Here is a 143,389-nt window from a genome sequence, read left to right on the forward strand (position 1 = left end):
AGAATATCTGTCATCTCATCTCACTCCTTGTAGGTAAACTTGAGACATATTGATCTCAACATATCAACCCTAGCGAAACATATTTAAATAAATTAAAAGGATGGTTTGATATACTTAGAGATGGTAGCAAGTCGAATGCCCGTTTAAAATGCATTATCCAAATCTGATTAAAAATTAAGTACTCGAACCTGTTAGAAATTCACTTTTTTTTTTTTAGAAGAAATCAAACTAGAAATTTCATTAAGAGGAAACTATATACAGATGTGGAATATATATCAATATATTTCTATATTTTTGTATATGAAGTTTAATAATAAACCACTTATACAAAGAATTAAAAAACATAATCTTGACTTGAATTATCTGATTGAGTTGACGGAGTATAATATTTGTGCCATCGGCGATCGCTTGCTCCACTTGGTGGCTATTCATAGTCATTATTCGACTCCATGGTTATTCTACCATTATGGTGATTTTGTCCAGCGTCTTTTGTTAGAAATTCACTTTTAATATTAAAATCCGATTATAATTACCTTTTTAAATATCCGAACTGATTTAATATTAAAAATACTTTGTATTTTTATTTTTTAAAAATAAAAAGTAAGTAAAAATTATAAAATTATTATTTTCACTTAATAAAAAATATAATACAAATATTAGATATAATAATAGCATTAATTATATATATTATATATAAATGTGGAAATAGGAGGAAAATAATGGAAATTTCAATTTCATCCTTAATAAAATTTGAAATATTCTAAAATAACCTTAGTCGTAACCAATTCAAAAATTATATTTTATACCAATGAGTATTTGGATTAGGGTTCGACATTCTTTTCTTTTAAGTGAGGTCGAAGGTTCAATCTTCATGGATGGAGTAAATACTCGTTGAGAGCAATTTACCTCTTTTTGTGCCGATCCGGTGCGAGCATGATTTAGTTTTAGCCGGCTTGGGATACCTGTGGTTAAGACAAAAAAAATCATATTTTATTATTTGATTGGATATAATTTCTAAAAATTAATTTTTAAATAAATATATATAGATAATAAAAAGTTAAAAATATACTATTCTTTTTCTATATGTCTATAGGAAAAATTGAGGGTTTATTTGGTGAGGATAGAACATTTTTTTGATATAATATTTTTTATTAATTAATTAACTTATTTATTTATTTATTTATTTTAAATTTGTAACTTAGAAAAATAGAGAAACAAATTTAGATACTAGCATTATCAGTTTTGTAATTTTCATTTATTAACTCGGCTATAATCTGTTTCTTTTTTTTTCTATCAACATCAAATTTTATTAAATTGCAGTATTTTTAGTTAAAGAAGATGTTAATTTTGAAATTCAAATTGATAATTTTTTTTTAATATAATTTATTTTTTATTATATGTTGAGTTCCGAAAAGAGTTATATTCTTAATAATAATTTTTTTTTATTTTCTTTTCTATCACTTTAATTTAGTAAAAGATTTATATCTCCCTTGCAATAAATAAATAACCTCTTAATAATTAAACATTTTAAACTTTTTTTAACTTTTTTATCATATTCTAAATTTGTTTGACTTAAAAGGAAATAGTGTTTATAAAATTGAAAAAAAATTAGAACTATATATTTCTGTTTTGGGGGTTTCAAGAATTTGTGTATATATGCATATATTCATTTCTCTAATGTACTCGGTAAGTAGTAATGTCACTATAGCCAAAGTAATTATCTTTATCAATTCAGATCATTTGCTCGTTTCTTTTTTTCATCAGTTATAAAAACTTTATTATTATTATTCATTATAGTTGTACGTAGATATTGTTTGGTGTTGAGGACAGGAGGTTGAAAATTGAGTGATGACTTGATTTTCTTTTTGGTCATCTATTAAGGTTTTAATAATCTGCATTTATAAATTAGAGACTAAAGGATTAGATCTAGATATTGGGTTAAATTTTATTTTGAGACCATTTCATTATAAATAAAATAGAATTAAGTACATAAGAAGCAACATTACAAGTAGCTTGTATGACAAGGTCCAATACAAATGAAGCAATTGTATTTATTTTAATCTAAATAAAAACTTAAGATTTAATATTATATATATAAAAAAATTAAAAGAGTACAAATATATAATAAGCATAATCAACGTGCAAGGCACATCATAAAAAAGAATAGTAATTAGAAAAGTGTAGATATATAATTTCTTTTTAGAAAAAAAATATTTATTTTAAATATTTTAGAATATTAATTAAACGGACAATAGGTAGTTATTATTCGAGTCCTTGAACCTAAACTCAGTACAAAATAGTAAACATACTATCCAAATTCGTCCTAACCCGTTTATTCACTATTTGAACCTGCTAAAATTGGGTCAGATCAGATCGGATTCGCTAAATCAGTTAAAATTGTCATCACTGCATGTACTCTATTTTTTTCAAAATTTTTGCTAATGTCTTTGTATTTGGTTATTATTATTATTATTTTAGTAGAAACAAGAAGACAAAAGCCTTAACCACATAACAACCCAATATAAGCTATTGCAATAGCAACATGAGTAATCCTATTAAGAAGACCTTAAGGCATTGATCAACTATATGGCACTTCATAGGGCAATCTTTCACCATTGCTGCCATCCAATCCATGTTGCTATTGACTTCTGGATAGACATGCGAAAGCTGGGCATTCTCATTCTCTTGCAAGAAGAGCCTGATGATGCTGACTAAAGGGTTAACACTGCTAGGAATTGAAAACTTCCCCTTAATCATTTGCACAACCAAAGAACTATCATTCTCTATGAGAAGAGAAATGATTCCATAGGATTTAGCGAAAAATTAATGCTATGAACAATAGCCAAGTTCAGGATGTGGGACTGAACAAGCTCCAAGAATGGCTGTAAACCCTTTAACCAATCGAGCACTGCTATCTCAAAGGAAACCCTCCGGCAAAAGCTCTTCCATGCTTGACCGAACCCAGTATTCAACTTAAAGAAATTTTCAAACAGAGGAACCCAGTTGATCGAAAGATTGTCTCTTGCTGAGGCTGTCACTAAAATGGAGGGCATGAACTTGTGAATCTTTCGAAACCTCATAGGTACATCCTTTAATAAAACTATCCAGGGACTTGACAGATTGTGTATCATCCGCAAAAAGAACCTTATTCTGCCTCCCCATATCCGACATGTGATATGGAAAAGCAAAGACGAGTTGATTTCATTATCATATGACTGATTAAAACTTAAGGTTTCTTAGTAACCAATCAAGAGAAGAAACATTAGCATACCAAAAATTTGTCAAAGATAGGTTAAAGGATAACCATACTTCTTTTGCAATCCAGAAGCACATGAAGGATTGACTCATTATTACCAAAACATAAATCACAAGCTGGGGTTGTATAAAGATGTTCCCAAAACTGCTCTTGATTAGTTAAAATCCGATCTTTTAAAATTAACCAAAGAAACATCTGAATCCTCCGAGGACCTGACCATTTCCACAAATAAGCCTAGGCACCATCTTGCTTTATGTGACCTTCTTGAATAAGAGATCCATATGCAGATTCAATAGTGAACCACCCTGAGCTAGAGAATTGGCAGAAGGGAATATCTTCACCTTGCCTAGGTTTAGGCAGCAAGATAGTTACAATATTAACAAGAGTAGAAGCAAACAAAAAGTTTCCAATAAGATCCCAATTCCAAGTTCGAGTCAACATGACATATTTGTTAACTGAATTATTAAGTAATTCATATGGAATAAAATGTGTAACAATGTCATTAAGGACTACATCAGCAGCCACCTATCTATCAAGCCAAAACTGACTCTCTCCATTACCAATCAGGCAAGAAACTCTCGCAAGAAGATCCTCCCATATATCATAAATTCCATGCCAGAGAAGGGAGTCCTCGATACGATTAACAAGCTCAGGGAAAGGATAACTTGGGATTTTACAACGATGAGAAGTAATAGTTGTTAGGCATCAGTTACCACTTGCCTCAGCTCTGATACCAATTGTTGGGCATCAGCTCTGATACTAGTTTTTGGGCATCAGCTCTGATACCACTTGTTGGACCCTTTCAACCAATTAAGAGAAAATTAACACAACGGAAAAGTAAACTTGTGACACACAGAAATTTACGTGGTTCACCCTTAACTGTTTAGGGCTACATCCACGGGACAAACTCCGAATAATTCTTCCACTATTAAAAATAGTAGGTACACAGAGAGCAATATAAAAATAGTAGCACACTAAGTGTTTTCCAAAAACACCCCAAAATAATTTTCTCACTAATTTTCTCCCCCTAATTTTAGGAAACCCTTCCTAAAACTAGAATTCTCTCTCTACATTTTTTTTTCTGCTTCGTCTTTTTGCTGTGTGCTTTGTTGAGGTGCATCTGCCTCTATTTATAGGCAGGTTATGAGAGAGCCGTGTCAAAAGAATTGCAAACTTTTCTTCTTTTTCAAATAACACGTTTTTTTCTCTCTCTCTCTCTCTCTCTCTCTCTCTCTTTTTCTTTTCAAACTGTTTGGCTCCCACTTGAATGGGCACCGACACAACAAATCTCCCCCTGCACACTCAAGTGGGGACGTTAGCCATCATCATCCCTGCAGCTACCGACGGTATTCAAACTTCTCCTTTGAAAGAATCTTCGTCAACATGACTGATCCATTTTCTTCTGTATAGATCTTCTCAAGCCGTAACAACTTCATCTCCAACACATCCCTGATCTAGTGATAGAATGGAAGGAGGAATTTTTTCCAAGGTGAATTGCCCTTTGACTGGCACAAAATATCCGATATCGTTCTTAATGAATTCCCAGTTCATTCAAGAATTTCTTCATCCACAGCAACTGTTTGCACGCTTCAGTAATCTTGACTGCCATGACACGACTCCTCCTGCAAATGTGATTGGATATCCTGAAAATCCATTTCACTACAGTCCAATGTTCCTTTCCAGGATTTGAAAGAAACCGACTCACTACTTCAACTGAGTGAGCAATATCTGGCTGTGTACAAACCATGGCATTCATTAAGCTTCCAACTGCTGAAGCATATGGATTCTTTCCCATTTCTTCCTTCTCTCCATTCGTAGAAGGGCATTGTTTAGAACTCAATTTAAATTGATTAGTAAGAAGACAACTAATCACTTTAGCATTTTCCATTCTAAACCTTTGAAGTACTTTCTCAATGTACTTCTCTTGTAACAACCATAATTTCTTGGCTCTTCGATTTTCATGCCAAGAATTTGCTTTGCTAGTCCCAAGTCTTTCATGGCAAAAGACTTACTTAGTTGTATCTTCAAGCTAAAATTCTGACCAACAATCAACATATTAACCACATAGAGCAAAAAATAATGTAGTCATCATCAGAGAATAGAAACACAGTGATTTGAAGTAGTCTTTCTGTAGCCCTGCTCCCCCATAACAGACTCAAACTTCTTGTACCACTGTCTCAGTGCCTGCTTCAAGCCGTACAAGATCTTCTTCAGTTTGCAAACACAATCCTCTTTTTCTACAAAACCCTCTAACTGCTCCATGTATATTTCTTCTTCCAAATCTCCATGTAGGAAGGTAGCCTTTTCATCCATTTGCTCAATTTCCAGATCAAAACTGATGGCCATTCCGAGTACTGTCCGAATGGATGTCATTTTCACAACTGGTGAAAAGATCAAAATCAATACCCTTTCTTTGATTGAATCCTTTCACAACCAGTCTAGCTTTGAATCGTGGTTGGGAGCTGTGTTCTGCCTGCTTGATCCTGAACACCCACTTGTTCTTCAAAGCTTTCTTACCTTTAGGCAACTTCACCAGCTCAAATGTTTTGTCCTCATGCAAGGACGTCATTTCATCTTGCATGGCTTCAATCTAGTTCCTCTTGTGTTCATTTCCATAGCTTCTTCAAAGCTTTCAGGTTCTCCCCTTTCAGTTGTTAGTACATACTCATTGACTGGATATCTAGTAGATGGTTGTCAGACTCTACTAGATCTTCTTAATGTTTGAGAACCTTTCGGTGTTGGTGGTTGAACATAAACACCATAATCTTCATCTGGTTCATTTTGATTAGGAACTTCTAGATTTTCTAACTCTGACACTTGTTCTTGCGGAACATTTTCTTCATCTCCAATTTGTCTGCGTTCTATTGGAGGGACTCTCTGTATGTCTGTTGAGTCTTCATCAGATCTATATTATTGGCACTCTGCTTCAATATCTTCAATAGTCTGATCTTCAACAAATACAGTATCATGATTTTGTATAATCGTCTTCTGGATTGGGTCATAAAACCTATAGCCACATTGGTCTCGGCCATAGCTAATGAATACACACCGTCTAGTCCTGACATCAAGCTTAGACCGTTCATCCTTCGGGATATGTACGAAGGCTTTGCAACCAAACAACCGCAAATGATCATAGGAAACATCCTTTCCTGACCATACTCTCTCTCGAGTATCATACTGTAGAGGGAAATAGAGTGAACGGCGAACTACTGTGAGCAACGCTTCACCCCAAATTTTTAGACAACTTTGCATGTGAGAGTAAACATCTGACTCTCTCCATTACCAATCACGCAAGAAACTCTCGCAAGAAGATCCTCCCATATATCATAAATTCCATGCCAAAGAAGGGAGTCCTCGGTACAATTAACAAGCTCAGGGAAAGGATAACTTGGGATTTTACAACGATGAGAAGTAATAGCAACCTATAAAACATTAAGATTAAAAAGGATAGTCCAGCCTGCTTTCATTAAGAAAGCTTTATTGAGAGCCATAAGATCTTTAAACCTCAACCTTCCTTGAACCTTCGATTCGCAAGCCTACTTCCACGACACCGGTGACCTCCTCTTTCTAGCTGCAGAAGAGCCTCATATGAAACCACGACAAATCTTCTAGATCTCCCTACAAACAAATTAGGTAGTAGTGAAGTTTGCATAGCATATATGGGCATAATGGAAATCATCAAATTAGCCAAAGTTACATGTCCAACCAAACATAGCTGATTAGCTTTCCATGTATCCGTATAAGCCTTAGTTTTTTGATAATATAAGCATCAGAACGTTCTGTGATCCATTCATAGATGAGAGGAACTCCTAAATGTTTTCCAAAATTGGTAGTTTCCTTGAAACCCAACCCTAGACTCAACTATCTTCTTCGAACACTAAGAATGTTCTTAGAGTAGAAAACTTATGTTTTCTCGACATTAATCTTCTGACAGAGCTTAAACAAAAATATTTAGGATATTCCTAATAATCGAAACCTGATCATGAGAAGCCTCTGCTACCAAAACCAAATCATCTACGAAAAAGAGATGGGAAAGGTTAGGACCACCAAGAGAAAGATAAATTGGTTTTCAAACCTTAGCTTCAATTGCCCTATTAATTCCCTAAGAAAGTCTCTCCATACACAAAACAAACAAGTGCAGGCTTAAAAAGGGTCCTCTGTCTAAGCCCTCTAAAGGGTTAAAACGAGTCTAACTTGGTCCCATTCCACAAGACTCTCATAGAACAAGAGCTAACACATCATAATAGCATTAACAAAAGAGATAGAGAGGTCCAAATCCTTCAAAGTATCAAGAATTCCCACCTAACCATGTCTTTTTCTAGATCCACTTTTGATAACCATATACCTAACTTTACTTGTCTTCTCATTTTGTGGATAATCTCCCGAGCGATTATTATATTGTCCGTAATATGCCTACCAACGACAAAAATAGACTGGCAAGGAATAATCACTACAGACAAAATCTTTTTATGCCTGTTATAGAGAACTTCCGTGATAATCTTGTAGGAAACATTACGTTGGCTTACTGGACGAAAATGAGACGTAGTTGCAGATTTTGTTATCTTCGGAATGGAAACTAGTAGGGTGTTATTCATAGCTGAATATATCTTCGAGCCACTAAAAATTTTTTTTTCGGTTAACATATGAAAAATCGAAGCAATAGAACATTTTGTTTCATATAGCAAACCATTTTATTAAGCAAGTACTATAATAATCTTGATCAAAACTGTAATGTCATTTTGATTTTTAAAAATTGGAGGGACAAACCAGTAATCTCTGACCAATATTTCTAGAAGTTTAGCAAGACAAATTGGAAGTCCAAACAGCTATACATATTGTATATGCTTGTTGTCGTAGTAGTTGTTACTACTTTGCTATCGAAGTTTAAAATTGTTTAGCTGTTTGATTTGCATGTCTAAAGCAAAATGTTTAATAAAAATAATTATTTGATTAGTTGGTAGAAGTAAAATAATTTCTTAGCTATATTGGGTTCCGTTTATTTCGGTAAAATAACTTATATAAAAATATTTTTCACAATTTTTCGTCGTTTAAGTCATTCTAAAATAACTTTTTATATTCGAGAGAGTAAAATATTTTCTGAACATTGATAAACCATATAAATTTATTATTTTTTTAATTTATTAATCAGTCACCATTTATCACCAACTACCAGCGGTTTTTATAATTCACATTTTTTTTTTTGAATTCTTCTCATATTTAACAATAAAATTTTTAAATTATAAAATTTCTATTGTTATTAATATTTTTTATAGTGCTATAAGATAAATATTTTAATATTATTAACTAATTTTCAATATTATAATCAAATAATGGAAAATAAGTCATTAAAAAAATATTTTTTCATCATTAAAAAAATAAGTCATGAAAAATATTTTTCATCAAATTATTTTACGGAAACAAACATAACTTAGTTCAAATTATTTTACGGAAACAAACATAACTTAGTTTAAAGCTGTTTTCTTTGCATTTAGCTATAGCTGTTAAATTTAAACTAATAATTGTAAACATAAGACAGAGAAACATTTTATGAAACATTCCCATTATCCCTAAATGCCACTGTAAATATTCACCACAGCTACTGAACAATATAATAAATAAATAGCGTTTTAAATCCCGGTCAAAATACTACACACTACCTTAAAAAACTATTTCAATAGATAAGATAATAAATGATTTCATTTCAATGAAAATGTGAGTTGACACGTCTTATAGAAATAAAAAAGGAGTTAAAATGCAAAATAGCAATATATATGGAAAATCATTCAACAAATTGAATTTTTGTAATCAAGCAAATCGAGTATCACCAATGATCTTCAAATGGCTGTTCTATTATTATCAAACGTGCACTTCTGACTTTCTAGTTACAGCAAAATACGCTCTGTATGCTTTCATTTGCAGCCAAAGGGAAACATCTCCTATAGTAATAATCTAAAGCTAAAAGACATTTTTGAATTTTTGAATCAACTGGAACCTTAAAACCCATGCATGTGCATGGAAATGAATGCAAACAGGATTTGCTTACAAAATCCAAATATTCATATGCAGTATAAAGCCAAATGTTTATGGTTACACGCCAGAACCTATTAAGTCCCGAGTCAACGATAGCCCAACTGGATATGACCTGTGTATTCTTGTTTTTACGGTTTTGATTTTTCCGCTAGGCAAGTTATCAAGATCATTTTTGTTCACGTGTTTGATTGGTTTGTCAACTGTATCCAGCTCTTTAGCTTCAGCAATAAATCGAAGGCCCTGAAACATTTATGTCGGGTTGCATTAGAAAAGAACATAGGACAACAGTGGAGGAACTAGGATTCTCGACTTACCTTGAGAGACCTCTCCTCATTTGTCAATGCTGAATGGTTTGCTAGCTTAGCACCAACTTCCTGCCAAAATTCGAAAAATAGCTCAATTTGATGGAAAACGAATAAAAAAAAAAAAAACAGGGACTGAAAAAAAAAATGCAGATGTGGATGCATTACGAATTAATAAAGATTTACATTCAGATCCCCATAACAAAGAGAACAATGCATGTCATGTTGAAGTTTGGATAAACTTGCTGAGAGAAAGGGTATTCTAATAATGACCTAAAAATTACAGTTGTTTTTCAATAGTAGCCATTTGAAAAAAAATTATCAGTAGAGCCTAGGGCACAAACTTCAATATTTGTACCCAACCTCAATTTCTCTCTCTAGAAAATTAGGGTTTCTACACCTTTCCTCTCTATCATGCAAAAGTGATCATAGACACAGTATGGTTAAAAAGGAGAAATTGACTGGGAGCTGTAATTTTATTGAGTGGAAATTGATTAATTGATTATAATTTCCCCATTATAATTCTTTAAAAAAAGGCCACAATTTGAATATCCAATTACAGTTTTAATTATATTGATCATTAGCTAGCCTGGCCTTCACTTTTATTCAGATGGGAGTGATTACATACCAACAATTGCATAACATGAACTCATTAGACCAAGCTCAGCCTTGAGCAAGAAGAAACATCCAATACCCCCATTGTCATTATAAAGATATATCCAATTTGATGGTAGATATAATATCTGACCTGATAAACTTTTGCACCAGATCCATCTTTAAAGCCTCCAGCAAACTGACATAGATACCAGAGACCTGAGTTTGTTACATCCTGCAAGAATAGGGAGAAAAAGAACAACAAATTCAATCACTTAAAATTTTTTAAGAAAAGCGTTATAAAGAAAAATATTGATTAGAGAACTTGAAAATAACCTGTTTGCTCTCAAGAAGCTGAAGCTTTCCTTCCTGCAGAGTTCATTGGCATATCAAGAACCAATATCAAATCTTATAATTAGAGAGAAATTTAAATATAAAAACAAGCATTGAAACTCACCAGCCCAGCTATCATTTGATGGATAGTTTCAACATCATAACCAATTTGGGAAAGGTTTGTTTTCATCTCATCTACCTGCGAGCAAATAATTTGCACATAAGTACAAGCAGAGATGCACTTCTATACTTCTACAACGTTTGCCAGCAAAATCTCTCCCCTTTCTCAGATATACACATCTATAGATTTGCAATCTATAGATTTGCAGGTACATTTCATTTCAATAGGAACAGTAATGAATGCAAACTTAGTTACAGTTCCCATTGCAGAGGCCATCACTTAGTCATAGTCCTAGGAAAAAATGACCACGGAAAAGTAATCCAGACATAGTCCCATCCCTAAATGCACTTGTTGTTGGTTGCCTGGTACTTCTGCCATCATATGTGCCAGTGACCCCTGATACCTTTTGTGCTAAACTTCTTCTTAATTGGTTTATTTTCTCAGAATTGGCAAATTATAAAATAAAACTCTTTAGCGAATGTAAAAGGTATATATATATATATATATATATATTGCCTAAATCTCCCTCTCTCGAATTATTATGAAGATATTTAGAAGCAGCCATGATACTTTTTTTTTTTTTTTGGGATAAATGACATCATAACCATAAGAGAAGATTAGTGCGAGCTAATTGCTTATGCATGAGAAATATGAAGAAAAAGGATTATGCTACAAGAAAGTTTAAATGAATAGAAACTAAGTAGTAGAGTGACAATCAGACAGACGTTATCAAATAAAGACTGAGGAAAAGTGTCTAGACAAGACAAGGGGCATATATAGGCACAATCAGCTTTCTCATATCAACTCCAGCTTTTACTGCAACAACGATTTTGGGAAACAAAAGTGAAAGCTTGGCATCTTGTAATGGTCTGGAATAAATCTGCCCAATGAAGTAGGCAGCATGTCTGTTTATTAACACATGGTTCCAAGTAAAGTGAACTGCGAAAGGGCAGAGATGCCCTCAAAAGGCAAAGCAGTTAACCTTAAATGTTGTTTGCTAGAACGGACTGAAAAATCAAACAGGCAAAACTCCAATCAAGGCAAACCTATATGACACTGTTTTCATAATAACTTTAAAAATATTTGCAATCTAGTGTGAGGCCACTTCGAAGCTCAAGTGGCCTTTTGTTATTCAATCACATGATAAGCTCAATATCCAGTCACAGCTTATCAAACGGAGTTGAAACTTGGTACAAGCTCATGCTCCAATATATGCCTTGAGTTTGTTTGACTTGACTTGATTTGCTTGCATAGATACGCAAGCGTATCTTCTAAAGGAAGGATATGGATATGTATTATGTATGTAATAGAGAATACTTATGTATAGAAACAAGATAAAAAGTGCCATGTACATCATTTGCAATCAGCTTAGATGTTTCTATCTGCTTGTCCATCTTCCAATCCAAGTTTTCCAGCCTCTTTGTCAGATGTCTCTTTGTTGACTGCAAAAATTAATAGTTGTTAAAAGGACTAAGAATACTGCAAACATGTAAAGAAAAGAATTGCCACCTGGGAAAGCAATTACTATCCAAAAGACCATCCCATCTTACTTACAGCCAATGTTTCAGAAACATTCTCCAATTGCTTAGACACAGTAGCAACAGCATTTGCCATATTTTGCTTTGTTACAAACATTACATCAGAAAACGACAATCCCTGCACTATAAAGGTAATAGATTATATAAATACCTATAATCAGAAAGAAGAAGCTATACACTCAGAAGTGCAAATGCAAACAGCATCTGCTGTGAGAAAAAAAATGTCTTCACTTTGAGTCATAAGAATCTTGCCTTCCACCACATGTAACAATATCCCATCGCTCCTAGTGCAGCAGCTGGCGCTAGATAAGACGAAAAACTCCCTGTGTACACAGGAACATGTGTGAGCAACTTTGCATAGTTTTACTTATATAGGCATATATCATATACCATGATGCAACTTATAAATGTTTTAACTAATTCTGAACCCATTAAGTGAAACAGAGTGCTTTAGAGCATATAAAAATACCATTTAAGTAACCTCAATCCTATAGCCTCTTTACCAAGAAAGTGATTTTGCTACAGCTAGAAAAATAGTTTACCCAGGCTTCATTCGTGATCATATTCTATTTTCCATTGTTGGTTTATAAAAATTTAGATTACCCTTCTTTCCCTTAACAATTTCAATTCAAGATAGGCGGATGGGAGTTGAGCTAGCAGCAAGGGAGAATGAAATATTTCCTACTAACTCATGTTTCTTTGGTTCTTTACTTTGTAGTTCAATATAGAGTCACCGCCCTACTTTCCTTCAAATAATTATCCAAAAAAAAAAAAGCTTTCAATTCATGGAAATTGCATTAATAAACTACTTAATAACTATAAATGTAAAATAAGCGACTCACCACTAGAAGAAGCATTCCCATTAAAGATGGTCACAGGGTTGGCTAGTGTTAACTCCTTAATCTCTTGTGCCAATTGACGAATCTGAGGAAAGGGCACAAGCAAGAAACCCATCAGAAAATACAATCTTTGGAAGACACCAATTAAAGATCTTATAGCAATTAAATTAAGAAATTGCATATTCCATTGCCTTTGTTAATCAACATAACAGTTTTTATCCCTTATCAACTAGATGTTGTCTTGAAGATAACTTAATCTAGGCAGTTTTGGGAAACAGACGAAGTCCTGGCCACCAGTAGAGTCACTTACCAAGATAACTAACCAAATCCAAAAACCTTGCCACAGCTCGCAGATATTAATACTAGAACCATAATGCAAGAAAAAAGTGAATTTGGTGTCAAAAATTCTGTCCAAACAAGGTGGCAAACTCACATCCATTTCTGATTCCCATTCTAATGAAGATTTATTTAAGTGCTTTGAACTTTAGTTTTTCATGCATTGGATGAAATTTTTTTTTTCTAATCAGGTATATTTAATCAATTACCCCGACCAAAATACTGTTTCTATCTTTTTTTGGGTTAAATGCAATTTCAAAGTTTGTTGTTATTGATTTAGTCTATATCTTTATATTATAAGCAAGAGTACTCATGTGGTCAAGTTTATGTGCATGCATACATATTAGCATGAAAAGGTAAAACCAGGGATCAATCCATCTTTTAGTGAACATTGAGTCTCAATGTGCCCGTCCGGATGAGAATTTTTTCTTTTAGAATGAACTCAGTGAAAATGAGTTCTGATGCACACACCAGCAATCCTGTGAGAGTAAATGACTAAATGAACTATATACGGAAACTTTTCTATTCATGCACATGCACTTGAATAGAACTGTGTTCAAAATTAAAGCACTCCCAGAGTTCAAGTGACTAGCATTCAAGAAATTATCCACTCAAGTCGAAAACAAATTCTTTCAACAATAGAGCACTCATGGAGTTCGACTGTCAGCATTTCTTAAACATAAGCATAAATGATAAATCCAAAACAACACCTTAGTCCTACCAAACTTACTTCAAACTTAACCTTCAACAAGAGTTCCATACTTGACTCAAAAATTTAAGCCATTAAGAGTAAACCATAAATGTCACTTGTATTCTAACAGCCTCACAGCATTGAACAACCCTGCTTTTATAGTCTTTAAATTTGGAAACTTTAAATAAACCAGCCGATTACACTATAGTTTCTACTTGGGAATTCAACTGACAAATATTCCCTTTGCTTTTTACTTCCCAAAAATGAGATTTTCTTGTCAAACTGGTAAAAACAGATTAAATCAATAAAAAATTCTAAAGCGAAGAAGTGTAAAAAGGAAAAATACCTGAGCAGCAAGAACGGCACTATCGTATTTGTAGGGCATGATATTAACTTCATCAACACCCTTGAGTAATTCTTGAAGCTGCGCAATGAGTTCAGATAATCTTCCATTTCCCAATACAATCGAACCAGTCAAACCTTTAAAAATATCCATAAATAAGACACCGATCAATACACAAAATAAAATTACAGGGAAATCTAGGGAAACTGAAATTGATGAGCTTAAAACTAAGATTGCCATCAAGTACAGGATCAGATAGAAAATTCAAAAGGGCACATAGACAAAGGAAAGCAGATAGGGAAAGACCTGCGCCGGCAAGGATGAGAACTTTAGAGGTGGAGACGCCAGTCTGCAGGGCCATCTTCGGCTTTGATTATGATTATGCTATGCTCGTGTTTTGGCTGGGGGCTTGGATCTTTTTTTTTATTTATTTACGTTGTTTTTTCAATTTTTTTTTTTTTAACATATACTGCAAAAAGAAAAAAAATTAAGCGAACGCATACTGGTCAAGGGCTGTTGAATTCTATTACTTGTTGTTTTAGTAACTGCTAGAGGGTTAGCTGGTAGCTGATTATACCGCGGATCCAATTAAAAAGTATTTAGTATTTAATTTAAAATAATAAAAAATAGCATTAATTATTTAATTAAGATTCTAAAATCCGTATATATGACTGTAAAAAAAATTTAAATTAGTCCTTATAAAATGCTAAATTTTAAAATGTTTAATGTTTGATAAAAAAAAAAACTCTCACAATCTTAAAAAGTTCAATGGAATAATAAATAATGTTTCTCTTACCTTTATTTACATTAAATCTAATAAGTACTTTCCTAACTAACTCTTCGTTTTAAATAAAAAATATTTGATTTAATCAAAATTTCCTTTATTTTATTATAATTTATAAGAGTTAATATAAAATTTTAAATGACTTATATTTTGAATTATAGAGAATATTATAAATATAAGATTAATTGTTTTGATAATTCTTAGGTTTTTTATTAATTATTTAAAATATTCAGTAAAAATAACTATCAACAAATATATAGTCTAAAAATTATTAACATGACTATCCCATTTGAGATAAGTTCAATAAAATCGACTATAACCAAAATTAACTTTTTCGTTGAAACAAAAATATGACCGATTTGATCAAATAATTCAATTTTACAAAAAATCGAATCAAAGTAATAATAAACGATGATTTGATAATAATGAATCAATCATTTAATTAATTATAAATAAAATTGTTAAAATTAAGAAATAATAATAATAATAATAATGATAATAATAGTAATGAAATTAAAATATATGAAAATGTCTTAATTTAACATTCTTATTTTTTAGAAGGTTTTTAAAATTTATTTAGCCATATTAATCCAAAAAAGAAAAGGGAAAAAAATTTTTTCTTTCGTCACAGTTCACTTTAGCCCAACACATTCCAATTAGTACCGTCGCTCTCCATCAAATTTCTTTGCATATAATATTTGACTGAAACAATAAAATTCCAAATTTGCAAAATCAAAAACCAAAAAGCTCCTCAAAAATGGCACCAACTCTTCTCTTTATCCTTATAATTTCTCTCTTGACCCCCTCTAATACCCAAAATCTCCAATCCGCAGAAGAAGAAGCGTTTATTTCAATCCTAATATCTCAACAAGGTCTCGACTTTCTTAAGAATTTACTCATAACCAAAGCAATTTCCTCAGTAATTCCTCTCAATTTGCCCAGAATTGAAAGAACAGCTGAAATCCCAGTTCTGGGTAACGTTGATATGGTCTTGTCGAATATCACCATATATGAAATCAATGTATTTTCTTCTAATGTTAAGCCTGGAGATAAAGGGGTTGCAATTATTGCATCGGGGACTACTTGTAATTTAAGCATGAGTTGGTCTTATGAGTACAGTGCTTGGTTTTTTCCTGTGGAGATTTCTGATAAAGGAAACGCTTCTGTTCAGGTGTAATATATAAGCTTTTTTTTTTTTTTTTGCCCATTAGATATCTTTGGGGTTGGATTTGAGTTGTTTCCGTTTTGTTCATTATGCACAGTAAAATTAATGCTGATAAAGGAATCAAAATTAATAATTTCATTTTAAGAATTATTATTAAGATTTATATATTTGGTTTTAGCACGCTAATTTTCAGTTGCAATTAGGGGAAATTTATGAGCTTGAAGTAAAGGTTAGATTTTTCTTTTCAAATTTTGTTTTTGTGATTGTTTGTGATGGAAATTAATATTGATTATCGTTTTTGGCAAAGCACATGTTTTGTTTCTTATTGATTATTCATATTCTTGTGCTGCCGCATGAATATTTTGGTAAAGAACGTACTTTTATATAATTTTGAATTTGTGGTTGCAGCTTAGTTTGCTTTTCTTCGTTTGTTTAGTTTGTTTTTCTTTATTTGTGTTTTTCTTCTCATGTTTTATGTGCCTTTAACTAAGGGAATTGATGAATGCTGATTCTGGGTAAGGTTGAAGGCATGCAAGTGGGGATTACATTAGGCTTGGAGAACCGGAATGGAACCTTGAGGTCGTCTCTTATAGATTGTGGTTGTTATGTTAAAGATATCTCTATAAAATTGGATGGAGGAGCATCTTGGCTTTATCAAGGGTATGAAATGAATTCTCTACATGAAACTCACTGCATGATTAACTAGTAGCACTGCTTATCTCCATCATCCTGCTTGTTGTTTTGTTATATGTTATCATGGCTAGTTTATAGGCATTTTGCACATTTTATTGAGAGAGCCAACACGAAGCATTTTGATAATTTCATCTTTCCAACTGCTTATGAGCATTTTATATGAAAATTGGTCAAATAATGTGATAAAACTGAAAGTTTAGTATGTTTGACTTGTGATGTTGCAATCCTTGAAAGGGGGCTGGCTCTTTCACAGGGGATAACTTTAGACTCCAGTCCACCCCTGATGGAGGAGACAAGAGAGGGTCATCATAATTTTTAATGTTTTAATGGGAAGGGACAAATTTAGAGAAATTCTCCCTGAAGGTTTTCTATCACTGTTTTGAATTATCTTTTTCTGTGGATTAACCATTTTTCTTCTTGTATGGCAGGATGATAAATGCTTTTGAAGGGCATATAGGGGCTGCGGTGGAAAATGCTATTACTAAGGAACTCCACAAAGGGATTCCAAAGCTTGATTCGTTTCTGCAGTCTCTTCCAAAAGCAATTCCAGTAGACGATAATGCTTCTCTAAATGTGACTTTTGTTAAGGATCCTTCGTTGAGTAATTCTTCCATTGGGTTTGATATTAATGGGTTATTCACTGCAAGGAAAAAGATTCCAGTCCTGAATAATGAATACAAAAATTCGCAACCTTCAGTTTTCTGTGCAGATCCATCTAAAATGCTTGGAATTTCACTAGATGAGGCTGTCTTTAATTCTGCATCAGCCTTATATTATAATGTATGTTTGGTAATATGGTCTACTAACTGCAGTTTCTGGACCCTTACGTGAACTCTTTTGATTCAAATGTATTTTGACAGTGACCACTCCAATCTTCAGTGAATTGTTTTACACTTTGGCCTAGTGCACTGGGACTTCCCTATTTGTTGTTTGTGCTCTAGGACTTCTTTAAGTACATATTAGGAAGAAATAATTGGATCCAAAAAGGTTTATTGGATATAGCTTGAACCTACTTATCCAGTTGGATTAGGCTACATTGCATCTCTGTTGCATCAAATTAATTGACATGTTATAGCCTCAAGAAGTAAGGTCCTAACTTGTGGTTGTGTCCATGGGAAAATTTATTTTGGATTACCTCAAATTTTCTTTGAAGTATGCCCTCTTATTATAGTTCTTTTTGTATTTGTACTCCATTGATGTTAAATAGAACTTACATTTTGTATCAGGCAAAATTTATGCAATGGATTGTTGATAAAGTGCCAGATCAGTATCTTTTAAACACTGCTGGATGGAGATTTATTGTGCCTCAACTGTACAAGAAATATCCAAATGATGACATGAATTTAAATATCTCTTTATCTTCACCTCCAAGCATAAGGGTATCAGAGCACAATATTGATGCAATTGTTTATGCGGATTTGATAATTGATGTTTTGGAAGCCGACCAAGTAATACCGGTTGCATGCATTTCATTGGTAAGTGTAAGTCTGTTGATGGAAATGTGAAACATTGTTTGTCTCATTGTCAGCTTCTTTATAAGTTATGTTATACTTTGTTCTTCTTTCCTCCAATGCTGTGGTTGGTTCATTGATTGATCACAACATCCATGATTCTTAGACTGTGTCAGGTATTGTCTTTGAAGTAGAAATAAGTAATGAGGCTATGGTGATAAAATATGATTGTTAAGATGTGGACACAAGGATGAGTTTTCTTTCCCATGAACACAACCCAGCCTCAATCCTAATCTTGTTGGGATTCATTATAAAGATCATTTTCTTCCATTCCATTCAATTTACGGCTACATTAACAGAAACGTCTGGTCTACCTCTCTTCAATAAAAGTTTGTGTATTCCTGGCTCTTAAACTCCTACCTTTTTAAAATGATTATCAGAAAGAGCAGCTAAATTAATTTGACTTTTCAAAATGGCTCTTCTTGCCTATACGATGAAATTGTTTGTACTGAATGCCTGATTAGACTCTTACATTATTGAGAAGTTAGACATGGTTGTTTTTATCGCTTTGAGAAGTTATATAGCTTTTCATTTTGTTCTATTGATTTGTGTTTCTGCAGGAAATTCATGGCTCAGGTATAGTAAGAATATCTGGCAATAAACTTGGTGGCAGTCTGAAATTAAATGATTTTTCAATGTCATTGAAATGGAGCAATATTGGCAATCTTAGGTTGAATTTCATTCAGGTAAACTGTGCCATAATAATACAAGTTTTCTTTTCCTTTCTTTTCAGGAAAATAGGTTAATGAGCAATGACAATAATATTTTGCTAAATATACAATATACCATCCTTGTCCTATTGCAGCCAGTCATATGGACTCTTATTCAAACAGTTTTCTTGCCATATGCAAATGCACAACTTCGACAAGGCTTCCCTTTGCCAATCATTCACGGTTTCACCCTCAAGAATGCTGAAACAACCTGCTCAAGTTCAAAAATTACTGTTTGTGGTGATGTGGAATTCACGGACCCAGGTTCTAACCAAGCTTCTTTTTGATTTTTGAGAAGACAAAATATTTTGTGTTACCTTCTGATATACCTTCTGATATGGTCTTGAAGATGCATTGACCAAAAATCCAGGTAGCAGATGTTCAAGTCCTCTGTTGTTGTTTCATATGTAAAATAAAACCATAACTGTACAGATTGTGAGATGCCATACATCATAAAGTGATACTTTGTAATATTATTGAAGCATTAAATTCATTCTTTAACTTAAATGACAAAGAAGAATAACTTCTGATGTGATGATACTTTTGATGACTTAATTCAAGATAATTCTATATTTAGTATGGTCAGCACCTGAAAGTAAGATACCAATAGAATTTCAATGTGATCATTTTTTTTTCCATCTTATTTTGACAAGTTTCCATCTGGGTGGATGTGAATTTGATGTCAAGGTAAAATTTAAGTTTGTATTTTACTGTTAGCTAAAATTGTTTAACCTAACTCTTGAAAAATAGCTCTTATGGTAAGTCACATTGTACATGGATCCTACAGTTAAAATTACTCATAACTTCTAATGAGTTAGGTTGGAGCAATCTTCTCTTAAAATTGCTCCAGCCTAACTAAATAATTTCGAATGACCAAACAAACATGATTTATCTAATTAATCTTTAGTGATCAATTAGACAATTCAGAGTCCTGTTGTTTTTGAAAAATAAATTATCAAGAAAATATTTTTTTTGAATTTTTTAATAATTCGGAGGTGTGAAAAAGATATATTTTCTTGAGCAAAAGGAAAAGTAAATTATTTAAAAGAAAAATAATTTTCTTTCAAAAAAAGAAAAATATTTAGAAATTTAGGATAAACTTATTATAGCCCTGTAAATATATATTAGTCAATTGATAATTATCAATCATTGCTAATCACAGTCAATCACTAGACACCATTATTTGCCATCAATCATTGGCAATTATAAGAAGTTATCATTTTTATGTTTTTTTTCACATATCCAAAAATAAATTAATAAAGTATGAAATTCTATAATTTTAATTTCTACATATTGTTATATAATCTTAAAAATTAATATTTTTAAATAAATTTATAATGTTGATTGAAAACACAAGCTGTTTGTACGGGGCTGACTGATCCTCCAAAAAAAACACAGAGAAAGAAAGGAAAAAATATATATATATATATATCTACCTTGCAGTAAAACGCTCCGTTCTATCTCCAAGAAACTGGGTTTGTTAATGTTATCGCCTAAAATATCCTTGCTGCCTTGCAATGCGGCTGTTCAGATACAATATTCAAATGTAAAGGAAAACCTCTCTAAAACCCTCTCGTAAATTTTAATGCAATCCTCTCTCCCCTCATCACCACCATCCAAAAAATGCAAACTTCTTTTCCCATTTCACCGTCCAAAATCCCCTCAATTTTCCCATTCAACCACCCCATTTCCCATAAACCGACAATAACCACTACCCAACATCAATTTCCTCTCCAAACCCATGTCAAAAAACCCATAAACTCTTCCGTAAAATCTTCTAGCCATTTGTCAGCAATTGGCCGTATAATCGAGGAAGAAGAGGAGTTCAGAAAGGCCCGTGCCGCTGTAACCCGTAAAGGAGTCGACTTGGAAGGTTATTCTATAGAGGGTCTCTCCATTGGAGGCCAAGAGACCTGTTTAATCATACCAGAGTTTAAGTGTGCTTTTGATATTGGCAGATGTCCCTCGAGAGCTATTAATCAGAACTTTGTGTTCATCACTCATGCCCACCTTGATCACATTGTGAGATTTCTGCTTCCTTACCCAATTAATGGTTTTCAGTTTGAAGACTAGTTATTGTTAAACTATTATCTTCTTGTACTTTTTTTTTAGCTTTGAATTTTATAGTTCAGACTATTTGTATCGTATTATGTTGTGTTTTTGGTTTAAAGATTAGTTAACGTTAGAAGTGTTTACAATATATATTTGGCTTGAAATGTTATGCACGACTGAACTTGTTTTTATATTGAATCTACTCAGGGTGGGTTGCCAATGTATGTGGCAAGTCGTGGTTTGTATAATTTAAAGCCTCCAACCATATTTGTGCCCCCTTGTATCAAAGAGGATGTTGAGAAGCTTATGGACATTCATAGAGCCATGGGGCAAGTGGAATTGAATCTTGATTTGGTTGCATTGGGTGTAGGTATGGCAGTTATTGCCTTGTTAGGAAAAATTTTTGTTGTTGTGTTTAATTTCTATTATTGTTTATGCTTTAATAACTTCACATGTTCAAATTCAGATGAAACGTATGAATTGCGGAATGATATTGTGGTTCGACCATTTAGAACCCAGCATGTTATACCTAGCCAGGTGTGTTTTTTATGAGATTTTCTTGTTTCTTCAAAGGTGCTATTTAGTTACTTTTGGTACTTAGACCATTAATATATATCCCAATTTCTGGAGAGACATCTTTTAGGAAGAAAGGAAGATGTTAATCCAACAAGGGTTTGGCACAATAGCTTTTTTATATTACTCCATATTGCATCTGTTAAGGTGCTATTGGCTGCAAGACATGATTCATATTCCATTACAGTGTTCAACAAAACCATTCTGAAATTTTGGCACTGCCATGAAACCCTTTATTATGTCATCTGATCTCAGTTTTTCATACATAAATGTAACTAATGTATCTCTTTGTAAAGGATTTCCCCATTTTAGATTAGACTAAGATATTATATTTTGCCTCATTTTTTTTCCAGGGTTATGTCATTTATTCTGTTAGAAAGAAGTTGAAGAAAAAATATATTCATCTCAAGGGGAAACAGATTGAGAAATTGAAGAAGTCAGGTGTTGAGGTTTGTTATCTCTCCAACAGGGTCTTGATTAAGCTTTCGGGTTCTAGATATTTATTCAGCTTTGTATTTTCCCTTTAGATTACAGATATAATTTTGTCCCCAGAGGTGGCCTTTACTGGTGATACCACTGCAGAGTACATGCTTGATCCCCGTAATTCAGATGCATTGAGAGCCAAGATTCTCATAACTGAGGTAATAATTAATGAGATCCCCCTCCATGTGATTGTTTTTTGAGGGCGTGGTGCAGGGAGCTAAGCAATTTGTAGAATTACGATAGGATCTTTTGAACATGGTCTAGTTGATTTCCTTTTTGAAAAATTTATTTTCCAATAATTATTCCAAAATCCTTTCTTTTTTTAATTGAAAAAAAAAAAAAAATTAACTTGCTTCAAATTCTTAGATTATAGGCGATTTACATATAAGATTGTAAGAGTGTAATTGGATCTGGATGGATTGATTCTAGGACTGTCTTGCACCTGATTTGAGAAACATTTGAACGTCACAAGAAAAATGTCTCCTTTTCTTACTGTGATCTGGTTTTAGATGTGATACCTTATATTTCAGTATTGTTTTTTCTTTTCTCCTCATTCTTAATAACTTTAATGGTAATCTTTTGTGTGAAGAATCTATGGAAGTTTTAAATTTGACGCTGAAGCACTTTTGCAGGCAACTTTCCTGGATGAAGATTTTAGCATTCAACATGCACAAAAACATGGCCATACTCATTTGTTTGAGGTATAAGAAGTGTTAATTCTCCCTAACAATTTATACTATTTTTAACAGTTTTGAGGCTGACCTTACAAACTAATTCATCAAAATATTTTGCAATTCTGAAGTAATGTTCTGTCAAATCTGCAGATTATAAAAAATGCTGAATGGATTCGGAATAAAGCTGTATTGTTAACTCATTTTTCTTCTCGCTATAACATAGAGGTGAGTGTTAAATTGAGTTGAGTTTTTTGTATCTATAAATATGCCTTCATTATCTTCAAATTAGTATCTACTAGGATACTTTGCTTTTCTCTAAATAAGCTCGAAATAAGTGATGCTTTGGGGTTTTCTTATCTGTACAAAAGATTTTGGGTTTTTACAAGGAAAATCTAGCAAAATTGGTCCATTTGGATGCTTAACTATGAATTAGGGATAGTTGTTTCATAATTTAAATTCTCCAAGCTGTCCCCTACGAAATAAACGCGTACAAAAAAAAAAAAAGAGAGAAGATTGAAATTAATAGTCCTTGCTCACCGGATAGAATCCAAGGTTTGTCTCAAGGCGACTTGCCTCAGTTTGATACGTAATGTTAGGCTTTATGGAGAAAGAGTTGATACTTGAAATCATGTTCTGCTGCCAAATTAAATTTAATTGATTCACGCAAAAATTTCCTGTTGAGTAAGAATATTTCAGATCATGCCGTTTTGATCCTCTTGGTTGCCTCATTTGGTTTCTTTGTTAATCGCAGGATATTCATCAAGCTGTTTCAAAGTTGCAATCCAAGGTTTCAGCAAAAGTTGTCCCTCTAACAGAAGGCTTCAAATCAATGTACTGAAGAATCCACAGTTCAGGAAATTGTAGGAAAATGTAATCAATCTTTGTAAAGTATTTGATCTGCCCTAACTCAACAGCATGAGATGGAAATACATTGATCAAAGCAAACCATGTATCTGTGGGATGGGGGAAACCCTAATTTTTGGCAGTAAAATAGCAGAAGCAAATTATACTTCAAAAGACCAGCCTATGTACAGTCACATTGGCAAATGGTACTCTTTGTTCTCAAATTAATTTAGTTTGGATCAGATCACAACAAAGGCATTGCTCCATATTATTGCAATCCAGCAAAAATAGCAGATTTCAAACCAAGCTTCCACCAAATGCGTTACCACTACAAACATGTGAAATTCTTACGTAGACTCGGTCTACCTCGTCAGCTAAGAATTTCTCTAGGAAGAGCACCATCAGAATTAATCTTTACGAAAACCGAGAAGCAACCATAACAATGGTAGAAGCTGTCCTACCATCACCACCAAAAACCCAAGCATTACGGTACTTCCAAATGAACCAACAAGTAATCCCAAACAATGAAGGCTAAGAAACATCACCTGATAGAAGATCTATCTGAGATAAAATCCACTGAGTCCATTTTTTAACAGAGCAATCAATTTTATTTTTTTAAACAAATAAAAGAATTGACTAATTAGTTTAACTGGCCATTTGATTTTATTAGCTGAAATTTCAGTGTCTACAGTTAAAATGCAAACAGGATCCATGACTCTGCTCATTCACAGACTCCCCGAGCATTAATGGTGCACCAGAAACAAGTCCCCATGATATTCTGATAGATGCCCTGGGCCGCTATCCGACTAATTGCTTAATCAGTTCTGCCAGATTCTGTGTCTCAAAATTTTATGGAATGTTATCCATTTTTATAACATGTATACAGAGAGTGTTTTTCATGTACAATCTTGGCACGGTGATCATCTTGTCATTTCGATGGCTCCAGAAACTGCAGATGTTAATAGCATGGAGAAACATACCCATAACTTTCATGTCAATGTTCCAGATCAACTTCACGTATCCAATCAGATCTTCTACATGACAGATGTGAGCAATAGAGATGCATTTGTTCCTCCAAAGCCAAAAGAATTTGACAATGCTGCTCTTATTGGCATCTCCTTCGAAGCATTCAGCGGCATAAACTTGTCTTTGAATATGGGATCTGGATTTCTGAGGTTAAGAGTCAATGGCGCAATGCCCTGAAACATGGGAAACAAGCACATAAGCGAAACATATGTGTGCAAATGTGTGCACCAGCACATAAAATAGCTTTGGTTTCAAAGTCGAGCAGGAAATCAATCAATCAATAACTCCTACTCTGGTATTGTTTTGTTTTATCCTAGTCAATCAAGAAGCAAGTATATGAAATTTCTTACATGGTATATGGCTAAAACTGAGAAAATTGCTTCAACAGCACCAGCTGCTCCAAGGAGATGGCCAATTGCACCCTGAATTTTATCATGATAACAAAACAAAATTACCACATTCCTATTTGCTCTCCAAAATCAACATGAGCACAGTACATATTCAGAAGAAATAAGAACATCCTTTTCATTACATAAAATTTGACAAAAAATTATTGCTGATTAGGCTACAGGTCACCATAAAGTACGAAATATGTTTTCCCTTTTTCCTTGAGACCACTGTAATTTATAGAATAACTAGATACCTACTAACTAGAGCCACCATCAGGAACCATCAATTGGCTACAGAGAATATAGAGTGAAGGAAATTAGATCATTCTTTAATTGTTGGAAAGAACACTACAATGTCATTCCTCATAAACTACGTGTCATAACCCTAAAATTACCTTTGTGGAAGACAATTTCAGAGCACCTGATATTGCATGTTCAGAGAATATGGTCTTCATGGCACTGGCTTCTATAGCATCACCTGGATGAGATAATTGGGTGACAAGGACAGCACATAGATAAGTTTCAACATGTAAAGTTTCAACATGTAATGACATTCTCAATATATAAACTTCTAAATTGAAAGAAAGCAACATGTGAAGGGCCAACAAGCGTGTACCCAAAGGTGTAGATGTAGCATGAGCATTTACATAATCCACTTGATTGGGATGAAGACCAGACTGCAATTTACGAAGAAAAGATGTTAAAATAAACCGCTAGATCCATCCGAATGATGATATCAGAATATGAATACTATTAGAAAGAAGTTGTTAATTGATATGCTGTCAACATTTGCAAGTGGAAAAGCTGGTTTAACAATATGAACAATGGGCATCTCACCTTTCATTCTCAGACGTAAAGCTTGCAATTAACAAACAAAAAACTCTTCAACATTGCGCACCACATTTCAACAATCAACCTAGGACATGCCACTGACACTCTTATTAATTTCCTTACCTGTTTTAGGGCACGCGTCATGGCCAAAACAGCTCCTCTTCCATCAGTATGTGGTTGAGTAATGTGATACGCATCACCTAGACAACAGTAGTGTCTTTGAAATGAAACAATTAACCAAAAGATAACAGTAGAATTTTATGGTTTTTTTTCTAACAAACAACCTGACATCCCATAGCCGCGAACCTCTGCATAAATTTTGGCTCCTCGTTCTCTAGCATGCTCAAGTTCCTTGATAAGATAAAAGCCCAAAAAAAAAAAAAAAAAAAAAAAAAAAAAAAAAAAAAAAAAATCAACCTAGCAGTGGCGCCAGAAATGTAATATGAAGTTTGAACAAAGATATATCAACTTACTTCTAATACAAGAACACCAGAACCTTCACCAATCCTGAGTTCAGAACGTAAATTAGATGGTAAAAGGAAAAAACACAGATGACAGACATGAAAATTAATGCAAAAACATGTGCTTACACAAAGCCATCTCTATCACAATCAAAAGGTCGGGAAGCTTCTATTGGCATAGAATTATACTTTGTAGTCAAAGCCCTTGACCTGGAATTGAACATGAAATGGCTATCAGTTTAAGCAAATTAGCAAGTGCAATGAAGCCCAATGCCACTAGAAAGGAAGCCGAGTATAACTATATCAAGAAGACATCATTAATTGACAAATCAATGTACTCTACTGGCCCGAGTATTAGACTGCATTCCCTAGGAGATGGAAGGAAAAAAAGAAAAACTATTATCACCATACAATACCATCAGAGATGTACAATGAAAGGAGCCCAATAGAATGCTCATTCCAAAAATTTGGCAGTTCAAGTTGCTTTCTACTGTGAATACAGTATTTTCCTGAAGTACCACCTAGAAAAGGTCCTGCCAATTCCCAAAGCAGCATCCTGAGAAAGGATATCCAGAGATAGTTTCATTCTTCAAGATTTTCATCCACGGTATTCCCGAACCCATCAAGAGGATGTTATCGAGTGAAAATCAATGTACTCAGAAACTGAGTTTACAGCCACATTTCCTCTGTGTATTGCAATAGTAGCATAAATTTATTCACACTATGCGATCCTTCTCATGCATGTATACTGAAATGATCCTAACATTTCCAAACTCTTTGTCCTTCTAGTTGCCTCCTTTCAAGATAAAATTTGAATCCTAAAGCACCACTTAGTTACAAAGCAGTGTCCTGAGATAGAACATGTGGACCTGGTCTGGTTCTACAACGTATTTGTATAAGTAATCACTTCTTGCAAGTCCAAAATTTTTAGAGTTTCACTATAAGGTTCATTTTTAGTGTATGGGAGCTAGTAATCTAGATATATAAAATATAACTGGCATTCAAGTTTCAGAATCTCATAATGCTGAAGTGCAGGCAATGACAACAGCGGCTCAAGTTAGAATTCAGACCACATCTTTGATTTTCGCCATTATAAAAATGTCAGCATCAAGAAATTCTACAAATTAAGCATTTTGGCGGGAAAAGGTCATAAATATTGCATAATAGCTAATTGCTGTTGAGAAACTACCAGAAATGAACTTTGAGTTCTCAATTGCATTAATATTTTCACATCAGAAGAAACCAAATAAGATCACTCAGCTGAAGAAATTAGTATTCATAATTTTCAATCCACGAACGTCCAATAACTCAATAAGAGATACTAGATACACACATATAAACACATTGTATGTTCACCAAGTTTTCACAAGTGAAAAAGAAATTGCGTTGCGTTGCGTTGCGATACAACTCTAAATAATCAGTTTGCTTTCCAATATTGCAGATAAGCTTATAAAATAATAACCTGCAAAATCCTGCAATTGATAAAGCATCTATACTGGACTCTGTGCCTCCGGCCAACATAACATCTGAATCTCCAAACTGAATCATCCTAGCAGCATCACCAATGGAATGTGCTCCAGTAGCACAGGCAGTAACAGCCGCATGGTTTGGTCCCTATATCCAAATGAAAGGCTAGACTATGTTGTAACATGTACTTTGTTAATATAAAGGACTATTTGCTACAGGTGGTCGAAAATCATAAAACTGAATGGTGAAATACGTGAACTAGAAGGTTACAAAGGCAAACGAGATTTACAGCATCATAACATCTTTCTTTAATATTTATCAATCCAACCATCACTGCCTAAACTGGAAAATAGACCAGCATAGTGTGCTCATCTACACATAGTAGCTCTAGCTTTATTTTCATGAATAATCTGCCAAAAGGTCAACTACCTTCTAAGAGATGAAGCACCATCCGATAAATTTTATTATGAAAAAGTTAACAAGGCTTAACCAAGATATTTGCACAAGTTCATTGGATGTCATCTGCGTCAAGGAATGAAGTACAGGAATTATATACACACCTGGAATCCATATTTCATACTCACATGGCCAGATGCCATGTTGATCAATATTCGTGGGATAAAAAATGGACTAAGCCGACGAAGTCTCTGCAATGAAAGAGCCTAGATATTAGATTAAGTGTTTCCATCAGCACAAAGCTCATTACAAAATACAGACAGAAAATACGCAAGGAGATAATGACAATTGTAACGAATTACATGGTGGTAATAAGCAATGATGATAAAACAATAACTAAAAGGTTGTTTTAATTCCTTTGACATGTTAAAGGAGAATAATAAGGTTACCTTCTCACAAATCATTTGTGAAGCATCCAATATATCAGTGATACTTCCAATTCCCCCACCAATAGAGACACCCTGGTATTCTTCATGTTAAAGAAAATATATTCATCATCAAAAAATTTAATTAAACGTGCTATTACATACTCCACAAATAACAACCAATTACCGTTCTTTCCTTCTGTTCCTGTTCAGTAGGTACCCAGTTTGCATCCTTTAGAGCTTCATCAGCAGCACATAATGCGTACCCAATAAACCTTGAAATCGACCGATGCTCCTAATAAACACAAACAATAACAGTACAAAAATGCTACTGAATTAAGCCATTATTTCATATACCCAACTCACTAGAAATGAAAAAGTAATCAAACCTTAGATTGAAGCCACAATTCCTCATTGAATTCACCAGAGCCAGTTCCACATGGCACAATTGCAGCAACTTTAGAGGTTAATTGATCAAATGTATACAACTGAGTTTCTCTATCGAACGTATTCATTCTGAGATCATCAGGCGTTATAGCTCTTATTCCACATTTGCCCTCTATCAACCGCGTCCATGTGGTTTCCACTCCACAACCAAGTGGAGTTACCATGCCTAAACCTGAAAAGAGCTGCTCCAGTTATACAAACGGTGTCACTTGTATAGATAAATGGAGAAAGAGTAAATAGAGATTTGTGTTACCGGTGACGACAACTCTGCGGGGAGTGATCGGGGGAGGAGGACCGAATGTATGAGAAGGAGAAGAGGAAGATAAGTAGCGAGTGAATCGAGAGCGAGAAGAAGATGATAATCTACGGAAAGTAGAAGAAATTGCCATGGTTTTTTTTTTATCGTTTCAGTTCAGCGCTTCAAGTAGTGTAATGTTGCTGCTACTGAGTTAGAGAATGAAAGAGTTGCACACTGCACAGCGGCAGCAACTCAATTTGGCACACGAGTGGTATCTGTGTCTTTTTCTTTTACTTTTTTTTTTTCTTAAAAAGGTAACGCCGCAGTGGTAATGTTAAAATTGAATAAATTCATTTTGCTATATAGTATTTTAATTTTTTTTTATTTTTTATTTTCACAATCTTCTCTTTTAATTATTACTAGTTTTTTTTATAACGTGATTTGTAAGTTGATTATGCTCGTTATGTATTTGTACTTTTTTTTAATTGCTTTTTTTATTTATATCATATTAAAGCATAAATATTTATTTAGATTAAAATAAATATAATTGCTGAATTTATATTGGACTTTGCCATACAAGTTACTTCTAATGTTATTTTTTATGTACTTAATTCTATTTGTTTATTATGAAGTGACCTTCAACCCAATCCTTAGACCTAATCTTTCATTATCTAATTTATAAATATAAATTTTTAAAATCTTAATAAGTGTCCAAAAAGAAAATTAAATTATTATTCAATCTTCAATGTTCTACCCTCAACTCTAAATCAATATCTATATACAATTATAATGAAAAATAATAATAAATTATTTTTTACTATTTGGTAAAGAAAAGAACTGAGCAGATGATCTAAATTGATAATGGTAATTATTTTGGCTATAGTGATTGTCCTACTTGCCCAGTGCATTACAGAAATGAATATATATATATACACACAAATTCTTGAAACCCTAAAAGTAATTCAAAACAGAAATATATAGTTCTAGTTTTTTTCCAGTTTTATAAATATTATTTTCTTTCAAATCAAATAGATTTAAAATATAGTAGAAAAAATATTAAAAAAATTAAAAATACTTAATCATCAAGCAAGGAGATATAAATCTCTTACTAAATTAAATTGATAGTAGTTACAAATAAATTTAGTAACAAAAAAAATAAAAAATTTAAAAATTTTGTTATTAAGAAAAAGAAAATAAAAAATAAAAAATAGTGCTTTATAAACACCATTTTCTTTCAAGCCAAACATATTTAGAATATAATACAAAAAATATTAAGAAAATTAAAAATATTTAATAATCAAAAGTTTATCTATTTATTATAAGGGAGATATAAATTTCTTACTAAATTAAAGTGATATAAGTTATAAATTAATTCATTAATGAAAAAGAAAAACAAATTGCCAATTTGAATTTTAAAAAAAATCAAATTATATAACTATTTCAAAATTAACAGTTTCAAATTATGTAACTCTTTAATTAGAAATGTTGTAATTTGATGTTGATAGACAAGAAAAAAAAAAAAAAGATTATAGCCAAGTCAATAAATGAAAATTACAAAGCAAATAATGTTAGAATCTAATTTTGTTTGTCTATTTTTCTAAGTTGTATAAAAGAAACATGCTATCTTTGCCAAAGAAACCATTAATTTTCTGTACAACCATACAGAGAAGAAAAGTAAGTATCTATATGTATTTATTTAATTTTCTTATCTATATGTATTTATTTAAAAATAACTTTTAGAAATTATATCCAATCAAATAATAAAATTTAATATTTTTTTTTTATCTTAACTATAATTATCTCGAGCCCATTGGACTAAAACTAAATCTTACCTGCATTGAATATTTGCTTCATCATGAGAATCAAAGTCTCAACTTCACTTAAGGAAGAAGAGTGCCGAACCACTCATCCATACATTTGTCGGTATGAAATGTAATTTTTGAATTGACTATGACTAAAGTTATTTTAGAATATTAAATTTCATAAAGAGTGATATCGAAAATCTCATTATTCCTCATATTTCCACATTTATATATAGTGTAGATAGATTGTCATTATTATTTTTTAAAGCTATTATTATTATTATTATTATTATTATAGATCAATTCAATTGTTAAACATGAGAGATTCTTTTTTTATTAATTGAACTTTAACTTAGCTGAAAAATATTCAATAAATAGTTAAATACTCTATATATTTTTGAATGCATTAGGATCCTAATTACACATTGCTTTTAAAATTATGAAGCTTTTACATATTTCTTGTCTTTTAAATTAAATCATATTTTAATTATGGGTAGATCTCAAATGATATGAAAAACTTCCCTTCGAGTCCTACATACAGTTTCGTTTAATATATATTTATGAGATTGACTTTAAATTGAGTATCGTGTTCCTCAATTTTCTTGCTAGGATTGAAAATCCTCTATTTTACATATCCATACAATTGAGCCTTTATGCTTTTGAAACAGTGTAAAAAAAAAATGTTTAGAATCATTGAGTCCTCATGCTTCCGAAACAGTGTATAAAGAAGTGTTTCGAATCATTGCTATTTAACTCAGACCTGTCCTAAAAAAGCAATCGATAGGATCAATACATATATCCCTTCAACACAGCATAGGTCTTAATAATAATCTCATACTAAAGTATAGGAAAACGCCAAAATGAGAAAACTAAAGTACTAAAAAACCAGAGCAAAGGCCAAAAATCTGGAGTAGGGGCCAACCTAAGGAGGCTGGAGTATGGGGCGGAGGAAATTAGAAAAAAAAAAAAAAAAAAAAAGGATAAAGAGTGGAAGTTTTTGAAAATAAAAAAATAATGGGGTTAGATGAAATCAGACTTGATAAAACTAAAAATAAAAAATTTATGATAGAATTTTAAACTCTAAATAATATAATTCCTCAAAATTCTGAAATAATAAAATTAACATTTATTTAAAAGCATAAAATTTTATTCATTAAAAAATTTGATGGTTTACAACTACAAGAGCACAGGTAATAGTAACAAAAGAAAAAAAAAAATTGACAATTTGGATAGTTAATAATTCGAAATGTTGAACATCACTAAAATGATCATCTACGCTGCAACTTCAACAATAATAGTGCAGAAATTGTCAACAGTTGATTATTATATTCACATTTTGAGCATACTGCATATAAATAACGGGTGTCTATTCATATATGCCTGCAACCTTAACCCCACAACCTTCCCTTACATATAATTTACACACAAAAAAAAAAAAAAAGAAAAAAAAGAAAATAAACAACAATCGTGTATATTTTTATTACACAAAATTGTGGAGGATTCATAACAAAAACCATATGGTGTTTTGAATCAACTTGAAATGCTACAAAGTAAAAGCTGATAGCTCTAACCATATCAGCAAAGAAATTTACATATTTTGAGAATGTGAGTCCAATTTGTTGGAAAAGAAAGTCTAATATTATTATTATTATTATTTTTTGGTTTTGAGTATTCAGGGGGAGAGATCCGAACTCGGATAGTTGGGTCTGTGTCTAAGTTGTATGTGCACTTACTAAAAAAGACTCTTCATCTTAAAACAACGTTTAGCTTGCTCTGCACTTGTTCTCTCACATTCCACTGCATTCAAATCATTTTATGAAGATGTTTTGGATTTTTAATCCTATGGAAAATAAATAACTTGATAAAATACAGAAGAACAATCCTCGAAATGAAATACCTGCAAATTGTTAATTTCCTCATCTGTTAATGAACGTTCCATTGAACGATAAGCAATCCTATAACAATGGCTTGTCATTCCTTTCTTGTTGGTGAAATTATCTATCAAGCTCACCTGAGCCACAAATAAATAACCAACAAATGTAAGATTAACTGCATAATCAAACGCCACAGGTACCAACTCAAGCTCAACATTTTTGGACTCAATTTTGACGTTGAAATACCCAAAAAAAATGACGTGAAATAGACCTACAGCAATTACCCCTTTACTAGAGAAAATTGTGAATTATTTCTGCAGTTTGAAGCTTCCTCTTTGAGTCAAAGCTGTTAAACTTAAAAGTCCGGATAATAAGATGGCCAACACAATAGCTTTTATTCTTTTTGAGCTTTATTAGGAGTTTCTAGTCAAGTAAAATTTCAAACCAATTTTTCTAGTCAAAGCCTCTTATGCCGTTTTGTACAAAACATTCTATCCAACAAAAAGAAAATCAAATACAATACAATATTTCTCTATTTTCATTTTCTTGTCTCCTAGTTGTGTCAAAAAAACAAAAATTGTTCTCTTTTTTTTCCCCATCACCTGCACATCCTTAAAGGAGCATCAACCTAATTGAACACTACAATCATTTTTCTCTCTCGTTCTGCATATCTATTCTCTTCCCAATGCTTTGTACATTTCTCCATCCTTAAGCAACAGAAGAAAGAACCAAAAAGGCAGCATAACAAGATAAACAAGGGAGAGGGAAAAATTTAGATAGCAACCACAAACAGATTTTTTTTTTTGAAAAGAGGTTGAAATTTTAGAGAGGAACAAAAACTTGTTAAAAGACCATAAATAGTAACTCAAAAGTCATAAAAAATTCTGTAGCTCTCCAAAAACAAAGAATATTCACAGATAAGTACCAAAAAGGAAGCCTGCCTTGTACTCAGCATGGCAAAGAAAAAGAAGAAACTAAAACAATGACTAACCCAAATAAGAAAAGAATTACTGAGCCAATATCCAACATTTAGCATACTCTCAGAAATTATTGATTAGTTTGATTTGTTTATTAAACTCAGAAGCCTCAAGTCAGACCACACAGAAAAGAGCAAAAGATACACCTAGATTGAATTTTGAAACTGCTTCATTTATTCCCTCAATCCAGCATGGTTGCATTCTCAAGAAAAGGCAAACGCTATCAGCTTTCTTGGTCAACTCTAAATGCAGCAAAAAACATACAAAAAGACAGGCATCCCTCACTTGAATTTTAAAACAGAAGATAATTTAAAAGAACTTTAGAACCTCAAAATGGCCAAAGTCAGTGCCATTTGAAGCTTACAGAAAGAATAAGGATTGGTAAATAGTATGATTTCTCCACAAACATACAATAATTGAATTGTGTACATCTAGTAGAACATCCAAGAGAGAATAAATAGGAAATATGGTTATCATAGAGTCATTAGGTCCATGGTCGACTCAAAGACAAGGAATGAAAAGCTGGAAAAACTCATCCCAAAATGGAATCTCTGTTTAACTTATGCTAATTACTCCCTCATCATTAAAACCACGCTTCAGAACTTCCAGCAACAATTACTTCAGTCTAGACAGCATCTTCAACCACCAACAAATATTTTAATGATACTTGGTATATGCACATGTATACCCGTGGTAATAAAGTAAATTTTATTTGTTTTTCTCAGCATATTTAACTTAATTCAATATCCTGTAAATTATTATGTGAAGGGATTTTATCACCGTAATAGATGTTACTGACTTGCAGGCTGAAAATAAAAAGTAACCCTATAATATGAAATTAAAGCCAATATAGTAGGCTAAACAGGAAAAAAATAAGCCAATCTTTCACAAACTATAAATATTAGAAAAAGTTAACAAGCATCTAAATCCATACCTCCTCAACAAGATCCCCAGCAACTCCTCTGACAATTTCACATAAATTGTTTTCAGTGAATGATTCATTGATCCAAAAACTCATGTCTTTATAACAAGGAGGATACTGCAAAAGAAATATCCACATTTAAGTATTGCTTACCCAGTCTTTTTCATGAACAGAGGGCACCAAAAGAAAAAGAAATACATAGACATAGGGCAATGCAATCAAACCTTTGAGAATGGCTTGAATTTGACACCCAATTGACCACTAGAAAACTATATAGAAGGAGAGAACTCCAAATAGTTATTCAGGTGTATTAGAGGACAGAAAAACAAAAAAGGTCAACTTAAGGCATTAAAGCACTAGCCTAAAAATGAACTCATCTAAAACATTTATGTAACAAAGAAGTAAAAAATCAACATTACCGTAATTCAGGACTGACCTGAGAAGTAAAGCGCTCATCATTTGACCAGAAGAGCCGAATATCAGGTATGTCAAATAGTACCATTGCCAGACGCTCCAATCCAAGCCCAAAAGCCCAAGCAACATTTTGAGGTCTACCATTTGTCTTTAAAATTTCTTGCTCAGTCACACCACAACCTAAGACTTCCAACCACTTCTCCTGAAAAATCATTGGCCATCAGTTGGTCAGTCAAATGTACTAGATTATTTTTATGAAGGAAGCAATCATAATATTTGCAAGGCCAACATGATTTTTTCCAGAAGGTCCTTTATATGCTATACATGCGAAGAGTGTTCTTATAGTGTTCATCTGTTCACATACTGTCCACATCACCAAGGTAGTTCTTGTTTTGGGTCCCATACTTTCAATCCCTATAACAATAGTTTATCTTAATTTGCTAATATGAATACCCTAATTCCTCTCATTCCACAAGTATTTGATTTTGAACAAACCTGAATTGAATTTCAGAGCTGTCCATAAAAATTCTGTTACCAAACCCCTGCAAGTATATTCCCGTTATACCCATGGTCCTAAGTCCAAGTCACCAGTAATTGAGTTGCTGAATTAGTCAGCAGTAGTTGTTCTCTTTCTGTTTTGATTCTGTTTCAACATTCCTGCATTGTAGGAGGGTATTCCTCCATTTCCCTATTTTCTTGTTGTTAGTGGGAGGTTATTCCTCCATATAGAAGTAGTGCTCCTTGTATGTAGGGAGTAGTCATTTCTGCACTTGTATATATTCAGCAAATCTGATGGAATAAGGCAGACTGTTAAAACCCAATTTAAGTCTTCTTGACTGAGGTTTCAGGCTCCCTTTAACGAGTCTGACTTTTCTTGTCTTCCACCATAGGTCGCTCAAGGAAACACCCTAACCCAAACACCCAAACACCAACCCCTCCTACTACCCATCGACCCATAACTAGATCCGTTAGCCGGGACCATAACAGTTTGGTATCAGAGCCAACAGTTATGGGAGATTCTGTTCAAGACCAACTGGCTAAGCTCTTTAACTTGTTATTAGCTGAGCAACAATCCAACAAGGAACTGCACGCCAAATTCGATGCTCTAACTTAGGAATGGGAATCCACTAAAAAGGATTTCCAAACCAGTAGCGCTGGAAGTCCAGCAAGCTTACGGAGAGATAGGGGAATTTCGGGTACTGCGAATTCTGAAAAATCTGGAGGAAGCTCATTTGTACCGAAATTCACAAAACTGGATTTTCCTCGCTATGATGGGAAAGATGACCCTTTAGGATGGCTAAATCGTTGCAAACACTTCTTTCGGCACCAACAAACTCCGGAAGAAGAGATGGTTAGTTCAGCTTCATACCATCTCGAAGGAATTGCCCAACTTTGGTACATGCAGTTGCTGGATGACATTCCGAATCCCTCTTGGGCTGAGTTTTCTCACCAATGTAACCTCCGTTTTGGGCCTCCAATCCGCAGCAACAAACTTGGTGAATTAGCTAAACTGAAGCAAACGGGGTCTGTCGCGGACTACCAGAATCAGTTTGAGACTCGTGTCCCGGGCTGGAACTCTCACTCAACACCAGAAGGTCCAATTATACCTTAGTGGTTTACAAGACTCCATTGCGGTTGAAGTGGAGCTTCACCATCCCACCGATTTGGTTAATGCTATGAGCATTTCTCAGCTGTATGAACGCAAACTGTTTCCACGTTCTTCAGCTGCGAGAGATACTTGTCGCGCTGCAATTCCACCTGACAACCGCGCCAATCGGATACTGAGGAGGCTGTCCCATGATGAAATGGAGGAGAGGCGAAAGAAAGGACTCTGTTTTAATTGTGATGAGCAGTTTGTTCGAGGCCATCAATGTAAGAAATTGTTCTGGATTGATTTGGAAGAGACGGAAGATGTAGAGGATTTCACAGCTGATCCAGAAATTTCTTTGAATGCCATTACTGGAATTCGAAATCCTCAGTCCATGAGGTTGATAGGCAGCTGGATGCTTGGGCAAGTCTTGATCCTCATCGACTCCGGCAGCACTCACAGTTTTGTTTCTGCCGCAAAGGTTGAGGAACTGAATGCTGTGGTAAACAAACAGAATGGTTTAAAGGTACACGTTGCCAATGGCGAGCAACTTACTAGCCCAGGTATTTGTAAGGGAATTCCGGTTCTTCTGAAGTCTAATTCTTTCATGGTTGATTTGTTTGTTTTACCCTTAACCAATTTCGATATGGTTTTGGGGGTTAATTGGCTTCGAACCTTGGGACCCATTCTGTGGGATTTCACCGTTATGAGCATGAGCTTTTATCAATAGGGCCACTTAGTGACATTGCAGGGTATTACTTCTTCAAGCTCTTCCCACGATTCAGATCTGAACAACATGCAGATTTCATCTGTCCCAGACATCCAACTCCAGAAATTATTGGCGGAATTTGCTTCCTTATTCAATGCTCCTACTGGGCTGCCCCCTAGCAGATCTTGTGATCATCGTATTCCCCTAATCCATGGAGCTGGTCCTGTGGTAGTTCGACCATACCGTTACCCTCATGGTCAGAAGGACGAGATTGAAAAGCAATGCGCTGCAATGTTACAGCAGGGAATCATCTGTCCCAGCCGTTCCCCATTCTCGTCGCCGGTGATTTTGGTTCCCAAAGCTGATGGTTCTTGGCGCCTTTGTGTTGATTACAGAGAATTAAATGCCAAAACCATCAAAGACAAATTCCCTATTCCGATTATCGACGAATTATTGGAGGAATTGGGTGGAGCTAAGTTCTTCTCAAAGTTAGATCTGCTTTCGGGTTACTTTCAGGTGGGGATGCATCCTGCTGATATTGAGAAAACAGCATTCCGCACTCACCACGGACACTTTGAATTCCTGGTGATGCCGTTTGGATTATCCAACGCTCCCTCAACTTTTCAGGCCCTAAGGAACGAGGTATTCCAACTTTACTTACGGAAATTTGTACTCGTCTTTTTTGACGATATTTTGGTTTTCAGTCAATCCTGGGCAGAACACATCCACCATTTGCGGCTGGTTTTCCAATTGCTGTTACAGAACCAATTGGTCCTCAAACGGTCGAAGTGTGTCTTCGGTCAATCTCAGATTTCCTATTTGGGTCATATTATTTCTTCCCAAGGAGTGCAGGTGGATCAGTCCAAAATTGCTGCTGTATTGGAATGGCCAAAGCCCAACACCATTCGTGGGTTGCGTGGATTCCTAGGGCTCACAGGTTATTATCGCAAGTTTGTGCAGAATTACGGCATCATTGTTGCCCCCCTCACTGCTATGCTGCGTAAAAACAACTTCCACTGGACTGATCACGCTATCGATGCATTCCAGAAGTTAAAGGCGGCCTTGACATCTACTCCAATCCTGATTCTACCGAATTTTGATCTAACTTTTGTTATAGAATGTGACGCTTCTGGTACAGGGATTGGAGCAGTCTTGTTACAACACAACCAGCCAGTCGCATATTTCAGCCGTTCCTTGGCAGCTCGTCATCAAAATCTTCCGGCTTATGAGCGAGAATTGATGGGCTTAGTGAAGGCAATAAAGAATTGGCATTCCTATCTGTGGGGACGTGAATTTATTGTTCGGACCGATCATTACACATTGAAATATCTGCTTGAGCAGCACCATCTCTCAGCAACTCAACAACATTGGATTAGCAAGCTCCTGGGTTTTTCTTTTACTGTTGAATACAGGACTGGCAAATCTAATGTGGTGGCGGACGCTCTTTCTCGACAGAATGCCGATGATTCAATCCTTATGGCTGTTTCCATGCCTCAACTCAGTTTGTTTGATGAAATTCGGAAGGAACATAGTGATTCACCAGCAATTCAGCAACAAATCTCTGCAATTACCAGCAATTCAGCAAGTCGCTTCAAAATGGGTTTTTCGGGATGGGTTACTCTTCTACAATAACAGAGTTTACCTGCCTCCCGATTCCCCATCAATTCAGCTGGTTGTTAGTGCTCTTCACAACCAAAGTCATGAAGGTTACCAGAAGACATTATACAGAATCACTAGAGATTTCTATTGGCAAGGGATGAAACAATTCGTAAGGGATTTTGTGCGTTCTTGTGATGTATGTCAACGGCATAAAACTGACACACTACAACCGGCGGGACTCCTTCAACCTTTGCCCGTTCCCACTCAAATTTGGGTTGATATCTCCATTGACTTCATAGAGGGCATTCCCACTTCACGCGGAAAGAATGTTTTAATGGTTGTCGTTGATCGGTTCTCAAAGTACGGACATTTTCTGGCTCTCACTCACTCGTACACCGCTGTAAGTGTTGCTCGCACCTTCTTTGACAACATTTTTAAATTACATGGGTTGCCAGAAACTATGGTCAGTGACAGGGATGTGACTTTCACAAGTTCTTTTTGGAAAGAACTATTCCGTTTATGTGGGACTAAGCTGTGTTTCAGTTCCTCTTACCATCCACAATCTAACAGACAGACAAAGGTTGTGAACCGTACTGTTGAAATGTATCTCCGCTGTTTCACTATTTGATCGCCATCAAAGTGGATTGATTGGTTGTCTTGGGCCGAATACTGCTACAATACCAGCTACCATAACTCACTTAAATCCACACCTTTTGAGACTGTTTATGGTCGACCACCTCCTCGACTATTATCTTACTTGCATGGCAGTTCTTCAATTGAAGCGGTTGATACTGTTCTGCACCAACGGGATGACATGCTGCACCTACTTCGCCAAAATCTGTTACAAGCCCAAAATAAGATGAAAGCCACTTATGATCAGTCCCACCGTTCACTGGAATTTAAAGTTGGTGACATGGTTCTGCAGCGTTTAAAGGCATATAGACAACAGTCAGTTGCAAAAAGAACTAATCACAAGCTGTTCGCCAGGTTTTACGGACCCTTTCGGGTTCTGGAACGCATTGGCACCATGGCCTATAAACTAGACCTTCCAGCAGAGTCCAAGATCCACCCTGTTTTCCATGTTTCCTATCTCAAACCCTATCATGCCGGTCAGCCTGTCACTCCAACATTACCACCTACCATTCTTTTGGAGGATCCTGTCCATCCTTTAGCTGTTCTGGATCATCGTATCAAAGGAGGAATTCCAGAGGTTTTAATTCATTGGAGTCATTCTTCACCAGCAGATGCTTCGTGGGAAAGGGTCCAGCATATAACAGACAAGTTTCCAGACTTCCAGCTTGTGGACAAGCTTCCATTGGGGGCGGGAAGTAATGTTACCAAACCCCTGCAAGTATATTCCCGTTATACCCATGGTCCTAAGTCCAAGCCACCAGTAATTGAGTTGCTGAATTAGTCAGCAGTAGTTGTTCTCTTTCTGTTTTGATTCTGTTTCAACATTCCTGCATTGTAGGAGGGTATTCCTCCATTTCCCTATTTTCTTGTTGTTAGTGGGAGGTTATTCCTCCATATAGAAGTAGTGCTCCTTGTATGTAGGGAGTAGTTATTTCTGCACTTGTATATATTCAGCAAATCTGATGGAATAAGGCAGACTGTTAAAACCCAATTTAAGTCTTCTTGACTGAGGTTTTAGGCTCCCTTTAACGAGTCTGACTTTTCTTGTCTTCCACCATAGGTTGCCCAAGGAAACACCCTAACCCAAACACCCAAACACCAACCCCTCCTACTACCCATCGACCCATAACTAGATCCGTTAGCTGGGACCATAACAAATTCCTTATGCAAAAATTTCCTACATGAAAGTAGAGCAATTTACTGTTTCCATTATTACAATAATAGTGTCAGATATTTTCTGAATGCACTTGTTACAAAGCTGCATCCTCTGAATCTAAAACCAAACAATTACACCAATTTCTTAATTTTCTGTTCAACCATCATTACATCCTTTGACCCTTATGTAACTTGCTGAGATTTATACTTACCTAAGTTTTCCTCATTGACCATCCTTCTAAAGCAAGAATAAAACTCATAACTACTTTTTCTGCCATAAACATTAAACAAAATCACAACCTCACATAATTCATCTGGCCATTGACAAATACATATTCACGAAAATGTTTATTAAATTTTTACCATATTATTTTTCCCTCCCACAGTCAAAAGATTAGGGCATTAGGGCAAGTAATTGAATGTTAATACTTATAAGGGTAAATATTGCATCTATCAGAATAGAGTACAGCCTATTTTCCATAGAAACAAATAAAGGACTAAGGATTGTTGCAAAGTAGAGTCTTCAAAAGACAGAGAGTAGAAGTTCTTGTTTCCACTAGCACACCGCCTGCGCCCCATTAGTTGATGTTTCGAACCACACAAAGAGGGGAAGGGTGGAGGTGCTACATTATTTTTATCATCTTAAGTGTACTAATTTCCAGTAATTAAAGAATGTTTATTTATCAAAGTACATCCAATATTTGGATTAACCAAGCCTAGCAGCAGAAAGTAAAAAATTTCATCTTTCCTCTCTTTCTTCTATAGGATCGTGTGGGGCAGAGAGAAATGAACTAAATAGAGTAATAAGAGAGTAAATTAAATACCTGCAATGCATTCACATAGAAATGATGGAAAATACCCAGAATACCTTGAAATATATCTCTAGTTCAAACGAAGGATTCGTGAATGGGAAATAAGTATCAATCCAGCGCATCTCCACAGCACCTGAAATCTTAGACAAAACTGGCTAAATAATGATTTTAAAAAAAAGCTACATCATCCTAAGGGACTAACAACAGATAGGACTAGATCATAGACTTAGAGACAAATTGAGGAGGGACTAAGGAAGGCCACTGTAAGCCACAAATTTTCCCACCCTATTAACTGGTTATAGACAATTGCACACTAGATAGAAAGTATAGTAATTGCTGAATCTCAAACATCATCACCTAAGCAGCAAGTAATAGCATTATATACAAAGTTGTATTGAACTAAATATTTTTACTATTTTACCAAATAAGTGCCTTGCCAAACCCTCAAGACATTTCTTTAAGTCCTCAGCAGCAAATGATGTGGCATCCAAGCCAGATGCCTCCCACTCATCAGGAGAGAAAACACGAAACCCTTCCATCTGTGTGGTAACAAAAATAAAGTTATAACAGGAAAAAAATAACAGCACTTGAAAGAGTCATTGGTAAGAAAATTATGATTACAAAAATCATACATAACAAACCTGGTGGAAAACAGGGTAATGAGTTGAATCAATAGAATCTCTGCGGTAGACATCTCCAGTTACTAGGAAATGAGTGTGACCATTCCTTAATAGCTCAGCTTGATGTGCACTGGTATGACACCTCAGTACAGTTTGAGAGTCAACATAGTATGTGTCATTATAACTCCTACTTACATGGTTAGGAGGAACCAAGACATCATCAAAATTCTGCAAAAAATACATTTATTTTCACTAAGAATATCTCTAGAATACTTCAAAAATAGAAATCATTATAAACATTTAAACACATAAGGTAGACCAATGTTAATTGGCTTACTTATCTTTACCTGTTTTACAGAAACAATTGGACAGAGATCATCAAATTTATCAAACTTGCTCGAGAAATTGGTATCAAAATACTCATATATTGCATTCTTCAAAATCCCAATTGGGTGTTGATTCCTTCTATGAAGTTGCAGTCCAAGTTTTGAAAAAATTGCATCCGGAACATTGTTTGTAGGGTCATCCCTAACCACATCTAGAAACACCAATATCCAAAGTGTAATTCCAAGAAGAATGCAACTTAATGAAATAGTACAAAACTTTCATTGTTTGTTAGACCATCAATAAACACCTGCTAGCCTAAAACATATAAAGTCAAGCCAACGGCAATAATTCAATTAGGGAGAGAATAGAGATACACTTTCTTGAAACAGCAAAGCACACATAAGTGCAGTGCTGAAATCACAAAATCACAGTTAGACTCAGAACTCAAAACAAATGCCACACAAATTGCAAATTTTTTTCCTTCATCAACGATAAAAATGAAAACCCACTATATAATTAGCGCTACCAGAAAAAACACACAAGAGTTTACCACAAACATATACATATACAAAAATATTAGTCAGGAGCAACAGCATTAGGTGTTCAAAAATAAAAATGACACCCAGTAACTAATTGAACAATATGAAATTTTGAAAGGAGATACCAATCATTACCATCTCTAGCAATCTTGACTCCACCAAGTTCGAGCACAGAAACAACAGGTTGTCTCCAGTTTCTTTTATAAGTGGTAGAGAGAGCCCATGAAGAAGAGAAGGGCACGCAGAAAGTGAAGTGAGTGAAGGCATTTGTTCTTCCACGGAGAAGTAGAGATGAGGTTCTAAAGGAGAAGAAAGTGTAGTGTGCAAGCGACAGCGCCGCAGCCATGCTCCTCGAATTTCAATTTAGTGCCGAAATTAAACTAGATAACAAATTCAATCCGCAGAGTTACAGCATAACGTCTCTTATGATAGGAGAGGAGGTTAGCTAAAATGGTCTCTCTGGGGATCGAGTGATATATACAGTCTGAATATATATATATATATATATATATATATATATATATATATATATATATATATATATATATATGTATGATAAAATTACAATTGTGTCCCTATATTGTCATAATTAATTATTTTATTTTTATATTTTTAAAAATTATATTATTTTATAATTGTAGTTTGTCCCGTTAAATGAAATTGTCTTGAAATGTTGTCAGTTTGTCGTCCTTTTCATCTCTACCATCAAATAAAACAAAATATATCCTTTTTTGCATTTCATTAAACACTAGATGAGCATGGGCAGAACTAGAATTGAAAAAATTCAAAAACCAAACAACATAAAAAAACGAAAATTTGCACAAGCATTCTATAAAGATCAAATTCTTCTTTCCAAGCTCTCAAATCTCTGATACCCATTTGCCCCAAGTGCGTATTCAGACTCCTCTATACACAGGATGCTTGCTATTGTATCTAGCTCTCTTCAGTTTCGTATGATTCTCATCCGGGTCGAATTTTCGAAAATAATGTTATAGGGGATGTGAACTCTGATTTCTTTATTTCTACGGTTGAAACAGGGGATGCAAAGGTTGTTTTCACAGGACATGATAGTTTGAATGATTTTTGTGGTTAACTAACTGGTATAAACCTTTGTTATGTCGTGAGTTTGGATACATAACTATAGAAAGGATGGATGGACAAGAAGGGCAATGTTGGTTGTAACATCTTTGGAGAGTCAAAGAAAAGAGACTGGGGAGCTAAACGCCTTGATGATAATAGCTTCACTGTTATTGATGACCAAACCCTCTTGAGCCAAGGTCCCGTAGGTAACTTCTTTTGTATTGGAAAAAAAAAAAAAATCTTGGCTAGATGTTGAGTTAGCCAATTGGATATGCCTAGTAAATGCTACGTCCGTTATATATTACTTATTATATTTAAATTTATAAACATTATATAATTTCGTTCATAACATTATATTAGCAAAACTAGTATGAAGACTAATTGTCTAATTAAATTTATAATAATAGGTATAAAAGTTAGTTTTCAAAAATTTCAAGAGTTCGTTATTTTTTATTTATCTTTAGTTTTATTTTAATTAACCGAAAAGAGAAAAATGATGTAAAAATTAAATTCTGGGCTTTTTTCCCATTAATTACTACTACTGATTATTATTACGATAAAGATGATTCAGTAAATGACAGTCGAACTTAGGAGCAAAGTCTCTTTCAGTTCAGAATCAGATTAGCAAAAATCATCATCAATTCAAAACAATACCCAATCTCTCCGATCTCTTAAAGATTCTCAATCAATAAACTGCAACACTTTCTTGTCTCTAATAACCGACATATATAAATACCCTCTTCGCCCAAGAACTCTGAATCAATCAAAATCTTGACCATCTCTCTCTCTTTCTCTTTCTTTCTTGGTTACATAAACAATCCGAGTTGGCAATTCAAATCCCTGATTTCATTTTCTTGATTGAAGTGAATAAATACTGTGTTTCTGTGATTACTGGATTGGGTGGTCATGATGAGGAAGAGGGAAAGGGAAAATCCGTGTGGGGTATGTGGGCACTACCACAAGTACGAGGAAGGAGAGGTTTGTGGGATTTGTGGTCACCGGATGCCTGAATCTGCTGAGAAATCACCGCTTCATGTTAGTGCTTTCCCTTCAGAGATCTTGCCGGAGTTTCTTTATCTGGGTAGCTATGATAACGCTTCTCGCTCCGAGCTTCTCAAAACCCAGGGGATTTCTCGTATTCTCAATGTATAAAGATTACAAATTTACTTCATCTTCATTATTATTGTTTTTTTTTTTCATTTTTAATTTATAGTATTATGATCAGATTGATTCTGATTATAGTTTTGAAGTTTTTGAATTTTCTGTTTCGTGTTGATTAGGATTTTAGTATTTTAATTTTAGTGACTAGAACACAGGGAACTAGAAGCTGTTTTCTTTGCATTGATCATCAAAGAGGGAGCATGTTAAAGATAAGAGAGAGACTTTTTTGAAATAGAGGAAGCTGTTATTTTAGAGATGTGATACGAATTTCGTGCCTGGTGGTCAAATAATTATCTTTTATGAGAGAATGGCATGCAAGAAGTTAAAGATTGCATTGCATGATGAAAGACCAATCAGGTTCTGGAACCCATGGTTTAGTGATAAGTTGAGTCACGCATCTGCCTTTTATGGATTTCCAGATTGAATACTTAGGATTTGTTACTTTGCATCATATAATATATAGGCAATATATTCAAAAGGGAATTAATTGAGATTTTAGTTATGCTATTTTTTGGAAAAAGGGCAGTGGTTGACCCTGGTTGCTGATGTTCTTATATTTGCCCTTTGTCTTTTCATATTGTTTTTATGGTTGATTCAATTTGGAATTTTTGGCTTCAACCCACAATGAAAAAGACTAGACCATTTGCTTCGTTCAATCTCTCATTAGATAAAGAGATGTGCTTTTACAACAAGGGTTATGCATATTGAGAGAACAACTTTTACCAAACTGATTTGGGATGTGAATTATCATGTAAAGCTTAGAGACAAACTAGCCAATTCTTTGTTTCAGTTTTATGGAACAACCATTGATTTTATTTTTTAAAACTAGATCTAACTTCTAAGGAAGAAGATACTAGTCAATGGAACATTTTGCTACCACAAAGGAAACAGACCTCTGATTTTTTTTTTTTTTTTTTGGTTCATCTATAATCTAATATTTGTTATAATTCCTTCATTCAATTGATCTATCTCTGTGATAGTCTTCTTTGAAAATTTTATTTTTTTCGCTTAGCAATTACAAAATTGTCAGCTTATTGATGGGGAAATGGGAAACAGTAATTGTCTTAGTCAGGAGTTACAAGAGCTCTGCCACTTTCTTATATCAGTTGCTTTGTCTGTACGTAGACAGTACCGGCTTGTCAAAATCTCTACAAGAATTCATTCACCTATCACTGCCTCCAAGATGACAAAACTTTACAATTTGATGATGCAATTCAATTTTTGGGTAAGTTATCTACATATGGCGAATTGTCTTTTTTTTTTCCTTTGTTATGTTCATGTTTCCTCCCTAACCCCTTGCTCATGCTAATATTTCTTGAGGGATTCCACTTAATAGTGGAATCAGAAAACATGCACTCCCATATTTCTCTTTTGTACCATTGCTTGTATAGGCTTATAGAAAAGCTTATAACATAATTGCTTGATTTCGTTGTGATTTTGGTCATTGCCTTGTGTGAGTTTAAGGATTTTGTTAATTATATATTAATGGCTTATTTGATTTCCTTATTCAAATGGCAACCTATATTATCTATGTGTCACATTATGACTTGTCTTGCAGAAAAATATGTTTGTAATTCCTCAATTTGAATGAGGTGTAGACTAACAATGATAAGGAAAGATTTAAGTTGGTGATAATCTTCAGAAATATTATTAATTGAAATTTGTTGGAAAATCTTTTCCTGGAAAACGTTTTCTGCAGTTTTTCAGCACAGAGAAAAAATGGCCAACCAAAATGTTTTACTGGTCAATGAGAAAATTATGTCAAAGGAAAATGTCCTTTTATGAACTCAGAAAAGGGGAAGGATTATATAGGGGAATTGTAGAGACATACTTACTGGTCCAACTATCATATCTGATAATTTTTGGGCATCATAGACCACCAGCAGCAGCTGATGGTCCTTGTCTTGCGCTTCCTATCATCACAGTGGGTACATTTTGTAAAATAGCTGCAATAAAATGTATTGTTTTTGTGCAATTTTCTATCATATTCAACTATAGATAGTATGTATGAAATTCTTGTTGGTCCAAACTCTTTCAGAAGAAAATTGATATTTACAGTGTACTCAGTGCCAAAAGGGAAAGAAAAATTCAGTTGATTTGCTAGAGTGCGACAAAATAATGGAATATAAGTCAATTTTTTGAAAATCTTCTCCACATGTTAGTTCTTTTCTGCAAGACAAGTGGAGTGATAATTTGCATCGTGAAGTATTATCAGTAACAACTAATGTCTACTTCAGAAAGCTAAAGCCATAAGAACTGAGTAAAACATTGCTTCTTATTCCTTATTGAAATAAGGTGGTTGCTTTATGAGGTTGTGTTATTCAGTTTCTCCCAGGGCTCTTTTTTTTTTTTAATATGTAGAAAGTTGTTTTCCTTACGTTTCAAATTTATGATGATTGGATCACCAAAGAGTAACCTTATTATTGCACCAAGGCAAATCCTCATATCCGCACTAAAATAGTTTATTTAAATAATTTCCCTTTTATTTACCTTCCTTTAATGATAATTTAACTAAATTTAGTTCTGCATTTGGTAGATTGCATTGGTTGTTTAGTTTACTTGGCAATTTTTTATATGTATTGGCAACCTTTACTTTCTCCTTGAGCTTCAAGTGTAACACAACATGTTTCTTTTTGTAGAGCAATGTGAAAAGGACAAGGCTCGAGTTCTTGTGCACTGTATGTCAGGGAAAAATAGGTAGTTGTCCACAAATTATGCTTGTTCTTTTCCTTCTTTTTGGTTTCTCCTCTTCTTTCAGATCGAGCACAAAAATGTTCGTAGGAGGCAACGTGAGATTCTGATCCAGAAGCTTTCAAAATATATTCTGGGTTATGATTGTTGACTAAAGTATTTTTTGATTTGACATTTTTGAGATTGATAGCCATGTTCTTTTTAACAGGTCTCCAGCTATTGTGATAGCCTACTTGATGAAGTCCAAAGGATGGAGGCTAGCACAAAGCTACCAGTGGGTGAAAGAGAGGAGGCCATCTGTTGACTTAAGCAATGGTATGTGTATCCTGATTTAGGAAAAAACATTGGTTGAATGAATAGTCAATACAATTTAGTTAAATTATAGTTCCAATATTTTTCAAGTTACATATGCTTGGGAGTTACTGTCCTCTTGAATGCTAGTACGAAATGTAGGGATATGGTGTTTAAAGAAGTTCCAGAATTATTGTACTTGTTTTCAGATATTAGCTTTTGTGCCATGAATATGCATGTCTTTCCTTTGATTGCTTACCCATAGCTAAATCTCACTTTGTGTGTGTGTGTGTGTGTGTGTGTGTGTGTGAATGCCAGCTGTGTACCAGCAGTTGCAGGAGTATGAACAGAAGGTTTTTTGCTCTGCTGACGTCAACACTCTGGCCTTGCCAGTTTTCCCATCCTTCAGTTTTGGCTTTCCTAAGGCTAGTGATCTGGTTCCTGCACCTGCTTTCAGTAGTATTGGCAGTACCTCCATTTTTGCCCGTCCTTTGGATGTTCCTCCACATGAATTTCAGTTTGGAGCAGGGCATCCTCAAAGTAATATGTCTGCCAGCCCCTTTGATGCCAATGCACCAAACCCAAATGGCGGGGACATTTCAATGGATTCATGAGTCCGCAGCATTTATGCGATGAGATCAACGTTCACAGAAGTTAAAACGAGTTTACAAGTTTTCAGAAGTTTCAAACTGCAAATGATACTCTCTTTTGCTTTCCGATATGACGTGTGCAATACTTTGTCTTTGGCTAGTTACTTACAGGATTGTTAATCTAATGCAAGAGTAGAGTTTTTTTTATCATTTGTTACACTTATCTGTGCTAAAGTGGTTCTGTATTTTCTACTACTTGCAAGTATAGGATATAGATGATTTCTGAATATGTGAAACCAAAAAAAAAAGAAAAAAAAATGAAAAAAAGGAAAGAGGAGCTATATTGGCAAAGATGTATTCATCAAAGGCTTCTGGACTGTTCATGATTCATTTGTTAGTGCTTCTCCTCTTTTTGATATTCTCTATTTTCTATTTTCTTTCTCCTCCCTCTTTGGGTTGACGGGTTCATGATATCAACCTGTAATTTATAAACTAAGAATGCACACTGATGTTTGAAAATACTATTTAGCACTTAAAATTACTATCTTCAACTCTAGGTAGTTTTAAGTTGATTTAAAATTCTATTTACGTATTAAGTAAAAGTTTCAATTATGTTTATTCAATGTTGACGGCTCAGTTTACATTTTGGACTTAGAATCAATCTTATACAATTTATTCTCTGAATTTGCACTAAAAGAACAAAAAGTCCATTTTTTTTAAAAAAAATATTTTAAAATACAATAATTATAAAAAAACTACAATGTCATTAAACAAAATATTTAATTTGAGCAATTATAAGATCATAAAAATATTTAATTATAATGAATATTTAGTTTGAAAAATAGTTTATCATTCTATTTAATTATTTTTTAAGTACATTTGATTTTAATCAAATGTTTCATTACTTTTTAATTATATTTGATTAAAATCAAAAATTAAAACTTTAATTTTAATTTTGATATTAAAATCAAAATATTTAATTTTTTGTTTACCTCTTTGGCCAAAGGAAAAATTGTCGCCGATAGTGTTGGAACCACTGCCTTGTGATCAATACACCACTTGCAGGTGACATTTGCTACCAGTTTAGCAACTCGACCTATTCTTTTTGATAACTTCATGTTGGTCCCAAGAAAGTACATATCCGCAGTTTTGATGGGATCGATCCACTGGGTTGGATAGCCAAAGCTAAATAATATTTTGAAATCCATAATACCTAAGAGGATTTGGAAGAATGGACAGTGTGCCTCTTCATTGGCTCTGATTGTTGCGTGAACGGAATTCAACTCTTCATGGGAACAATTGAAGGTTGAACTGGTTCAATGCTATGGTGGCTTTATTTCAGAAAACATTTATGAATAACTGCTGCAACCAAACAAGTTGATACAATGGTCGAGCATATTAATGACTTTGTGGCCTGAGCGACACAAGTACCAAATATGATACATCCTTATTGTTTGGGATATTTTCTTAATAAGTTAAAGAAAGGAACCAGAGTCTGACTCCTATCATGTTAAAATTACAGCTACAGCTCTTGAAGCTAAAATTGATGCAAGTGTTGTTGACAGTTTTTAGAGAAATTTTCTTAAAGTCATTTAGATTTTGTTGTACTTTGTTGAAGTCAAGAAGTAGGTGAACTACCTTGCTTTTAGGTAGGTTTGGTGAACAAATTTCCTTGACTTATAGAAGGTTGGTGAAAAAATTTACATTATGATATAATGAAAACAATGAAAATGTGAAGATTTGTTTCTCCACACTTACAAACTCTGCAGATTTTTCCTTCTCTGCAGAATTTTCCTTCTCTTCTTTAATTTTCTGCTCTTCTAAACCAACATATCACATGACACCGAAAATTTATATCTTACAATGAAGTTGGCTAAGGAAATTGAAAGAAAGATCTATCATCTTAACAAGTCAAAAACATCCTCTACAGGGAAGAGCAACCGCGGGCTTGGGCCAAATCAACAACACCTAGTACTTACTGCTCTTTACCTAATTATTTTTCAAACCCACGATGTGATCCCTTTATTCCTAAACCTCTAAAAAAGACAGCAGAAACTACCGAATGCTCCTTGCCCTTATCAACACCTCCTGCTCTGCCACAACAAAAAACACTACCTCCCCATACTCGATAATGGGGAATTCGTTGCTACTCTTATCAAGAATACCAGGATTTACAAGCAAAAAGACTTTATTTCCATTGTAAACAACCTTACTCTTTGTTGCATGAATGCTCTAACAAATCCTTTAGAGCTTTAATTGGAGGAGAAAATAGGCTCTTGTGTATTTCCACTCAGTGGTGTTGATTTTATTCTCGGTGTTGCTTGGTTTAGAAACTCTTGGTAATGTGCATGTCAATGGAGCAAAATGGCAATGCAGTTAATCAACAAACAAACCCTTTTACAAGGGGACCCCTTCCTCAGAATGATCCCTATTTCTCTTAATACTTCATATAAATTATCCGAGTTTTTAGTTCTTCTTTCGAAAATTCATTCTAATGATTCATTCTTACTCGTTGCAGAGGATGACCTTTCTCATGTCCAACAAACTTCTTTCATAATCTCCTCACAGAATTTAAGGAAGTTTTTGCACAAATCCAATCTTTACCATCACATCGGCAAGTTGATCATCAAATTCCGTTATAATCAGGCGTTGGCCCAATCAGTGTTCGGCCTTTACTGTTATGGCCATGTGCAAAAAATGAAATAGAGAAGCTTATTATTGAGATGCTCTCTGCCAGAATAATTCGCCCCAATAATAGCCCTTTCTCTAGTCCTGTGTTGTTAGTCAAAAAGAAGGATGAGAGCTGGTAATTTTGTGTGGATTACCACTAGCTCAACAAGGCCACCATTCCCGACAAGTATCCTATTCCAGTCATACAGGAGCTCTTCAATGAACTTCATGGTGTTAAATTCTTCACTAAGCTTGGCTGGAAATCAGGCTACCACCAGATTAGGGTGGCTGCTCCTGATACACAGAAGACCACTTTTAGAACACATTTGGGTCACTATGGGTGTCTGGTGATGCCCTTTGGTCTTACAAATACCCTAGCAACCTTCTAAGTAGTAATGAATGATATCTCCATACCCTTCTTATGTAAATTTGTTCTGGTCTTCTTCGATGACATCCTAATCTATAGTAAGGTTTGGCAAAGCCATTTGTCTCACTTAAGCACTATTCTCAAATCACTTTGCCAAAACTAGTTGCATGTCAATAAAAAACAAAATGTTCTGTAGGCTGACGATCAATTGAATATTTAGGCATGTTTTCCTAAAGAGTGGAGATGGATCCATAAAAAATCTCTTCAATATTAAGATGGCCAAGCCCCAAATTTTTAAAGGTTGTAACAGTGTTCTTAGGTCTAGGGGGATATTATTGTCGATTTATCAAAAATTATGGTCAAATTGTTAAACCTCTCATTGTCTGCTCCCAAAAGTATCTCAACACACATTCTCTTGACCCCCCACAGCTCAAGATGAGTTTGACACTCTTTAAGCAAAACCATCATCTATTCACTAATGCTTATCGCTTCCGATTTTAGTCAACCATTTATAGTGGGGATGCTTCTGGGGCGAGAATTGGGACTGTCTGGATGCAGCATAGTCAACTTGTAGCTTTTTTTTTCAGTAAACCCATATCAAACATAATAGCAGGCCACTCCATATTGAAAAGGAACTGATGATGCTGGTACTAGCTATTCAGCATTGGTGAACTCACTTGATGGGTCATTAATTTCTTGTGTGAACAAATGACATACGCTTGAAACATTTGTTGAAGCAACAAGCTACTGCACCAGACCAACATTCTTGGCTTTCTAAACTCATGGGCTATTATTTCTTGATTGAATATAAACCTAGCCATACTAACAGAGCCGTTGATGCCCTTCCTTGGCACGACGAGGAACCTAATATTATGATTTTAATTGGAACATGTTAGGCTGAACGGGATGAAATTGCTAAGGAAATCTAAGGAGACAAATTCTTGGGAGCTATGGTACGAGACTTGTAGTCATTAAAGAAGTAAAATATGAATTTCTCTTTAATTCATGATAGGTTGTATTACAAAGGCAGATTGACAATTCCTTTACATCAGCTTGGGCTCTCAAATTAATTTTGAATTCCATACAACCCCAATGGGAGGTCACTCAAGAGCTTATCGTACTTACAGGCGAATTTCTTTTAGTTTTTATTGGAAAGGGATGATGAGTATAATCCAAAAGTTTATCGTAACTTGCTTAATTTGTCAGCATAACAAATATGAAGTCCAATCACCAGCTGGACTATTATAGCCTTTGCTCATATCAAAGGAAGTTTCGGAAGATGTCTCTCTTGATTTTATTACTGGGTTGCCTAGATAACAAAGGGTTGACTGTGTTTTTGTTATCTTGGACCGTTTTTCCAAATATGGTCATTCCTTCCTCTTCGACATTCGTTCACTGCAAAATTTGTGGCTGAAACTTTCACAAGAGAAGTGGTTTGTTTGCATGGAATTTCAAGAAATGCGGTTGTGACATGGACTCTCTCTTTTTAAGCATTTTTTTTTTTTTTGAGTGAATTATTTCGACTACAAGATACTCAACTGAAGTTTAGTTTTGCATATCATCCGCAAACCGATGGATAGATAGAAGTGTTAAATTGATGTCTAGAGTCTTATCTCCGCTTTTCTGAACAACCTAAAACTTGAGCCAAGTGGTTGTGCTGGGTTGGATATTGGTACATTACTAGCTTTCAAAGTGCCACGAAAAGTTTCCTTTTGAAGTAGTGTATGGAAAGCCATCTCCAGTCCTACAACACTATCTGCCTGGAGAAACACGAGTTGAGTCTGTAGCAAAAGATCTTCATGACCATGATGAGATCATTAGACAATTGGAGTTCAACCTGTATGGGGCTCAACAAATAATGATCAAATATACAAATCGACATAGAAGGGATGTCCAATTTTCTACTGGAGACAAAATTTTTCTCAAACTTTGCACATGGACAGCAATCGGTGAATTCCCAAATTTATCCCAAGCTTGCAGCAAGGTACTATGGGCCATTTGAAGTTTTGGAAAGGATTGGGTCGTGCATTACAAACTAAAGCTTCCGTCAACTTGTTGGGTTTCACCTCAAATTTCGTGTCTCCTAGGTGAAACGAGTTACTGGGAATCACCTGGAATTGACTGATTTACCAAATCATTTTGAAGTGAAAGAAAGCCTTCTTATTGAGCCTTAAAAGGTTCTCAAATGTCGTCTCATTCACAAATTGCAACAACCTATCAAACAGGTCTTGGCGCACTGGAAAGATCGCTCTATTGATGTAGCAACTTGAGTTGATGATGCAGAATTGATTGGCCAATTTCCTCATTTCAATATCGGGGACAAGGTTGCTTCTAAACAGGGTGGTAATGATAGGAGAGGAATAAATTTGTAAGCTTTAGAGGAGAAAAATTACAGAACTGAAGAAATATGGAAAGAAAGAGAAAGGACAGCAGTAGAATTTCATTACAGCAAAATGAGCTTTATAGAAGAGTTCACAAAAATACTTTCTACTAACTCTCTAACTAATACATCTCAAACTTACAAGTCAAGTTAAGCTAAATCAAAAACTAAGTAAAGCTGCCATCTACGTGCAACAAAGAATATGTAACGTGGCAAAGTTAGTTAGGAAAGAATAACTAACAAGTGTATGTAAGGAGGATTGTGTGACCTGTGGAAATCATCCTTTACTATTATTATCTTTTTGGCATATGTACCCTACACAGAATCCTTTATTAGTATTTTTTTTTTTTTTTTTTTTTTTGGGCATATTTACTCTGCATAGAAATTCTCTTCCTGAGGACTGATCTCAATTATTTGATTTCAGTCACTTGATTGTAATTCCTTTTTTTCTTGTTTATCACTTATTAATGAAAAACTTACAAAGTTACGAATGCTTTGTTTGGATGGAGAGAGGATGTAAAATGAGAGAGTAAAATGTTACTGTTCATTTTACCTCCTTATTTTACGCTCTTTGTTTAGTTTGTGAATGGAAAATGAAAGGGTGGGAGTAAAATAAATTTATTTTACTTATGTTCCGTTTGTTTTTATAAATTATTTGCTGAGAATATTTTCCATGGAAAATTGAAAATATTTTCCAAATGACTTATTTTCCATTGTTTGGTTGTAATATTGAAAATTAATTAAAATATTAAAGTCTTTATCTCGTAAGACCATAAAAAAATATTAATAATAATAAAAATTTTATAATTTAAAAACTTTATTGTTAAATATGAGAAGAATGCAAAAAAAAAAAATGTAAATTATGAAAGCCGCCGCTGGCCAGTGGTGGTGGTGGCCGATAGTGGTAGTTAGTGGTAAATAATTATTGGTGGTAGTAACTATGATGATTAATAAATTAAAAAAAATATAGATTTATAAGGTTTGTCAATGTCTGGAAAATATTTTACTCTCTTAAAAATGAGAAGTTATTTTTCTTAAAAAATGACTTAATTTTCCTTTGACCTGACAAATATTTTCCGTTCACTTATTCTCTTGAACGCCCCAAACAACGAAAAATTGTAAAAAATATTTTGCTGTAAACTATTTTACAAAAATAAACGGAGCTTTAATTGCACCTTTGTTGTTTTTTACTTTCCTCCCATTTTGACATCCTCTCCTTATTTTAACCGTTGGGAAAATCGCTATTTTTCCCGCCCTTCGGATCCGCTTCAAGTAGGAATAAATGAGAAAATAAAATAATAACTGAGAAATTAAAGAGAACACGATAATTTAATGTGGAAAACTCCCCAAGTGGAGAAAAACCACGGCTGTTGTCAAACGACAATCAAGAAAAATATTCACTATGCGGCAAATTGTTACAACCACAATTACAAAATATTTTTCTACCCGACACCCTCAAAACACCTCAAATATTTTCTACTCCAAGGGACTCCAAGAGACTTGCTCTAAATCCCTAATATAAAACGCACTCAAATATTTTTGGTGTGTTTTGGTGTGTTTGGAAAGCTAAACATTAGCTTCCTTTTATAACCAAACCACCTACCCTCAAATCTCAATCTCCCCGATGTGGGATTGAGCAAAAGTTAATTTTATATATTTTTTTTCTTTTATTTTCAACATTCAACAAAGGAGGCTAACAATCTCCACCTTGAAAATAAAATTAAAAAAAACACAACATTGTCTACTACCGACAATCATAATTCTTATCGTCAAGAATTATCATACTCCACCATAAAAGAGTATCGCCACTTGGAACCACTTTACCGACTCCAAGAATTTTCCATCGGCCATGTCGGATCCCGCTAGTAGTTTATGGTGCAACCCTCCTGTTGACTTTTCCGAGAGTTCATTAGCCATCGACATATTTTTTCCACCACACACTTTGCATCAACTGTCAACCAATGCCGTGCGCATTTCCGTGGACCAGCTACCAATAATCCGTCCTCTTTCATGGCATCTCAACGGGTAGCAATCATGCCATGAGGACATACATCTCTCAATTACAGAGAGATCACATCATCTCCTTCACCACAGGAGATCACATTGGCAGCAACAACGTTAGAGCTTCTAGTCGAATCAGCTCCACCGTTCGGGCAATCCTTCCTCACGTGTCCAGTTTGACCACAAACCCAGCAGACAACCTTCCTCTTTCCGGAGCTTTTATTCTTTTTCTTGGTACCGACAAATAAAGCTGAATCCTCATATGATTTATTTTTCATTTCATTCAGTCTTCTCTCCTCAGTAAGGAGCTTACTAACCACATTCGCATACACCACTTCCTTACTACCATATTTTAGAACAGGTTTCATGTGCTCATATGTCGAAGGAAGTGACAGGATGAGTCGGAGAGCTTTATCTTCATCTTCGGTTTGCACTCCAAGAGTTTCTAATTCAGAGACGATGCCATTAAGAACACTCAGATGATCTGACAGCTTTGTACCTTCCGTCATTTTCAACGTATGAAATTGCTCCTTCAAATATAACCTGTTGGATATATTTTTGCCCTGGTACAATTCTTCCAGTTTCTCCCACAACTCCTTTGTCGTGGACAATCCAAGCACATTAGCAAGAACATTTTTTGCTAGACACATGCAAATTTGACTTGCCACTTTGATATCCAGCTCCTCCCATTCTTCATCGCTAATCTTGGATTTTTCTGAGTCTCCACTGCTACTGTCTTTTCCTGAATTCTTTCCGCTGACTGGTTTACCCTTCAAAACCTTATGCAATCCAGACTGAATCAACACGTCTTTGACTTGCACTTGCCACAGTGCAAAATTCATTCTCTCGCCAAATTTCTCAATCTCACATCTCATAGCCGACATGCTTACTTGTGCTTATAACAGTGAACCCAATAATTAGTGAAGTAAACCGATTCGGCAATACCCAGGAAAGATCACAATGATCTCCTAGACAATATTACCATTCCAAGTAAAATCTCAGTTGGACGGAGGGGTCACAAGTGGTCCCACTTAAAATCCGGCCTTCTAGACAGAAGTTACGTGCACGGTATATTATCAGAATAGAATAACTTCAATAATTATCGTCAGGATATTCACCACCGATACTCAAGCACACCAAAGCAAAGCTCCACCAGCTTCAAGACTTCCAAAACTCCACCTGCTTTTAAAATAAAATAATTTCTAACAACAGTATTTCTGATGTGGAAGATCAGACTAAGCCGCAACCACAGAGCATACTTATAATTACAAGAAATTATTTTAACACTAAAAGCTCCGCCTAACAACTAGGCTCTGATACCACTTGTTGGGAAAATCGCTATTTTTCCCGCCCTTCGGATCGGCTTCAAGCAGGAATAAATGAGAAAATAAAATAATAACTGAAAAATTAAAGAGAACACGATAATTTAACGTGGAAAACTCCTCAAGTGGAGAAAAACCACGGCTGTTGTCAAACGACAATCAAGAAAAATATTCACTATGCGGCAAATTGTTACAACCACAATTACAAAATATTTTTCTACCCGACACCCTTAAAACACCCCAAATATTTTATACTCCAAAGGACTCCAAGAGACTTGCTCTAAATCCCTAATATAAAACGCACTCAAATATTTTTGGTGTGTTTGGAAAGCTAAACATTAGCTTCCTTTTATAACCAAACCACCTATCCTCAAATCTCGATCTCTCCGATGTGGGATTAAGCAAAAGTTAATTTTATATTATTTTTTTTTCTTTTATTTTCAACGTTCAACAAAGGAGGCTAACATTACCTCCTTTCCAAACAAGGTATTTTGCAAATCCCAAGAAACTTTCAGTTGTTATTTTACACCCCTCCTTATTTTACATCCAACCAAACAAGCTCTAAGATTCTTATTGAGTTGTATTTTTGATTTAAATTAATTCAAATCATATTGTTCTTTACTCTACCAGAAAACCTTGGTGGTGTTCAATAGAAATTAAAATTTTTACTCATTTATTACTTATATTATAATAAAACTTGTCAAAATCTCAATTGAAATAAAATTCACTTGAATAATATGTCAGAGATCACATAAATCATAACACTCGAAAATAAAAAAATTCAGTTCTTGAATTTTCATTTTTAATTTTACCAAACATTACACCTCAACATAACAAATATTGTGACTATAATACCACATCATTAATATCATTCGAAAATTATGCTAACATTGCATCACCATCAATAGATGAAAATAGTTAAGTTTTATTTTTAAGTTCTTTCCTTTTTTTTTTTTTTTTCCAGATGTTCTATTTTTATTGAATTACCATTCTAACTCATGAAGTTATCAAAATTTTAATTTTACTCTATAATGGCTAGTGCAGCCCTGAGAGTAAATTCATGCTCCTTTCTTTTTACGTTAGGACGGAAGACTTAATGTTCACCATTCTATTGTTCTGCGTATAATGTTGATTTGCTCAAGTGCTTTCAAGTACAAAGGCTCTAGCGCTCTGTCCAAAATATTATCACTTTGATTTACAAATGTTCTGATGGAATCACAAGTCCATTCATGTGAGCATTTTATTTTAACTATAAGCAACACAAGTTATGTATGCACAAATTTACAGTTCCGGATTATTCTCAATTTCGTTTCAGTATGTCCATACTTCCAGTAACTCACTTAACTCTGCTTGTGTGAGCTTAGCAAAGTATAGCCCGTTCAGGAGAAGGCTTGTGGTCGGTTGATGGCCGGCGTATAAATGGTCAAACCATAGAAGGTCCATACTTCCAGTGGCTAGAAGGCCAGACATGCCTCTAGGGATGACTTAGCAAGCCACAATAAGCCTGGATCATTCCGCTTCAACACTAAACAAGTTTCAGCTTTTCCAGTTTCGTCGAGGAGGACATCTTCAATAAATCCAACCATCTGCAGAATTTCAAGTGCCGCTGCAAGTGCAAATACAAGAAGCAACTTATTATTTTAGTCTAACAGTAACTCTCACTCGTAGGAAGTATCATGATTTTACCCTCTATTCTAGCTAGATGACTGTTCTATGGTGTAGATAATGCAGCCCATTAGGGTTCTTCTCGGATAAGTTAAATTGCCCAATTTAATGCTAGCTATCTTTTGATTTAGTTTAAACTGTAAATATATCCATATAACTGGATAAAAATTTCAGATTTCAAGACCCACAGCACTCACAATTGCTCATTTAGTTGGCTGTTATTCGGCTGAAATATACCAAGCGTTAATGCTTCAGCGGACAAGTTATTTCTAATGCAAATTGCATTTTGACTTATTATAAGATGGTGAAAATTCCAAGATATCATCATATGGCACAGAGCTCAATATGAACTTCAAACAAATAAAAGATAACAATTTTTTCTAATATGCGATGCCCAAATTAAGCATGTATTAAACATATGGGAGAAAAGATGCAAACCTCTGTGATTGGCAACATTCTTCTGGATTATGGGATTAGCCTGCAATGTATGAAACCCATTAGCAATTTAGAAATTAGACATGAATGGAACCTAAAACAAACTTCCAAAAATCAGAGGGAAAAAAATTCCTTATGGCTAACAGCACCCATACCTTGCGAATTCTCTTAAATTTCATTTCATATGGATGTTCAATTACATTCCTGCCATCAAGAAATAACTCCAGATATTATTACAGGGAAAAAGGAAAAGCAAAATCATCACCCAAATTGCTAAGCTTGGAAGCAATGCAGATTGTTATGGATTAAATGAACTTATCATCCACATTTGGAGGGAAGGGAATCATAGAAAGAAAATCATAGATATGTTTACCTGATTATTTTAAAAAGGGTTTGCAAGGTGGCAGTTGCCTCTGCAGTGTCAACTTCAGTTCTCAGTGTCTCAACAGCCTTCTGCAACCGTCCACAAACAACAGCAACAGGATCTTGGATCCTCCGTATCTCTTCATCATCAGGATCTGGCTCATCAATTTTCATATTGGATATTTCCTGTGAGGCCAATAAACCATCATCAGGATCAGGCTCTATTCCCACAACACTATTTGCTTGAGATTCATCAGGATCAGGTTCTCTATAAGCCTTCTTTGGACAGGCTGCATCTTCTATGCTTTCTGTCAGAGGAGTATTGCTCTGATCTGCTCCTTTGATGTTCCTATGTCGTGAATTGCTCTGTTTTGCATATGAGTCATCTGGATCAGGTTCATCAATGATCATGCTTTCATCAATCTTCATACTTGAAATTTCATGTGAGGCTGCCAAATCATCATCAGGGTCAGGCTCTACCTGCATAGTTCTGTCAGCTTGAGATTCATCAGGATCAGGTTCTCCATAAACCTTATCTAGATGGGCTTGGCCTTTCCTGCTTCTAATCTTTAAAGAATTGTCCTGATTGGGTCCCTGGATGTTTCCATCTCCTACTTTTACTTCTGAGTCATCTGGATCAGGTTCATCAATGGTCTTGCCCAACTTAATCAAATTGTTCAAGGTCTCCATCAGCCCAAGGTTATTATTTTGAGAATCATCAGGATCAGGTTCATGCTTGCTTTGAACATAAGAATATTCATCAGGATCTGGTTCATAATCAGGTTTGAACTGAACCTTGTGTGCAAATTCAATATCTGTATTATCTTCTCCCACGTAATTAGCTTCAGGTCTGTGATGCATGCTGATTCTGGAATCATCAGGGTCAGGTTCTTCATACACTCTAGAAGCTCCTGAACCATTAGCAGATTCATTTGCTAAACGGAGGTAAGCAGCAGCCACTGAAGATGCACGAGCACTTGCCATTTGATCCAAAACATTTCCCCCAAGCTTGTAAGAAAAACTTCTATTGTCTGAATCATAGGATTCTTCTTCTTCATAATGGTCCAAATGCCTAACTCGATTCAAGGTGTGTCCCCTAGATTTAGTCCAATCTAAACTAGCAGCTTCTTGGTTCAGCTGCCCAGAAATATACAAATATTAGACTAGGTTACTTTGTTGAACAATAACAGTGAACTTGAGCAATAATTATAGCCTCAATTGTAAACACATGTATGCACACAAACTGTACCTGTTTATCCAAATTATAGAAGTTTGCGTCATGCTCTGAGTATACCATGTGAGCCTGAAATGAAATATGAACAAATGCTCTTCAAAATTAGTCACTGATAATTGGCATTGCAACCATTGAATCATGATAAGAAAAAAATTCCACTCATAAAGCTTACAAGTTCATGCAAAAGTGTCTTCTTGATGCTTTCATATTTTCTGAAGCCCTTGAGGTCATCAGTTCGAAGACGCAGAGATATCTCCTCTCCATGATTCTGGAACAGCAAACAAAAGTCAATAAATAGAAAAGGGGGGAAAAAGAATATGTGTAACATATCAAAGTTGGTGCAAACATTAAGTAAGTAAAGAACGCATTTCTTATGCTTGCCAGATTTTTACCTTATTGAATCCAAGAATACATTTAGGACTCACACCAACATAACCAACTGGGGCCATCTCAGTCATAATTCCAACACGCCAACGATGCTTAAATGGAAAGAAAAAGAATCAAATGTTAGCCCAACAAGAACAGATGATTTATGCGGCTATCAATCAGGAAAATCGACATCCAATATACCTTGTTCATTATTGCAACAATTCCAGGATCTGCAGCAAGCATATGCATCCTTTTTAATGCCTCTGAAGCTGGAGGGTTCAACTGTAGACCAGCAAAAATCCCAGGCAATGAATTAAGTCCATAGGATCAATTTCAAAGCTTTTATGTTTCTAAAACACAAATGTTCAACTTAAATACTTCAGTATAATTTTTCCCAGTGCAATATTGATATGATCACTTCTAGTTAAGAGTTTAAATATGTTTTGTTGTAAGGATGCCTTCTGATCCTGTTCGTGTAACTGAATCAGATGTGTTTTACTGACGTGCTCTACTGCCCAATAATTGTCTCAAGGAACTATAAAGATAGGTTGCTTTCCTGATGATCCTACATCTTACTGGGAAAACTACAATAATAGCATGCCTTCAACTATACAGAAGTAATTTATCAACCACTTGAACACAAAGTCAAGATGAGGATGTCATGCTAAAAAAAGAGGACAATCCATTAACTTAATGACAAATAATCAATATTATATTGTTGATTTTCTATAGAGTAGCAATATCATTGAGTATTTACAAAGGCTGCCTTTTTCCCTCTTTCTCAGTAACACAATCTCTTTCCAATGGAAAGTACTTGTACATACCAGTGTGTATCCATTTCTCATATACCTAGCCAATAGTAAATTGTTAATTTGTTATTTTTAAAAATGCCAATTTTTATTAGTTTTGTCCCTTTATTTTTCCTTGTGAAAGACACTCATATCCTTATTTTCACCAATTTTCATTATTAAATTTGCTAAGTGTATAAAAACGATGTAGGGTTAGTCTTTCCCTATTTACCAATATGGTACCTAATCTAAATAAACTACAGAATAACAATTTCATTTCATTTTTTCTGCACTACAAGTAAAACAGAATTAGGCTAGTTAATAGCACCATTATCCTCTACTAAAGCAGAAGAGTGAAGTTGAATATTCTCTCACAACTATGAACTATCAAAAGAGAAGAGATTGAAAAAAACAAGGGAAGAAAAAAAAAGTTAATTTGCAAACTCAAAGTGCACCTGTATCCCAGGAAGTTGCAGTGTGCGAAAATCACAAAAGGTGTAAGGTCCTTGGGGTAGTTTAAGCAAAGCATGGGGACTATATGCCGATCGCTGCTTCATTCTCCTCTCTTCTTCATCAAATCCAGCAATTCTTAAGTTGTCTTTAGCATTTTGTAGAACTTTATCAACCTCATCTTCAGGCACTCCCATCATTCTGATAGACTTCCCCTGAAACAAAAGAAAAAAGCATCAATGCCATTGGAAAAGGAGATGATAATATATGTGAAAATATGTCACATGCAATAGCAAAGAAAGTCATTTATTTGTCATAGTGTCATTCTGTCAAAGAACTCAAATTGGTAAAATTACCTCGAGAATGGAAGCTTTGTGCAAACTTAGTTGTGAGTGTTCATTAGAGAAAGGAGACAGCAATTTTGAACCTTTGCTAGAAACTTGTGGCACAATTAGTTTCATAGTATCTGGCTTGACATCAGTCAACTTCTGTAGTTCATCTCCTAGGTCCTTAAGAGATGCATTAGAGTTCATTTCTATAATATACTTGTTCCCTCTCCATGTAACTGATATATTGAGTAGGCTTTCAGCATTTTCCATGTCTTACTGTAGGAAACAAAGAGGCAGAAAGGATAAGACAACAGCTTCTAACCATGCAAAAACAATGAATTTGGGATTATGAATATCAAATAGCTGAAAAAACTTGTGTGCAATTATTCGGAATCATTTACATTACACTAAAAGGCATTTTGAGACCAAATAATTCCTAGAAGGCAACATATTTAGCAAACTGACTTCTAAATAATGAGATGGATAAAAATAATATTCAAGATTCTGAGACTCTAAAAAACAGAAAAGAGAATGCATAGCATACACTTTCAACGTGATACAATCATTTTAGCCTTTTATGAAGAGCCCAAAAGGAAACTGAATAACCTATCTTCCTGATCAAGCAACTATGGCAAGTGAATTTTCAGATTCGTATCTTCAAATTCCAGAAAGGAGACAATGAAAATATCAAAGGATCCACATAAGAAGTTTTCAACTTCAACTAGAACAATTCAATAAACAGTACCCAAAACAAAGTCCAGCTAAAATTCATAAAGAAGCTCAAAGTCATGAAAAATCAACTACCCGTGACTACGTCCATGTCAAACCTCCGATTAACGCAACAAAACAAACAAAAAGAGAATCTATTAACAGGCCTCAAGCTTGAATATGTTTAATGATCGATTCCTCATCATCTCCTAATTTTTGAAGATAATTAGATGATTATCAACGATCGAGCTAACCCAAATTGAGAATTTAGAAAAGGTTCGATATTTACCTGTGTGAGAATTCTCTGACGTTGAGAAACTTTTTTTGTTTTTCCGTGAAAAATAGATACTATTTAGATAAGTACCAGGGCTTAATCAAAATTAATTTATATATGGGAATTGAGGCGCAGGATATGAGGCGGCGCATTTTGTGAGCTAGATATGAGCCTCGTGCTAAAGTGAGCTGTCGGGGGTTGGTTGCTATTATATGTTCTTGCGTTGCGTATGTGCTGTCGTATTAAGCGAGGATAAATCCAGAAGCAGATGTAAATTGTTTGGCAACAAAAATGTTTGGCTCCTTTTCGAGGACATGCATGTCCCAATTTCTCCCTTAATTTTTTTTTTTTTTTTTTTTTGGTTTTATCGACGTAAACAAAATTTTGAACATCTACAAGTAATAAGAATTGTAAATAAAAAATTTTTTTTGAAGGATAAAAGAAAATATTGAAAAAATTTCACTACTGAGGAATTTATAATTAAATTGAAAATGTATTTATACAGTGATTAACCAAATTGAAAATCTATCTATAATTCATAGTTAGCATTATTGGGATCTAGTTTTGAATTATAATCAAATTGCAATGAAAATGTTTAAAATTAGAATCAAATTGTAATAGATGATTTTAGATTTCAAACTAGAATCAAGATTGTGCATATAATTTAATTATGATCTTTTTTTTTGAATCAGAATATTCGGTTTAAGTTTGGAATTGTCAATCTAATTTAGAAACATCTACTACGGTTTAATTTCAAATTGAAATCAAATCAAAATGAAATTAGTAAAGATCAAAATTAAATCATGGTGAATGGTTTCATTTTCCAACTTGCTATTAAAATCATATATCTATAGTTCCAACTCCAATTTATTATTCTCTCTCCTCCGTTACATTAGTCAATTTTTAAATTTTTACAAGAATTAAGAAAATGATTGAATCATCTTCATTCAATTGAAATAAAATTTATTATAAATATCTAGATAGTGGTAAGTTGGAAAAATAGTTAATGCTAATTTCATTTTTTAAAAATGCAATCTAAATGGAATGGAAAAAAAAAAAAAAAGTTAAACGCTATCAAATTTAATGGAACGGAGAGATTATTTTTTAGAACTTAAATCGTCAATTTAAATTGAAATCATAATCGTGATTTAAAGCTAAAAAGAGTATTTATTAACTATAACTAATAATAATATTTCTCTCATGGTGAATTTCTAGGAATTTTGAATGAAACTGTATCCTTCGAGTGACTTGCCAATGTGGTGAATTAACAGTCTACTTTTATTATCTCGTGGATCATTCACAGTGGAGTTCTAGTCTCATCAGAATCGAATTCTATCGCAATTACTTATTTATTCTACAATTCTGCATATTTTATAACCTTTATTTTATAATTACATGGTATTGATTCTATCGACGGTGTGTTTTATATATGGCAAATGAAATGCATGAAGGCTTCCTTTAACAATCCTTTGCAATTGGTGCTGCTTTGTAATGACTGGAGAAGAAATCATACCTGCATTATGTATTTAATAATTTATAAATAAATAAAATGAGTTAGTCATATAAATAAAAATATTGAAAAAATGCAACTTACTCTATTTTACGTGCCAATTGGTACATGGAAGTTGCAGCCATCACAATGCTTACACTGAAAAGATTCCAATTTTTCTGCACTTGGTTCAAATATATGTATGGTCAATAAATAAATAACAATAATTTAAGGCCAAATGTATAAATTCACATTTTTATTTTATGTAAAAAATTTTGTATCACTCTTAATTTTATAAGAAACTATTTGTATCTTTGAAGTTATGAATTTTAATAACATCTCACACTTCTTCGTATTAATAATAATAGTTTTTAGTACTTTTAGTTTCTATATATAAAATATTGATTTAATATGTGATTACATAATTTTTAAAATAATAAATTTTACATTTTTTAATTATTTAATAAGTGTTTAATTTATCTAAATTTTAAAAAATTTAGAGTGTTTAATAAAAAAATTTTATAAATTGAAGTGTTTAATATATGCAATTTTATAACTAAAATTATTCAATTGATCAAAATAAAAATTAAGAGTAACACAAAAGCTTTTAATGCAAAGTATATAGATGAAGCATGCGTTTCACCAACAATTTTAAATAAAAGACAAATTTTTATCTTTGATTAAATCAGATTTTAAATTTTAGAATTAGACCATATAAAAAATAATATTTTCTTGATTGTGAATCTCTTAATTTTTTTTATGAATATCCTCATATGAGACTAATTTTGTATAAATCTTTTAATCTCAATGATGATCTCTTTTTTTTTTTTTTTTTTTTTTTCTCATTAATAGCATCCTCGATGTTGCTTAAATGTCAGAACTTAATCTCATTGCAAAGTTTGCTCAAAAACACCCTTGATTACAATTACCAAAACAATAAATAAGCTAGAAATTGTGAAATCATGGTAGATAACCAATTTAATTAATAAATTACTACCTCCATTCCATAATACTTCCTCTGTCCCAAAATATAAGTCATTTTTAGATGATTATTTCGTCCCAAAATATAAGTCTTTTGAGTAATTAAAGAGTAACAAATGATATTTTTTTTAATACTACCCTTGTTTGGATTAGTTATAATAAATACTTTCACAAATAACTATTGGTTTTGAGATAATGAATAATTTGTTCAAATTACCTTTGAGTTTGTTGTAATAGCTTCCTTAATCCTTATGCAACAACCTTAAACGACTTATATTTTGGGACAGAAGGAGTAATTGTCATATTTGAAATTTCATATTCCTTGAGAAAACTATTAAATTTGTCTAAGTTATAATAATTGTTAAGTAAATTGATTATATTGCCCTTAATTTAATACTAATTCTCTAAGAAAATCACTAAATTGAAATAATAATGATTAATCATATACAAATGGTAAACATGAAAAAAAAATATTTATTACTCTTTGAAACTACAAATGTGATAAATATTTTAGAATAAGTTATTTTCTTAAATGTGATAAGTATTATGGAACGAAAATAAAATTATTATTGATTAAATTTGAATATATGTTTTAGATAAAAAAAAAATTGAAAACACTATTGAAATAATTTACCGGTGTCACCACAGTGCTAAATTTTGACCAGATAATCGCACTGCATGCAAGAGCTGAATACCATATAGAGTTAAAGGCAATAAGAACATAATCAACCATGGTTAGAAATAACATTGATCAACTAATGAAGAATTAAATACTAATAATAGAAAATTTAATTATAATTATAACCTGACTGCTGAGGATAGGAGAGCTTTTCAGGAGGCTTTGTGGATTCAACCATGTTTGCAATATTGATCCCCCACTTAAAAGTTGGAGCCCAAAAATGAACTACAAAAAGAGTTTCAATACTTAAACTTCAAATTTAAATTCAATAAATATGAAGAGTAATTTATAATTTAAGCCGTCTAATTTCATAAACAGATTACGAGACACATATATTAGAATCAAGCAAAATAGTAGAAGAAGAAAACACAAACTTGTTTTAGGTCCAGCAGGATGGTTCCAAATGTTTCGAAGCTTTGAAGTTGACTTCATCTCCTCTTCCCACTCTCTGTTTCTAAGCAAAGCTAAAATTTTTTGAGAGGTGAGATCTGTTAGCTTCTCTTTTGGGTCTTATAAATGGAAGGGCAGCATTAGAAAAATGCATAGTTGTTGTTTACACGTCACTTCCCATTGGCCAAGTAGAAAGTTTTTAATTGAGGAAATAAAAAATGAAGGGGAGATTAATAATTCAATCATTTTCATATTTCTTCATCTTGATTTGAATCTTTGATTAGAAAAACATATAAATAAATAAATTAGAATTATAAACTCAATAATGAATTTTGGTCAAAGTCAATTAACATAAACATATATATAAAAGAGAAACACGGAGATTTTGCAATGTTTAACGTGGCACTCCCTTAGAAAAGTAAACTCAACATTTTAGCATTTCCATTTAGAAATTTTTCAATATTTCTCTTTTTTTTAATTACTTTTTTTTTTCTCTCCCATTTATTATCTAATTATGATTTGCTTTTCAATCTTATGAGTTTTAAATTAAATTATGGCCTTTGAAGAAATTTAATTATTTTGAGTACATTTTTATAAGTTCTAAAATTTAAGAACAAAAGTTGGATATTACTTAAAATCAAACTAAAATAAATTAACAACTTGAATTGAGCTAAAACGAATAAAACTAATTGACTTATGTAATCCAATTTTCTAATCTATACCTAGGCTTGCTTCTATTTTGACGTCCTATGCATTTTTTTTTATTCTTATATATATTAAAATTCTTTTAATTCTGTATAAGAATAATAGATTCTTCACATTTAAGAACCTAATAATATCTACATGTTCTAACTATTTTACCTAAATCATGATAGGGATAAAAACACTTACATTTTAAATTAACAAGGATGCAATTATTATATGATCCAACCATTTTTTAATTTGCTAAATGTATATAACTTCTATAAAAAAAAAAAAAAATTGATTGCCTAAAATTTAATCAACAAACATGTCTAACATCTTAAAAACATGTATATTATACATCCGCGCGGGAGACCATCTAATCAAATTATAAACTTTTATTTTCTTTATCAATAATTAATAACCATATAATAAATTTATTTCATAAATAAAAAAAACTCTTGTGTTTTCTTTATTTTGCAATAATTAATAATCCAAATAATAAATTTTTAATAGAAAATTTTGTTATTTTATAATTTAATAATTCTCTTTTTTTTTTTTCTAAATCCTAACTCATTTTGAGTACTATGTATATGAGTAATACATCTAATAAATTTATTACACAATTTTTTTTATGTTCAACATATTTTTTAGATAGTGATAAAAATTAATACATTGAGCAAAAGACACATATGATTAACGATTCATGGAATTTATTTCTTTTTTTATTTAGATAATTTTATGGTTTGAGTAATTGTTTTAATTTGTAAAAATAATGTTTATATTTATTGTTTTAAGTTTAGCAAAGGTGTTGTTTGTTTTCTGATTAAGTTTCTTATTTTTCATTTTTTTCTTTAAAAAATAAATAAACTCATTTAATTTTTTTTCTTTGCTTCTAAGAAAACTGTTTTTAAAACAAAAAATAAATTTTATGAAACCACAAATAGTGGTTTACTCAATTGTGTTTTCTATTTTTAATTCTATATTTCTCTTTTTTTTTTCATTTTTTATAAGATTTATCCTCATAGAATTATTATTATTATTATTATTATTATTATTATTATTATTATTATAAATCTAATATTATTTATTTATCCATAATATCATTTATTTATCTAAAATTTACAAACATATATTTTTATCTCCGTTCAAATTCTCAGCTTTTTTTTCTATATCTTTTCTATTTAGTATTATTTTTATATTTATTATTATTTAGTCTATTTATATAAATCTAATGTCATTTAGTATTATTTATTTATTATAATATTTGGATACTACATTTTTATTCAACATAATAATTATAGTTACTGTAATTTTGAAATTTTAAAATTAAATTGTAAAAAATTTTTAATTATTTTTTTCTAAAACTTAGATTTTTATAATTTTTATTATTAAGTAAAATCTTTAATAACTTAATAAGGGAGAGATTTAATAATTGGAAGAATTTTTCACATCATGAACAAAAAAAATAGTTTTGAAAACAATAGCAATTAAAAACTAAAAACAATTTCGTGTTTCTAATAAATAAAAAACTAAAAAAAGACAATTATAACAAATAGGGCCTAAGAAAGTGAATTTATTGTTTTTAATTTGTTAGTGTAGAATTCTTTTATCACTTTTAAATATATAGAAAAAGTTGGATTAGTAATTTTTATTATCATAGTAAAAAAAGTTAAAAAAATGTAATTGAAAAATATTATCTTTTCATCATATTAATTTATTTATATTTTTCAATTAAATTTAATTTGTATCAATTATTTATAAGTGTTAACTACACAATATGTGGGCATACGACTAGTGTGTATATATATAAAACATATTAAGAGAAAATATATAAGTGAAAAGTTTTGAAAACTAATTTTCATGTAACAATATTTTCTATGTTAAAAACTAGATAATTAATTATTTTCGTAAAATAACTAGCAAGAAGATATTTTTCATCGTTTTCCATTATTTTGGACATTCAGAAGGACATTCAGAAAAATAAATCAATGTAGAATATTTTCTTAATTAAAAGAAAACTAAGTCATTTTTAAGAAAAATGACTTCTCATTTCAAGAAAGGAAAACATTTTTCGGATATTGACAAACTTATTATAACTTTATAAAGATATATTTTTAATTTATTAATCACTGATAGGTAGGCATGGCTACTAATTCATTTTAAATTGAAACCGAACCGTACTATAGATGAACCGGAACCATCGATTCAAGGGCCGATTAGGGTTCATGTAAATATTAAAATGTGAACTTGAACCGGCCCGAAACCCACGGTTTCGATCCGGTTCAAACTGAAAATTTTCTATTTTTATTTTCAAAATAATAGTCATTTAGCCTATTCTATACATATCTAATAGTCTCAATAATATTTTACTGCATGATAAATTTAAGAACTTTTTTAAAAAAGAAAATACACTTTATTTTAAAAGTTAAAAATCTAAAAAGTAAAATGGCAAAACAAAATAGAAATATTTAATCTAAACTCATATTGTTTTTAACTTTTTTTTTTCTTTTAAATTGTTTACTAAGTTTAAAATTACGTTCCTGTGAAGCATTTTTCAAAATTTTCTTATAATATATTTAATTAATAACATTTAAACAAAATAAAGCGATAATTTATTTGATCATTTTATAAAATTAATGAATTTTATTCTTATATGAGTATGTGCATTCTAAAATTTATTTAAAGTAAAATTTTCCAATATTTTTTAAACTCATATTAATATTTTCGAAAGAAACATGCAACATTAGAATCGATTTTTTAAATATATATATATATATTGCTGAAAACCGTGATCGGAACCACACTGGAACCGGACAGAATCAGAATCGACGGTTCAAGGGCCGGTTCAGGTTCAATATTTTAAAATTTTTAAACTACCGATTCCAGGTCATGCTTACCAATAGCTACTACCACCAGTCACCATCACCAGTAGTCGGCTACCATCAATCACCGGCAACTACAATTAATTATTTTTTTTTCATTTTTCTCATATTCAACAGTAAAGTTTTTAAATATAAAATTTCTATTATTATAAATATTTTTATAACCTTATGAGTAAAAGATTTTAATATTTAAAACTAATTTTCAATATTGTAGTCAAACAATGAAAAATAAATTATTTGAAAAGTATTTTTTTTAAGAAAAATATTGTCCTTAGAAAATATTTTTGAGAGGCAAAATTTTTTTTTTTCTGGAAACAAATAGAGACTAAATCATTTGAAACCAACTTGCAATTAAACAAGAAACAATAGAAAATAAGTTATTTAAAAATATTTTTGAAGGAAAACATTTTTTTTTGAAAAATATTTTTTAAAAATAATTTTTTTTTAGAAAACAAACTAAGCTTAAATAAATACCAAAAGAATTTATTTGATCCATGAAATAAAATAAAAGACTATGATAGTCATACACCAATTTATTTAAGGTTGATTCTCACTCATTCCCTTAAGTTAACAATTATTTACCGTTTCAAACTTACAGTCGTAACATAAAAAAATTATCTAACATTAATTTAAGTAATACAAAAATTATTTTTATTAAATTCTCAAATAAATAAATTTTGCCTAAAAGTGTCAACCTGTTCTGTTTGATATGAGCTTAACGGGTTTGGACAAACCAATACTACAAACTAGTTAGCTTGTCATCCTTTTATGTTTTTTTGTGAATAGCTTGTCACAAGGTTTACGGCTTAGTCATAGTTAAAACTGCCTCTTCCTACTGGTTTGTTTATTGGGGATAAAAAAACTCCACATGCCTAGCCAAGCCTCTCCCTACAAGTTTGTTTATTGGGGATAAAAAAACTCCACATACTCAGCTTATATTACCAACTGAGCCACAACCCCACAACCCCTAGATTGTTCTTTATGCATTCAGTAAAGATTGAACTCGAACGTTCTTCCCACATACCTAGACTGTGTTGCCAACTGAGCCACAATCCCTAGGTTCTTTGTGAATTTGATATGTAGTAAATATGGGATTGTTAACAGTTTTGTTGTTATAAGAAATTAGTCATGTACCCGCGCGATGCGCGGATTGTATAATTTTTTTTTTCAATTGAATTGAATGTAGTTTTCAAAAAAAAAAAATTGTAATTTATATTTGTGTTGCTTTAATTTAAATAATTTGCTTATTCGTTTTTATTACATACACTCTTTTTAAAATTATCAAGTAATGAATATAAATATTAATTAGCACAATTAACTAAATTATTGTAATTCAACTAATAGATTAGTTAATTATTTATTTTTTCTCTTTAAAATTATCATATATTCAAATTAAATAAGGTATAAGAATATTTAATTTAATGAAAATTTTAGTGAAATTAAAATTAATATTTTAATTCTATTTGTTAATGTAATTATGTTATTTAATTAATTTTTAACTATGACTCTATTATACCTCCATTAGTTTTTTTAATAGAAAAAATTATTTAATAAAAATTTAATATTTATTAAATGCAAAAAAATATTAATTATAATGAAATTTTTCATTAGATTTATTAGTTTGTAATTCCATTATTTAATAAAAAATTTAATGTTTTATTAAACTCAAAAAAAAATTAATTATAATGAAAAATAGAATGCCACATCATCACTTTTATATTCTAATATATTGCCACATGAATATTTATGCTTTAGAAATTATATATTTATATATATAAATAGATATTGAATAATGTTTATGTTATAAATTGATGTTTAAGAATGATAAAATGTATTAGTGCTAATTGGGTGAAAATTAACCATTTATTTTAGATGACTATTTTATTGAGGAACCTTTGAGGCTTAAACTCTGAAATAACTATCAAGACAGTATTTCTTATAGTGAAATAAGAAATGAAATTATTTTTTATTTTTAATTAGAAATTAATGAATATTTATCAAATTTATTAAGTAGGAGGTGTAGGGTTAAAATCTTCTTAATCATATGTGTTTTCATTAGTTTGGTGAATTTAGAGGAGAGCTACTCTTATTGTAGTCGGCAATGTTATTTTGGTGGACAGTGTTTCTCTATGAATTAAAAAGAAAAAAAAAATACAATACCATCCAATTTGCTATAACAAAAACATGAATAAAACCTTACCATTACTGCAAATTTAAATTAAACAAACTTAATTAATGCAAAATCAACTAAACCAACAAAAAAAAAAAAACCTAAAAATTAAGTAAAAACTCAACATAAGAACTGAAAAATTAAAATAAATAAATAAATAAAAACTAGAGAAAGAACAAAGAACAGGGAGAAGAATAAAAAGAAACTAGAAGCTCTGAAGAACTAATTAATGTCCCATTACAACCGCTCCAAGAATACCTTGATTAGCTGGTTGAACATCCTCTAGTTCTTTTTCTTCGTCGCTTTCAGCTGGTGGATATTCCCGTCCGGTGCTTTCCTCCTCCAAATTTCTGTGAGGATATTTAATGGAAATTTTGTTCACAACTTTATAAGTATCATCAAAATCCTCATCTTCGAATTCATTTTCTTCATTTTTGTTGCTGTTTTCGCCTTCTTTGCTACTCTTACCATCGCCAGAACTGTTGGCACTCTCTGAACATGTCACTTTGATAAAGAATGAGCAGAGCATTAGAGTGATGAATAAGCTGAAGAGAAACTTTCCTCTGCATATTGATACTGTCATTGTTGATTATTAATTTTGTATTAGTCTTAACTGGTTTTGGTTTGGAGTTTTTATTAATTGTGGAAAGATGTTAGATATATAAAAAGTGTATTTCTTACTATTTTTAAGAAGTCAAGGAGTGTAGTTTTTTTAGGTGGTTCTCCTTTTTTTAGTTTTGAGCTGGTCTTATGGTGAGAAATTATTTATTATTTTTTTTCTTTTCTCTTAGATAATAATTAGTAATTATCTGTCTATTAATCACTGAACTAAACAAAAAATCAAAGTTAGTAACTTTTGGAATTTATTATTTTTATTAATAACAATAAATATGTAGATCGATTTATATTAATAAGTTATTATTTATGTTAGTCATATTATGTTAACGTAGAAGATAGTTGTGGGTTATGGGTTATTCAGTATAATTCGTTATACTGTCGTTTGTTTTTTTTGTATGTTTGTTTTGTTGGATGCATGGAAGTTCTAATGGGTGAGTTATTTTGTATGTTGTTTGTTTATGCAATTATGAGAGTTTCAATTGGTGAGTCGAATGCATGGCTCTACAAACTTTGTCCTTTATGGTGAAAAGAATCGAACTTTGTCCTTTATGGTGAAAAGAATCGAACTCGAGATCAATCAGATCATGCATGATTGACAATCCTATTTGGTATCCTGCATTTTCACATTTTCCATATGTTATTAAGCTGGCAAGCCATAGTGGCATCCAATTCAGAATTATGAGTTTAAAGTTTTTTACTTCATTTCTACGTAAGTTCAGAAACTAAGCCAGCTTCGGAGCCGGATCGCCCAATTGAACCCCCTCTATAGGAGAAGTAAACAAAGAAATATGGAAAAGTGAACTAACATTGCAAAAATTGAAACTCAAGTGACATGGAAAAATAACAAGGATATCCATTTACATCAAACTTCATAACAAAAGAAAATGTCAATCTGCAACCACAACTTTTTGCATCCAAAATAAGGAAACCAGCTAAAAGTATAGACTGCTATGTTACAGCTGCCAACCATGACTTCACTCCCTTCTTAACACTCTTCAACAGAATCCAACAACGTCCGATGAATTATTCCTCACGGTTTTACGTGCCATAGTATGGTAGACGCTGCCATAATGCTCGGAGAGAAACTTGAAAAACTTCTTTCTTTAACCTGTTCTGCTGAGTTATATATGATCCTTTCTGAAGGAAATAGAAGACTGATTACCTTTTCAGCAGCAACAATTTGTTTTTCTTGAAGTTCCTTGTTGTGCATGAGTTCCCTGCAGTGGAGAATAATCTGTAAGTTGCAGAAGACAATTTAAGAATTATGAAGTTACATTCAGTAGAAATTAGCAAACTGACATTTTATAGGTCCTCGGCATCGAGTCTTTTCAAAGGACTCATCTGTTTAACTTTGGGCCATAAATAAAGAGCTCAATTAAAAAGATCAAAAGCAAATAAATCGACTGAACCAATGTTTACAAATTCAATTTGCTTAATTCTATTTTCATAATAATTCATTTTATTTGGTAATCAAGACTATTTAGGTCCAACTTTTCATCAATTATGGAGCCAAGTTTATCAACCCTAACTTATACATACTACATAAGCTTTATTTTCTTAGGCATCCAGCTCATCAATCGAATTATGGGTGAGGATGGAGCTATTTTTGCCAAAATGCAATTGCAGCCATATTGTATCTAACAAATTTATAAGGTAGGTGCAGACGTTTTGGCTATGCATGCCACATCCACACTCTTCTAGAAGTTAAGAAGACAAAAAAAGGGCTTCTATTGTGAGATGATCTTACTTAAGCAATGAGGCTAGATTTGTAGGTGTGCATGCGTGAAACAGAGCTTCAGGAATTATGGCAGAATCCATGAGTATATTGGGCAGAGAAATGTATGGTATCTTTGCTTTGTACTGAATAAATGATTCAGTTAGGAGATGGGCTCGGTAGGCAACTACACATGGCAAGCGTGCAAGCTGAAGCTCCACGGCAACTGTTCCAGAAGTACATAATGCAACAGTACTGGCCTGAAGGCATTCAATCAACTTCAGTCACAATGATAAATTGCATCATAAAATACATAAGGGGTCCAAAATGATGAAACTTTATTTTTTCTGCACATGGTGCATTCGACAATAAAAACCTCACAAGTATCCAATATTTCCCCAAAGGCATTTTCAGTCAAACCAGATACTAGCATCAGATATAGGCTCTTCAAAGAACTCAACATTTCAGTGCAGCAATTTATAGTTTATATTCAAGGTAAACATAAAAGACAAGGAGAGAAAAAAAAAAAAAAGAAAAAAACACCAGAGTTTGAAGGACCAAAAGAATCAAGACATAATTACTTAATGATAAAAATAAAAACAGAATTTAAAGAACTGAAAAATTAAGGCCTGATAGTTAAAAAAAAAAAAAAAAGGCTATATGCCTTTTCCAACTGTGACCATCTCTTTAAGATTCAGTAATGTCCATAAAATTCAATAATAAAAACCAAGCATACTCAGTTTTCTCTCTTGTAGTATGAAATAATGAACAGAATGGTAACTGGACTTAAAGGAAAATTTATCAGAAACTCTAATTTGGTAATGATGGCAGCAATTGGAGGTTTTTATACTTGGACTGTTCCAATCTTGTTGACCTGTTTTATCTTCTACCTTACCACCCATGAGAATTACCAGGATTTGTCAAATCCTGAGTTGGAGGATGTACACTCCCAGGCAACCCCTTAAATCAACATCCAACACAACTCTATCACTGTTAACTATAAAGAAGAGTGGAAGGACTTACATTAAATGCATCATATTTCATGCGTGGATGTCCTCCAGGAACCACTATAGCAGGCACAGGCCACTTATGAACAAAAGCCTTAATGTAATCTTCCACAAGCTGATTTGGTGCTAGGTGGATGACTGCAAATAACTCGTTAAAGGAGTCTTGTAACTGTTCCATTGTATTTGCAAAGATGGAAAGCATTTTGGTGACCTCTTGTAATCTACTTCCAGGAAGCAAAGAAACAACAGTGGCACCTTTCAACGAGAAAATTGACTAAGCACTAAGCAAGAAGGAATTTAAAATTTTAAAATAGATAAGCTCCTTCTGGTTATTATTAATGCAAGAATAATAATATACTTTACAACTTGATGCAGGCCTTAAATTTTTCAATAAAACCAGAAGTTTAAGATCAATTTAAGAAAATAATCCAGTTAGAATACCTGAAGGTACTCCATGTTTACTTTGGAAATCTTCACGGTTTCCCTCTATTTTGCATTCATGTGGTGAGATTTGCTTTCCCTTCACATTATAAGCCATCAATGCTTTATAGGTTAATTAGCTCTAAGAGTGAATATCCACCATACTAACCAAATAAGAAATTAATTCAAGTAAGAGACACGTTTTCTCCGATATTGCAGCTCTTTAGAATGATAAAGTACGTTATACAATCTTGAAACTTCCATAGGAACTTTGAAGATGAAACTATTTAAATAAATAAACTCTTATCAATGCAGAATAGATTCCAGGATTAGGAGATGAAACACATACTGAATTCAATTCCAAAACATCTTCCAGAATGGGGTGGCCCACAAAGGTTGCAGCCAATCCATTTGACTTACAAACTGCTTCCTCATTTGGAAGTATGCAAAAAACATGATCCACAAAATTAGCTAGATCTTTGAGCCTTGCTTCTCCCCCTTTCCATGCCCAAAATGATGGTGCCACATAATGGAAGTGTACAGGGCAATCATCCCATCGTTGCTGACTGTATCTAGCTGCAAAAAGCATTTCTCCATTTTCCTACAACAGATTTATGCTGATGCAAAAGGCAGGGAAGTGGTTCATGATACCTCGCAACTGCTTTAGGAGACGAAAAGAGAATCCCTTGGAGTCCACAGTCACAACAACATGAGGCCGAAACAGAAGAGCAGCCTCAGTTGTTTCCTTCAACTTTGCCTAATATTTAAGGTTCAACTTTAATCAAATATTTAGAGAGGCAGTTTCATGGAAATTTGATGCAGTGATGTGTTTTCTCGACTCACTCTGATTCGAGTCAGATGGGGTAACAACTCCCATATCCCCATTACTGCTATATCCTCCATAGGAAACAGAGATTTCAATCCTTCCTTGGACATCAAGAACCTTACACATAAGGAAACAAAATTTCAAAGTAGATAAGAATTAAAAGGCCCTAGACCTACTTTTTAAAAACATTTCTACTGATTAAGGTAAGGAAAACATCCTCACTTACACTGGTGATCAGGGGTAAGATAAATATATATTCCCATCAAAGAAGGAATGTGTTTTTCCAATATCAAAATAGAGGCTTTTCAAATCATTGTTGTAGCTCCTATTGCGAAAAACAAAACCTAGAATATGATGATTAAAGGCAAATAAAAACTCTCTTTGCTGGTATATTTGACATATTTTATTTATAAAAACTTGAAAACAACTAAACTCAAACCACCTTTGCAAAAGTGGTGCTTTTTTTTATATGACATTTTAGAGAACACGATTTTACATAATCAATATGAATGTCAAAAATTATGCATAATTCAAGTACAACTATGCCATCCTAAAATTTAAAACAAAAAAAAAAAAAAAGAGATTACTGCATTCACATATCTGAATTAAACAAATACAATCAAGGAACAGACAATTACAAAAAGACCAGCCAAAAATTAAGAGCTTACCCTCCAACGCCTGCAAAGCGGATGGGAGTAGGAGAAAGCTTCTTCAAGGAAGCCATAAGACGAGAACCAATAGTATCTCCTGAAACCTCACCAGCAACAACGAACACTCTTAGTTCCCCATCTTTACCAGCAATGTCCATCACAGTTTTGCTTGAGACAGATATATATCTTCTAAGTTGCCTCAAGAATCCCATATCAGCCCCAGCATTCACATTCTTGATAATTTTTGACAGCATTTTTTGAATATTCGCTGAGCATCACAAGCCAAAAAATAAAAATAAAAAACTTAAAATTTTCATAAACTAAATTTCCTCTTACTCTTTCTAGGTTATTTGGAGTTCAGATTCATTGAAAATTAAAACTTTATGCTCATCTGGTTATATGATAGTAAAATACAAGAATATCAAGATAACTACACCACAAAATTACAAATAACAAAAGCATGCGCATTAAGAAAAATACACTTTTGAAGATGAGAGCAGAAGCAAGCAGAGACTGAAGTAGGAAGCTAGTCCGGCGGAGAGAGAGAGGGAAGCGAAGTGGACTGTGCAGATGAATTTGGGCCGAAGAGATGCCTAGTGTTCTTTTTTTTCCTCAATAACTATTTTTTTATTTGCTAGGAGGCCCAATGGCCGTTACACTGTTATAGTCTACCATATTCTCCCCTTGGCGAGTAGATGGACGAAAACTCGTGTGGTCGGAGGTTTCGAAATTATAACTAAGTGAAAAGTCTAATATGGTTATGCCTAGTTGGCTTATAACTATTTACTCCCTCGATTATAATTTTTTTTCATTTTATAAAGTTTAACTCTAATTAATTATTTAGGCTATGCTTATATTAGGAAATTAACTTACCTTCACATTTTTCAATGTTCAAGATATTTAGAAAAATCAGTTAATAGAAAATATTTTCCTATTAAAAAAAAATTAAATCATTTTAAGAATGCTAAATGATAAAAGAGGGTCTGAATTTTGATGATTTTTATAATTTTAGCCTTTTTTTTTTTAATTTCGACAATTGTGACAGTGAATTTATTTTTTTTATTGCAATTATAGCATGTGTCTCGTGAGCGTTACGAAATTATTGATGTTATTGTTAGTGGCATTCACATTTTAATATATTAGTACCACATCACATGCTATGTCAATAATTTAAAAAAATCTTGAACTTTTTTCATTTTTGCAATTTTAGTCGATACCAACCTTTTTATGACATGCGTGATATGTTGACTATGCTCGGTATATACTCATTTTTTTATATTCTTTTAGTTTTTTTTATCTACATAATATTAAAGTGTGAGTTTTTGTTTAGATTAAAATTAATACAAGCAGTTAATTTGTATTACATTTTACCGTACAAACTACTTATAATGTTATTTCTTATGTACTTAATTAGATTTTTATATAGTGAAGTGGTCTCAAACAGAATTGATATGATAATAATTTTGGCAACAGTAGTATTATTACTTACCAAGTGTATTAGAGAAATGAATATATGCATATATATACAAATTCTTGAAACTCTAAAAAGTGACCCAAAACAAAAGTATATAGTTGTAGTTATTTTCTATTTTCCTAAACACTATTTTCTTTCAAGTCAAACAGATTTAGGATATAAAAGAAAAAATATCAAGAAAATTAAAAATACGTAATCATTAATAAGTCATCTATTTATTGCAAGGAATATATAAATCTTTTACTAAATTAAAATGATAACATTACAAATCATTAAAGCGAAAAGGAAAATAAAAAAATAAAAAATAAATTATTAAGAATAAAATTCTTTTCACAACTAACCTAAAAAAAAGAGTTGCAATATATATAAATATATCAATATATCAATAAAATATTATATATATATATAAAGTCAAAATTTTAAACTGGTCCCGAATCCTCCACACACATATGTATATTTTATTGAAATAAATTTTGAAAAATTTAAAATTTTAAAAGGTTTAATTATGTGTAATGTATTTGAAAAATTATTTTTTAAAAAATATATTCAATCAAATCATACAAACATAAAGAAAAAATATTAATAAAAATAATAAATTTTTTTCTTTTTTATATCTCTCCTAAATAAAATATTATGTATATTCTATTTGAAATTTTATTTTAAAAAATATACTCAATCAAATTATACAAATATGAAGAAAAAATATTAATAAAAAGAATATACTTTTTTCTTTTTTTATTTATCTCAGAAATAAAATATTTTAAATTATAATTAAAATATAATTAAATATTCAAAATAAAATATAAAATTTTTAAACGTCTCCTTATCATATATATGTATTAAAAATAAATTTTAGAAAGATAAAACTTAACAAAAAAAATTTTCAATATATATAGATATATAAATATATCAATAAAATATTATATAAATTTTTAAAATTAAAATTTTAAACTGATTGCCAATCTCACACACATATGTTCATTTTATTTAAAATAAATTTTGAAAAGTAAAAATTTAAACTTTTTGAAAGGTTTAATTATGTGTATTCTATTTTAAAAATTATTTTTTAAAAAATATATCTAATCAAATTATACAAACATAAAAAAAAATATTAATAAAAATAACATACTTTTTCTTTTTTTATCTCTCTCGTAAATAAAATATTATGTATATTATATCTAAAAATTTATTTTTTAATAAAACATATCCAATCAAATCATATAAATATAAAGAAAAAATATAATAAAAAATATATTTTTTTTATTTCTCTCTGAAATAAAATACTTTAAATTATAATTAAAATTGAATCAAATATTTAAAAAATAAAATATAAAATTTTTAAATGTCTTCTTATTCTATATATTTATTAAAAATAAATTTTGAAAAAATAAAATTTTAAATTTTAAAATGCCTAATTATCTATATGTATTTATTTAAAAATAATTTTTATAAATATATCCAATCAATTAGTAAAATATAATTTTTTAACTGGCTATGATTAATGTTATTTTAGCATATTCTAAATTTCATTAAGAACATTATCAGAAATTTCATAATTTCCCTCCTATTCCTACATTTATATATAATATAGATTTTTTTTTATTTTAGGAATGTCATATGAGTTGTTTTGTGGTACAAATATATACATACTTAGCATTTTATTAATTATAATTTAATTATGTAAACTTTAGATTTTCTTGGGTGATTCTCAAATTACAGCCTATAAGTCTATCATGGAAAATTTATTATTTAATTATTCACTTAATTTATAATTATTATACTATAAAAAATAAAAATTTAATTCCAAATACTAAAATAACATTACACATTATATATTTTACATTTAATTTAATTTTGAAAATTTTAAAATTAAAAAATAAATTATTGTAATCCAAAATAATGCATTTTTAAAATAAATAATTTTAAATTAAGTATTATTTAAAAATATAAAAAATTGAAAAAAATAAATTCACGGTATTTATTGCTAAAATTATAAGAATTAACTAATTTAAAATTATTTTATTGAACTTACAAAAACAATTAAAGTTTAAATTTTTTTTAATATCATTAATATTTTAAGAAAAACCACTTTTCATTTTTTAGGGAAAAAATATTTTTTGAAAGGTACCCTAATATGATAGGAAGAGTCGCGCTAGCTTAATCTCAGTGCCTCGAGGCCTCATAAGCATAGCGATTCGCCTTGTCGAAGAAGCATGGATGTATGTAAAGGGATTGATAGGCGGAGAGCGGACGAATGGGATCACTTTCACCCCTTTAGAGCATAAGACCTAGATCTAGAGCGGGTGCTGAAGCTCTCAATAAAAAGAATTCAAAATTGGGCGACTTTGATTCGACAAATTTATTATGATTTTTAATATATATTTTGCTAAAAATACAATTATTGAATATCACAAAATGAGTCCATTTTCTTTGGTTGTATGTATTATCTTTGATCCCACTTGACTTAAAAGCCAAAGTTGGCCAAATTGCCAATAATGACATACATATAAGGTTGTTTCAGCGGCTACGTGGAGCAAAATTTGAGTCCATTAACAAAATTTAAGGGAAGGAGACAGAAAACTACATTTATGTTCCATTTGCTTTGAAGACAATGATAATTTATTTCTGAAAAATATACTTTAAACACCTTTTTTTTTCTAAAATATTTTATTGCAATAATGAAAATCGTCAGAAGATACTGATGTTTTACCATGAAAATACTAGTGTTTTTAATTTATAAACTCTAAAAATATTTAGATTTAAAAAACTTAATATTTTATTTTATTTATTACAATTGTAATTATGAGGATAGATATATACATAAAAAAATGGTTATTCATAGCAATTATGGTGATTCCAATCTATGATATCAATATTTTTTTATTTATTAAGAAACCCAATGAACCAAAATAATGTGATAAGTTATATAACAGGAGTAACGAGTGATGGAACCATGAATTAAAATTAAGAGGCTAGAAAACTTTTCAAAAGTTAAGGAGGGTGAAATTGAAAAAATTTACTATTTTAGTGAATAAAATGAAAAAATTTTAATATCTTTTTAAAAAAATTTTGTTAGGGGACCATCTCTAGACCTCCCAGCTCCATCAATGGAAATAACACTCTCTTTAACTCACCAAATTAAACCAACCAGATCATACTCGATTGACTTATGATATCAATACTAATTTATATGATCAATATATAACGTATGTTTTTTATATATTTTTTTTTTGTTTACACGTATCTTTAAACTCGGGTTGGAGTGATATTCAAGTCAAATCCTTCTAATTAGGGATGAGTATTAAACAGTAAACTATTGCAAAATCAAACCAAACAGCACCAAACCATCAATTTTAAATAGTTGGGCTAATTTGATTTATAATATAATAAACCGCTTTCAAAACAATTTGGTTTAATTGTTATTTAATTTAACCATTTAAAATCCACATTAATAACAAATTCGAAACATGTAGTTTAATTTTTGGTATCATTTCTTATGTTCTTAATGTATAGTATTTAAAGAAATTTATTTGTTTTATAAATAGGTTCTTATTATAGGATTACACTTTGGTGAATTATGAATAATAGTTACATATAATGTTATTGTTTTTATAAATTTAAATTGCAGAAATTGATATTTCATGTGTTATGTGCTTTAAATTATCAAATAATTGAGTTTTTTTTTTTGCTAGTTATAAAATTTTCTTATATTATATATTATATAATATATATTAATTCATTATGTTGTTTAATTATAATTAAAGAATTACTAAATTATTTTAATGGTATCATACCATAAACCGAAATGCATCAAACTGCTTTATTAATTTGGTTTGATTTTATTGATTAAATAGTTTGATTTAGATTGAAAAATCTATAAACCGTAATTTCTAGTTTGATTTTTCTCAAACCGCATCGAATCTATCCGTGTTCTCCCTATATTTAATAATGAAATTCCAAAATTTAAAAAACTGACCTTATAGGTAAAATTTGCCATGTGTTTATATATTTTACTTTTCTTATAATGAGATTATGGAGACTTAAAAAATAACTCTTTTAAAAGAAAATGTTAAAAAAAAACTTAATTTTTAATAAAATAATATTTTTCAGTGGTTTAATTGTTTTTTTCGAAAGTTCAGTGGTATAATTTTTAAATTTTGACAAACACTGAAAGATATAAAAAATATTTTTGAAGAAAATATTTTCAGCGAAACAATATAGGCCATAGCCTTGTAAACATTACGTACTACTGTGGAGCCTACTTTTCTAGACTGATTTTCTTAGTCATTTTCTCCAACCTCTCAAGAGATGCAACTTGCAGCTTTCCTCTGTACAGGGTCCCCGTCATTAAAGTTCGATTAGCTGAATAATCAGACATTTATTAAACTCAAATAATGAGTGCTTATACGTAGGAGTTAGGTGTAATGTCCGTCCTGATACGATTAATTATGTACCGGCCTTGATTTAATTTCTTAATGAAACATATTTAATTTCCTAAAAAAAGTATTAACTATTTTTTTTTTCTCTCAAAACAATTAATTATTTTTCTTTTGCATGTTGAAATTGAAATAAGCGAAATAATAATAAAGGATAATTCTCATTTTATTTTATTTTTTATAAATTCTCTATCCCCTCCACTTAAAATTTAAACCTAACATCTCTTGGTAGAAATTTCTAGCCATTGATTAATCATTGATAACCTTTTGGGAATAGTTTAATTAACTTAACCTAATTATCAATTACACCAATCACTCTCTCTTTTCCACTTTTCAGTGTCACTTCAGAATTTTTTATTGTTTCTTTCATGTAGTATTTTAAAAAATTAAGGAAGTTTAGGTACATTTCTCTCTCACTTATTATCTTTTTATCTCTTAATTAAAGATTTAGAATTAAAGAATAATTTAATCAATTACATCTTTTTAAAAATTAAATTGATGTTGTTTAATGATTTTATTAAAATAAACTTAAACAACGTTCTAAAATGGAAAATGTAGAAAATAGAGGGAAAAAGAGATTAAGAAAACATTGTAATTTTGTTATAATAAATATGAAAAAAATTATAAAACCATTGACACATTTGTTTTATTTCACAGAAAAATAAATATTATGGTGACTCTAAAGCTTTTAACAATTGAAAAAAAAAAAAAAAAAAAGACTGATTTGACAATGATTGTTCCCACAAAATTAATTAGAAACCTATAGAGCTATAACTTCCCCAAACTAAAATGGGTAGTTAGTTAACGGTTGGCATCATATCATTAATCATAGAGGTTGATTCTCAACTAGTTTGTAAAGCTATTGATGGCACAATGACTATCTTTCATGTGTTAGATAGTGTTTCTGTTATTTGGATTAGAAGGCAAGTCAATGGGTCGGCTCATGTTATTGCATGGGAGGCTCCTCACCACACAAGTTTTCAACTATGGGATTTGATTCCTGCTTATATTGACAAAATTGTACTTTATGAAGCTTCTTAATCAATAATATTTCCTCTTTCAATGTAAAAAAAAGAGAGGTAGTTTTTTTTATAGTCTTCGGTAATATATGATTTGAACTAATTTTTACTAGGGGTGTAATTCGGATAGTATGGAATGGAATGATCTATTCTGTTCCAAATTATTTTGAAATTTGAGATTGTATTCCACTCCATTGTAAATATTTTTTAGAATTTAAAATTTTATTCCATACCATTCTATTGAAATTCGGTTTAAAATTCTATAGTTCCAAATTTTCTTAACCATAGATACAAATCTAATATAGTATAACATTTTTTAAGATGTAAATTTTTAAATCTAAAAAGGAATAATCACTATATTTTTATATATACAAACTAAAAAGACATAATTAAATTTTTAAAAAATAATAAATTAATATCACATATAGCTAAATAAAATATCTAATCTTACATGTTTATATATAGTAGGTATACTTCACCCTTGACATTTAATAACTAAATTCATGTAATTAACATCTTAATAATTAATAATAATAATAATAATATTATAAAATCAACAAAAGATAATGTGGTTCATATTAAGATATATCAATATATACAGTTACCAAATTTATTAAAAAGTGTTAAATATATAAAAAACATATATTATAAGTGTAAGTATACTAAAATATTTCAAACCATATAATCTAATAAAAGATAAAATATTATAACCAAAATCATGATTTTCAACCGAAGAAAGTATATATGAGTATTTAAGCACATAATATATATTAATTACTAATTAGGGTTAGGGTTAAAAAATTCTATTAAATTATGTAGTTTCAGAATTAAATAGAAATTTTCTTAAAAAATGAAAAATTAAAGATATTTTATTCTAATCTTTAATTTAATATTTTATTTTAAAACATATAATTACAAACTAAAGAATAATAAAATAAAATTCGGTATAATGGATTGGAATATGTGAAACGACTCGAAAATTTAATTTCGTAGAATTTTCATTTAAAAACTAAATTTTTTTATTTCAACCAATGAGATTATACCAGCTAGTATTTTATTATTGCTAAACTGGACCCGTAAACCAATTCGATTTTTCGAAAACCAAGCGAAAAACTCGAAAACCAAGCAAATCGAGCCAAATCATTAAATTAGACCAAACCGGTTCGAATCGAACCGGAATGGTCTAGAAGCTACAGATTTTTTTTTCCTTTCTTTTCTTTTTCTTTTCTTCTTCTTCTTCGTTCCAGCGTCAACCTCACCTGGCCCTCTCCTCCTCCCGTTTTTTTTCGATCACCGGAGACCAGCGCCACGCCATGCTGTCGCCTCCACGCCGCAGCGGATTCCGGCCTCCCTTCCCCTCTCCTCTTTCGTTTCTGGCGCACGCAGAAGGCGCAGGAGAGCCGCGACCTCCTTCGATCGGGAAACCGCGTCGAGTCTCCTGCTCCTCGACTTTCTGGCGACACCAGCTCATCACAGGCCCTCTCCTCATCTCTAGCATTTCTCCAGCCATCATCCTATTCATTTTCGACCAAGTTAGCATCGACAGGATGGGCTTTTGAACAAAGGAGCCGCTGCCGATTGTTCTAACCAGAAAATTTCGATTTCCGGCGTGTATCGCAGCTGGGTAAGTCAATTTCCAACCTTCATCAATTTAGTTTATGAGCTCCTTGATCAAAGATGGAGGTTTTGAATCATGAATAAAACTATTGCATAAATCTAGACCCTAGCTCCTGCTGTCATACATTTTTTTTTAGGAAAAATTTGATTCTCTAATTTAGTTTAAATTATTAGCTAAGTTAATGGATAAGTTTAGCATGAACAAGGGAATTTTAGTTAAGAATAGATATAGCATGATTATGACAGCAACATTATCGCTAGTACTTGATCTATTGCAGGAATTTATAAATTTAGCTACTATTTAAGCGAATATGAATAGAAATTTTGAATTTTTGCTCTTGAAATCGGTATATAAATGATTCCTATATTGGGATGGTTAGATTATTACGTTTATTATAAATCCTTGTGAAGAATTAAGCATTCTTTAGGTTAAAATAAATAAATAAATAAATAAATAACTAGTTAGCTATATGGTCAAGTTGTCGATATCCTAGGAAGGAGGAATTGAATTGTTTCCAATTTGAATGAGTTATAAACTGAATTTTTATTAAAAAAAAATGTGCAAAACCAGGGGATATATTATGGGTACTAAATAGGAAATCTTGAATTCCTTGAGCTAGCAGTAATTATTTAGTTGATTTCTTGAATTGTAGTGTTTGAGATGAATATGCGAAGTCATAAACCAAGTTCTTAATGCGATATGAGCTCAAGTTTAAGGAAAAATATATTTTTCTTGGGCACAGTAGCTATTTCAGGTACTTCGTACCATTTTAAATAATTGGTATGGAAACAGATGTATGTATATATATTTATATTTTCAATACTCTTATGTTGGTTAGTGTTGGTTACTGCTTGATAGCAATATTCTTGCAAATTTAACGATTCAATTGTAAAACTCTTTAGCTATATCTAGAAGTGGTATCTTTATGTCAAGACAGAGAAATTTATGAAGCTTTAGTTATATGTTTAAGTTTCGAGCTGGGTTATCTAGTAGAAGTATTTATTAAATTGTAATTTAATTGAAATGTCAGTTCTTAATAGTTAGTCTAGAACTTTAGTAAATGTTTAATGATATTTTATATAACTTAAGCAAAGAATTATTGATAACGTTCCTAGATTAGTTCAAGGTATTTTAATTTGTAAATTATGGTTGATTGGTGATATACTATTGGAGGCGGATGGGTATTTGATTTGATCGATTGCCCGACGGATGGGTTGTGTGTATTGATGGATAAATATATAATAATACTGTGTTATCTAAACAGATGGATAGTCCAAATTATAGGGGAGGTGCTGCCGAAATTTTGTTAGAACTTAAACTAGTTTTAATTAATAACATAATTAAAAAGTTTATTTAGATTAATTCTATAACCTAATGCATAATAAATAGAGTGCTCTAATTATTTATTTATTATCTTTATTATTCATTTAATTATTTAAGTATTTAATTATTTTCATTGTTATTGTTTATTATCATCATTTATTTTATTGTTGTTGTTTATTGTTAATGGTATTTATTTAATTATTTAATTGCATTTGAGAATGGATGTCTAATTGTGCATTGCATTACGATGTTCAGCTGATCAATATGTCTGCATTTGATTGCAATGTTTGATTAATTGTGTTGTGAAAATGCTATGCTTTGTTTGTGTGGAATTGGGATGAAGTGGACCACCATGGGTTTGTGAGGACGGTCTGTGATATGGATCCTGAATACGATATGATACTTGACCGTCGGCCGGGAAAATGGGAGATCGGTGCCCCCTTGTGCACCGAATGATATAGATTATATGGGGATTTACAGGATGGCTTCTTGTTGTTGCGCACCTGATAATCTAGATTTGATTGTAGCCCGCAGGGTGGCCTCCTGTTGTGAGCACTTGATGATTTAGATTGGATGGAGACCACCGGGTTGCCTCCTGTTGATATGGAAAAAAAAAAACGAGAGAGTGGAAAAACAATGAGAGGACTGGTCAGTGAGGATTAGACCAGTTGGCCGTATGGGGGATCGGCTCCCTGGTGCACATGTACGAGAGGGCGAGCCATGTGTGAGGACGGCTCGTTGGGGTTTCAGGTGGTGCCACTGACTAATTACCACTTGCTTGATTACTTGAAGGTGACATTACGTGTGAGTGCTGGTATGTGTCATTTGTGTGACTGGCTGCATGAGCATATAACTAGTCGGATGACTAGATTGAAATGTTTACATATTTGTGTGACTGCGTGTGTTGTGCAATAATTATTACTCCTTAGAAAACTCACATGTCTTGTTTGATTTTTCAGGAAGTAAGTTTTTCTTTAATTTGATTTAGGCTATGTTTCTTCGGTGCAGGGCAATAAAGAAATTTTCCTAGTTCCATAATTATTTTACTATGTAATTATGTGTATAAAAAGCCATGTATACCAAACAGTTAGTGACTCCGCAGTTGTAAGATTTACATATATTTAGTCATGTATTAACATAGACAAATTAATCCTGTAAGCCCATATTAGAATGTGATGTATTGTAAATTGGGCCCGAACTATGAAATGCTGTAGGAGATAAACTTGGGCCGAGAAATAATAAAATATTGAGGTTTATTTTTCATAATCATATGGGCTGAATGTTGAAATTTATACCGAGATAATAGATTCTAGTGTTTCAGGCTGACTACAGGCCTCAGGGGCCTTAAGCTTACCTGGCCCTAGTGCCGGTCCGGCCCATGGAATCGGGTCGTGACAATATGAAATTTTTATTTTTTTATTTCCATTCCATATTCCATATACCAATATTTTAAATTACATTCCATTTAAATTCTACATTCCAAAATTTCATTCCAAATTAATATTTGGTTTAGAACTTTGATTTGGATTTTAATATTCCAATCCAAGTTACACCTCTAGCTTTCAGGGTATATTCGAAAATTCTAGCTGTTCTAGTACTTGTTAGCTGTTTTATTAGTGGTTAGATGTTAGATATTAGTTGTTACTGGTTAGTTGTTCTACAGTGGTTTAAAATAAAAATGTTCGATACAAATAACTGTTTGATTAGTTGTTTAATATAAAAAGAAAAAAAAGATATAAAAGCAGGCAACAAGGTTAAAATAAGTGATGAATATATGTGTCATAACAAAATTATAAAACGCTAAATATTAATGAAGATAGCGTTTCATGACTGTCTCAAACTCTAAACGCTGTGATAGATATTGTATTATCGAGTGCTAAATTAATTAAGATAATATTTTGACCCAATCGAAACACTAAACATTACTTCAAACACCGGTACTGAACATGTTCTAAGAGGTTAAGGTAGCATGTTTTAGCTTTTAGCGTTTTATGAAAAACTACTCAAACAGCTACCAGTTACCAAAATAGTTAATTTTGTGGGACAAATACTTAATTATTTTTCTTTATTATAAATAGATTAATTTTCTCAAACAAAGGGTACCTTTTTATTTTATTTACTTTTTGTATGTAATTATGCATTCAAGAATTAAGAATAATACAATGATTATCTCTTCACATCTGCTTTGAACTTATATATGGTCAATGCATAACAATTTGACCCTTGTTTTATGATAGAAGACAAGTCATCAACCTATTAATAATTGATTTTTTTTTCTTAATTTTAATTTTCTCCAATTCAAACATTTACTATATTCAAATTACTCCTAAAGAAACTTCTTTTTTTTTTTTTTTGTTAATTATTAATTTTGTTAACAATTAGGGATGTAGAACGTTTCTAATACCATTAATTTATAGTAATGTGAAATTGGAATAATAATACCACTTGGTAATTAAAGATTTGAAATAGTACCAATTCTTAATCATTAACAAAATCAAATACAAACCTTGTTTATGAATAAATAAATAAAATAAAAGTTAAAAATTCAAAACCACATTATATATTTTTATATTTTTCACTTAAATTTATATATATATATATATATATTACATTCATTCTTGCCAACCTAATTAGTACCACTCTACAATATATAACAGAGAAACTCTAAATGCTCTGCAGGCCACTAAATTTAAAACACCACCAAACTTCCTCATTTGTTAATACCTTTTTTCCCATCAAGGTCTTATAAGTTCTGTTTCCATTTCCACTCCAGTCTCCAACTAATCTTTATACCGAATCTTTCTTAATAAATAGAAAATGGTTTTGCGGTATATAGAAATTCTTATTTTCTTCTTCTTAGCACTACTAGTCGCTGAAACAACAGCTAAAGTTCCAGCAATCATAGTGTTTGGAGATTCAACGGTCGATGCTGGAAACAACAATTTGATTTCCACAGTTCTCAAAAGCAATTTCAGGCCGTACGGCAGGGATTTCGAAGGCGGCCGGCCGACCGGACGCTTCTGCAATGGTCGTATACCTCCTGATTTCATATCTGAAGCTTTCGGTCTGAAGCCGTCTATACCAGCTTACTTAGATCCAATGTATAGCATTTCTGATTTTGCTACCGGTGTTTGTTTTGCCTCTGCTGGAACTGGTTATGACAATGCAACTGCCAAAGTTCTGGTAAGTCTCTCTATTTTTATTTTTTTGTTAAATAATTTACTTCTTTGTTATCTTTAGAGGAGTAAAAGATGCTTGGGATCTTAAATTATGACAATGTTAGCCCTCTTCGATATTAAGAAATTGCCATAACATCTTTAATTTTTGCTTAAATTTATTAGCATACCTTTTTGTCCAAATAGTTAGCATTTTAAGGTGGAAAAATGAGTTTAAACAAATGTTATAAATATTATAATTTCTCAAAAATAAAAAGACGAAAGTGTTAATTAAAATATAATTAGATAGTCTGAAATAGCGTGAAAGCTGTCAAATTTTTTTCAATAATAACATTCCACGTATGAAGTGATTCTTTTTTTATTTGTTGCGAGATTTGATAGGCTGAAATAGTGTTTCGGGCTATACAAAAGGGATATTTCTCCCGCTCATCAAATTTGTAAAAATACTTGTGATTTAGTTAAGAGATAAACAGGCCTCACTTGATTAACTATCTATCTATGAAGTGTTTTTTTTTTCTCCATTAGTACATATATTTAATTATTTTTCAATTATGGGTGTGTCGGTAAAATTTTTATGCTAAAATATCATATTATTACACTTGCAGAATGTGATACCCTTATGGAAGGAATTAGATTACTACAAAGATTACCAGAACAAACTAAGAGCCTATATTGGGAAACAGAAGGCAGACACCATAATAAGGGAGGCATTGTATTTGATGAGCTTAGGAACAAATGATTTCCTAGAAAATTATTACACATTTCCAACAAGAAGATCTCAATTCACCATCAAACAATATGAGGATTTTCTTGTTAGAATTGCTGGAAATTTCATCGCAGAACTCTACAATCTTGGAGCCAGAAAAATATCACTAACTGGACTTCCTCCAATGGGTTGTTTGCCATTGGAGAGGACTACAAATATTATGGGTGGCCATGATTGTTTACCAGAGTACAATCATGTGGCTTTAGAATTTAATGGGAAATTGGAGAACTTGGTCTCATATTTGAATAAGGAGCTTCCTGGACTCAACTTGCTGTTTACAAGAAGCGTTTATGATCGTTTCTATGATATCGTTAGAAGACCTCGTCTATACGGTAAGCAAGCTCTATTCCTTCATTTAATTATGTGTTCAAAATTATATGCACATGTGCACTGCAGTGACGGACACAGGATTTATAATTTCAAATAAGAGTATAAATTTTAAATTCATTATAATATTTTTGAAGACGAAACATAAGTGTCGAGAAAAGAATCACATATTTAACATTACTAAAACTAAGATTTCAAAATTTTAGCACTTGACAACCCTCCTGTGTCCATCAATGCACATTAGTATATTTATATATCTCTGTCTATGAAACAAGTTCTACTTAATTAGCTGTGAAAAGTTGGGTGGGAAGGAGAGATATAGGTAATAAAAAAAAAGTTGAGTGAGTCTAGTTGTTTATAAGATATTATAATATCTACTCTGATTCATCATGTGAAATGTCTCTCTTTATAAGGATCAAACAGAAAAGATAAAGTTAAAGCCAAAAATACACTATCCATAATAATAATAAATTTTATATCAATTTACGGGATGTGGTTGAGCTGGCAATATAGACTGGACATGTGGGAAGAGTTTTCGGGTTTGATCTCCACTAAACTTACCTACAGAAAAAGACGAAGAGTATTAACTGTGATTAAACCCCTAATCGGATTAATCATTAGATCTAGGTTCGAATTTCCCCTCAATATTAAAAAAAAAAAAGGTAAATGCTAAAAGTAGCTCTATCAAACGAAAATAGACACACATTTTGTAATAATTAATCAAATTAAATTTTATCACTTAAACTCTATCAACTCTAAACTTTGTCTGAGTAAACCACTTCTAAGATAAAAAAAAAATAAAGAAGTAAAAACACTAATTGAACTAGTGATAGAAACTACATCAAAGATGCCACTTGAAAGAGGGAAAAATGAAGTAAATTTGATAGGTATGGGTTGGTTGGTTGGACCCAGGGCAGCTACTCTCATAAAGGCTCACACCAACTACTTATTAACAATAACTTGGTGATACTAGTAGAGGAAGCAAACAATGCATGCATGCCATTTAAGGTTTCTCAAACACAGGGAAAATGAGAAAAAAAAAAAAAAAAAACATCATATACATTCCAATATGTTCAAATTAATAAACAAATTTTCAATTTATTTATTGAGAAGTTAATAAGTGTGTTTGAATGATTGGCAGGAATAGAGGTGACAGACGTGGCATGTTGTGCAACAGGAACATTTGAAATGAGTTACCTCTGCAATGAAAATTCAATTCAATGTCCAGATGCCAATAAATATGTATTTTGGGATGCATTTCATCCCACTGAAAAGGCTAATCAAATTATCGCAGATGACTTGATCCCTACACTTCTTTCCCACTTCTCTTAAATTACCAATCTTAGTTTTGTTCATGAAGCTATTATTATATATAAATGTACTACATTTTATGTTCACTTCTCTCTAATATTTTATCTATCTATATTTATTTATTTTGGCCTTTCCACAAAAAATGAAAATAATATCTTTTTCTTAATCATTATAGTGCATAAGCCATGAGATTTAATCTATACCATAACACAATTTTTATTTTTCCCCTCATTTTCTCACTTGTCACTTCAATTCTTTTTTTTTTTAAAATTTTTATTTCTCTATTTATATTTCCTCTTGAACAAAAAATAAATATCTCTCTTTTATGGGCTATTGAAATAGTTAAGAGCAAGAATTTTAATTCTACGTGCCATCTCCAACATCTTTTTATCATTAGAATTTAAAATTTTTGATATGTTAGGTTTTTATTATTATACAAATTGATGTTTTATATTATAAATTGAAATTTAAACAAATCGAAATAATCACTTTGAATATCCCGTCTAAATGATTACAAGAAAAGACAAGACTTTGAGAAATAAATTAAAATAACGATTCTATATTCAACTACAGATTACATAATTTAAAAAGCATCGCAATTAGAATTCAATTATAGAATATATAAAAGTATTGGCTCAAGAATAGAAGATTTAGTTGTAGGAAAACTGAACAGAAACGCAAAAGAAAATGAAGAACTTGTATCTTTCTTCAATTGATTTGAAAGCTGTACACTATGTTCTATTTATATTTACAAGTGTGGTGTATATTCTAATTCTAGGGACTATTGTATTGTACATTTCCTCATGTAACTGATTTACAGCTGTAAAATGGGTTGTTATATGGGTTAATGGGTTAGTTGGGCTTATTTGATGGGTTTGGGTTAAGTGGAAATGGGTATGGTATGTGGGTTTGGTATAAATAGAAAATATTGTGTTTGAGTTTTAGGGTTTTCTTTGATTTAGAACGGCAGCTTCTTTGTTTTTGAGTTTTAGGGTTTTCTTTGTGTTTGGCTCATGTTCGTTCACGCCCCCCTCAAGTTGGAGCTGTGGTAAGGAAACCAAGCCCAACTTGACAGTCATGAGACGAAAATGAGAAATGGGTAACATTTTGGTGAAAATATCAGCAAGTTGAGACGCGGAAGGTAGATGTTTTGTTTCAATGAAACCAGTTTGAATGTGATGGCGAATGAGATGGCAGTCGATATCGATGTGCTTGGTTCGCTCGTGATAAACTGGGTTGGCGGCGATGTGTAGCGCCGCTTGGTTGTCGCAGAATAAAGGTATGGGCTTTTGTACTCTGACTTGTAGATTTGTAAGTATTTTGTCAATCCAAATGATTTCGCACACTGTATTAGCCATAGATCTATATTCTGCTTCTGCGGATGAACTGTGACATCCTACCGAGTCGAGTCTTTGCATAGTCGAGTCTTTGCATAGAGTTGAGTTGAGTCGAGTTGAACCAAACCCGGTTGGGGTAGAATGGGTTTATAAGTGGATTTACTTGCCTTAGAATATTAAGTTGAGGTATTAAAAGGTAACATGTAGAAATGTAGGTCTTATTTGGTAATTGCATCATACAATTAAAGAGATGGTTGGGAAGTATACGAGCCTTCCATTTGACCTTGCGTTCTTCATTTTCTTCACCTTCATCTTCAACGTTTTCTTCATCTTCATCTTCCTCTTTATCTCCTTCATCTTTCTCTTCATCTCTTTCCCTTCTCCATCCATTTTCATGGTAGTTAAGCATTAAGGCAACCTCTAGTTCTCCAAGTAAGTAGAATTTCTTGAAGCTTTATGCTATTCAACCTCTAATTGAGTTATATCGTAGATAAGTGATAAGAATTTTTATTCTAGGTGAAGGAAGTTCAAAGAGTGTAGAGAAGAGAAGTTAGAACAGAGCTCACGCGTTTTTGGAGTAAAGGTCTGATATCTCTTGATTTTTATTATTGTCCTTGCATGAGAATTTTTGTGGTGTGTTGCTATTGAGACAATATATTGCTTTGTGTTGGAGAATGGTAGTGGTGAGAAAACAGGGGAGGTATTGAGTTTATGTTGAAAACAGGGGATGAATATATGAAGTGGAAACAGAGTTTGCTGGAAATTTTACCAGCAACTTCATCTTGATTTTGAACCCATTTAATGATGGAATTAGGAATTGTAACAGAAGAGTTATTTGTTCCTTTTTGTGTAAGCTTTACACGCGTTTTGGAATCATTCAATTTGGAGTTGTATATTGAGAGTTATGGCCAAAAGAATACAGACTGCACAGAATCACGTCGCGCGCTCGCGCATGCTGGAAAGCACGTCGCGCTCGCGACTTCCCATTGCGCGCTCGCGACTTCCCATTGCGCGCTCGCGACTTGAGTCAGGTAGCTCTCTGACTCTCAATTGCACAACTCGCGCTCGCGAGGATCACATGCGCGGTCGCGACTTTGGCCAGAAGCTCTCTGACTCTCAGTGTGCGCATCTCGCGCTCGCGAATCACACAAGCGCGCTCGCGACTTCATCTCGCGCTCGCGACTTGTGCTGCGCGGTCGCGACTGCAGCCAGAAACACACTGACTCTCAGGATGCACAAGTTGCGCTCGCGACTTTCACATACGCGGTCGCGACTTGAGCCAGAACACTCTTTTGCCTTTCATTTGCTATGTAATTACATTCCTTTGCTCAACATGCATGCATCCAATCATTTTACAACAAAAATACAACATAAGAACATGGATTAAAACAACATGTAAGTATTTATATGATGTGAACTCAAATCAATATGATGAACTATGAAGTTGTAAAACCATTTATGTGCTATTGTGTTACATTGTTGATATGCTAATATGAAGCTCCATTGAGGTTGGGTAGAAACCATGTAGATAAGGCTATGTCACGACATAGAATAGCAGATCTGCGCCCCATACAGTTTGGAACTCCGGCTACAGGCCGTTGAGTGGATATGATTAAACCGTGCGGTGCAAATCCGGTTAGGGGCACCAAAACGGACAATATTGGCATAGGCAAATCCGGTTCGGGGCCTATAGCATACAGTTTCATCCAGTTTCATACAGTTTATCTTATCACTTCGGTTTCACTATAACCTTATGGAGCCATACAGATATTTTAACTTGCTCTTGCATGAATCATACAGTACAATAAACAGTAAGAAAGATCATGAAGGTAAAATGAAAGCCGCATGTTATGTGTGATTATATGTGCTTACATAATGCTTTTTGCTTATATGTGTGTTTATTGTTGTTTTATGTTGAGATATCCACTGAGCTTTATTTGCTCAGCGAGTTACCTGTTTAACTCGCAGGTTTTGAGACTAGTCCGTAGAGGGTCCGTTTACAACTGCTGCCGTTCATCTGTAGAAGACTCGGTCTTCAGGGTAGAAACTCATTTTGTTATTCTTTTATGGTATGTACAGGGCACACAGTTGGGCCCAATCCATTTTGTAATTAGTATCATGTCTTGTAAATATTCAGTACATTATTACTATAAGCAATTTCAGCATGATATTAGATTCATTATACATTATGATTTCAGCATACAGTTCATACAGTCAACCAGTTTGTAGCGTCTCGGCTCGGTTTATTCGGGTTTACGGGTGGACCGGGAAGGGATGTTACATGAACGACTAACCACTGTTTGTTTTTTTGTTTTCCATGATATGAGCGAGTTACCCAGAAAAACACAGTAACCAATAAGGGACCGGCGAGTCTCAATGCAAGCCCCCCAATCAGCATCACAATACGCTTGGAGATCAAGCGCTGAAGAGGTAGGAAAGAATAACTTCAAATCTGTGGTGGAAGCTAAGTAGCGTAGAACATGAGAGGCGGCAACCATGTGACCCTGACAGGGTTGTTGCATGTGCTGAGATAATTGTTGAACTGAGTAAGTAATGTCAGGTCGGGTAAAACTCAGGTAAAGTAATCTCCCCACTAGTCTACGATAACTGTCTGGTTTTGTGAGTAAGGGTCCCATGTCTGCATGAATTTTTTGACCTTGTATTAATGGTGTGGAAGCATGTTTGGCGTGCTGCATGTGTGAATCTAACAGCATATCTTGAATGAATTTCCTTTGTGATAAATATATGCCATCACTGGACCAAAGGATGTCAATACCCAAGAAAAATCTTGCATGGCTGAGGTCTTTGATAGTAAATTTGGAATGAAGAAATTCTTTGATGTTGCATATGAGTTGAAGGTCAGGTCCAGCAACCAAAATATCATCCACGTAAACAATAAGTGCTAGAAATGTTTTGCCCTCTCCTTTGGTAAATAGACAGTGATCATTCATTGATTGTTGAAATCCATACTGTAGTAATGTATTAGTCAATTCTTGGTTCCACATTCTGCCTGCTTGTTTGAGACCGTAGAGGGATTTAGTCAGTTTGCATACTTGGCCTTTAGAAGCTTTAAAATAGCCAGCTGGGGGTTGCATGTAGATGTCTTCATCAAGAAAACCATGTAGATAGGCATTGTTAATATCAAGTTGGTGGAGATTCCATTGATATTTAGCAACTAGAGCAAATAAAATTCTCACAGTCACCATTTTAGTAACAGGAGAAAAACTGTCATTGTAATCGATGCCTAGTTTTTGATTGAACCCCTTAGCAACCAGGCGAGCTTTGTATCTGTCTACAGTCCCATCCTGTTTGTATTTGACTCGGTAGACCCATTTGCATCCAATGGCCCGTTTCCCTTTAGGTAACTCAGTTAAGACCCATGTACCATTGTCTTCTAAAGCCTGCAGTTCAGTTTGCATTGCTTGCACCCAATTTTCATTAGAAATAGCATGATGATATGACATTGGCTCATGAACTTTGTTGACATTAAATGCAAAAGATACATATGCATGAGAATAGGGTGAAAAAGGTTTGTGACTGGAATTTGCACAATTTGTTACATAGTCTATCATCCATACAGGTGGTCTGGAATTTCTTGTACTTCTTCTAAGTGATGTAACTGGTTGGTCTATGTGTAATGTCTGATTATGGTCTGTCTGGGTGATTTGTTGGTTTTCTGGGTCATATGTAGGTGTAGTTTGTTGGTCAATTTGGTCTTGGTTAGGCATATCTGTAGGTGGGATTGTATGGTGAGGGATTGGTGGATTATTGTCTTCTAAACATGTTGGTATATTGAATGTACAAGACTCAAGAGGGGTGTTGTGATGGAAAGGGTAAATTGTTTCCTTGAATATAACATCCCTTGAGTAAACAATCTGCTTAGTGTGCATGTCATAAATCTTGTAACCTTTCTGTTGAGCCCCATAACCCAGCAATACACATGGTTTAGCTCTAGGATCAAACTTGTCTTTGTGTGGTTTGGTATTGGTTGCAAAACATAGGCAACCTATAATTTTCAAGTGTGTCAGGTCTGGTTTTGTTTGGTGTAGTTTTTCAAAAGGGCTTAATCATTCTAAGAGTGCAGAAGGCACTCTATTTGTCAAGTAAACTGCAGATAGGAGAACTTCAGACTAAAAAATTTTAGGAAATTTAGCCTGAAAAAGTAGAGCTCTTCCAATATTCAAAATTTCTTTGTGTTTTCTCTCCACTCTTCCATTTTGCTGTGGGGAATAAGGACAAGATAGTTGATGTGTAATTCCTTTAGAAAGAAATAATGTCTTCACTACATTATTCACAAACTCAGTACCATTATCAGGCCTTATTGTTTTGATTTTGGTATGAAATTGGGTGTCTATTAGGTTGGTAAAGTGGTCAAGGATTGAGTGGACTTGTTGTTTGTTTGGTAGCATGTAGGCCCATGTGTATCTGCTATAGTCATCCACAATAGTGAGCATATATCTGGCACCAGTTAAAGAAGTAATTGGATAAGGTCCCCATAGGTCAATGTGTACTAAATCAAATATGCCTTTAGCATTATTACAACTTGGATAAAACGGTAATCTTTGTTGTTTTGCAAGAGGGCAAACATTACAGGTAAGAGTACCACTGCTTGTATTAAGATTCATTACATGATTTTGTCTAGCCATAGAAATATGACCCAATCTAAGATGCCATAATAGTCTCAAATGATCATCATGTGTAGTACAAGTAAGTAGAGCTTTAGTACTAGTAACAGGCACAAAACACTTCTTATCAAGAAAATACAAGCCTCCATTTAACTTGCCAATGGCTACTACTTCATCAGTCTGCAAATCCTGTAATAAACAGTGGTCAGGTAGTGTTTTCACTGATAGTGCATTGTCTTTTGCAAGGGCTGATGCAGATAATAAATTGCATTTGAATGTTGGTATATATAACACATCCTTTAATACCAATCTGTCTTGTATTTTGATCTTGCCAATATGTGTTATAGTTCTGGTGGAGTTATCAGGTAATGTTACTGTTCTAGGTTTGGGTAATTTGGTTAATGTATGAAATAGATGATGCATGTATGTCATATGATCAATTGCACCAGCGTCAATAATCCATGGAACTAATTCACATTTATCATGCACATTATAATGAAAAAGAAACAATACCTGCAAAACTGACTGCATTGGCTATAGGTGTGTCTCCTGCCTTATCATCATACTGCATTTTATCTTTGAATGCACGCTGGATCTCCATTCTCACCATCCTGGACACATCATTTTCATTGCCTCCTGAGTTAGCATTCAGCTGTGCATCACTTGCTTGGCCATAATGTGCTTGAATTTTCTTCTTCTTTTTGAGTTCAGTAAACCAATCTGGATAACCAGTTAGTTTAAAACAGGTTTCTCTAGTGTGACCAGTCCCATTGCAGTGATCACAATGCTTGTCAATCTTAGATCTGTAATTATGACTTGTATTTTTGTTGTTGTAGCTTGATTTTTGCACATACATTGCACTGCTATTCTCGCTTGAATCATAGATCACAGTATTTACCTCCCTCTGTTTTTCAACACTCAGCACCATTGAATAAGCCTTACTCATACTTGGAAATGGATCCATAAGCAGGATTTGATTTTTAACATTGTCATATGTATCATTTAGTCCTAAGAGGAATTGCATGAGTTTTTCTTCTCCATCTAGATCTGAAACTGCTCTCATAACACCACAGGTACATCCTTCTACAATTCCACAGATGCACTTGGGAATGGGCCTTAAACAAGCCAATTCATCCCAGAGTTTTTTAAGTTTTGTGTAGTAATTAGCTACTGTTTGGTTGCCTTGTACAGTTACTGAAATATCTTTTTTTATTTGGTAAATCATAGGTCCATTAGATTCACCATACCTAGTGGACAGTTCATTCCAAAGATCCTTGGAAGTTTGATAATACAGAAATGCTTCAACCAAATCTTTTGAAATAGAGTTTAAGATCTAGGATGTTACCAAATTGTCGATTCTCTGCCATCTCTTTCTCAATGGAGATCAAGCTACAGGTTCTTGTTCTTCACCAGTGACAAATTCATACTTGTCTCTAGCCTTTAAGGCTATGGTCATAGATCTGCTCCATGACAAGAAGTTCCGGCCATTCAAGGAGATATTTATGAGGTTTGAAGCTGAGTTTTCAGATGCAGAAACTTTATAAGTTTCTAATTCAGTATTTGTGTTTTCATTAGTATTGTCTGCCATTGATTTCAGGAGAAAAATCTTGAATGAAGCTTTGGTATTTCAGATACCAGATCAGGCTCTGATACCATGAACAAAAACGCAAAAAAAAATGAAGAACTTGTATCTTTCTTCAATTGATTTGAAAGCTGTACACTATGTTCTATTTATATTTACAAGTGTGGTGTATATTCTAATTTTAGGGACTATTGTATTGTACATTTCCTCATGTAACTGATTTACAGCTGTAAAATGGGTTGTTATATGGGTTAATGGGTTAGTTGGGCTTATTTGATGGGTTTGGGTTAAGTGGAAATGGGTATGGTATGTGGGTTTGGTATAAATAGAAAATATTGTGTTTGAGTTTTAGGGTTTTCTTTGATTTAGAACGACAGCTTCTTTGTTTTTGAGTTTTAGGGTTTTCTTTGTGTTTGGCTCATGTTCGTTCAAAAACGAATTCGCTTAAATGAAATCCAAAGCTTGTTGTTGTTAATTGGATTAAGGGAGAAATCAAAATGAGTTTATGAAAATGGAAAATTAGGGTTTTAATTGTAGGATAAGTAGAAAAAATGAAATGTAGAAAGGGTGATTTAGTCCGAACCAAAAAATTTTGATTTGGCATTCACATGTTTAGCTCTGGAAATATCATCGCCCAACGTCTCATTGTCTATTAATGATAACTTTAGAAATGATTAGTGAAATTAAGCCGATTAGTCTTGGAAAGGCTGCATACTATTGAGCTTGGGCTGGTGCTCTTAATTATTTAGAAGGGTGGATTTTTTTGGCTACTTTCATATTATTCCGTCCGTTTCATTTTAATGGTAACAAATAAAGATTTTATCTTATTACACTTTAAGTATTCATTTAGAATTTTTAGACTATATTAATTATTTTTTCCAACTTTATCTATATTTATTAGAGTAATTTATTTTTATATTTACATTTAAGAAGGTCAATTTAGACATTATACCTTATATTTTAAAAAAATCAATAAATTTTAATCATTTTCTTAATCCTTATAAAAAGAGCAAATATTGCTATTTTATGTTGCCCTCGTGTTCAAGTAGCCTATATGATCAAGCTTGTCCAACAAATTAATATTGGAGTTTTATGGTCAACAAAATAAAATTCAGTGACGAGTTCAGTAACCAGTAGCATAATTAGGTCATTTTTTAAAAAATAATAATTCTTAGTTACTCATTATTTTTTTTTTTTTCTAAAAAACACATATAGAGAGTAGCTAGATTCATATTTATAATAAACAAATTTTTTTTCTCATTTTCTATATTTTGATATTTAGGCTTATATTTGAAATTTTAGGTAACACTCCTTGCAACTTCAAATTGGTAAAACATAAAAACCTCAATCATAATAGTAGATGGAAATTTTGAAAACTTTTCTTCTACACATTCAAAGGGAGAGAAAAAAAATCATCATTAGATTAATAATTTAATTGCTAAGTGTGTTTTAGAATATAAGACATTAAAAGTTTAAATTTTTCTTTACACGTTTGTGGTTTATTAGATGTACTAAAAAAAAAAAAGGAGAGTGATAAAACCTAATTAAATCAAATTAAATAAAGGCATATTAATTAATTTTTAATTTGGCATGCATAGTTTGATATATGTTTCTAAGTGGACGGTGACACATCTAGAACTCTCCCACTCCTAGTAAGAACTTCCCACGTTGATAGGGCTGCGAGAGGAAAATCAGGTCTGGCTTGTCTTGATGGGGTTTTGAGAAATTCTCTAAGCTTGGTGAGTTGTATCTCTATTAGTGGGAATTTTTGACTGTAATGAAGCTGAAGTATTGACAATTTTGAAGACAGTTGAGATGTTTTGTCATTCTAACTATAATTTTCTATCTTTAATTATTGAATCAAACACTAAAAATGTCATTTGTTAGGTCTCTCAAATAGATAAATGAAATTGACAATGGTGGATTCGTTTTAATAAGTTTGATTCTTGAATATTTTCTTTGGTCAAAGTGGATTTTGAGCATGTAAACAGAGAATGCAATCGATTTGTAGATTGTTCAGCTAAAAAGGGTATTGATACCATGAAACCTTTTGTGGTATGGTTTTAAGTTTATAACTTGTGTGTTCTTTCATTCGAATGTTGATATACTTGTTTCTATTCTTATCTCAAGAAGAAACACTATGATCGATGCTCTTTCATCTATTCTTCTATATTTCTTTCAGATTTTTTCACTTAATTTTTCCAGGCTAAGTTTGGATGTATTGGAAAGTCTATTGGCTTGGGATAGTTGCTTGGATAAATTAAGATTTTTGTGGCATATTAAGAAAATAAATTGAATTTGCTGATAAAAAATTTTAATTTAATACAAAATTAAATTAAAATTTCTTATTGGTTTAATGATAAAGTCTTTATAATACAAGAAATCAAAATTCTAAATTTTGGTAATAGATTCTTTTGGGTAATTACTATATAATCCCTAAATTTTTATCAAATACACTCGTAAGGACTTAATTTTCCAAATTACACTATTTAATCATTATATTAAAATTTTGTTACACTATAAGATTTAACGGTTAATTTTCTGTTAAATGGTTATAAAATATCAAAAACAACGTAAATGATAATTCCGATATAGTGGACTAGGTAATGCAAAATTATGAAAATTGAGGTTCTTACTAATATATTTCAGCAAACCATAAGAACTACATAAGTAATTAATTATTTTTAGAGGCACCTTTGATATTTTACAATTACTTAGTTAATGATTGGAACTTATAATGTAAAGATTAAATAGTGTAAATTTGAAAATTAAAGTCCTTACTTATATATTATTTGTGCAAAATCTGATTACCCTATCTGTTTTTTTTCCCAACTAATTCTCATCTAGTGTGAAAACTGAAATAAACTACATACATTGTATGGAAAGGTAAAGTGTTGTAGGGAACAATGTTAGCAAATTTCTCATGACAAGATGAAGCATTAACTAATAATAAAGGCAACACCTCCTTTTTTGTTGGAAAGATTTGAAAGACTTTTTGGTAACTTGAACAAAAGAGACACAGTTCTGATTTTTATGGGTAGTTGCAACCAAATGTTACGACAACATTTATTCTCTTCCTCTCTATACTAGGTGTTTTTGCATATGTTGATCCTCGCAGCTAGCCCAGCTGAGAAAAGTCTCTAGAAAATGAACCATAACTGAATAGAGTTTGCAATTTAAGAAACAGGTTGAATTGATTCATGACAAATAGATCGTTGAATTGATTGATAACTATATATGGTAAACAGGTGATTTGAATTTGAAGTTATTGATGACTTATAAGTACGACTTTAATTTATGTATATTACTTATTTAATAAATGAAATTTTACAGTTTTATTTTTATCATTAAAACTTATAATTTAACATTCTAACATGTTATGTGCTTAATTCAAATTTGTAAACGTTTAATTCAAAGAATATCGCAATAAATATATATTTTAAAATTTTATTTTAAAAAATGTCAGTTTGACTTTAAATATTAAGATAATGTCATTTTTAGTATTCATTTACTATTTTACCATTTTATTGTTGCCTTTATTAATGTGGTCGTCGCTTTTTACTGTCATTATCGTGATTTCTTTCGTCGCCACTTCCTTCATCGCCAGTTCATCATCGCATTGTTGTCATTTCTTATGTCACCATCACCGTTACTGCCACCATCGTTAGTGTAAATCGATTGCCGGTCATTGTTGCCGTTGCCGGTCGTAATGGTTGAAGCATAAAAGCTTTTCATTTTTAAGGTTACTCTTAGTATTACTTTTTTTTTTTTTTTACCAAAATTAATATTGTGTTAATTTCTAAATCTCTTTGACATTTTATTTTATTTGAAACCTTATTTCTGACATTTGTTAAGTTGTCCATTGATTCAAATTTGTATTACTCACATGGAGGGTTGTAATACCTTAATGGCTTTTCTAATGAATTTTACTGCTCTTCATGAGATAACTACTGCCAATAGTGCAAAGTGTATAATATATATTGTATATAGTAACTGATGGCCAAAAAAAAAAATTTTTAAGAGGCTTTTATGGCCGAAATAACACTGCAGGCTACACAACAAAGGGTAGTCCTCCCCTTTGCTCATCAAAATAGTGAAAACACCTATAATTGAGAGAATTCAAATTCAAAACCTCTCACTCCTCACATAAAATAAGAAGAACAACCATACCACAATTGGCTTTTAGGAGGCTTTGAATTCTGCATAAGGAAAGAAGTTATACTTGTATGCCATTTGACATAGTAGCCTACTTTTTTTTTTTTTTTTTTTATTCATTGAGAGGTTTAATAGGTCAAAATAATATAATAAGGTAGCCTTTTCATTGACTCATCAAATTGATGAAAATACTTATGGTCGAAACGATTTGAAATCGAGATATTTCAATTCTCACGTAAATAAGAAAACCAACTAGTTGATTGATACTTTTTTGGGCTTAGGAAAAATTTCTTTTTAACTCATATATTAAAAATAAAAGTTATACATCATGATTTTTGAATATATTTACTTTAGTTTTTTGTATGCTTTACTTTTTTTTTTAATCAATACAAATCTATTATTTTCTCTCTATTCTTTTATCTCTATAAATTATTTTATTTATTTTAATAATTATTTTGATGAAATTTATTTAAGTAATTTTAATCACAATTTATTGTTCTTGAAATATCTTATAATGTTAAAAATTAGGTAAAGGAGAATTAAAAAAACTAATTCAAATAAAATAAAGTGAAAGATACATAAATAAATTGTCCATATACATAACATTATGTTAATTAAGCGAGAGTTTAAGTAATTAATTAAGGTCATATCACTTTAATAATAATAATATTAAAATTATTTTTTATAGTTAATTTATTTAGAATATTAAAGAAAAAATTAAATCTATTTTTTAATGAAAGAATCAAAGTTTTTAATTTATACATTTTAAAATATTGAATTGAAAATTTTATTTTATTCATAAAAATAATTTTATATTTAATAATAAAAATTAAATAAAAATAATAATATTATTAATATATTATTAACCAAACTTATAAGTAGCAAGTATTAATTATTATAATTAAATCCAACGGTTTACATGCATACCAAGGAATAGTCTAATGGTAGATACATATACGACTTGATAATAGACGGTTTATATTAAATAATAGATAGAGAAATTTTCTATTATTTACAGTAGTTTTACCCTGTTGAGAAATTAATTTTAATTTAATTAATCAATATATCAGATAATTATTGATAATAAAAATAATAAATTTTAGAAAATAAATTATAATTAGAAGATTATAATTATCATATTATCATTGTTGTTATTAGAAATTTTATTTGTAAAATTTAAATGTACATTCAATAGATTATAAATTGAATTTGATTTGTTTCTTGTTTTTTCAAATTGTAATGTTTATTTCCTTTAATTGAATATATATAAAGGAAGATTTTTGTTTTAAATGCATAAATTAATTTATCCTTATACATTTCAAGACAAATTTTGTGAGAGACACATTGTAGGTTCAAAGTTACAAATTTCAGTAACATTATACACTTTTACATTAACAAAAATAATTTTAAGATATTTTAACTTTTATATGTAAAATATTGATTTGATGTATTATTAATATAATTTTAAAAAATAATAATTTTATAAATTTTAACTACCCAACAAATGTTTAAGCGATTAAATTTTACAAGTTTAAGTTTTTAATAGATCAATTTTACAAATTAAAGTGTTCAATAGGTATAATTTTATAAATTTATTCTAGGAATCAAAATAAAAATTAAAAGCACTATTAGATTTTTCATGGAAAATGGAGTAAATGCATAAAATATCCCTTCATAATATATTTGGCACCTATATTGAATACCTCTTTTTTCAGTAGTAATAATTAAATTAGCCAACCACCTCTCTCCTTCATGCTTTAATTTCCACCACTATATATTTATTTGTCATCACGATCCCTTCATAATTAACACAAGAGACGGAAAAAGATTATGGCAAAAAGATACAATTTTTTGGTATTTTTAGTTCAAATTTTACTACTACAGACTTATAAGATTGATGCCAAAATTTCAGCAATTATAGTTTTTGGTGATTCATCAGTTGATGCTGGAAATAATGATTATATTCCAACGATGGCAAGGAGCAATTTTGAGCCGTATGGCAGGGACTTTCAAGGCGGCCGGCCCACCGGGAGATTTTCCAATGGTAAAATTACTACTGATTTTATATCAGAGGCTATGGGGCTGAAACCAACAATACCAGCCTTTTTAGATCCAGCTTACAATATTTCAGATTTTGCTGTTGGAGTTACTTTTGCTTCTGCTGCTACTGGCTATGACACTGCCACTTCTGACGTCCTAGTAAGTATATATTTATTTGCCACGGTAGAACGCAGTGTAATATAATTAAAGACATTTTTAATATAAATTTATATTTTATTACGGCTCATCAAATATAGTATTAATGAACTTGCGAAAGTGCATTTGAGCCATAAACCCAATAATCAAATTACACTCTTTTTGTTTTTTTTTTTTTTTTTTTTCAGTCAGTGATACCCTTTTGGCAGCAACTGGAGTTTTACCAGAACTATCAAAAGAGACTAAGGGCTTATCAAGGAGAAACAAAAGCTAGAGAAACTATAACAGAGGCTTTGCACTTAATAAGCATAGGAACGAATGATTTTGTAGAGAACTATTATGCGATTCCAGGAGGCAGATCATCTCAATATAGCATTGGACGATACCAAGTTTATCTTGCAGGAATTGCTGAAAATTTTATAAGAAAACTTTATAGTTTTGGTGCTAGAAAAATATCCCTTGGAGGTTTACCTCCAATGGGGTGTATGCCATTAGAGAGAACTACAAATGTTATGGCTGGTTATGATTGTGTTCAGAGCTATAATGATGTGGCTGTGGAGTTTAATGGCAAGTTAAACAGTTTGGTTGAGAAGCTTAACAAAGAACTTCCTGGAATCAAATTGGTTTTCGCAAACCCATTTTACATTTTCTTGCAAATCCTCAAATATCCTTCAGTCTATGGTAAGCATTTAGCTTTATAAGTCCTGTTTGATAAGTTTTTGTATCAACTTCATTTAATTTTTTATCCTCTCAGTTCATCAGAAATTACTGTAGGGGGAAACAGATAGCTTAATTTGAACATTGGATTTTTTTTATTAAAAATACACAAATTCTTTTTTCAACTTAGAAATCCTGAAGAGATATCACAGTACTGTTGCATTTAATAGTCAGCATCAAACCTGGGTGAGTGTACTTAGTGGTTGATGGATATTTAATGAGTTCACAGATCATATATCAATTAGTATAGATGCATGCAGGTTTGTATTTGCTTTGGTACCAAATGTCACTCGGCAGGCCAGCCACGTATTTTCTGAGGGTCTTAACATAATATATGATTATAAAGGCTCGACTTGCAATATACATAAGGGTTTAGCATATTCGATTCTAGATTCAAGGCCTTTGGGGCATGGAAGGCATAGAACTGTTTTATACCGAAAGTTTTACCTATGGAGAGATGCACACTATAGGCGTTTGGCCCTATAGTGCCCACAAAGCTCTTTTCCTATGGGGATATCATCTCCTCTTACTAGAGTATAGATGATGTCTGCAACCTAGCTCACTTAAGGGTCGGTCCTGCATACCAATCCTGGAGCAGCAGAAAGCATTATGCTGAGTCTCCGCTAGCATGCCCTTCGACTGTCTACCATCCAACATATTATTCTCGTCTCCCATGGCCTTATAATTTTCCTTAGGCCTATGACATTAGATCAACTTCAAGTTTCACATATAATTTTTTGCATTCTCAATATTATATTTTTTTCTATATACGTATGTAGGGGGTAAGCATTTAGTGAATCCAGTTAATCAAAACTAATACAAAATGAATATACTAATTTTTTTAGATGTAAATCAAACTTAACTGAATCGATTTAATTTGAACCATTTTTGTTATTTTTAGGATTTGAGGTGACTTCAACGGGATGCTGTGCAACAGGGATGTATGAGATGGGATATGCATGTGCCAGAAATGGTGCATTTTCATGCACAGATGCAGACAAGTATGTGTTTTGGGATTCTTTCCATCCCACACAGAAAACAAATCAGATCATTGCTAATTATGTGGTCAAGCATGTGTTTTCCAAGTTCAATTAATTATATATTATTGTCCCTACTTTAATTCTCATGTATTAATTAATTATAAACTTATTTTGTGTTATTATATAATTAATTTCTCTCCAACCACGAATGATTTTTGTGTATTGATTTGATCTTTGTCTTTATGGTTCATGTTCCTGTGAGTTTTTCTTTTCTAGATTTATTGTCGGATGAAATGAAACTAAACATGAAGAGGGAAAGTGTCTGCAAACTTATTTTTCTGTGGATTTACTCAAGATATTAATTACCTTTTATTAAAGTTTATAATTTTAATATATACTGCTAGATCAATATAAGATGTGTTTGGATTATTATTTTTTAGCTGTAGCCTTGTTGGACAACAGCATTTAATATAATTTATAGTATTTAATTAGGTCAAAATTCTATTTTTCATTATTTATAGTATTCGGTGGTATAGTATTTACACTAATATTGAATTTGAGGGAGCGGATTATGAGACATTATTTCTTTTAATGTTTGATGAAACTCTAATAAACAACTGACAACTAATTAAACAATTAATAACTATAAAAATAACTAATGTTACCTGACAAGATTAGTATGGAAAAAAGTACTTTGTTAGAAACATTAATTAAAAGTCTTATATTTCAGATGAATTTTATATATGCTAATCTAAGATGCATAAAAATCCTTACCCACGCATGGCATTCTGAAAATGTTTTCATATATCCGTATCTTCATATAAAATATGCTCTCTTTGTCTTAAAATATAAGTTCTTTTTAGTTTGTTATTTTGTCCCAAAATATAAGTCGTTTTATATATTTTAAAAAGTACTAAATGATGCTTTTCCAATATTGCCCTTGTTTATACTAAATACAAAAAATACTTCGCAAGCAACTATTGGTCTTAAGATAAAGGATAATTTAATCAAATTATCCTTGAGTTTGTTATAATCTAGGAGAATTAATTACTTCCATAATCCTTGTGCAAAAATCTTAAACGATTTATATTTTGGGACAGAGAGAGTAACTTTTATATAAGATTATATATGTAACCTATTTTTTCCACCAAATAAGTGTAATTTGATTAGCCTTTTCACATAGATAGAACTTAGAAGGTTTCAGGTTTGAGACCTCTTTAACTATAAGAATAAAGGGAATATTTGGACTTCCTAATAGATAAAAAAAAAAAAAAAAATCATTTTGCAATATTTTTTGCGTTTCCATTTTTGGGGTATGTGGATACAAATTAAACAGTGCTCCAAAACTTTTTTTTTTTCTCGAAAATATCTAAAACTATGTTTTATCTGAAAGGTAGTTCCAACTACAATATCAAAAACCCATTTTAATGTTATCCCAACTACTTGATAGGGGCTTAGGAATGGAACACTTGTCCTAACTCCATTGAAAGGAGATTACCTTTATAAGACGAGATCAACATATTCATATAAATGGGAATGCTCGTGAATTCAAAGAATCGCAATCAAACGATGAAAATAAATAAAAATTAGCTTATTCACAATTGAACGATTTTGGTTTTATTATCTCAAAAGATTGTGATATTTCAGGTGGGTTAATGTCAAACGAGGTAGTTATGTTAGATGGTTCATTAATGTTGCCACGTGAGAGACTTGATTGCATGTTTAGGGAGTCCATTAATTTACTTCAAGTACCCCATCCAAAGGGTTAAGTTGGTTGAAAAGATTTAATTTTATGGATTTAGAGAACCATACTTCAAAAGTTAGTAGGCGAAGTTTGAGAATTTAATTTCTCATGACCAAGAATAACTTTGTATGTAACACCCTCCACCCAGTCCCGTGAGACCCGACAACGGATGTCACATTCGGTGCCGGAAACACCATTTTAACTTAACATACAAATCATAATATTAGATTATGAATTAGAAGTAATTGAGTATTCACAAGTTTAGCGAGTAATATATTTTTGTTTTTTTTTTATTAGATAATCATTTCATTTCGTTTTCATCTCTTTTTTTTCTTTTTGAAAAAAAGATTGGGAAAAATCCTACAAAAATACTGTAAGAATTTCCCTTTAAAAACTGAGCTCGCCAAACATGTGAATGCAAAACACTCCCAATTAAACTCCAAACTCCCAACATCTCCAAATAATCATCATAACACAACAACACTTCTATATTTTCATAACTATATAAATCCTCAATAGCATTTTAATATTCATCAATTAATTGCATTCAGTATATATATCAAGTCTTAATAAACTAATCATACCAACTCTCTTGAAATATTTTATATTCAATCATTTAATGAATCTTATGCTTATCTCCGAATATATACACCAACATAATTGCTAGTTACATGCTTAAGTTATAATTCAAATAACACAATCTCCGAAAATATAATACTTATATATGCCATAATTCTTGATTACATAAAGCTCAATGTACTACTACCACAATTGTCATTTCTGCTCTGATGCTACTCTTCTAGTCTTCAAGCAGTAACCACAGTCTTTAAGCAGTAACCACAGTCTTTAACTTGCGCGTGACAAAAATCAACGCGCTGAGTATAAAACTCAATGGTGCTCATAATTCACATACTTACTAAAGTTGCGATGACAACTTACTTAAAATACAAATTACATAAGATCATTAAATTTCAACATATATATACATTTATAGCAAAAGAAATATCAAATAAACTATTAATTAATAACATAAAGAATTTAATTCTTTCAACTCATAAATTCATTACTTGCATATTTATTATACCAATACATATACTATTTATTTTTAGAACCATGTACCGGAATATCATGCTTTGAAAATTCATTTGATAACATAATTATTAATTTTCAAAGTAAGGTTTACTAAAATAATATGATCTCATTTGTTTAGTTCAAATACTTTGAAAGCAATAAGACGATTATAAATATAAATATGTTCATTCTTTAGTTAAGGCTCGTATTAATACATAATGAACATAAGCAGATTTGATCGTGGCCTATGTTAGCACCACCCTCATCACACAATCGTGGCCTATGTTAGCGCCACTCCCATCACACAATCGTGGCCTATGAAAGCGCAACCCCCATCACACAATCGTGGTCTATGAAAGCACCACCCCCATCACACAAATAAGCGCATCCGCCTATTTATAAGGGCTGATAACCCTAGCATATGATCATAGCTTCACATAACAAAATCAATCTCATCATACCATATTTCAATCATGCACAGTAGAGCCCAAATCAAAATCATTCTTTCACAAAGGACTTTATTATTTAGTCAAAATTCTTAATCAAAAACACTTCATTACTTAACACCCATCATTTCAAAATTTCTCAACTTACAACTTACAAAAATTACCACATTCTTCAAAGGAAATATTTCAAAAAAAAAAAAAAAAAAAAAAAAAAAAAAAAAAAAAAAAATATATATATATATATATATATATATATATATATATATATATATATATATATATACTTAGTATAGGAAAATTTCTCATAAATTCCTTTTCTTTTAAAACTTTCTTAACATCATAATGAAATTTATCATAAGAAACTTCTTATCATATTTTCCTTATTCAAAATTCAAAGCACATACACCTTAAATACCTATTTTTTTTAAAACTCTAAACATATGAAAGTTATCAAAATAATCATACTTATGTCATACTTATACCATACAAAAAAATAATTAAGTAAGCCTTATCACCCTAGAATGGTTTGGCCTCTTAATGAAAACCAAGGGGAGGAATTTCCTTCTCCAACCAAGCATACTAACATAACTCTTATGCACCAAGGTATCCATTTCTATCCTCATCATGCATTATCTAAACTAATTCCACACTTTATCCCGAAATTTCCAACAATTTTTCCCATTTATATCCATTTAAACATATCCACAATAACACTTTTCAAACTTATATCTTATTTTTGTCAAATCAATCCTCAAACATACAAATAATCAAGAGAACCTCATCACAAATGATTCATACATACATTTATCCAAATAAACCTATGAGTCAAGGCATAGAAAATTTCCAGCATTAAAATAATCTTGACATTTGCTGTGTTTTTAAGACATAACTTGAGTTATAGGTCTCCAAATTGAATGAAATTAGATTCATTAGAAATCTAAGACAAAATGCTAGAAATGTTATGAGGGACCACAGCCCAGATCAATGTGTAAGGTGGCAAACAGAAGCTAGGAACACAAACCAACAGTCCAGACCCGATTCAGCAGAACTAAGTCCAATGTTTATTAAATTCCTACTTAACCAAACACTCAAATTAAACCAATCCAAAACCATAGAAGTCTCAACACACAGGGCAACAACTTTCATGAAGAACTCAGAACCTAATCTTGTCATTATAGTGGTCAAAATGGGCACTCAATTCAGTGATGCATATGGCCCAACATAACAGAGTCAGTTTGGGTGTTTCAATCATAATTTGAGCTATATATCTCCAAATTGGACCCAAGAGGATTGTTTGGAAGGCTAAGAAGTAGACCTACAGCTTTCATGAAGGACTTAGACACAAATGGAAAATTGAAATGGTCAAAAACTAGTCCTTAATCTCACCCAATAACACTTTTTCCCAAATTCAGCTTACTTTAACCATGAAAGACAAAGATACAAGGTAGAGATTTCTACAACATACTAAATACTCATCAAACATCATCCTAAGAGCATAAACCAACAAAGAATAATAAGAAAACTTAAGGCCTTATTCATCAATAGATTCTGTCACTCTTGGAAGATGAAGAAGAAAATGTTTTCCTCATCAATTCAACATATAAGCATTCTTAGAAATTTCCCAAGAACACAGTTACACCACCAAAGTTCAATAATCAAATCATTTCATATAAAATTCCAAATTTTCACAAAATAGTATACACTTCACAAAATCAAAAATTTTAACAAAGGAATTGTGTTTATGAACACTAACCTTCCAAACAAGCTTTAATAAGCTTTAATCAAAGCTTCTCAAGCTTTAGTCTTGCCCTTATCTTTGTTAAAAGGCTCTCCACCCTTAAAGAATTTCGTCCTCGAAATTCACCTGAATTAAACAATTACAACTCTCATAATATTTTTTGACTCAATTTAATTCTTCATTAATCGGCTCGCACTTACTATCCTTGTGTTCTATACTTGATTCTCCCAAATGAACATCCATATTAGCAAATTTAACCATTCCCTATTTAAAAATTTTAATCTCATAATTATAGCATAAACTCATTATGCATACAAACTAATTATTAGATCCTTAATATCCTTTTTAATTCAATTACAAGAAAAAATCTATAAACGTCTCTTATTCTATCTAGCACTCAATCCAATGACCTATATAACTCCCATACCAAACATATCATCATATCAGATACATATCAAGGCATCTCGGTTAAATATCATATTCACAGATTTGCATAAAGTAAATTCTCATAAAGCATGATGAGATTATATGAACATATCCTGAGATCATATAGCTTATTCTCATACCAATATCAACAACTTCATTCCAACATGATACTTAATCTCAAACACTGTCATGCATATATACATATAGTCATACATGCATACTTGCAAGTTCCACTCAAGAGAAAATTAAATCAAAGGTCCACATCTCAATACATAAACGTAGTCATACACAATCACAAATTTGTGCAAATCATGCAATGTGCCATATAGACTATTCCAAATTGACCATTTGTCCATAATGATTTGGTAGTTCCATCCAAATAGAGCTCACTAAATCATAGCAATTCCACTTTTTTTTTTTTTTAATCATAGATATCTCACATAAATCCATAACTTGTAAATACTTATATTAACTATTAACCAATCTTTTCTATCATAACAATGAATCATTTTGGCTTAGAATTTATTTTCATATAAGCATAGTGAGATCAACACGAACCACAAATTTTTTTTACATATTCATGAAATCCCAAAGTATAGAAATTCTTATCATGTAAATACTATGATGCACCATTATTTCTATTTCCATCAAATCTTAATAACCATGATTCCTAATTTTTCAAAAACTCTAAATAATGAATCTCTTCTCATTTCAATCATACTAATTCATACTCCTTCACATTTCTGTCATTGATTCTTTTCTTAATATTCATACAATAACATGACTAGATCCATACTTACTTATCTAAGTTATTGGGATACCATCAATTCACTAGTTGGACAACTATCTCTCCATGTTCGATGTCATTCATTAATTCACTTAACTATCATGGTCCAATAGTTATATAACATAATTATCTTAATTTCTTTGTAGGAGTCGTTTACTTTTTCTCGGATCATAGAATCTCTCATTAAACAAAAATCTTTATTTATAACTTACATACCATCTCGAATTCACCAAATATTTTAAACATCAAAGGACTAAAACTCGTTGAATTTAATTCATACTTATACCATATTAAACCATAAGCTGCCACAATTCATACAAGATCCACTACTAGGCTCATAAAGATTTAAGTAATTTATTTCTTCCTAAGAATCACAATTTACTTTTCTTATAGCCATAGTAATTTATATTATCCCTGATGAATACGACAATATACTTTACTCCTCCAAGTAGTAATTATTTCTCATAAGTAAAAATCACTTCTCATAAATGGCTTTAAACAATGTTTCATTCCACCAACAGTATTTCTTATGAAAAATATTTATCACCCATTATTGTAGCAAATCAAATCAAATCATTCATCATTTAAACCTTACAAATATCATTTATGTAAATACACCAATTAATATATATATCATATCCAGAAAAATACTTATCTCAATAGTCATAATAAATTCCATTAACCAAAATCATGTAAACTTCATCAAATACATATACTAAAATCAATACTCTAATTAAATAGATTCTATTGTCCTTAGATCGAAATCATTTAGTTCTCTTATTAGATAATACTAGCACTCATTCTCACCATACTTCTTCTACAGGCACTATACACATATTCATGCATTTTATGTATGCATTTCACATTCAACAAGTATTAAATAAACATAGCATACTTTCATCATTTAACTTCAACTTAATACTTATAATCTTAATCATGCATAACTTAACATATCTTCTTGTGCACACAACAATACAAGTTCACACTTCATCTTACACACTTAAAATTATATAGAAATGTCATTTTCATGTTTAATTCGTAAACCAATATACTTCAAAGTTCATGAATCTATACAAGTGAATTCATTTTCATTTATAAAACAATCTTTTCGTTTATCAAAACTTTATAAAACCACACTTGAAAACTTAATTTTAATTTTTTTTTTTATATCCTAAGTTTTCAAAAGAAGGGAAAATCCTCATAGCAAAATCATTTATCCATAAGCAACCTAAAGAAAAGTATGCTTCTTATGGATTCAAAGTAAACAAACCTTTCCACAAGTCAATCATACTATCAATATCATGGATACAAATCAATTTCGAAATTAAAATTCATATTTTCAAAAGGCAAATCTCAACATATACTTATAACACTTAGAAATCATATCAACTCAAGAAAAAGAACACAAATCCTTAACGCCTCAATAATATCTCATCTCTAATAACCACCACATCGAATCCCTATCCCTTATTCTCTAAGAATTCTCTCCAAGAAGAATTCATTCAAATGGTCCAGAAGGACATAACCATTAATCATCAGTAGTAACCTCAATATATACTTTGCTTACTATGACACCATTCTCCAATGGCTGGTTGTTTTCAATTCAAACCAATATGGCATGTATTTAACTTAAATTACTCATACTCTCACTTCCAAACAATTAAATTCCTACCTATATATACACATATAGTCCTAGAACCGCCTAAACCTATGCTCTGATACCACTAAATGTAACACCCTCCGCCCAGTCCCGTGAGACCCGACGACGGATGCCACATTCGGTGCCGGAGACACCATCTTAACTTAACATACAAATCATAATATTAGATTATGAATTAGAAGTAATTGAGTATTCACAAGTTTGGCGAGTAATATGTTTTTGTTTTTTTTTATTAGATAATCATTTCATTTCGTTTTCATCTCTTTTTTTTTTTTTTTTGAAAAATAGATTGGGAAAAATTGTAAGAATTTCCCTTTAAAAACTGAGCTCACCAAACATGTGAATACAAAACACTCCCAATTAAACTCCAAACTCCCAACATCTCCAAATAATCATCATAACACAACAACGCTTCTATATTTTCATAACTATATAAATCCTCTATAGCATTTTAATATTCATCAATTAATTGCATTCAGTATATATATCAAGTCTTAATAAATTAATCATACCAACTCTCTTGAAATATTTTATATTCAATCATTTAATGAATCTTATGCTTATCTCCGAATATATACACCAACATAATTGCTAATTACATGCTTAAGTTATAATTCAAATAACACAATCTCCGAAAATATAGTACTTATACATGCCATAATTCTTGATTACATAAAGCTCAATATACTACTACCACAATAGTCACTTCTGCTTTGATACCAACTGTTACGCCTCGACTCTAATCATCAGAGGAATTGTCCGCTTTGGTGTAGTCCACGAACGCCCTACACCTTAGTGTAGTCCCCGCACACCCTACCCGTACGGTTTTGTCCCGCAGGTGAAATGGAAAACTTCCCAGGAGGTCACTCATCCTGAGATTTCTATTAAGCGAGCACACTGAACCCTGGAGTTCTTCCAACTCTCCAGCCATTACACCAAAAGGCACCTCTAATGATTAGTTTCCCCCTTTTCGATATATGATTCGATTCATTCCTGTGTCCCACATTCCACTACCCTAGCTAGCCTGCCATCCTAGGATCGCTTTGTCGGGTCGGGATGTCACATTGTAGCTAATTGATATTTTAAGGATTGATTTATCTAGACCGTATCTATTGTCATTCATAAACTAAATCAGTAAAAATATAAATTTTTGTTAAAATGATACTAATGGTGTAAGAAAAATAATATTAATCTCATAACTAATAATAATAATATTACCTCATAACTAATGGTGTAAGTAAGAAAAATAATATTAATCTCTAGGAATAGGGGTAGAAAATTTAGAGTAATTATACATAGAAATAGTGATACCATGTTGTAATACCCCGAATTTTTATTTTTGAAACTTTCGAATTTTTATTAAATCAAAAATCTTGATTTTCAACTATTTGGGCTATAAACACCAAACAATCTTAACTTGAGTCCAAAATTTTGCGAGTTGGGCCCAAGCCCAAGTATATTGTCGGAATTTTCGATTTGAGAACAGTTAAATCAGGTCAAACCATTGATTTGGACCAAATCGGTTCGAATAGAACCGGAATGGCCTTGAACTCTCTAGAAACGCCTCCTCTTTTTTTTTTCTTTCTTTTTTTTTCTTTTTTTTCTTTTTCCCCTCTTCTTCGGCGCGCGATCTCACCTGGCCCTCTCCTCCTCTCGTTTTTCGATCACCGGAGACCAGCGCCACGCCTTGCCGTCGCCTCCTTGCCGCAGCAGCTCCGGCCTCTCCTTCCCTCTCTCCGTTCGTTTCTAGAGAAAGCAACAGTCGCAGGAAGAGTTGCGACCTTGCCTCGATCGGAACCGCGTCGCAGTATCCTCCTTGGCTCTCCGGCGGCTCCAGGCGGTCTGAACGACGGCGCAGCTTCACACTCTTCCTCTCCATTGCCGTTCACCTGCTGGCACAGCAAACGCAAGGAACTGCGGTTGCGTTCCGAACGGGACAATAGCGCCACCAGTCCTGTTCTTCATTTTTCTGGCGACAATTGTCCTTAGCCGGCGTTTGTGACCCGATCTTCTCACTTGCAGTTTCTTCGACCACTACCTCCTTCACTTTCGACCGAACTAGCAGCGGCACTTTCTATTTGGTAAGCCGAATTTTGACCTTCTTCAGTAGAATTTATGAGTTCTTGCTGAATGATGAAGGATTTGATTCATGAATTAAGTTGATGTTAGAACTAAATTCCTAGCTACTACTGTTCATGCAATTTTATTAAGGAGAATGTGATTCTTCAATCTAATTTAAGTTATAGATTAATCTACTGAATATATTAGCATGAATAGGATGATTTATAGCTTGGAATTCGGTATAGCATGAGAATGACAGCAGTAAGCTTCAATCCAAGGTATATATATATATATATATATATATATATATATATATATATATATATATATATATATATATATATATATATATATATGAAATATGAGGAAACCTCAGATTTAATTGTTCATAAGCACAAACTGAAATTGATGTGAAATTGGTAAGTATGTTTGGTTATTACGGTTTTTTTTTAAGGTGTTAGAACAAATTTGATATGGCAGTAGCTAATCTAACCATTTGTTTAAGTTATTGCCTTGATATGAGATTTAGGATATTATCAATTAAGTTCTTGTTGAGAAAGGAGTTCATTGGCCTGTAATGTACAGGCTATATTCAGAAATCTGATTTCTTTAGCTTGGCAGGGGCTAGTTGGTAAGATTTTATGAGTTTTGCTAAATGAGTTTATATTAATGCTATATATTTATGATTCGTATTTAACAATGTTGTGGATAAGGTTTAATGATGTGATTGACAAAGAAATATGAACTATAGATTGGGATGACAATAAATTTAATTGAATTTTTATTTAGGTTAGCATTGATTCTTAGTGGCTAGTTTAGAATTTTAACAAATGTATAAATATATGTGGTTTATACCTTAAGCAAGGATGATGAAGTAAAGGCTCGACGGGGAGTTTATAATGAATAGAGGCTAAGTAACTATCAAACGAGAATAGTTGAATTTAACTTATCGATGCACGTTTTATTTATAAAGTGTACATTTATTTGATAATTAGTTAGAGGACAATTAACAATATCATTGGAACATGTTGGAGGTTATTATAATTTGTAAATTAATTGGTGAATGTTGACATGGTTGCTTTGAAAGGAGGTTGGGAATTAAATTGATTGATTGCCCGACGGATGGGCTGTGTGTATTGTTGATAAATATATAACATTATTGTGATATTTAAACAGGTAGATAGTCATATTTTTAGGGGAGGTTATGCCGAAATTTCGATAGAACCTAGATTAATTTTAATTAATAACATAATAAATAAGCTTATTTAGATAAATTCTATAATTTGATACATAATAAATAAAGGGCTCTAATTATTTATTTATTATCATCATTAATCATTTAATTATTTCATTATTTATTTATTTATTTTCATTATTATTGTTTATTACTATTATTTATTTTATTATTGTTGTTTATTGTTAATGCTACTTATTTATTTATTTGCATTTGGTTTTGGATGTCTAAATTGTGCATTGCATTACGATGTTTAATTGATTAACATGCTTGCATTTGATTGCAATGTTTGATTAATTGTGTTTTGAAAATGCTATGCTTTGTTTGTGTGGAATTGGGATGAAGTGGACCACCATGGGTTTGTGAGGACGGTCTGTGATATGGATCTTGAATATGATATGATAGTTGACCGTCGGCCGGGAAAATGGGAGATCGGCGCCCCCTTGTGCACCTGACGATATAGATTATATGGAAATTCACAGGATGGCTTCTTGTTGTTGCGCACCTGATAATCTAGATTTGATTGTAGCCCGCAGGGTGGCCTCCTGTTGTGAGCGCTTGATGATCTAGATTGGATGGAGACCACCGGGTTGCCTCCTGTTGGTATGGAAAAGAAAAGAGAGAATGGAAAAATAATGAGAGGACTGGTCAGTGAGGATTAGACCAGTTGGCCGTATGGGGGATCGGCTCCCTGGTGCACATGTATGAGAGGGCGAGCCATGTGTGAGGACGGCTCGTTGGGGTTTCAGGTGGCGCCACTGACTAATTTCCACGTGATGTGATTATATGAAGATGTTTATGATTGTGAGTGCTGATGATATGCCATTTGTGTGACTGGCTGCGTGAGCATATAACTAGTCGGATGACTAGATTAATATGTGTACACATTTGTGTGACTGCGTGTGTTGTGCAATAATTATTACTCCTTAGAAAACTCACATGTCTTGTTTAAATTTTTCAGGAAGTAAGTTTCTCTTTAATTCGGGTTAAGCTATGTTTCTTCGCCGCAGGGTTATTAAAAGTTTTCCTAGTTCCATAATTGTTTTGCTATGTAATTATATGTATAGGAAGCTGTGTATAACAAACAGTTAGTGACTCCGCAGTTGTAGAATTTACATACATCTAGTCGTGTAGTAATATAGATGAAGTAATTCTGTTAGCCTATACTAAAAATGTGTTGTATTGTAAATGGGGCTCGAACTGTGAAATGTAGAAGATAAACTTCGGCTGAGAAATAATAAAATATTGAGGTTTATTTTTTCATAATCATATGGACAGAATATTGAAATTTAGACCGAGATAATAGATTCTAGTGTTTCAGGCTTACTACGGGCCTCGGGGGCCTTAAGCTTACCTGGGCCCTAGTGCCGGTCCGACCCATGGAATCGGGTCGTGACACATGTAAGAATGATGAGTAGAAATAATAAGCCGATAATTGTGACAATAAAGACATCAAAATAAATATGGAAAATTCACTTAAATAGATTCCCAAATTGTAAAATTATAAATTTTAATTGTGTAATCTCTAATTTAGAAAGTAGAAGTTTTAAGTATTGATAATAAAAATAATTAAATATTTGAGTTAAAAAAAATTCATTAGTCAATTCCAAAATTTATTTATCTATAATTTTTTAAGATTTATTTATTTACCTTATTTACATTTATTCTCACAATTTAGAAGTGTTAGAGAGGAAGTCTAGGTTTATCATTTTCCATACTTACTCCATTTACAAGTAGTATAGCTTAAGTGGTTTTTTTTTGCCCATGAATATATGTCGGTGTGAGAACATTAACGAGAAATTAAGTTTTTTTTTTTTTTGCAATTTTAATTTGATTTATATTTCCTATTAAATTTCACTAAGAGTCTATTTGATTTAATTGTCTATCAACCTAATAGTTTGATAGCGGGCATTGATAGTTGGTGACTGATAGAGAGGTGTTTGGTAAAATTTTGGTATCGGTTACTCTTAAAATATAAAATTACCAGTAATAATATGATTATTATTTTATAAATTATGGTGTATAATGCACGTATATTTTTAATTTTAAGTGACATATTATTTTTTATTGTAATGTATTATAGGAATAAAAAATGCTAATTAAATTTTTAAATAATACTTAATAAAATTATTATTTAAAACAATTAAAAATAAAAATATTAATTTGAAAATTTTATCAATAGTTATTTTTATAAAGTTAAAGGAATCTAAATAAAATAATATATTTAAATCAAGGATTAATATATTGTTTACCCTCAATTTTAAGTTTTATTGCAATTTCACTTTGATTTGATCTTTATGCTAATTTCATCTTGAATTTTAACCTTTTATTGCAATTTCACTCTAATTTGATCTTTATACCAATTTCACCTTGAACTTTGACGTTTTATTGCAATAGCACCCTAAATTATAATTAGGACGTAAATTGTAAATAAAAAATAGATTCACTCTTGACTTTGGGCTTAATTAACTTAATACATTTGTGTGAATGAGGGAGTTTGGATTAATGGTAAGGACAATCTCTATTGTTATTTTTAAAATTTTAAAATTTTTCTTTTATTGATAATAAGTAATATTTAAAAATTAATTATTTGATACATGAACTCTTTTTTTTTTTTTATTAATTATGGTGCTATTGCAATAAAATATCAAAGTTCAAGGTGAAATTGATATAAAGATCAGATTGGAGTGAAATTGCAACAAAAGATTAAAATTCAAGGTAAATTTGCAACAATAGATTAAAATTCAGTGTGAACTGCAACAAAAGATTAAAATTCAAGGTGAACTGCAACAAAAGATTAAAGTTTAGTGTGAAATTGACATAAATGTCAAATTGGAGTAAAATTACAATAAAACTTAAAAATTAAAGGTGAAACCACATATTAAGCTTTTAAATCAACTAGCAGCTAATATGAAAAAGTTACAGAATGTAATTGATGGAATAGCAGCTGTTGGGGAAATACTAAGAGAAATGTTAAAATTTAAAAAGATAAAAAATATTGAAATAATTTAAAATGAAATTTTATAAAGTTAAGATAAATTAACTATTTTCTTGATCAGTTAAGGGGTTAAATTTATAAATAATGAAGATTTTTTTTATACATACAGAAGTTTGTGTTGACTCTTAGATTAACACTATTTAAATATAAATCATAGATTTAAAAATATTTAAACGACCTTTTGCCTTTAAAATAAGTTATATTCATTTTTTAAAAGAAAAATTAAGTTTTATTCATTTGTTATGATTATTTTTTATATTCAAAAAAACATATAGCATATTAATTATTTTTAACAAATAATTAAAATATAAAATTGGAGAAATAGATTAAAAATTTTAATATCTGTACATAATTTGCTTTTCACCGTGCATTAAATTTAAATTATTTAAATATTAACTTTATGCATCTAATAAAATTTTCACTTAAAAACCTTCTAAAAAGTAAAAGCAAAGCTTCAAGATATCAATTCGTATGTCAAAATAAATTAATTAAAAATTAACGTATAATCATTTTTTATTTTTTATAATGCCAGATTCGCTTTTGAATTATGAAAAAATATATAATTTTAAAATTTCAATTAAATTTGTAAATATATATATATATAAATATATACTATTCAATCTATATATTTTCTTAAAAATTCCTACATCATAATTTCCTATGGTATTTACATCTAATTTTTTTAATGAATTATCTTTATAGTAAAATTGATTTTACATATATGAATATGAGATTATATAATTATAAAATATTCGATAATCTTATTTTTTAATATTTATTTATATAAATCTGAATGGCATATTGTATATACGAGAGTTATGTATCTGTAGAGAAATTATTAAGTCTGAATACTAGTAAAAGCCCAGTTTAAGGGTGGAAAGGAGTGAGAACAGTAGTAAAAGCCCACTTAAAGTGTGGAAAGGAGAGAGAATGTTTAAATTGGCGTGTGATTCGAGTGTTGAACTCGTCCTTGATTTTGACAAAAGAGTTAGAAATTCCCCAAAACCAATAAATACTCCCAAGTTTTTTATTTGTTTGGAAAAATACACAAAGACCAAAATAAATACACTTTTCAAATCAGTACAGAGTACAAACCATAACCAAAACCATAACCAGAGTTATAATGAAGAATCTCTACAAGAAAGGCAAAGTCCACCCATCTCCGCCTATAACCGATCACTCATCACTACTTCCGGCAACGATTCTCACTTTAGCTGCTGCTCTTTCCGCCGAGGACAGAGAAGTCTTAGCCTACCTAATTTCCTGCTCCGGAACCTCATCAAACTCAAACTTTATTGGTCACCGGGAAACTACTCAAAATAGCAGCGATGGTAGGGACCATGATCCAGTGTTTGATTGCAATTGTTTTAGTTGTTATATGAATTATTGGGCGCGCTGGGACAGTTCGCCGAACCGTCAAGTGATACATGACATAATTGAAGCTTATGAGGAAGGATTGTTCCAGAAGAAGAAGAAGAGTTTGAAGAAGAAGAAGAACAACAAGAAAGAGAAAGGCAAGCGAGTTTATGATGAGTTAAAAGAGATTAGTAGTTCTAATACAGAGGAGAAGTTAATGAAGGAATCAGAATCAGTGGAAAAGAATTCCCCAGCTGAAGCTGAAGGTTTTGATGAGGAATTGGAGAAAGATAGCACTGTAAGGAAGATTACAAGTTTTATCGGAGAGAAAATATGGGGATTTTTTAGTAGAGATTAATTTAATTTTTTTTCTTTTTAGTGTTTTTTAATTCTTTTCCTTGCAAATTCTTGGAGGAGAATTTTTTTTTTTTTTTTTAATTTCTGGTTAATCACTCGTTTCCTTTAAATGCGAATTGAATTCTCATTCATGAATTTCTTTTTTTCATTTTTGGCTTACTGTTATGATTCAGAATTGAGAATTTTCATTAGTGCTGCTAAAAAATTATTTGCTTTTTATTGAATTGTTATTGATTTGTTTTAAAATTTTAAAAATTAATTTTTTTTCTACATATTACCGATCAATTTGTAAAAAATTATAAAAACTAGTACAATATCAGATGAAAATAAGGATAAAATAGGAAAAAAAAAACAATAATCTAGAAAATAAAATTTTGAAAAATGATAGATAAAATTGGATTAGAAATATTTTTTAGTTAAGATGAATGACATTGGCAACTATATTTTATTTTATTTAGATGTGTAGTGTAGGAGCTTGAAAGTGTCAAAGGTCAATATTCTTCAGCTTTGATCACCAACCGTTGACGAGAAAAAAGAATACGTATGACTTTGACTCTTTAGATGTTTCATGATTTATGGAGTTTTCTGGTAAGTTGCTCAGCTGATGAAGATTGAACAGTTTGTTTGGTAATGAATTTTTAATTTTTTGATATATATTTATTTGAAATTTACATTGATTTAAAATTTGAAGTTTTTAGCCATGCACTTGGGAGCTATATCCATCGCTATCCAATATAGCAACCACAAACTGCACCACCACCGCCTACCGCCCACCGCCCTTTACAGTTTTTAATGGAGAATAATAGAAAGAGATAAGGGCTACAAGAAAATGCCTTCAGACGTTGTTTTTCTGTTTTTGTTTGAGTTGCTAAATGATTTTTATTTCTTGAAAATAAAAAAATTATTTTTATTTTATTACTTAATTAATGACTAGGTCAAAATAGTCATAATCAAAGTTTTTACCTTAACCCAGATTAAAATTTTGTTTTAAATTTAATTCCATATAAAAAAGATTTAAGAGACAAATTGATTTTTTTTTTTTTAATTTCACCACGTCGTAATTTATGATTGGGTATAAAATGATATTTAAAATAAAATTACGTTATAAATTAATCAGCAATATTAAAATGTATTAAGGATATGTATGATTCAGTATTTTGTTAATGCTTAGGTCTTCAAAACTTAATACTTAGGTTTTTACATTTCAATCCTTAAAATTCGAGTGAGCTATTGGCTTAATAATTGGAGTGGAATTAGGACCGGTTATATAGACCAAAAATAATATCAATGTGTTTGTAGTAATTGATTAAGGTTTAATAAAATGGAAATTCATACTCTTGTTGTGTAGTCCACAGTCATAGGACTAAGGTTTTTTTTTTGTGCAAGATGTCTTATTTTTCGGAAAGCATATTTATGGAGAAGTGAAATTTTTAGAGAAATTATTTCTTAAAAAGTATAATTTAACCGTTTAATTTAACTGTTTATATCAGCGGATAGTTGATAGTGGTTACGGTTAAAACATAAAATGACTATTAAGAAATATAATTATTTTTCTATACATTATGATTATAATGTGTGTATATCTATAATCTCCCTTTATATATATAAGTGAAAATATTTATAAAACATTGGGATTTGCTAAAAGACCCGTGTTAAGTTTATGGATAGATAAAATATTAATTAATAATTTTAATTTTATTGATTAAAAATATATATAATTTAATTTTAATTGGTCTAATTTTCTACTTAAATCTAAATTGATAAAACAATAAATTATTATTAACAATATATATCATATATGATAAGAATATAATATTTTTAAGGATTTTAAGATTTTAATTTTATTGGTTGAAAAATAAAGATAGTTTAATTTTAATTGGATATATTATACTATATAATATACATACTTTCTCCGTTCCATTTTATATGTATAGTTTGACAAAACACGTATATTAAATATTTAATCAATAAAATTATTTTATCTTTTTTTATCCTTAACTTATTAAGATATTAGTGAAAGTCATTCATGTTTAATTAGTTATTGTTCTTATGAGAATATTGTGGTGTATTTATATTATAGTCATTGATGAATTGCTAAATTTCTTTTAAAAGAATATTTAGATTAAATTAAAGTTCAACAATAAAATTTGATTCCGATCAGCAAAATTTTGATTATTTAGTTGAATGACGATACAATAAAAGGACTGTTTAATTAAATTCTGAAAACAAAGATATAACTTATTACTATAGGAACTAAACATTAAAACACCCTAGTGTTTTTCAGTCATTCGCTTTATAAGTTAATTTCTTGAATGGAAGTTTATTTCTAATTAATTAGAATAATTAACATAATCACCGAACAAGCATGTATCCGTGAATCCAACATATCTCTAATCAAACCAACAAATTAATTTCCATCAAAAATTCTCAACTCCTTCCTATTCAAATCCCTCATCCAAATGCTGAGGTTAAGTATACATGTACAAAGCATCTGCTGCAGATTAATTAGTTCTACAACTTAAAAGAGAAAAACTCGGTGCTTCCTAACTCAAATTTCCAGCTTTTTCCTCTCTTCCAAGCGTATATATAAAGGGGGGAAAAATGTACATTCTACAGAAATACACTCGTGTTACACAGTATTTCACCTTATAAAAAAAAAAAAAAATGCTTTACAAAACATATGACAAACCTGTAAATCTAGCTCTGTTGATTGGATAGCGAAATCAATCGATGTTTGAGAGATTAACTTTGGCTGTTTTCCCCCACAAAAAAGCTGCAAGTAATTTTTATATGCCGACATTTTCTATCCTCCATAAGCATTCTTTTCGCAGAGGTGAATCAGTAAATATGGCTTTAATGAAATCTTCCACCTGCAAAATTGAAAGAGCCTCTACGCACACAAATCAGGTAGAATATGACACCAAAATGTAACCAACAAATGCATTTTAGGAGTTTGATCTCATACTTGGCTCTTGTTTTTAATTAATTAGTAGACATCAGAAAATTTTCCTTCCGGATTAAGAAGCTTAATCTCTTTGTGTATTTGACTAACCTCCACACAAAGCATAGATCTTTCATCCCACAAGTAATATGCTATCAGCGAGACAATGAAGTTCAGGTTTATCCTGGGACTGTAAACTTAAGCTCCAACCATTGAGTGAGGGTAATCACAAGAACAAATAGCTAGAAAATTTATTGCCCCCTTGGAGTGTGTTTGACGTGAGACTAATGAGCTACATCAATACCCAATTAAGGATTTGTTTGGCAATATTGTTTGAGCTTATGTTAAAAACACTAATGAGAAGTTATTAAAGTTTGTTTTAGTGTAATAAGAAGTTATTTTTCAAAACAATTGAACAATGCTCTTTAACTGCTTTTTACAATAGTATCTAAAACAGTGCTTCTTTAAAAAAGCAATTTTAACCTCAATTCATAATGGGTTCTAACATGGTATCCCCTTGATATATGGAGGGAGGCATTAAAGGATGTTAGCACACAAACCCCATCACTTCCACTACTCTTATCCCTAAATTCCACCATTAATTTTTCTCTTAAACATGCATATCCATTCTTATTAACCCCGTACAAAAAGCTGCCTACAATTACAGAAACATTTGACTGCAACAAGAACCCCTTTTCTGGAATTGTCAGAATGAATTGCATATATTAAAAACAAAATTAGAATTTCTAAACAGCTGGCAAATATATATAATATATCCGAAGAAAAGGTCATTTGAGGGTTGCACATGTGCATATACCTCTGACACTGTAAAACCACAGCTGAGGAGCTCCCCACTTTCCCAAGCTGCCGATATTGATTTTAAAGGCATGTCTAGAAGTTCTGAGAATTATAGAGCAAAATAGTGAAAAAAAATTCAGAGAAAAAAGTGCAATACATCAACTAAATCTATCAATTTCCAGAAATCAATTCAAGTAACAGACTGAAATCATACCAGCAAGTTTGCGGATTTTACATAAAGAAGGTACAACATCATCAAGAGGAAATCTAGAATATCCTTCTGACTTCTCCTTTTGGATGACAGCAATCAAGGACTCCATCAAAGAATTTAGGCTTTCCAGCATCAAATATATGAGTCTTTGAAGCTGGGGAATACAAATAAATTTCTCTTAACTCCGGCTTTGAAAGCCACAAAAAATTTAGTATCCTATTAGATCATACCTGTAATGTTTCATCAGCTGCCATATCATCTAGAAGGAGTATATCTTTGACAATTCTAGAGAAAACTGACTCTAGAACCATACACATCCCATTCTTGTAAATGGAAGGCAGCAGGAGTGGCTCCCATATGAGACGTACTTTTTCAAGTATAAAAACCACCTGAGAGAGGAACATTTAGCTCTCCCTCAACAATTAAGATAAAGACAATTGACAATTGAAGGAAAAAGTACATGCACAAAACATAGCAACCTGATCTATGCTAAACTTTGCAGATTCAAATTGCTGCATTTGATGAGTATTCTGAAAACCATCAGCATTATCTATGGCCTAAAAACAGCATTCACATAAAGTCAAGAAAGAGCATAATGTCGGTTCATAAGGTCAGGAAACCTTCAAAACTTTCTGGAAATGTCTGTCATATGGACTCTGCATATCAGATAATTTACCTCTTTCAAGTTAAAAATAACAAGTCGGATTTGTCTATGCAGTATCTCCTGTGCCATTACATGAAATCTTGGAGCCATGTCAGCAAAAACAGTGTGTTCTTTAATACTATCTGGGAAGTCTGACCTATACTGGAATATCATCAAAATCAAAAGCAGCAAGCTGTTAGTTTGTCTACTATACAAGCAAACGTGCATTGTGAATTACTTTCACTTCAAAACAATAGCTATTCAACAGTCTACTAAGAATGAGGAGTTTGGGCAAAACACACACATGATTGATTATGGCACCAGTCTATACATGCATACCTCAAATGCCAGTCCAAGTATCTCTTGAGATATATAAAGACAGTCATTGTGCATCAGAACAGCAGCCTGGTTGATGCTATCAAGCTGCCTCTCTAGCTTCATAAATCAAAATTGAAGGTTAATTATATAATTATGAACATATAAATGCCTTGAAGAACTAACACATTTTGTGTCTAGTGAACCATAAAGTAGACAGAAGTGTTAGAATTAAAGCTCAGATTCAGATAATATATATTACATACAGTCCGTCACAAAGAACAATAGAAACACATGTACATAAATTATCTGAAATAAATTTGATGAAAACAAAATAGATTTAGCAAATGTAAAACAAAGAATTTCTGTTAGAACTCACGAATAATTTGTCTCAGAAACAAGAGAATAAAATTTCCACAATCACAGTTAGATCAGGGGAAAAAAAAGGGCTTTCATAGAAGGCTTCCCTAAATGCTTCATTATCTTCTGCAAATAACGCATAGTTCAACGCAACCATGAACCATCCCTGAGAAAACTACTACATTGGATTCGACAGGTAAATTTTCTTGCTGCAAACTACCTTCCACGCACTAACCTTGACAGGAATCACAGCCTCATAGAGAAGTATAGCATCCCTTGCAGCATGGTAGAATTCCAATGCAACTCTTGGAGATGACAAGCAAATGTCCTGCACCAAATTGTAACTGACATAAGTAAAACACACATTACCTTTGAGTTTATGCAACTTAATGACAGATTTTTCACCATAACATCCACAGAAAAGTTATGTTAATGGTCATTTTTACAGGCCAGAAGGAGATGCAGCAGACTCGCACAATTGCATCCCTATAAATTTTCAATGAAATATAAATAATTCTTTGTTATTTGTAAAAACTCCACATTAATTGAACCTCTTCAAAATTTCTTTGAATATAAAAATGACATATAAAAAAACAATCCAGAGAATCTTGCATGAAAGACACAAAAGGAGAGGGGACAAAGTAAGGGAAAGGATTGATCCTATGGAACCTCCATTGGGATAACGGATCCCAACATCTCCACATCCAGAAGAGAGTTCTGGCTTCAGGTTCCAAAAGTTCAACCAAATTCTCCATACATATATTTAGTTGAGGCATTATCTCATTTCCTGTGCATGCAATGTAGTGTGAAAAGAGAGAGGGGGGTGGAGGGCAAAACTGGAACAGTTCATCCAGTATAAAGACCAGATTTAAATCTTTTGTACTGGATAACACAATAACATAAAATATGCTGGCTCATAGAAAGCTAAACACTTTTTATAGCTGTTTTATGAAATTCTTCCTTAATCCAATAGCTACATGCATAAAACTCTAAAATAACATCTCAAATTCGTACTATCCTCCTGAATTGGAAACACTCTCCCATCTCGTCCATAAAGCATATCAACTTTTCAATATATTAGTACAAATGAGTATGGCAACATGCAGCAATTTCATGAAATTCTTCAATTCCTGATAGCTATATATGTTACACAGTCCAAATTCCTCCTTAATCTAATAGCTACATGCATAAAACTCTAAAATAACATCTCAATTTCATACTATCCTCCTGAATTGGAAACACTCTTGCATCTCTTCCATATACCATATCAATTTTTCAATATGTTAGAACAAAATGAGGATCGCAAACATGCAGCAACTTCATGAAATTCTTCAATTCTTGATAGCTAGATATGCCACACAGTCCACCTCTAAAAGTCCCTATCAATTTCAATTATCCTAATGAATAGCTAACATCCTTACATCTCCTCAAAAATCTAACTGGAGCAGGCATAGATGATAGCCAATCAAATCAATCAATACGAATGGTAACTTATAGAGTGGGGAAGGCAGAAAACCCATGTGACAGAGACATTCTGCCTCACTCAACTGATAGGGCTACTGTATTATAAAACAATGTGTTACAATTTTCAAAGTACTGCAAAAAGTCTAAATTACTTTATTTTTTGGCAACCACCTTAAGGGTCTTATGCACTAGCTCCATTAGTTGGGAAGCTCCTTCGGACACCACACACCTCTCAGATAGAAAAAGCAAGTCAACGACATGCTCAGGAGAATCTACAGCAATTCCAGTATTCTTTATTGGAAGACCTTTTCTTGTGTGCTCCTGTGGAAATCCATTATTCAGAAGCTGACTGAAATTTATCAGTATCTACAGCAATAGGTGTTGTAGTCTCTAAAAGCTCACCTGTGGAATGGCAAAGTCACACTGTAGAAGCAAATTTCTAGCTTTTGCCAATATTTCCGTCTTCTTTCTAGTTGCAAAGTGAATCTCAACATTTTCAGCAAAACTGCTCAACTTTTGATCTGCGCTATCAGATGCAGAGATAAATTTCATTCCTTTTAAATCAGTCTCAAAATCCGATGTGTGTTTGATGATCTTCTGAAAGTCAGCAAGCTTTGAAGCATCTTGAGGAACAGCCTAAAAAAAACCAACACAGATATATCTAAAGAAACACTTCATTTTCCTCCACAGCTGTATTGGAGGAAGTTACATAAATTGAAACAAAAACAAAACAAAGAAGAAGATGAAAAATGCAGCACCAGAACAGACAATCATATGAAGCACAACTTAAAGCAAATGAATAAACAAATTCCATTATTTGGTGAAATTGCGGTTTCTTTTTAGTCCAAACAAATGTGAACTTCCACACTGATGAGAAAACATTCATCAATGCTTGCACACAGTAAACAATACAAGGCAAAACTATCAAGACACTTGTCAACTAAGCACATAAGTCGGACAAACATTTTGACATATTTGCAGCTTTGACTGAAAAGATCATGAATATATATATAGGAAACAAAATAGGAAATAGGCAAATTTAGCTCAAGTTTGAAGAGAGATAAACAAACCTTGGAGAGGAAGTTCGAAATAATCAACTCGGATATCCTAGGCCATGTCAATCTTCCAAAACATCGAATCCAAGAAGCATTTTGGAAGCATATACGTTCACAAATAAACTTTACCACCTGAACAATCGCCGAATACATGTTCTCACCATCCACATCTTCCATCTGATAATGGAAGAAAAACACATATGAAAGCATCAATGAGCATGTACCACCACTAAAAAAACTAAAAATTAAAAAATTAATGCAAAGATGATACCCAAGTTGGTTTGATCCATCTGTAGAGCTTTTGTTGCCTCTACATGACTCAATTTCTTTTCAATCTTTTATATATAAATGTGCAAATATTTGTAGAGAATGCCATGTTACAGCAAGCCAAAAATGTACAAGTACGCATCATACTACACCTATATAATTGGCATTCCCTTTTACCGGACATCAATAAAATGTCAACAATAGGAAAAAATTTAGAAAATGTTACCAAGAAAATTTACCTTATGATCGGACATCACTACCATCTTCAACATTGCCTCAGCCTTTTCTTTTGAGACTTTTTCTGAATCTTCTATGAAGGAAACAGACGATTTGGAATTTACAGCAGGAGTAATAACAAACTTGATCGTTTGGTCAGCTACTTTAGCAAGTCCATAATCCAAAATTCCAATCACCTACAGGATCTCTAATAAATGAGTGAAATGAATTGAACTATTGGGTTCAATATAAGCATGTATTCATCGCATTGACATTTTCAGTGGAGCAAGTTTCCAAGGGCACTTAATATTTCATGATAGTTATTAGGCCTAGAAAAGAAGCAGTATTTTACACTACATGTTACAGGTGCATAAAATAGAGGTTTTGAAACTATTATCCACACATAAACAAATGCAGCCATATGAAGTAGCTAACAGAATTCATGCTTCAAATTTTACAAACAGCGAAGCAAGCTCTGAAGAGGTTTAAGGCCTTTCAACATAATATCTTGTATATCTCAATAAAAATTGAATTTTCTTGAGGAAGATTAGATAACAAGCACACTCACTTCCAATGCTTCCAGAACTGTGTAAAGGTCAACCCCAACAACTCCATCAATGCATAAGTCATACTTGACTCGGATCCCACCAGAATCAGGCTCAAACCGCACTGCATTTTCCATGAACCTCACAAGCAGCTCTTGTATCTACAAACCCAAATCCAATTCATCTAAAAAACAATCACAAACTCAATAAAAATCACAATATACCAATCACAATTCATCGAAATAGTAAATATAATAATACTCCATGTGGTTGCTGGGCATTGTGTTGCTTCACAAAATAAATTACTATGGTATCTTCCATTATAAGTTACCAACTTCGACTACCCACAGTAATTTTTGCTAGAAAACCATAATTATCTGTGTTCCGTACGATTCTATAATAACAAAATAAGTGGCATATGAACACCACTCATATATAACAAAACGAAGCTAAGATATCCAATTACCACTCATACAATACTTTCTTTGATTTTTCTCAATTTTCTCAGCAACCAAACAGAGCATTATCAGTACAAACTCAAAAAAAAAAAAAAAAAAAAAAAAAAAAAAAAAAAAAAAAAAATTAAAGTCGTTACCTCTTCAAAGCAATCGAGCCACTCCTTCCTTAATAAGCTATAAACTAAAGGGTCCTTCTCATTCTCATCACCAATTCTCAATGCCTTCTTCAAGTCCCTCACTTCTTCAGCAGCAAATCTCATCCGTCCATTTTTTATTGCCTCTCTTGCATCTCTCAATCTCTCGCTAATTCCAACAATTGCCCTCACCAACTCCAACAATTCCCTCTTAACCCTCGCCTCCCTCATTTTCGCACTCGCCTCCTCAACGATCTCTTTAATCTCAACATCAATAGGAGAATCAGAAAGCAAACCTATCAGATCCGATATCTTCTCATTGATTTGATTAGTCTGCGAAACGGCGCCGTTACATAGGGAGAAGAGAGAGGAGAAATCGCTGTGGTGAGAAATGAGGTAAGACTGGACTCTGGACTTGATTTGAAGAGAATGAGACTCAAGCCTGGTTATAAGGAGGCGGAGATCGGGGGCGGAGAGCGGAGTGGTAGAGTCCGTCAGGTCGCCGGTGGAGAGGAGGTCTCGGACGTTGATTGAATCGAACAAAGCGTCCATTTGAACGATCAGACGACTGTTAATGGCGGTTACGGAGGATGTTTCAGTTTTTTGCAGAGTAAAAATATAGTTGAAGTTGAAGGAAGAAGTGAAGTTGCAGGGCGGATGGCGGAGGGTAACTCGCGCCAGTGCAGATGAGTTGTAATGGGCTTTTGGCCCATTAGCAATTAGTTTGCTTGATACATTAATGGTTCAGACCAATGTTTTTCAAACAGCTCCGCATCGAATCCGCATTATCTCTGAGTCATGGTTGCATCGGATCAATTCGGTTTAATCAGATTTTTTTTAAATAGTTATTTATAAAAAAAATTGTATTTTCTGTTAAATTGACTCGAAAAAAAGTTTTTTGAATTGACTTTCTAATTAATTTTTATCCGCAAAGTCAATTTTTTCAATCTAATTATTAAAAGTTAAAAGGTAAAATAGGTAATTAGCCACTAGTGGTGAAACCATAAAAAGAATTATATATAGCTACAAGACAAAAAAAAAAAAAAAAAAAAAAGAAAGAAAGAGAGCAACTTTTAAGTCTGTTCGGTAAAATTAGTTATTAATTGTATTAATAACATTTAACTATTAGCTGTTTGAACATCTTTTTATAAAACATTAAAAGTTGAACATTATATAAATTAATTTTTTATAAAACGTTACCTTAATCTTTAAAAACTAGTATAAGCGTTATGTTACCGAACACAATAAAAAATATTTAAAAAATTATTGCCAAATACAACTTAAGCTGCTTTCATATTTCATATTTTATATTTCATCTGTTCTATTTTATTTGCAAGCTGCTTTCATATTTCATATTTTATTTTTCATCTGTTCTATTTTATTTGTATGGTTTGATAAAACACGCATATTAACAATTTAGTCAATTTGCATGGTTCATTTTCACCCTTAGTTTATTAAGATATTAATAAAAATTATTTATTTAATGAATAATCATAAAAATTATTATGAGAAAAGTAATTGTTTAAATGTACAAATTTAAAAACTTTTTAAATATTTTAAAATATTTGAAAAAGAATAATAAGTAAATAAAATGATATGAAGGGATTTAGCAGTTAATAGTAACAAAGACATCTCTTTCACTATGATTAAAAAAAAAAATCCTCCAAATACAGTTTGCATTAGTAACACACCCGCACACACATTGTTTATAACAACAAAAATCTTTTAATGCCTGAATTTTTTAATTCTCTTCCTCAGCTAATGTTTCCTTATCATAACTCATCTTTACTTCCAACATCTTCTCCCATTAGTTCTTCAAGAGAGAACTCGTCCTCTTCGATTATCTCTCCATCCTTCCCATCCCATGGCTCAGTCTTCACTATTTCTGGTGTACCCCCCAAAGCCAGATTTCCCTTTCCACCACGCCCGGCTTCTTTGACAAACTCTCTGGAAAACCAAAATGACTAATGTTCAGATTTTGCCCATTTTGGAGAAAATAGTCAAGATCTATAAGACATGGATTGGATGTGGAAAAAACACTGATACGCTAACATGACTACTAAATAATTAAACACATGTGGTGTCATGTTGGAGAAATGTCCTGCACTGATACACCCAAAAATTAAAGTGTCGGTGCTTCAAAGGTCAAGATGCATGAGAAATAGAACACTTACATAATATGTTCAAGCTCGAAAGCACTTTTAAGTGGGGCATATGCTCCTTTCTTGACATTCAAGGCTACTAAAGCTGGATAACCATATCCACCAACGCCTACAAGCTTCTCAAGATCTGGTTGCTTACCTGCAGCTGCCCAGACATAGCTGCAGATATCAAATGTTTCAACTCAGTAACTTGCCAGTGTTCCATATATATGCTTTGCTTCTGAAAGCATGTCGTATGACCGACAGTATCAGATTTACAAATTCATTGACACAAGTGCAACTGCTTGTTTGTGGACAAAGAACATAGAAAGGTAAGTAGAAAAAGATTCAGGGGTAAAGAATTGTAATCTACTTGCCTATAAGGACTCCTTTTAAACTTCTCAGCAACTGATAACAACTGCTCAAGGTACTTGTTCCTTCCTGCTGCCTTGGAGTCCAAAATGTCAGGCAAGAAAGCAACAAAACAGATGGCAGCTGAACCACATTTCTCTTCCATTACATCCTATGCATTGACAAATAACAGTTTTGTACCATTAATAATGGAAGCTCGACTCAAATTGGGCTTCTGTTAGAGAGTAAGATGCTTACTGGACCAGTCAGTTCAGTCACTTCAGGTGGTGCAACATTGGTTTCCAACTGGTCTAGGGCAAATGATTCAATTGCTGATGCGGTTCTGGCACCTTCATATGGAATTGGAGAATCTTTATCAGCACCAAACACCAAGATGGTGGGAAATCCTTGCACGTTGAACCTGCTCATCAAAGACTGATAGCCGCATCCCATTACATTACAACCATGTCATTTGACAAAATTTTAAGAGTTGAATAATGATAAGGTTTTGAGGAATAACATTTTGTATTAGAAAATAATAGCAAAGAACTGCAGCTTTCTAATGAATATTGAATAATGCATATGTTGTATGACGGCGCTGCATGTGCTCCTGACCAGCAACAGGGAAAACAAAATGGGAACAGTTGGCATATTCAAATTGGTGAGGGAATTATTAAGTATAAATGGAACGTAGTCTAGTTCTCTCATAGTGCAGTACAACATAGTGTGAGAGGACTAGAGTAAACTTTGGTCCTACTCAACAGTTCATGTTAACTCATCATTATATAAAGTAGAAATATATGCAAAATTACGCAAAAGGTTATAATCCAAGTGCTCATCAACCATATCAGGCAAAATGGTAGCCATCTAATACAACTCCTTGCTATCAAAACCTTGCAGTCAATTCAGGGAATCAAACTCTCTCCTTGCTCTAAAAACTGAAAGTAGATAAATTATGAAGAAATATAGGTAACAGGATGGTGTAATTACAAATAAAACATCTGAAGCTTAAACTTACCTTCTCAGCATCACAGTCAACATGACCCAGCTTCACCTTCCCCTTCAAGTTACTAGCAGCCTTTTTCCACTCAGGAGCTAATTTTTTACAATGTCCACACCTTGCAAAGTATATGATAGACAATTTTATCTCCAAAATTCAAAATAAATATTTATAAGGAAGCATAAATTATGCAAAATCAAGTCAATCATGCAATTCAATCAAAAGCAATCATTCAACCAAACGTTAAATGAAGTTGAATTCTATCGTGTGAAATAGTTGCTCCTTCTTCTCTCTGTCTTAGAATTGTCCATTGGAGTCACCATCCATGAGTAGCCGAAATCAATATGGTCATTGTATGACACATAATAGTACTAAAAGATCTTTCTGGACTTGCCCACCATTCATCAAGAATTACAAAGGATTCTTTTCTAGTCCAATTTTTTCGTTCAAGAATCTGGCATCTCCTACTTAATTTTTAATTAAATAATTTTTTTTATCACGTTTGAAGTGACATATTATGAATACTTAAAAGTTGATAATTTATACAGAGAAGACAAACAATAGCCTTATTAATTTCATGCTGCATCTAGGATACAAGTACATCTAGCACCTCACTTATAGTATAATAAAGTCTTATGCATGCATGCATGGCATGTATGTGTCTAGACAGAGAAATGGATGGGCATTCATAACTCGTGTTGGTCATCACTCGATCGAGAGTTGTTAAGAAAAACACACATGACAACCAAAAACAAAAGAAAAACCAATAAAAAGCTTTCATCCAAGGAAAGATTATTATAGAAGTATAAGACCTTCAAAAAAGCACACTCACCAAGGTGCAAAGAACTCCACAACCCAAAGCTCTTTGCTTTTAATCACCAACTCATCAAAATTGCGGGAGTTCAATTCAATTGATGCATTAGGTTCAGATTTTTCACTAGATCCTCCAGATGATTTTCCACTCAGGCGGTCTTTCAAAAGTGCCTTTATCTGTTTGAAAATGACAATGGTGACAAAATGATAGTTTAAGAAACAGAATCTGGAGGTATTTCACACATCAACTGATGAACCATTACAAACCTGCTGTAGTGCAAACTCAGCAATAGGTTTGGCTTCCCTAGCTCCTTGATAATCTACTGGGGGCTTCCCAGGTGCAAACACCTTTATGGTAGGAAAACCCCTAATACCGTATTCCTACACAACAGACAATCAGCCCTTTTTCAGCATCAACAAAGAAAATGACAAAGGTGTAGAACATAATAAGACAAGAAAGTTCATATTAACAGCCAGCCATATGTCCAGATAGATTTGCTTGTTATGATTGCATTTACAAGGAACTGACTCGTCATACTAAGTGATGAAGCCAATGGAATCATCTTTGTCTTTTTTTCTCCTTTTTCTTTTTCTTTTTCTCTTTTATAATTTTTTTTTTCTGGTAAAAGAAAAGGTACAACTATAGAAAAGTAAGAAAATAGGCAACAAGATTATTCGCAATTGTTATCCTCTAGAAAAAAAAACTGCTTCTGATACAGAAATATTGCCATGCAGTCATGGTTGGACTCACAGTATTAATAGGTAAGAGAATTTAGGTAACTAAACAAGAAAAATCATGCTATTCAATGCAACACTGAACATTTTGCTGAGGTTTTTGTTTGGGCCCCATGAGAGCCCTTTCTAGCAGCAATTTGTAGAAATAATTCCACTAACAAACCAGAATAGTCAAATCAGTGATACTCAACCAAAATGATTTTGAATGGAATCTGAAAGTATTCTAGATTGCTTAGAAAAAAGCTAGAGGGTCACATTAAGGCATAGTGGTAGAAGCAAATTACTCATACTATTGCCTGTTTATGACAGCAGAAAACTGTCCATGCCATCCAACTCAGCAGCTGATTACATAACTTCAACCATTTAATGAGGAAAAAAAAGCTAGTTTTGCTAAAATTCTTGGATGCATATGGCCAGCTGTTTAATGCATCCTTAACATTACTTCTATGTCACTGCACAGATTGTTAAGTCTTGAATTCTAAATGAGGTATGAAATAAACTTTTTGATGCTTATTTACTACAACAGTTTCAAATTAAATACAACAATATGGGCTGAAACTTTTCAACTACAGAAAACCTGAGCAAGTGACTGGTGTGCATCAGCATCAAGAGCTGCCACAGTTGCAACACCTTTCAAGATATTAGCTGCCTTCTCCCATATGGGTGTGAGAGCTTGACAGTGCCCACACCAAGGTGCAAAGAACTCAACCAAAACAACTCCATTTGAGTTCAGGACCTGCAGACGTTTGAAGATCACAAATAATATGCACGGTCATGCTTCAGGGAGTTTTGCATATAACTAAGTAGTCATGTAAAGAATTTCAGCATTCATAAAATAATAGCATGTATGAAATAATTTCACTGAACGAGAAAGATGGTCAGACTTGAAAATTCTTCATGAGAACAAACTGCATCTAATATCTTGATTTCAGAACCATATCAAATGCTATACAAAACAATTGCACAATTGAAAGGACATCGAATTTTATTCCAAATGCCTTTTCCTCCCATTTTAATTCAAAAATTCTAAAACTCTATGTGGTAGGTTCCTTTCTCTTTGTGATGGGTAAGTTATTTGAAACAATCAAAGTTGAGAATATAAATTTTCAACAAAAGTTTCACATTTCCCAACTGTAAAAATTAACAATTTTCAATATGGAGCTGAATAAATGGGCGAAATAACAAATTCAACAGTTTTACATATTGAATAAAGAGAGAATATTAATATCAATAACCAAACTAGATCTACAGTATCCAAAAAGTAAATTATAAATCAATTTTGAAACACTATTATTAAACACTCATTTCATCATCAACTAAGCATAACAACAATAATCATTCTTGCCATTCAATTTAAATAATATTTTCTAGAACAAAACAGTACAACCTCCAAAATTACTGTTCTCTTTCAATTTTCTTCAAATTTCTCAGCAACCAAACAAGACCTAAAAGAGAAGCACTGGTGTTCAACATTACCTTGGACTTGAAGTTGGAAGGGTTTAGCTGGACTACAGGAGATGATGGCCCGTACAATGCATTGCAGATATTAGAAGCGAATAACAGAATTGATAGAGCTACCAAAAAAGGCGATCGTGATCGCTGCATTTTCCCTTACTTTCTCAAGAAAATTACTCTTTTTCTCTGAATCTCCGAGTAATATCTAAGCGGGATTGAGAAGGAAAAACCTTCGCTGAGGACCGAGTTACGTGTGCTAGCCAATAGAGGCTTGACACGTCAACTTTCTCATGTATAATTATATCAGTTAATTAGTTTTTTCTTTTTGGGTTTAAGGAAATAGTTAATCGCTTGTTTAAAACAGGTGGAGGTGTAATTTTATTGGCTTTTGTTATTTTTCCCTAAAATATTTGTTTATTATCATGGAAAATATTTACGTACGATGAGCATATGTGCCGTGAAAAATCAATTACCCTCTCGATAAGGTAGATTTTTCTATTTTGATATGTTCAAATATACAGTCCACTAATTTTTTTTACATTATAATTAATTTTTAAATTGTCTATTACATCTTTATTAAGTCTTACTTTATTTTCAATAATTCTCATTAATTCATTATTTTTCTCAAGTTAATCTTATTTCAAACTCATATATTTCCTCTGTCCAAAATATAAGTCATTTACGGTTTTTGCACAAATATTAAGAAAATAATTAATTCTCCTAGATTATAATAAATCAATGCTAATTTGACTAAATTATCTTTGATCTCAAAAGTAACAGTTACTTATAAAAATATTTATTGTATCTTACAGGCCTAATGACTAAAAAAACTTGAATTTTGGCCCTTTTAACAAATTTAGCCAATTCTTTTAATTGCTATAATTGATACTGCGACGTAATTTTTTTCTTAACAATTATGGTCTATGTCCATTAACTCGTTACTACTATGCTGATGTGATTATTAGTAGGACCTTCGACATAACATGTCACTTGCTGATTGTAAATTTACAAGATATAATTGTTAAAAGAATTGGTCAAAATTGTTAAAAATATCAAAGTTCAGAGTAATTTTAGTCAATTTTAGAAAGAAAAACGTGATAGTTTTTTTTTAGTCATTTGAAATTGTTAACACTCATATTATAATAATTAAATATTAAAGAAGATATAAAAATTTAATAAAATTATCAACATAGTAAGAGAGGAAAATCAAATGTTGTATAATTAATAAATCGTAAATCCATTTTAGTTCCAAAAATGATAGTATTATTTATAGGAACCTCTTCAGTAACATTATCGCTTTAATTAAACTTGTCCTTTTCTTTAGAAGGATAACATCAAATATCTTTACACTAATCTTTCTTGAGAAA

The 143,389-nt window shown here is 32.1% G+C and overlaps 14 protein-coding genes and 1 pseudogene across 18 annotated transcripts; 7 read left to right on the forward strand and 8 right to left on the reverse strand.

The window, feature by feature from the left end:
- Positions 1–9,084: 9,084 nt before the first annotated feature.
- LOC105640884 (golgin family A protein (DUF1664)) lies at positions 9,085–14,848 on the reverse strand. Its single transcript, XM_012225287.4, has 11 exons — positions 14,690–14,848; positions 14,387–14,520; positions 13,017–13,098; positions 12,427–12,497; positions 12,191–12,292; positions 11,989–12,078; positions 10,640–10,714; positions 10,519–10,551; positions 10,337–10,417; positions 9,601–9,660; positions 9,085–9,526 (listed from the first exon to the last, which is right to left on the reverse strand). The coding sequence occupies exons 1-11, from the start codon at positions 14,742–14,744 to the stop codon at positions 9,344–9,346; spliced, it is 966 nt and encodes a 321-aa protein (XP_012080677.1). The 5' UTR covers positions 14,745–14,848; the 3' UTR covers positions 9,085–9,343.
- A 955-nt stretch (positions 14,849–15,803) lies between these two features.
- On the forward strand, positions 15,804–19,822 carry LOC105640883 (lipid-binding serum glycoprotein family protein). 2 transcript variants are annotated; one of them, XM_012225284.4, is made up of 6 exons: positions 15,804–16,338; positions 16,853–16,992; positions 17,454–17,805; positions 18,252–18,500; positions 19,097–19,222; positions 19,342–19,822. In XM_012225284.4, exons 1-6 carry the CDS (start codon positions 15,925–15,927, stop codon positions 19,531–19,533), a joined length of 1,473 nt encoding a protein of 490 aa, XP_012080674.1. In that variant the 5' UTR covers positions 15,804–15,924; the 3' UTR covers positions 19,534–19,822. The 2 variants fall into 2 exon arrangements, with proteins under 2 accessions (XP_012080674.1, XP_012080676.1); XM_012225286.3 differs by having other exon boundaries at positions 16,199–16,338; positions 16,824–16,992.
- Positions 19,823–20,695: 873 nt separating this feature from the next.
- On the forward strand, positions 20,696–24,045 carry CPZ (Metallo-hydrolase/oxidoreductase superfamily protein). The gene is made up of 8 exons (XM_012225283.4): positions 20,696–21,268; positions 21,506–21,668; positions 21,765–21,835; positions 22,225–22,320; positions 22,399–22,512; positions 22,987–23,055; positions 23,179–23,253; positions 23,780–24,045. The coding sequence occupies exons 1-8, from the start codon at positions 20,870–20,872 to the stop codon at positions 23,864–23,866; spliced, it is 1,074 nt and encodes a 357-aa protein (XP_012080673.1). The 5' UTR covers positions 20,696–20,869; the 3' UTR covers positions 23,867–24,045.
- A 466-nt stretch (positions 24,046–24,511) lies between these two features.
- Positions 24,512–29,827, reverse strand: LOC105640881 (Beta-ketoacyl synthase). 2 transcript variants are annotated; one of them, XM_012225282.4, is made up of 14 exons: positions 29,567–29,825; positions 29,256–29,485; positions 29,054–29,161; positions 28,891–28,962; positions 28,606–28,692; positions 28,041–28,192; positions 26,708–26,788; positions 26,591–26,624; positions 26,402–26,468; positions 26,241–26,317; positions 25,903–25,963; positions 25,682–25,764; positions 25,248–25,319; positions 24,512–25,070 (listed from the first exon to the last, which is right to left on the reverse strand). In XM_012225282.4, exons 1-14 carry the CDS (start codon positions 29,700–29,702, stop codon positions 24,906–24,908), a joined length of 1,425 nt encoding a protein of 474 aa, XP_012080672.1. In that variant the 5' UTR covers positions 29,703–29,825; the 3' UTR covers positions 24,512–24,905. The 2 variants fall into 2 exon arrangements, 1 of the variants encoding a protein (XP_012080672.1); XR_005177702.2 differs by lacking the exons at positions 24,512–25,070; positions 25,248–25,319 and having other exon boundaries at positions 25,687–25,764; positions 26,124–26,317; positions 29,567–29,827.
- A 2,981-nt stretch (positions 29,828–32,808) lies between these two features.
- On the reverse strand, positions 32,809–44,014 carry LOC105640879 (phenylalanyl-tRNA synthetase class IIc family protein). The gene is made up of 10 exons (XM_012225281.3): positions 43,658–44,014; positions 43,004–43,194; positions 42,678–42,884; positions 42,458–42,575; positions 42,093–42,169; positions 35,563–35,742; positions 35,351–35,395; positions 35,139–35,243; positions 33,251–33,364; positions 32,809–33,150 (listed from the first exon to the last, which is right to left on the reverse strand). The coding sequence occupies exons 1-10, from the start codon at positions 43,866–43,868 to the stop codon at positions 33,100–33,102; spliced, it is 1,299 nt and encodes a 432-aa protein (XP_012080671.1). The 5' UTR covers positions 43,869–44,014; the 3' UTR covers positions 32,809–33,099.
- LOC149497430 (uncharacterized) lies at positions 36,412–40,850 on the forward strand (annotated as a pseudogene).
- A 1,140-nt stretch (positions 44,015–45,154) lies between the features above and the next one.
- IBR5 (indole-3-butyric acid response 5) lies at positions 45,155–49,753 on the forward strand. The gene is made up of 5 exons (XM_089719634.1): positions 45,155–45,748; positions 46,889–46,988; positions 48,403–48,460; positions 48,663–48,769; positions 49,064–49,753. The coding sequence occupies exons 1-5, from the start codon at positions 45,509–45,511 to the stop codon at positions 49,357–49,359; spliced, it is 801 nt and encodes a 266-aa protein (XP_089575760.1). The 5' UTR covers positions 45,155–45,508; the 3' UTR covers positions 49,360–49,753.
- A 9,467-nt stretch (positions 49,754–59,220) lies between these two features.
- LOC105640877 (zinc metalloproteinase-like protein) lies at positions 59,221–64,864 on the reverse strand. Its single transcript, XM_012225279.4, has 11 exons — positions 64,706–64,864; positions 63,736–63,984; positions 63,385–63,594; positions 62,343–62,423; positions 62,165–62,251; positions 61,945–62,040; positions 61,788–61,841; positions 60,549–61,675; positions 60,331–60,379; positions 60,179–60,218; positions 59,221–59,681 (listed from the first exon to the last, which is right to left on the reverse strand). Exons 2-11 carry the CDS (start codon positions 63,976–63,978, stop codon positions 59,530–59,532), a joined length of 2,139 nt encoding a protein of 712 aa, XP_012080669.1. The 5' UTR covers positions 63,979–63,984; positions 64,706–64,864; the 3' UTR covers positions 59,221–59,529.
- Positions 64,865–65,932: 1,068 nt separating this feature from the next.
- Positions 65,933–68,308, reverse strand: LOC105640916 (mitochondrial pyruvate carrier 4). The gene is made up of 5 exons (XM_020682015.3): positions 68,214–68,308; positions 67,966–68,064; positions 67,795–67,847; positions 66,285–66,358; positions 65,933–66,203 (listed from the first exon to the last, which is right to left on the reverse strand). Exons 1-5 carry the CDS (start codon positions 68,269–68,271, stop codon positions 66,149–66,151), a joined length of 339 nt encoding a protein of 112 aa, XP_020537674.1. The 5' UTR covers positions 68,272–68,308; the 3' UTR covers positions 65,933–66,148.
- Positions 68,309–75,370: 7,062 nt separating this feature from the next.
- On the reverse strand, positions 75,371–79,841 carry LPXB (lipid-A-disaccharide synthase B). The gene is made up of 9 exons (XM_020682018.2): positions 79,681–79,841; positions 79,219–79,468; positions 78,568–78,667; positions 78,376–78,481; positions 78,074–78,300; positions 77,746–77,824; positions 77,321–77,559; positions 76,331–76,557; positions 75,371–75,800 (listed from the first exon to the last, which is right to left on the reverse strand). Exons 2-9 carry the CDS (start codon positions 79,452–79,454, stop codon positions 75,614–75,616), a joined length of 1,401 nt encoding a protein of 466 aa, XP_020537677.1. The 5' UTR covers positions 79,455–79,468; positions 79,681–79,841; the 3' UTR covers positions 75,371–75,613.
- Positions 79,842–91,708: 11,867 nt separating this feature from the next.
- Positions 91,709–94,736, forward strand: LOC105640876 (GDSL esterase/lipase At2g42990). Its single transcript, XM_089719671.1, has 3 exons — positions 91,709–92,253; positions 92,852–93,344; positions 94,481–94,736. Exons 1-3 carry the CDS (start codon positions 91,888–91,890, stop codon positions 94,669–94,671), a joined length of 1,050 nt encoding a protein of 349 aa, XP_089575797.1. The 5' UTR covers positions 91,709–91,887; the 3' UTR covers positions 94,672–94,736.
- A 13,407-nt stretch (positions 94,737–108,143) lies between these two features.
- LOC105640875 (GDSL esterase/lipase At2g04570) lies at positions 108,144–110,444 on the forward strand. Its single transcript, XM_012225277.4, has 3 exons — positions 108,144–108,548; positions 108,734–109,226; positions 110,164–110,444. The coding sequence occupies exons 1-3, from the start codon at positions 108,180–108,182 to the stop codon at positions 110,355–110,357; spliced, it is 1,056 nt and encodes a 351-aa protein (XP_012080667.1). The 5' UTR covers positions 108,144–108,179; the 3' UTR covers positions 110,358–110,444.
- A 14,930-nt stretch (positions 110,445–125,374) lies between these two features.
- LOC105640874 (uncharacterized) lies at positions 125,375–126,255 on the forward strand. The gene has a single exon (XM_012225276.4). The coding sequence runs from the start codon at positions 125,531–125,533 to the stop codon at positions 126,119–126,121; it is 591 nt and encodes a 196-aa protein (XP_012080666.1). The 5' UTR covers positions 125,375–125,530; the 3' UTR covers positions 126,122–126,255.
- Positions 126,256–128,531: 2,276 nt separating this feature from the next.
- ATZW10 (centromere/kinetochore protein, putative (ZW10)) lies at positions 128,532–136,240 on the reverse strand. 3 transcript variants are annotated; one of them, XM_089719403.1, is made up of 15 exons: positions 135,531–136,238; positions 134,959–135,096; positions 134,414–134,587; positions 133,923–134,084; positions 133,255–133,488; positions 133,024–133,173; positions 131,624–131,716; positions 131,053–131,148; positions 130,747–130,875; positions 130,550–130,627; positions 130,301–130,459; positions 130,074–130,224; positions 129,879–129,961; positions 128,810–129,010; positions 128,532–128,730 (listed from the first exon to the last, which is right to left on the reverse strand). In XM_089719403.1, the coding sequence occupies exons 1-14, from the start codon at positions 136,077–136,079 to the stop codon at positions 128,924–128,926; spliced, it is 2,283 nt and encodes a 760-aa protein (XP_089575529.1). In that variant the 5' UTR covers positions 136,080–136,238; the 3' UTR covers positions 128,532–128,730; positions 128,810–128,923. The 3 variants fall into 3 exon arrangements, with proteins under 3 accessions (XP_089575529.1, XP_089575530.1, XP_089575531.1); XM_089719404.1 differs by having other exon boundaries at positions 128,810–128,990; positions 135,531–136,235; XM_089719405.1 differs by lacking the exons at positions 133,024–133,173; positions 133,255–133,488 and having other exon boundaries at positions 135,531–136,240.
- A 900-nt stretch (positions 136,241–137,140) lies between these two features.
- On the reverse strand, positions 137,141–142,233 carry LOC105640872 (protein disulfide isomerase-like 2-3). Its single transcript, XM_012225272.4, has 9 exons — positions 142,044–142,233; positions 141,145–141,303; positions 140,100–140,213; positions 139,852–140,009; positions 139,038–139,137; positions 138,278–138,454; positions 138,046–138,191; positions 137,702–137,848; positions 137,141–137,474 (listed from the first exon to the last, which is right to left on the reverse strand). The coding sequence occupies exons 1-9, from the start codon at positions 142,170–142,172 to the stop codon at positions 137,300–137,302; spliced, it is 1,305 nt and encodes a 434-aa protein (XP_012080662.1). The 5' UTR covers positions 142,173–142,233; the 3' UTR covers positions 137,141–137,299.
- Positions 142,234–143,389: the final 1,156 nt, after the last annotated feature.

Source organism: Jatropha curcas, chromosome 3, assembly GCF_041381405.1.
Source record: "Jatropha curcas cultivar XTBG-Jc1 chromosome 3, XTBG_Jcur_1.0, whole genome shotgun sequence".
In the NCBI taxonomy this organism is placed as follows: Eukaryota; Viridiplantae; Streptophyta; class Magnoliopsida; order Malpighiales; family Euphorbiaceae; genus Jatropha; species Jatropha curcas.

Coding starts and splice junctions, on each gene's coding strand:
- LOC105640884 (XM_012225287.4), bottom strand. CDS start 14,744: ATGGCCCTGCAGACTGGCGTCTCCACCTCTAAAGTTCTCATCCTTGCC. Junction 10,418..10,518: donor AGCTTCTTGAGAGCAAACAG/GTTATTTTCAAG, acceptor CTATTCTTGCAG/GATGTAACAAACTCAGGTCT. Junction 9,527..9,600: donor ATGAGGAGAGGTCTCTCAAG/GTAAGTCGAGAA, acceptor TAAATGTTTCAG/GGCCTTCGATTTATTGCTGA.
- LOC105640883 (XM_012225284.4), top strand. CDS start 15,925: ATGGCACCAACTCTTCTCTTTATCCTTATAATTTCTCTCTTGACCCCC. Junction 18,501..19,096: donor CGGTTGCATGCATTTCATTG/GTAAGTGTAAGT, acceptor GTGTTTCTGCAG/GAAATTCATGGCTCAGGTAT. Junction 19,223..19,341: donor TTAGGTTGAATTTCATTCAG/GTAAACTGTGCC, acceptor GTCCTATTGCAG/CCAGTCATATGGACTCTTAT.
- CPZ (XM_012225283.4), top strand. CDS start 20,870: ATGCAAACTTCTTTTCCCATTTCACCGTCCAAAATCCCCTCAATTTTC. Junction 21,836..22,224: donor AGCATGTTATACCTAGCCAG/GTGTGTTTTTTA, acceptor TTTTTTTTCCAG/GGTTATGTCATTTATTCTGT. Junction 22,321..22,398: donor TGAAGAAGTCAGGTGTTGAG/GTTTGTTATCTC, acceptor TTTTCCCTTTAG/ATTACAGATATAATTTTGTC.
- LOC105640881 (XM_012225282.4), bottom strand. CDS start 29,702: ATGGCAATTTCTTCTACTTTCCGTAGATTATCATCTTCTTCTCGCTCT. Junction 25,765..25,902: donor TGCTACATCTACACCTTTGG/GTACACGCTTGT, acceptor TATCTCATCCAG/GTGATGCTATAGAAGCCAGT. Junction 25,320..25,681: donor TGAAATTGTCTTCCACAAAG/GTAATTTTAGGG, acceptor GATAAAATTCAG/GGTGCAATTGGCCATCTCCT.
- LOC105640879 (XM_012225281.3), bottom strand. CDS start 43,868: ATGGCTGCGGCGCTGTCGCTTGCACACTACACTTTCTTCTCCTTTAGA. Junction 42,885..43,003: donor CAATTGTTTCTGTAAAACAG/GTAAAGATAAGT, acceptor TATTTTTTGCAG/AATTTTGATGATGTCTTGGT. Junction 33,365..35,138: donor CTGGGGATCTTGTTGAGGAG/GTATGGATTTAG, acceptor TTTGTGGCTCAG/GTGAGCTTGATAGATAATTT.
- IBR5 (XM_089719634.1), top strand. CDS start 45,509: ATGATGAGGAAGAGGGAAAGGGAAAATCCGTGTGGGGTATGTGGGCAC. Junction 46,989..48,402: donor TGATGCAATTCAATTTTTGG/GTAAGTTATCTA, acceptor TTCTTTTTGTAG/AGCAATGTGAAAAGGACAAG. Junction 48,461..48,662: donor TGTATGTCAGGGAAAAATAG/GTAGTTGTCCAC, acceptor TCTTTTTAACAG/GTCTCCAGCTATTGTGATAG.
- LOC105640877 (XM_012225279.4), bottom strand. CDS start 63,978: ATGGAAAATGCTGAAAGCCTACTCAATATATCAGTTACATGGAGAGGG. Junction 62,252..62,342: donor TTGTTGCAATAATGAACAAG/GTATATTGGATG, acceptor TTTCCATTTAAG/CATCGTTGGCGTGTTGGAAT. Junction 60,380..60,548: donor ACCCTTTTTAAAATAATCAG/GTAAACATATCT, acceptor TCTTGATGGCAG/GAATGTAATTGAACATCCAT.
- LOC105640916 (XM_020682015.3), bottom strand. CDS start 68,271: ATGAAGTCAACTTCAAAGCTTCGAAACATTTGGAACCATCCTGCTGGA. Junction 67,848..67,965: donor CTCCTATCCTCAGCAGTCAG/GTTATAATTATA, acceptor TATGGTATTCAG/CTCTTGCATGCAGTGCGATT. Junction 66,204..66,284: donor CAATTGGCACGTAAAATAGA/GTAAGTTGCATT, acceptor TACATAATGCAG/GTATGATTTCTTCTCCAGTC.
- LPXB (XM_020682018.2), bottom strand. CDS start 79,454: ATGCTGTCAAAAATTATCAAGAATGTGAATGCTGGGGCTGATATGGGA. Junction 78,668..79,218: donor CGCTTTGCAGGCGTTGGAGG/GTAAGCTCTTAA, acceptor CTTATGTGTAAG/GTTCTTGATGTCCAAGGAAG. Junction 78,301..78,375: donor TCTCCTAAAGCAGTTGCGAG/GTATCATGAACC, acceptor TGCTTTTTGCAG/CTAGATACAGTCAGCAACGA.
- LOC105640876 (XM_089719671.1), top strand. CDS start 91,888: ATGGTTTTGCGGTATATAGAAATTCTTATTTTCTTCTTCTTAGCACTA. Junction 92,254..92,851: donor ATGCAACTGCCAAAGTTCTG/GTAAGTCTCTCT, acceptor TTACACTTGCAG/AATGTGATACCCTTATGGAA. Junction 93,345..94,480: donor TAGAAGACCTCGTCTATACG/GTAAGCAAGCTC, acceptor AATGATTGGCAG/GAATAGAGGTGACAGACGTG.
- LOC105640875 (XM_012225277.4), top strand. CDS start 108,180: ATGGCAAAAAGATACAATTTTTTGGTATTTTTAGTTCAAATTTTACTA. Junction 108,549..108,733: donor CTGCCACTTCTGACGTCCTA/GTAAGTATATAT, acceptor TTTTTTTTTCAG/TCAGTGATACCCTTTTGGCA. Junction 109,227..110,163: donor CAAATATCCTTCAGTCTATG/GTAAGCATTTAG, acceptor TGTTATTTTTAG/GATTTGAGGTGACTTCAACG.
- LOC105640874 (XM_012225276.4), top strand. CDS start 125,531: ATGAAGAATCTCTACAAGAAAGGCAAAGTCCACCCATCTCCGCCTATA.
- ATZW10 (XM_089719403.1), bottom strand. CDS start 136,079: ATGGACGCTTTGTTCGATTCAATCAACGTCCGAGACCTCCTCTCCACC. Junction 133,174..133,254: donor GTGACTTTGCCATTCCACAG/GTGAGCTTTTAG, acceptor GGATTTCCACAG/GAGCACACAAGAAAAGGTCT. Junction 130,225..130,300: donor CAGCTGATGAAACATTACAG/GTATGATCTAAT, acceptor TGTATTCCCCAG/CTTCAAAGACTCATATATTT.
- LOC105640872 (XM_012225272.4), bottom strand. CDS start 142,172: ATGCAGCGATCACGATCGCCTTTTTTGGTAGCTCTATCAATTCTGTTA. Junction 141,304..142,043: donor CTTCCAACTTCAAGTCCAAG/GTAATGTTGAAC, acceptor AAACGTCTGCAG/GTCCTGAACTCAAATGGAGT. Junction 140,214..141,144: donor CACACCAGTCACTTGCTCAG/GTTTTCTGTAGT, acceptor TCTGTTGTGTAG/GAATACGGTATTAGGGGTTT.